Source organism: Oreochromis niloticus, linkage group LG17 (genome assembly GCF_001858045.2).
Source record: "Oreochromis niloticus isolate F11D_XX linkage group LG17, O_niloticus_UMD_NMBU, whole genome shotgun sequence".
NCBI classification, from domain to species: domain Eukaryota; kingdom Metazoa; phylum Chordata; class Actinopteri; order Cichliformes; family Cichlidae; genus Oreochromis; species Oreochromis niloticus.
This window is the reverse complement of record NC_031981.2, coordinates 24312886-24455904: the sequence shown is the minus strand read 5'-3', so window position 1 is coordinate 24455904 and position 143019 is coordinate 24312886. Positions and strand designations below refer to the sequence as shown.

Sequence of the window (143019 nt, the reverse complement as noted above, 5' to 3'; positions counted from 1 at the left end):
GCCCCACTCATGTATTGACCTATGTGCCTGTTCATCTTAGCCGATATGATGCCTGACAGGAGCTTCCATGTAGTACTGAGGCAGGTTATATATATATATATATATACATATATATAGATATATAGATATATATATGTGTATATATGTATATATATATATATGTATATATGTATATATATATATATATATATATATATATATATATATATATATATATATATATATACATATATATACATATATATATACATATATGTATATATATATGTATATATATACATATATATATACATATACATATATGGACACAGGTAAGGCAGGAAATTGCCAGCAACTCAATAAAAACTTGATGTCAACTTAACCTGAGTGATATCAAAATAAAACAGGAAGTGGGTACACAGTCCAAATCATTAAATGTTTTTCCAAACATTAACAAGTAGTTTTGCTGGCTGCATTTAACAATACAACTACAACAACTTTTTTTCTTGTGTGTGTGTGTGTGTGTGTGTGTGTGTGTGTGTGTGTGTGTGTGTGTTTTTGTGTATGGACATACTGCAAATCAATTTCCCATTGGGGACAATAAAGTTACCATTGAACCATTGGAAAGAGGTAAGTTAACTAAATCTGAGAACAAGCCATAGTTAGAGGTGAATCCTGGCATTCTAGGTAAGTGTTGTGGTGGTGATGCAGGACTGAAAGTCATACAAATCAATATTTACGAGTAACAGTCTAGATACCCTCTAAGAATTAGGATCAGCATTATCTGAAGGAGTTTGTAATGTGCCGTGAGGTGCAGTAAGAAAAACCTTTTGTTATTTTAGCTATTTCAGCAACCTGACTTTGGCAAAACATGGGTATGAAAAGAAGAAAAGAACACATCACACCTGTCATGAAATCAACATTCAAGAAAAGATTTTAGGACATTTCTATGACCCATCTTACCCAGCGGAGTCTTCTCTAGCAGGTACAGGTAGCTGGCAAAGAACTCACTCCTCAGTGTGTGGTGTAGGTGAAAGGACATGCTGTGGCGACACATGGTGTCATCTGTCCCTTTCCAGCGGTCCCTGAATGCCTGGTGAGCACCTTTGTACTCGAAGTTTGAGGAGCTGTTATTGTCATTTTCAAGTGTAATCTCCATTTTGTCCTGTTGGTCTTTTTATCCAGAAAGATCTTGAAGAGCAATGGTACAGCAGAGAAGTCTAAAAGACTGAATACTATGGTGCCCGTTTAGGATACTGTTTCTCCAGCTGCTGCTATATCTGTCTAGCTGAGTGTTCAACAAGTCTCTGCCAGTGTTCAAATAACCAGCAGAGATCTTTTTCACAGGCAGCACCCAGGAGGTCCCACCGGATTTACAGATCACCTGCTAGAGACACAGACTGTAAAGAAGTGAGAAGGGGGCAGGGCATAAATGAAAGGACTTATTTCTACAGGAACTCATGACCAATAAGCCCACAGAAGGTGACTAAACTGCAGGGTTTAAATTCCAACAAGTCCTTGCACCCATATTTATGACTTGGTCCTAAAAACAGCTTTGTCTTTTCAAGTTTGTACACTTAAGATTTAAAATACCACAGTTTAGACAACAGGCAGCAGTTATTAAAAGCTCCAAGATATCATATTCCACGAGTAAATATGACCAGATAGGAATATTAATTATTATTATGAAATATGAATTGAATGCCATTTTTATTTAAGGTCTTTTATTCAATTACTTTGAATAAATATTAATTTAATTTATAAAAATTTCCACTTTTTTAATACTGTTGAAAAAATTGAGAATAATGTAAGTTCAGACAAGTTAACAAAATATGTGTTAGAATATCTGTGCACCCAAGTAGCAAAATTACCCTGGAGACTGTCCAATACATAGTAGCAGGATGTAAAACGCAAGCTGGGACATCATACTCTAATAGGCACAAATAGTGGCTGGGACAGTGTGCAGTAGATTAGAAGGCCCCAAGTTCCCAACACAACCAAAGGTGGTTGAAAACAACAGGGCTTAAGTCCTGGGGGATTTCCAGTTCCAAACCCCAAAACTGAAAGTGTGGCTCCATTCTTCTGATGTTGTAAAGATGGGGATTTTAACATGAGTTTCTATGGCATACCTGAAGTTTCAGGTATGCCAGAGAGCTCAATCTTTTTTTTCTTTTTTTTTAAACAATGATTTATTGATAAAAAAAAAATTTAACAATACAAACAGCAACAAATCAGCACAGCCAAATACAAACAAGAAGAAGAGAAAGAAAAAAACAAATACAGATACATGAGTTACAGGTGTACATGTCTGGGTCAAAATATGTAGTGTTCCACATTTAAAGTCAAGGGAAAGAAGAAAAAAAAAGGGAATACAGACATTAATTATTATGTTTAAAAACAAAATTTGATCCCCCTTTATGCAATAGCACAGCAAGCTCACAAGGTAGGTGATCGAGCAAAGGCCACCATATCCCACCATATCCGATGCTCCATTGGCAACACCTTGAACGTTTCTCTGTACCATTGTGTAACAGTGGGGTGCTGTCTCTGAATCCATTCAAACAGTACACATCGCCTCGCTAAACGTAAAAGTTTACATAACAAAAGCATCTGTACAGAAGACAGAGATAGCCCTTCTATGGATAGACCCAAAACGAACAGCACAGGGTCCAGTGGGATCGTCCGGTGAAAGATTGAGCAAAGCTCTATAGCATTGTTTTTCCAAAACCTAGTAATTAAAGAACACTGCCATATACAAGTCCCCACATCTGTATTGCACATTACACAAAGAGGAGAAATCTGTGGATGAATTTTATTTAAAAACTCCGGGGTACGCTGCAGTCTATATAAGATTCTGTAATGGCTTTCCTGTTACAGAAAAACCATTTCTTGGCAGATCCAAAAGTTCTGGACCATGCTTCTGCATTAAGTTCAACTTCGAGGTCGGTTTCCCACTAAACCCTGGCCTCATCGGTGGTTACAAAATTTAGAGACAATAATTTCCTGAAACATACAAAGACAAATTTAATTTAAAGACAAAAACTTTAATGAGCCAAGGCTGACACAAATGTGTTTTACCTACTTTCTAATCCATTTATCATCATCAGAACCCCGCTGTCATTCAACATCTCCTAAGCATAAGGCTTTAATGTATTTATTTGATTTTATATTTTGGTTTGCTTTGTCAGTTTACATGATAAAAGCAGTTAGACGTTTTTGAAAGTATCTCAGAGGAAGTAAGTCTGAATTTGATTTAACCACAGAGGCGTCTCATAATATAGCAAAAGGGTAGAAAAGGGTTGTGTAGCTGTCCTGTTCCTTTCTGAAATTGATCACCATCTCTCTGGTCTTCTTCACATTCAAAAGCAGATGATTCCTTTCAGACCACTCCACAAAATTGTCCACAAGTGCTCTGTAAATTAAACTACTGGAGACTAATGACTAATTTCTGTATGTGGCATGACCCAGAGTTGTATTGAAAGTCTGAGGTTCTACAAGGTGACTAGAAATGGAGACACCACAGCCCCACAACACCAGACAGATCACTTCCCAGTCTCATGTACTACAGCCAGTCTGTCAGGTAGTCAGTAAGTCATGAGATGGTGAATGTGTTTACTGAGATTTCCAGGAGCATCTTTTTTTAGTAACAACAGCTGAATTGCTTTAAATGCACTCAAGAAATCAAAACAGGTGATTCTCACTGGAGAGCTGTTAGTATCTGGCAGTTAGCTCTCTGCAGATGATTAGAACACCATGGTTTTGGTGTAAATTTTACCTTTGCTTGACCCACAGGAACTTAAAGGGATGCACTCTGGTCCATCCGACTGACACAGCCCTTGTTGTTCAGTATAAGGTGGAGGCAACTGTTCTTGGGGAGTTGGAGGAACCCAAGTCTGTCGTCCAAAAAGATTGTCAGAAAATGTGAGACTAATTATTGACATGAGCTGACTTTTTGTTATGTACCTTACATAAAATAATTTGTCATTTAATGTTTACCTGTGCATTATTGCTGCCTTAGATTCAGTCTGGCTCAGAGAGGAACTTAATGTTAACATCAACCTCCAGATTCAACGCGCACACCGAGCGTTAACCCTGAAACCGACAGCGGGTCTCCCCCAAGGTCAGTCGTTGTCAATTTCCAACAATTCACAACCAAAGAGATGATAATTAAAAAGGCATGGGAAAAGAAAATAGTCACCCTGGATGGAAGCAGGGTTTATTTTGACCACGACTAGTTGGCAAGAATAGTGTAAGAACGCAAAGCATACGTGAACATCGAAAAGATTTTAAAGAAAGAAGGCATCCGTTTTCAGACTCCTCTAAACAACATGCACATCCACTGGCCAAATGGAGTGAAAACTTACGGCAACGCAGAGGAGGCTGCTAGCGACCTGCAAGAGAGAGGATACAACGTGGAAAAAGGAATAAACAGCCGGGAGAGAGAGAGCACTGAGGGACGTCTGTCAACCGGGGCAGGTATGCTGGGGTGGCTGGCAGGCAAGTTCGAGAGAGACTTCAAGAATTTCAGCATAGGGATAACATGAGAGGCATATATGGAGACGTATGACAACAAGATGGATCTAAGGTGTGTCTGGTCTATGTGGAACACAAAGTTGGCTAGGGATGGACTGTACATAATAACAAGGACTAGTATGAGTGTGACAATCTTTCATGAGTCATATCTCATTACCGGAGGGGTGCCCTTTCAATACGAGAGACATACCCCCCCAAAACAAAAAGAGGAACAACAGGTGGGGAAGGTGGCTGGTACCTCTTTATTGAATTCCTCTTATTTGTACATAGTTAAAGTAAGTTGCAGTTTGTTAATAAAAATGTTTTGTTTAAACAAGGGTGCAATGGGGTGCCTGTGGGGGTCTCAAAAGACAGCCAGTAAATCACAAAAGGATAATGCATACTACACATGAAGAAATAAAGTGTATGTCCTTAAATGTTAATGGCATTGGTAACCCAGTTAAAAGAGCCAAGATTATGACTAAACTCAAAAAGGAGAAGACACAGTTTCCTACAAGAAACTCATTTATCAAAAATAGAACATGAAAAATTAAGGAAATTTAGGTTCAAAAACACCTTCTATAGCTCTCATACAAATTCTAGGAAAAGAGGGGTTGCAATTCTGATAACTAATTCCCTTAAGTTTGAGTCTCGCAAAGAAATAAAGGATAAGAAGGTAGATACGTTATAGGCTATGTCCACACGTACACGGGTATTTTTTGAAAACTGAGATTTTCCGTTTTCATTTTTTTTTTTTTAAATCTCGTCCACACGTGCAGTTTTGAAAAATATCTCCGTCCACATGTAAACACCCAAAACACAGTCAAACATTGTGATGAACCAAATCCTAGCCGTGTAGAAATGTTGGCCAATTAGAACTCTAGAAGCCTGGGAGGGAAAGAGTAAACAGGATTTTATGCAGTACTTCTGAAATGTTTTTGTGTTTTTTGGAAAGGCAGGCAATTTTGTGTTACTTTTCAAGTGCCTTCATCATTTCACATGTTAATAACCAAAAACAGTATTTTCCCTGGTGTAGACTTCCAACTTAGGAATGAACAAAATGCATACAACATGCATAAATTTAATTTTAAAAACTTAAGTTTATTCAAAATCGATGACGACTTCGGCTTCAGGATTTAGGTTGTGAGAGCATCTGTGTTGAATGAAGTTCACTCTGACGCCTCTGGCTTTCTAAATGGAGAGACAGTAACTGTGTGTATATGTAAGCATGTAAAAACTGTATATAGTATGTAACAATAACGTGGCGCACACCTTTGACGTTGCGTGACTAAATCTCCGTTTTCCTCATCCACACGTAAATGCAAAGACGGAGTTTTCTAAAATCTCCACCCTGGCAGGAGTTTTTAAAAATCTCCGTTTTCAGTGATCGAAAATGCCTTTAAGTGTGGATGAAAGTTGCAAACGCATAGAAACATCTGCAGTTTCAAAAATACCCGTGCACGTGTGGACTTAGCCATAGTGAAAGGAGTAATTAATCAAACAATGGTCACATTAATGAATGTGTATGCCCCCCCCCCCCGAAAGTAATAAGGAATTTTTTTAATTAATTTTTGATATTCTTGTGCTAGAAGCAGATGGTATATGCAGCATAAGTGGAGGTGATTTCATTGTGCTATTAGATAGTGATTTGGACACAACCAGCCAGAAGAGAAATAAAAATTCCAAAATTGGGAAGATATACGATATTAACTTTTTTCATGTCTGGAGAGCTTTGCATCGTGCAGATTGTTGGATTGGAGTGGTAGATGTGTCAGATGTGCTATCTACTTAAAAATGTATTTAAGGTAGACCTCCCACCGTCCAAAGACATGCAGTTTGAGGGGATAGGTTAATTGGATAATCCAAATTGTCACTAGGTGTGAATGTGTGAGTGAATGTGAGCGTGAATGGTTGTCTGTCCCTGTGTGTTGGCCCTGCGACAGACTGGCGACCTGTCCAGGGTGTACCCTGCCTCTCGCCCTATGACAGCTGGGATAGGCTCCAGCGCCCCCCGCGACCCTGGAAAGGATAAGCGGAAGCGAATGGATGGATGGATGGATGGATGGACCAAAAAAACAATATGGAGACTAAATGTGGGGCTATTAAACAATAAATCTGTGGTAGAACAAATAAAAAAAGATGTCAAAACATATTTAGAAGAAAACAGTGAAACCGATCCAGTTATTCTGTGGGATTGTTTGAAGGCAGTTATACATAGGAAACTAATTGCAATATCAAGCAACCTTAAAAGAGAAAGGATGAAGCAATGTAACAAATATGTAGCTGAATTGTCACAATTAGAGAATAAACACAAACGCAAGGTAGATGTCAAGATACAACAACAAATGAAAGATATTGAGAAGAAAATTAATAATCTACTCTTATATGAAACAGAAGTAAAAGCAAGGTATGTAAAACAGAGCTACTATGAATCAGGCCCTAAAGCCGCACGGCTATTGGCAAGACGTTTGCGAAAACAACAGGCAGAAACAACAGTCATTAAACTGCATAATGCCAAGACAGAACAAATGGCACATAACCTAGAAGAGATAGAAAGTATTTTTACAGATTATTAGAAGGACCTGTATACACAAAATCCAGTCATTTATGCCAGACCTGATAGATGAGGACCAAGCAGGTTTTGTCAAAAATAGACAGGCACAGGATAATATCAGAAGGACCCTACACATTATACACCAAATACATAAAGACAAGATACTGGCTGCATTGGCTGGCTCTTGTATGCTTTTCATACAAGTTTCACACAAGACAGATACGAACTTTATAAGATTTATATATATCTTTTCCATATGGGAAGTGGAGACAATTCATTTGGAAAAATCAAATTCGCTATTTTATTTTTAATTTTAGATTAAAAATAAACAAACCAATACACAACAACAGTGTGGATGGAATGAACCAGATCATACACACATTTTCGGGAAATGCAGAATAATTCACACTTTCTGGGTCAAAATTCACTCAGCTCTCCTGATATATTAGGTTATGTGATTCCCAGAACTTGCCTTGTTTTGTATCTCGGATACTTGGAAGGTGCTGTACATGTAATGGACCGTTACTTGGCTAAATTCTTCTTTCTGCAGCAAAGAAGGCCATCACCAAAAACTGGCTTAAGACAGAGGCACCAGGAAAGAAGCAGTGGGTAGCAATTGTGGAGGACATGGAGAACTTTACATATAAACTGAAATTAAAGGAAGAATGCTTTTTGAAGGACTGGGGAAAATGGTTAACGTACAACAAAAAAGAAAAAGCTGAATGAAGATTGACATACAAAAAAGAGAAACTGAAATGGTTTGACACCTCAGGCATGTTCCTTTTATTTTATTTCATTTTTCTAATTATTATTATATTTTTTTTATATATTGTTTGTTCTTTTTTCCCTCTAGTTCCTATGTTTGTTCCTTAAATCTGTGACTCTCTTCTATTTCGCTGAAGAAACTGTATTTGTACTAGATAGGAGAGTTGGTTAAATAAATAAAATAAAAAGTTTTTTTTTTAAAAGCCACAGTCTGAATGAGGTGGTCATATACTGAGATCAGATTTTTAAGAGTTTGTTCAAAATTATTCTTCCTGGATCATTCTCTGACTTGATCTTACTCAGATCTATCAAAAGACTTTATTCTCAAAATTGGAATTAAACTCACATGACTTTTGGAAGACAACCCACGAATTACTGCAAAACTTTACTTAATGACTGTATTTAGATAAAAATTGCTAGAACTCACTAAGATCTCAGTGTTATAGCTCCTTCACTCTGCTACTCTTTGACTTGGGAAGAAAACAGAGCTCAGCTCCTGCTCGTCTCCCTTTCGTGACCAAAAGCCCTTTTTTTCTGTAACAGCATGGAGCCATCATTGCCTGCATCCTTTGTGAGATGGCACGTCTTCATTTGTTTCTGTCATAAAGCATTGTCTGCTCACTCCATCTGCCGCGCCACATCAGGCAGTCCAGTACTGATAAGAGCCAAGTTTTCATGTGAACTGAGAAGCCTGGGGTCAGGGTGGAAAGAAGAGATGAACACTGAGACATATGTTGGATGTGAAGCACCCACAGGTCACAATCCCCAGTAGCAGTCAGCATGATCACATTACCCAACACTCTTTTAAATTAACCTCCAGTTGCACTTTCACAAACTCTGTTTTTCCTTTCTTTTCCTTCCTCATTCCTTTATTTTGTCTTCTGCATATGCATTACACAAGTATATTGACTCTTGTTTACCCGTGTGTTCCCAGAGGCTGTCCTTAGAGCCCTGGCCAGAGTCCTAAGAGAAGACTGGAAGTGGAGTATGGACTTGGCAACAACCATCATCTCTGTCTTCTTCTGTTTCTCCAGGTAAAAAATCAAGTATATTGTTTCAAGAGTAGTAACATAGCAGGGCTTAGAATCGGAGATGGCATTCAAGCCACTCTAGAATAAGCTTGGTGTATCTACAATAGAGGCAGGGAGACCAGTGATGTGGTTTGCTCCTTAACTGCATACTGCTCCAGGTCCCAGCACGCTGCTGAAATGGGAAGCAACAGAGGGATTAGCTCATGTACAAGGGATGTGCCAGTCACCTCACCTGTTGATGGCCCTGAGCCATCCAGTGCCACCTCCCCCATTTGGAGCTGACCCAAGACCCCACCTCAACACCATAGTTAGATACATCTTTTTATTAAATCAGTTTGTATGGATACCCCTAGCAATATACTCACGACATGGCCAAAGGTATCTGGACATCCAAACATACCAGCCATATGCATCTTGTTAATATATTGTTAGATTATTTATATTATTATATTTCAGTTGTCTTGTTCCGGGGTCATGTTCATGTTTATCTGCTCTCTCTGTCTCTCTCAAAGTAATCATCCATCTTTGGCAGCAAAGTTTTACTCTTTAGCTGTGTGTTTTGAAAGGCTAAAATAAGCCCTCACTAAAATAATACATAAACGTCTGTCAGGGCGAATTTAGGCTTCAAGATGTATGTCTGAAAACTGATCGTCGTTCTTGGCTTGTCTCCCTGTCCATGTTACACTAATTGGCTTGTGAAATGGCTCAGGTTGGGCTGATTATGCGTCAGACAAGGACATACTGTTTGACTGGATGTGTTTTGACTTTGTCAGTTTGCTTTGTGACCGATTGGGTAATTTTAATGACAGCTTCCAGCTGGAATCCCAAATTGGATTTTTTTTAAATTTTTTTTTAATTATTTTTAGTTTTGAAAATTCACTTTTTGGATAAATAGTAGCCTTTTACTTCAGTTTCTCCCAGTTCCATGGAATGATCACACATGTCAAGATTGGGTCCTTGTGTATGAAGATCATTGAATATGAGCTGAAGAGGTATGACCTCTGGCAAGATGAGCTTTAGAAGAAGGAGGCTTATATCCTTTTATAAAGAGTCAAAAACACTCGATTATGTGTTTTTGTGGTTTGTATTTATTTGAGTTCCTTGACTGTTGCTACATGAAGCACTTTCTGAGAACGAAAATCTAAAGAAAGAAGAGGAAGAAGACAAGAAGTCTTTCAAAAAGTATCAGAGCCTTCAGATCAAGCAGGAGCAGTTTCTCAGAGGTACTGTGCCCTTGAGGTTTTTTTAATCTATGTAGACTTCATTTTAGTGGGTGATTAGTTCAGCTGTCCTGTGGCTTTTTCTCCGTATGTAGCTATAATTGTTGATAAATTGGGTGTGATTCCCACTGTTTTGGTTCTTTGAGCCGTTGTTACTCCAGAAAATGAAATCAGCTAAGTTTATTTAATTTCACAGACATTAAATGATAACTTAAACTGTGTCATGTGGCCATAGCTGCAGCACTTTTGTGAGTTAAAAAGTGGCCACAATAATTATTTTATCTGAGTTGAGCAATAAAGTCAGATTAAAAGTCAGATCGATAGAAATTGGGTAGAAAGTCTGAGTAAGGCTCAGGTAGATGATGGATAACAACTAAAAAATAAAACAGTTTTGTGAGGTTTTCAGCTAAGGTGGACAAGGCTAAGCGTCAGGCTTTCAAATTAAATAAAACTCTGTCTGGGTCTTTGGTTGATTAATAAGCTGGAGTGGAAGATTCCTGCCACACTCCCTCCTCGGCCTGTGCTTTGAGGACTCTGGCAATGGGTGTAGATTTAAACTAACATAATCATCCTGCTGTTACCAGGTTTCTCTAAGGTAGAGTGTTCTTCACTTTGATTTTCCTCTATGTAATAGATCTTTGGTTTTATTTGTTGTTCCTAATTATGCTTAGTGTGCTGTAAAAATTGTTTCAGTAACAGGATTTTATGTCCTTTGTGGGCCTATTTTGCCTTCTTTCTTAATTTTTTGTCTGTGATTTTACTTTTAATATGAATCATTTCTATAAATGATACAATAATTCTATGTGATGTTTTTCAAACTAAATGAAAAGTTCAGCTTTTCACAAGGAAAGATGTGGTCTTTTTCTTGGTCATAGATAGTGAGGTGGATACTTTGGGTGCTGTACTGCTGATCAGACAAAAAAAATACCTGGGGTTGCTTATCTTCACTGTTTTAAGGTTTACATGAAATTAAATGCAAGATTAATCAATAATTAACCTAATCACTGGTTACACTTAAGATGCATATGCAGTTAATCTGCTTGAGGATTGCTACAAAACAAAAGAAAGATGTCAGCAGTATTCTTAGACCCAGTAACCAGTGTTGGGAAGGTTACTTTTAAAATGTATTCCACTACAGATTACAGAATACATGCCCCAAATGTATTTTGTAACGTATTCCGTTACCATACTCAATGAGAGTAACATATTCTGAATGCTTTACTTAATATATTATCAAGCTTTTTACAACTACATGAATGTACTATTGCTGTGTGATTTATTACTATTACTCAAGGTTATTCGCCATACCAATACCAACTAGATTTTTAAATCTTAATATAAAATGAGAAACAGTAGGGTGGACATTAGGTAAGGCTGCACTTTCTGCAGCGATCTCGTATAGAAACTATTCCACGCGTATATAAAACAGGTCCGTGGCTCCAAACCGTGGTAAAGGGACCTCTGGCTAATACGTCGGGTTGCGTGTCGGGCTCGTAGCTGAAAACTAGCTTTACTTTGTTGTCTGGGTCAACTTTGCTAGCGAGAGACAGAGAGAGGCGTTGAAAGGCTGCTCCAACGGATTATTGTTTTGGAGAAAAACACGAACACAGTGTACAGTCGAGTCTTAATAGCTTACTTACAACTGGGCTACACTGCCCATGAGGCCACATTCTTGTAACACTCTGCCTATTGCTTTAATATTTTTAAAAATAATTTTTTGAAAAATAATTTTTAAAAATATTTAGTCACATCATTTTGCAGGCCGCAAGTAGAGGTGACATGGGCCGCGAGATTAAGACACAGGTATTACAGCCTCTAAATGCGTGTTTTGTTTGGGTTTCCACTGGCGTGGAATTACCAAAAATAGAGAGGGGACAGCCTAACATATGAAACAGGAAAAGACCACCATGTAATCCATTTATTTCAACAACGTAACTGTATTCTGAATACCACCTTTTAAACGGTAACTGTAACGGCATACAGTTACTCATATTTTGTATTTTAAATATGTAACGCAGGTACATGTATTCCGTTACTCCCCAACACTGCCAGTAACCTGTACAGAGCACTGGTTTGCTCACGTATTCAGTTGCTATATTCAGTTTGTAGAACTCACACTGGCTGTTTTGACTCCTAACTTGATTGAACTTGGCATGTGATCAGACTGCTGTTAAATATGGCAGTATGAGCAAATGCCAGTAATATCGTGGGGATTCCAGTCCATTTGTTTAACCTCTGCAGTGCAATCAAACAAACTTATTTAAAAATGAAAAATTCTAGTGGAGATGCCAAAATTTCCAAAGATACCAGATAACTGAAATCAATATTTGCGCATTCTGCGTGTGTGTGTGTTTAATTCTCTTCTGTTACAACAAGTAAAACTAGAATAGAATAGAATAGAATAGAATAGAATAGAATAGAATAGAATAATCCTTTAATTGTCCCACAAGGGGAAATTTGGGTGTGACAGCAGCAAGAAAGACACATATACCAACAAACAGTACACAAGACACAGAACAGAAACATACACAATTTTTACATATTTACATCAAGGACAATGGTTACCAAAAACAAAGTACTTTACCGTTATTAAATTAAATAAAATTAAATGAAGTTAAGAGGCAAACCCTGGTTATAGTGTGAATCGGCTGATAAAATAGTGCAAGTTACAGCGCTGATGTAAACCTCTGTTTGTTGGGAGCAGTTTTGATTGTACAGTCTGACAGCTGCAGGGAGGAAGGACCTGTGGAAACGCTCCTTCATGCATCTAGGATGCAGCAGTCTGTCACTGAAGGAGCTCTGCTGTTCAGCAACATTTACATGCATGGGGTGGGAGACTCTGTCCATCAGAGATGTTATTTTGGCCAGAGTCCTTCTGTCTCCCACCACCTGCACTGGGTTCAGGGTGCATCCCAGAACAGAGCTGGCCTTCCTGATGAGTTTATCCAATCTCTTCCTCCTGTATACTAGTGCATGCTGGAAAATCAGAATATTGTGTAAAAGTTTTTTTTTAATTTAATTATTTTATGTTCCATATTCATTACATGCAAAGTGAAATACTTTAAGTCTTTTTTAAAACAATAATGACTATGGTTTCTAGCTTATAAACATAAATCCGGTATTTCATATTATTCGAATATTTCATGAGCTTAATTTTTAAAAAAAGAATTTCTAAGATATAGATGTCCAAATTCTGAAAAATATCTTCTTTTATGCTCATTTATGCTCCTTTACCAAGAATTACTCTGTCAGCGTGGCATAACTTGGAGGTGATCCACGTGTGCCAGTGCTGAGGTGTTATTGAAGCCCAGATTGCTTTGAAAGCAGCCTTCAGCTCATGTATATTTTGGGGTTTTACACTTTCTGTCATCTAGGTAACAGATAAATACTTTCTGCTGTTCTTTTATAAATGAAAATTGACTGGCATTTATATACCACATTGTGAGTCTTACTGACTGCTTAAACAACTTAAGTCTACAATCAACAGTTTAACCACCCATTTATACAGTGTTTTATTCTATGCACTTAATCCTGTTTTCAGAGTGTGGAAAGGAGCTGATGTACTTGGAGAGACACATGGAGAACATACAGACTCCACACACAAGCCTCCAGCCAGGTTTTGAACTAGGAACCTTCTTGCTGTGAGGGGACAGTGCTATCCACTCTATCATCATGCCACCAACCTCATAGTACCTGGTATTCCCGTCAAAGCACTAAGCTGTCTTTGTCAGACTTGAACTTGAGAAAACACAGTGGATCAACTACCACCACCTGTGTTCCAGCTATGATTGTGTGAGAGTTGTAGCAGCTGTCACAAGTTCTTATTTAATAATTCTTTAAGGCTGGTTTCATCTCCATTGCTTATACATCTTTTGCTATCACACATTTCCCTTCTTGTCAACTTTCCATTAGTGATGTGTTGGTCGCGAATGAAACGGCTGGAGCCGGCTCTTTGAAGTGAACGATGGAAGCCGGCTCCCGTGTTTGTTTGTTTTTTCTTTCTCTCACCCTCTCTCTCGCACTTTTTTTCGCTTCACTCCGTACGTGAGCCTTGTGCTTGCACTGAGCAGAGGGAGGAGGGGCGGTAGTTACACTTGCAGTAGCACAGGAACAGGGCGGGAGGGAGAGAGAGAGAAAGAGAGCCAGGGGCAACAACGTCACATTAGAAAGGTATAGTGATCATCCACAACTATTTTCAGTTATGGATGATAAAGGATTCAGAAAGTTTATTCATGCAGTGAATCCTATGTATGCAATTCCAAGCAGGAAAACACTCTCCCAAAAAATCCTCCCAGGCCTATATGACAGAGAATGTGCATCTTCTTTGTTTTGCATGTTTTCATTTATATTTGATTGTGTTGTGGTTTGCGGTGTTTTGTGTTGTTTCACTTTAAATTTGTTTAAAAGGAAAAAGCTGAAAATTTAAATAGTTAAAAGTTGAAATGTAAATAGTTGGTTTTTGTATTTTATAATTTATTTATTACATTTTATGTGGAGTGAATAATAAAAGTATATTTACGGTGGCCCCTAGAGACAAAGCACATACAAACTCTGAAACACGTACAAACTATGAAGCACGTACAAATTCCAAAACACAACAGAAGTGCTCCAGGACGCTAAGGGCAGTGTTGAGCTTTTGTTACGTAGTGGCTACACAAGCCAGAAAGTACCAACAACCGGATTTCGGTGTGTGGTAGTAACAGGTAAATGAACATTTTTTTAACTATTTGAATATATATGAGTGTTTGTGTATAAATACACAAACAATACACATATGCTTTCAATTGTGTAATTTAAGTGATCTAGGTAGCTCTGTTTTGAAGTTCAGTTAACGCTAGAAATGTGTTATGGAGTTTGTACGTGCTTTGTCTCTAGGGGCCACCGTATATATTTATATATAAACATATGTAAATAAAAAACATGTTTGTTTTACATTAGTAATTGCTTTTGTGCATAATTTTATATTGTTGTTGATAACAAATTAATTAAAGCAACAAAACAACCTGAGGAGCCGGTTGGGAGCCGAAAGAGTCGGCTCTTTTTAGTGAGCTGAGCCGAAAGAGACGGTTCTCTAAAAAGAGCCGGAATTCCCATCACTACTTTCCATTCATATCCTTTGATACTCAGTTTTTTTCAGATGTGACCTTAATTACCCTTCTTGTGGAGGGTGTCCATCATCTGGAAAAAAATATTAAGTCATCAGTTTTCCCCATGTTTGTGACTGAGTGTACTGAAGCAGACCAAGACATATATTATACTTTTTAAATATTAATTTACTTACTTGAGACGTAATATACTATTATTTTCTCATATTAGATTTCTGAATTATATGAGCTATAAGCCATAATCATCAAATTTAACCAAAAAGATCTTGAAAACAATTCACATGTAATGAAAATAGTTTACTAAAGTTTACCTTTTTTTTAAATTCAGCTGCAAATAAAGAACAACAACAACCAACCTTTATTTGTCACATACACAATCATAAAGAGTACAACATGTAGTGAAATGCTTGTGTCCGAGCTGCGGACAGGCTGCAGACGTAGCCGCGGCATTCCAGGGCTTGGTTTTAGCATGAGGGGTCTAGCCAGGACCCTTACTGGATACCGGGTGGGAATTTAACTTTTTTACAGTATTCTATTTTTCAAGCTACACTTGTATAAGTCATATTTTTTTTGTTAGTTTAGTATGTTTTTGTATTTGTGTCTTTTTATAGTTAAGTAAAAGGTTTATTTATCTCTAAACAGCAGTTCTAAAAAGTCTTTAAAAGCAAGGCACAAGAACCACAGCTAAAATGACTGTTACCTGCACTGTTATCTTTGACCCTGCAGTTGCTCTGTCTCTGCTGCTCAACCTGGCTGAAGACACACACACAGAGCTGAATATGAGGAACAAAAACATTGTTCACATGCTTGTGAAGATTGTGGATCGTGAAGATAATGAGCTACTGCTGGTTGTTATCACCTTCCTCAAGAAGCACTCTATCTTCCTGGAGTGCAAGAATGACAATGGTAAGCAAGAGATCTTAGATTATAAAAGAAGGTGTTATTAAACATCGTAAAACTGCATTCAGAATATTTGTATAGTATTTCAAAATTCAGAAGGAAAACATCAGGGCATTTGCGCTGAATCTCATGCAGCACAATAGCTACCTCCAGCACAACGTAAGTATTTATAGGATGATTAAAGAAGAATAAAGATGTTTTCTAGTAGCCAAGTCAAAGTCATGACCTTAATCCAACAAAAATATTATGGAAGGACCTGAAGTTAGCATTGCAGAATCTGGTTTTCTCTGGGTTTAATAATTTGAGGGAAGATTGTGGGAGAATGTCCCAAGTCAGCAAAAATGTTACATGTTGAATGTTAAACCTGCCTAATTAATACAGAGTTCTTGCTCACATTCTTCTAATTAAGTATAAAAACATTATTATTATAAAATTGTCTTTTTCATACGACACACAGTCTATATAACCTACAGACACCGTGGAGCACAGAGTCGAACCAAAATAGGTAAAATCTTAACAAAATGACCATTGTTAGAAAAGCTTGGACTAACTGTTTGAAACTCGATTTTTAAATTCTATTTTCTACCTTTATCTTCACCTCGTCTAATCAATGGTGTGTTTAAATGCATTGTTTTGTTACATTACATAAATTACTCATAAAGGACTGAGGATTTATTTTACTGTATACAAAAATGTAAAGGATAATATTTTCACAAATGTCTGTAACCTTCTGCAGTGCCAGTTAAAACCATGCTTAGATTCGATTTTCATTTTAAAAACATTAGAGTCCACTTTTGTGGGCCATAGGGCTCAAACAGGAACCTTGCCTTGACAACTGTCCCTAATCCAGTCCCATCTGGTTCCAGTCTAGTTCAAGTTTGTGGGTCTTTATCAAACCCAGACCCTGTTAGAAACTTGTTTTATCTCCTTGTTTACCATTGATTACACCTTTAATTCACATTAGAAAACCTTTCATACCCACACAAGCTTGTGTCCAGCATGGAAATGGTGGTTTCAACACTTTGACACAGTGAAGTATTTAAGGGCATGGGTGTTTAATGAATCAAAAAGTGATGATCCCATCAGGTTATATTTACTCAGCAAACTGAATCTGATAAGAGTTCAGTACTGCCTAATACATTTTTATTCTCCCTATGTCACCAGTGGAAATGTCAGTGGTAGTTGACACAGGCTGAAGTTGATAATGCAGCTCAGTGTCTGGTTTGGGATGGAGTGACTGGAGCTAGTTTTGCACACAGAAGCAGTGAGTGTGTTTTAACTGGTAGCAGATTGTATCACCCTGGTTTCTGGCTATGGGCAAATCACAGGAGATGGAAACAGACACTTTAGAATGCAGAACTGGACTGAGTGGCACTGCTGTGCTGATAGTCACAATCATAGAAGGTAGATGAAGTTGAACCCTGTGCTATATCTGTGTCAATCTGACTTCAGTTCACAACAACTCATTTCAAGGTGCTTTATACTGTGCTATACAAAGTGACTAGTAGAGAAGCTGGCCCGTTTACTTCCCAGTGACCACAAGGAGCTCCTGGACGCCACCCTGCGCCTCCTATTCAACCTGTCTTTTGACACTTCTCTCCGCAACCAGATGGTCCAGGCTGGATTCATTCCCAAACTTTCCTCTCTGCTTGGTAATCAGTCTCAGTAAAGATTAAGTGTTTATTTTTCCCTGTGTTTGTCCCTGTAGATTTTTTTAATTGTGGGTTCATGTGTCAGAACCAGCATTTAAGGTGTTTTCTAAAACAGAAAGACACGGAACATCAGAAAGACGAACTGATCTCTGCTATTAATTTGCAATCATTAAGGCATATGTGCAGGTGGAGCTTTTATGCCCAGCCCTTGAAGTTCCTCTTGGGACCATTTTGCAAAGCTGCACAGAATGTGTCTTTGCAGAGTTGTGTGACATCGTCATCTCTGTTGGGGCTTTTGAAGCCTCTCAGGAGAGGCTCAGGTAACAGTACATAATTAATAGAGTGTATTTGTTCGAATAACATGCCAGATTCTGGTCAGATGATTTTTTTAATAGGGTCGGGGTTGAGAGGTGGATATAAATTTCTTTGGAGATTTAGGTAGAGCTTTTGTGGAGAGCTGGGGGCATGCATGCACAAGTAATAACACGTAACAGTGAACAATCACGCCTGCTCATAGTCTTGACATTGGGTGTGTTTGTTCTGTGCCCTGTGTGTGAACCAGGAGACCATTAATCATCTGCTCCCTCTGCCAACTGTCCACTTGTCAGCTGACACACTAAATGAAAACTCTGCAATTATCTCTAAGGACAGACAACACAGCAATGGTCTCCTCTGCCTTCATGCCTTTTGGATCTCTATTCAGGCCAGACCTGAGGTCCTGACCTCTATTGATAAGATGAAAGTGAAGAGGGAGACTCTACTTGACATCATCACCTCTTTCCTGTTTCATCAGACAATCAGGCTTGAACACATCATTTCTCTTCATCTCTGCTTTGCAGCTCATGCGTAAACATTTGGTCAAAAAAAATTCACAAACAGTTTAATGTTCATTAAATTACATTTTTCATCTATTAAAGTGGATCAGTGGGGTCGGGAGTGCAGAAAACACTTGGGACCTCAGGACCTGGTGGCAAAAACAAATTTATAAACCAAAAATAAGTTTTCTCTGAATTTAAGACAAAACCAAAACAAATAAATAAATAAGTAAATAAAACTGATTTTAAGATATTGCCTTAATTTCACAAAGCTTAAAGTCACAAAGCATGTTATTGTTATATTTTCAACTACTTTATTTAAAATGCTGATTTAAAATGACACTCTATCACATGAATCTGAAAGTAAGTAAATTAGTTACATGACTCATCATAAATGCATACAGACTCCACTGGAAATTAGTTACATTAGTGCATTAGTACTATGAGCAGGCGTGATTGTTCACTGTTACATGTTATTACGTGTTATTACTTGCGCATGCATGCCCCCACCCCTAAATTAGTTACATAACTCATCATAAATGCATACAGACTCCACTGGAAAAAGAGCTACATATTGTCCGAATTTGGGCTCTTCACAAACACACAAGCCAAAATGTGAGGAGCTACAGTGCAAGTGGTTAGAATGTTTGTAAAGCTTTACTCACATGTTGTAAACAGCACAGTTAGAGTAATTGCATTCACCAAAAATTTATTGAAAAGATGCTGAAGACAGCTTTTCCACAAATCTAAATAATACTGAGATTTGGAATGTAAATCTATCTTATGAGGTCATTTGGAAAATGATAGGAGGTAAAATAAGTATTGAACACATCACTAATTTTCTAAGTACATATTTTCTAAGTATATATTTTAAGGCCCTGTTGACATGGAATTCTCACCAAATGTCAGTAACAACCAATCGAATCCACACATGCGAAGAAATCAAACCACTGATGTGCATAAATTAAGGTATGTGTAATAATGAGAAATGGTAGAGGGAAAAAGCACACGAACACACTTACTGAAATGTATTTATTACTGATAAATAAATTTCTACCACTGCTAGCGCTTTAAATCATAAGCTACAGTTCAGCATGTTGATTGTTATTACAAGACAAATTAGAGGATTCGAGTGGGGGCAGGGATCTTTGTGAAGCATTCTCATAACACCTCGTTATGTGGTATGTGACGTCTTCAAATACCCAACCCTTCATACTTATTTACCCAGAAAATTCAATAACAATGGAGAGGTGCAGCCCACAGACGTTTCTTAATGTTTGTGGGTGTAATTTTACAAAGGCTAGGCAGTTTTAAATTAGCCTGGGGTGTAACTGAAGTTTAGCTCTCCCACTAACTGCCCTTGAACATAGTCTAGTTAATTCTTAACAGCTCCCCTTCACCTTTTTTTTCCTTCTCTGCTGCCCCAACCCTACTTGTGTTTTGAACATTTAATGGGGTCTTTCTTTTCGCTCATAAAGAATCCTCGACTCTATGTTCATTCTAGAAAAGTAGGGAATTTTCTTGGCCTGGACAAGCTTATTGCCTCTCTGTGTGTGCTGTTGGTAGTTGTGCACTTCAAGGTGCTGGTTTAGGTAAAGGCTCTCTAATGAGCAGCACATGTTCCGGTCAATTGGTGGGCACACGGGAAGGGCCAAAGCAGCGAGCAGCGTGGCTTTAACTTATTAAAGGCAGTAAAATTGATGCTTCCTCCTGTTTTCCCAATTAAAGCTAGAAGCTCCCTCTCCTTAGCATTCACTCCCTTCTGTGATTCCAGAGGTTCACTGAGTACATCTGGATCTAATTTTTCTGAGATAAGGCTTCCTAAACAGCCAGTGACTGAACACAGCTGAGATCAGTTTTAATTGGAACAGGGTGGGGCTTTGGAGGCTGGTGGACATTACAGGGTGTCTCTCAGTGGCTGTCCTCCAGTGAGAAGCCTCTCTCTTAACACTTCCCTTAATGAAAACTCCCGAGGTGAAACTCTGGTTTCAACTTCATTAATTCTCTGTAGCTGGTTCCTCCTTCAGACCCCCAGCTGTGGTCACAGGTCAAACTCATAAAGTTCCTGGGCTCACAGACAGCCTAAGCCTAGATTATACCCCACTGTGGATGTGGACAAGGACAGCAGGGGACCAATGGCTGAGCAGTCATTCCTGTTATAGTTCTTTGAACTGTGCTCATGGTGGCGCATGCAAAGTTGACACTTTAAAATGTAAATTCTCTGTGAATGAGTCTGCACAGGTGAGGGGTTTTTTTCTGATGCATCTGAGAACAACTTTGGGTTAATATCTTGCCCAAGGATATTTGGCATGCAGACTGCAGCAGCCAGGCCTCTGAGCACCAAACTTCCAATAAGCAGATGACCTGCTCTACCTCCTGAGCGACAGCTACAGGCTTGGTGATGTTTGGTGAACTGCGCCTTTAGAGCCTTCATGATGTTTTTGTCTACTAACTGCTTAAGAGACGCAACAAACTGAGAAATTGCAGTTGACTGTTGCTGATTCTGCACTGAATGTCAATTGACCTCCAATTAAAGAGGCCTTTCAGCCCATTAATATTTTTAGAAAAACACACAACCCTCCTAGATGTGGTCATTGGCATCCTGTGGAACATTACAGCACAACCAGTCATTCATCCATTAACTTCCCTCCCCCTCCTCCATTGACTTACCTCCTTCTCTTGTGTTTATGTTGTAGCTGATGAGGGCCAGAGACAGCTCAGCATGTCCATTCTGTATAACATCAGCATGGACCACAAATTTAGGTCCATGTTTGCCGACACAAACTGCATACCGCAGGTAAGACTGGCTAATGTACACTGCCAGCAGAGCAAGACACACACATTAGCATCAGCAACTAATGACATACAAGAATTAATGCATGAGAAACAGAGCGAAAGTGAGAGACACGCCACATCTGGAACCAAAACCCACCAGAGGATTGCTGCTCATTCTTCTGTCAAACTGTGTGCACATTGCTTTGTTTCCTCCTTCATTTCTTTTTCCAGTGAGTCCTGAAAGCAACCTGGCACCATTTCACATTTTTCTGTAGCTTTTTCCATATTAGCGTTTTTAAGTTCCATCACTAAAAGGGGACATAAACACAGAAATACAGCTGCTGATGAAAATTAAGGTAAAACCTCAAACAAATTTCTTTCAACTTTTAATTTTAACATCTTTTGAGTTTGCTAAGTTTGATAAGATTGAGCTGACCGGGTCAGTCATTCCTTTCATCACTGCCATCATGTCCCTGTTAGCAGCTAATGTTAACATCAGGGTTCTCCCATGGTAAAAGAAGTACCAGTTTGCAGTGTGACCAGGATGTGAGCTCCAACCTTGCCCTTAAATTTCAACAAAAGTGCTCCAAAGGCACAGGCACAGTGGAGAGTTGAGTTCAGGGAGTTAAATTAAGCTCAGGAGATGGCTAAAAAACACATCCAATGTATGAGTTATAAAAATCCACAAATGTCATGAAGAGTATCCATAGAGACCACAAGCGTTTGCTTGTTTTTGTTAAACCAGTCTGTAAAAGTATTTTTATGGCTGAAAGGTTGAACATTTTAAGATTTAATGCTATTTGATGCATTCTTTCAGAAAACTTCAAGGAGCTACTTTGGTTTACATGAAAGGTGGTTTTAGATCAAACTACCATAACTGGCTGGTTCAAGCCATCGATGGCCAATAAAATGTCTGTTTTCTGTAGCGCTCCATCACACTCACTCACTCTCTCCTTATGTCAGCCAATCTTTGTGGACATGCTGTGACACCATACCTGGATTACCTGGATTAATGACCCTAATATCATTGAAAAGCACCTGTCTGATGCCAGCGACAGGTTAGGCTTTAGAGGCTTAGGGAACTACAGTTTTGGGCACTTTAACGTTTTAATATTTTTAGCCCTAACTGGAAACTGGCACATGTGGCAAAATGATGATATCTCTAAATAAAATTGGTGAAGTTCTTTCTGGATACTGCTCATGAAACTATTATGAAGCTTTTTTGATCAGCACATTTTTGTAGAGTTTCACAAAGTAAAGTAGTTATAAGCCATTTATTTTGTTTAAACAGAATGAAAACAAAAGTGACTTGAAAACATTAGAGTCCTTGTATTATTCCCAAGGATTCACTTCCAATTTTGTCTGTCTACTTCCTCCTCCTTGTTTATCTTCCCACACAAAACACAATTTCAGTTCAATGCAGGGAATACATGTTCTTCCATTTGTAAAAAATGGATCCCTGACAAACTGTTTTGCTCCATTTTCCACCTTTTTATCCTCTCACCTTTCTTGTATTTATAAGACCCCTCTCTTTTATCACTTTCTTAGCGTGCTCACTGACCTGCCCTTTTCCCCTTCTTCTGTTTTAATGGGGTCACCATTTGGTACGATGTGAGCTTTACAGAGCGGGAAAGCCAGAAGTAAAGGAGAGGTGCTTACAGAGATGGAGGAGGGAATGGAGGTAGCTGCGTTGGTCAGATTGTGGCATGGTGCTGTGGCCCTGACAAAGCCTCCGGTGGCTCTCTGTGGTAAATAAGCAGATGCAGGTGCCAGAGAGTCTAGACAGGGCTGATTTGGAGTCTGGGGCCCCTGGTATGTGATACCTAACCCTGGCCCGCCCTAGTCTTTCTCTCCCTCTCTCTTGATTCCTAACGCCTCACTTCCCCATGAGGCGTTAGGAATCTGCTCCCTGCCCACTGCCACCCCTCAGCTCAGAGCCTTTCCTGTTTAATGTTAAATCAGTGCAGGAGAGACGTACAGACAGACTAGTTAGCAGAAGGAGGGTAGCTTAGGAAATGATGCTTCTTCTCTCTTTCTTTTTAAAATTATTTTGGGACATTTATTGCCTTTATTTTTATAGTCAGTCAGCTGGAAGAGACATGAAATGTTGATAATGAAAGCTGGGAATTGACACAGCAAATAGTCCAACGAGTCGGAGAGTAAGAGCTAGAATTTGCATTTGCGCATTTCTTTCTTTTTAAATTATTTTCTTGTCACTCTATTTTGTCCTCACCGTCTTTCACTCTCACGCTCAATGTCTACAAATCTGAATATGAAAATAATTTAAATATATAAAAGTGTATAGAGTTTTCATCTAATGGGGTTTTTAGTATGATTTTGACATTCCTCATACTAAAACCAGCTCATCTGGCACCAACAACCACGTCACAGGCAAAGTCACCTAAATTGCAGTTCTTCCCCATTCTGGTGCGCGGTTTAAACTTCACCAGCTTGTCTTGAGCACTTGTACATTTCTAAATGCACTGTGTCACTCCCATGTGATTGGCTAATAATTATGTGTGTTACTGTACAGCTGATGTACAGCACTGGTGCACTAACGAATCGGCCAGTGAGTAAATCTGTACCTAACTTGTTTCATAGACCTGAATATGATAGTTCAGTAGTTTCGTATGATCGATCATCTGTGGGATGTGCTAGACAAACAAGTCTGATCCATGGAAGCCTGACTTCACAACTTACAGGATTTAAAGGATCTGTTGCTAAAATCTTGGTGCCAGATACCAAAGCACATGTTCAGGGCTCTCTCTAGTGGAGTCCATGTCTCAATGGGTGAGGGCTCTTTTGGCCAACACAATATTAGGCAGGTGGTCATAATGTTATGTCTGATCAGTGTACAGTACAGTTCAAACATGATGCATTCTGGATTAATTTTGTTTGATTTCTTTTCTAATCGAACTGGTGGACTGATTTTTGGATCATGTGATTGAGAGCTGATGAAGAATGGTGTGTGACTGTGGGGTAGAGAAGATGGACATTCTGTCATGGTCCCCGTGCCTCGCTGGCTGACTCTGTGTTAGGCAACACGTTTTGTTTGTTTTTTGCTCTCTCTCTCTTTCTCCTCCGCCGGGGCGGTGCTCATTACGGGCTCCCGCCCCTGGCCCACGCACCTGTGCTCTCCGTCACACCTGCAGCTGATCCTAGCCGATTGAAGCACTATTTATGATGGCGGACCTGTGTTATTCTTCGCTGGATCGTTGAGCCATAAGCGTCAGTCCCTCTGAATCGGAATCTGTCAGTTTTTGAGATTGTTTCTAACTGGATTTCCCTGTGTGTGTGTGTGTGTGTGTGTGTGTGTGTGTGTGTGTGTGTGTGTGTGTGTGTGTGTGTGTGTGTGTGTGTGTGTGTGTGTGTGTGTGTGTGTGTGTGTGTGTGTGTGTGTGTGTGTGTGTGTGTGTGTGTGTGAGAGAGAGAGAGAGAGAGAGAGCCCTGCACCTGTTCCCCGTAAAGTTGAGTGAGCGTGTGTGTGTGAAGAAACTGCTGAGGAGAAGAGCTTGTGTCAGATTAATCCCCTTTTCCCCTGCTGCACTGTGTATATATTGTCACCTGGTGTCTCCTTTGCCAAGGATTTCTGGTCTGCGCCTGAGTCCGTTTCAAACTCCGTGACAAAACGATCCAACCATCATGGACTCATCAGGTCAGGATCCCGTGGCTTAGGCGCTGGCTGCCCAGGAAGCTGCGTTAGCTCGCCATGAACAAATGCTGATGCAACTGAGGAATGAGATCGCTGCGTTAACTCAGGCTGTCGCCCGATTAACACCTCTGGAAAGCAATGCGCAGCCAGGGAACGCAGCTCCGGCGGCTAGCCCACCTTCAGTAGCCACACAATCTCCAGGGGGACCGCTGCCCACTCCAGAGCCATTCTCAGGTGAGTCAGACAAATGTGCCGGTTTTCTAGCTCATCTTTTGAGAGCAGCAACGTTGTCATAATAACGACGGAGCAAAAATTACCTTTTTGTACAACTGCTGAGGGATCATGCACTGAAATGGGCCCAGGTTGTGTTCAACTCTGACCCTGGGATTTCCTATACAGCCTTTCTGTCTAAATTTAAGACTGTGTTTACCAAAGGTTCCAGTGCCGAAACGGCTGCACTCTACCTATTAAACTTCAAACAAGGTAAGCGGAGCATGTCTGATTATGCAATTGACTTTTGGATTTTGGCTGAAGACACGGGCTGGGGTCAGGAAGTGCTGAGAAGCGCGCTTCTGAATAACATTCGTGAGGATTTGAAGGTTGAACTAATCATGCATGACCTGCCAACTTAATTCAATGAACTAATGTCTCTATGCATCAAGGTGGATGAGCGGCTGCGGGTCGCAATGACACTACAACTCCCATTAGGTACTGGGGCAATGCCCAGCTTATCTGCGAAGGTATGAACTTCAAAGAATTGGGGGGGGGGGGGTACAATATCCAGACATGAGCCTGTATCACTGTCTCTTTTTACATTTTTTTTCTTTCTTACTTTGTGTTGCCCTAAGGTAATGGCCTGAAGATGCTGATGAAGCAGGCGTTAAAGCTGAAGGATGCACTGGTGATGAAGATGATCAGGAATCTGTCTCAGCATGATGGACCCACCAAACATTTGTTCTTGGTGCGTACATTTAAAATGAATCCTACTGAGTCTCCTGAGGATTAATTGGAGACCTTGCCGCTCTGATCAGTGAGAACAAAGCTGAGAAGTTTGTGGTCGAGTGTCTTGGGACACTGGCCAACCTGACCATCCCTAATGTGGACTGGGCTCTGGTGTTCAAGGAGTACTACCTGGTCCCTTATTTGAACGACACACTCAAACCAGGTGGGTGTATATGGTTTCTTACACCATTTAACTGCCTGCAAGAAAAACCAAGAAGTTTTTAAAGAACGTGTTTGTCTCAGCCAAACAGAAGGATGGTTTTCCATGAAGCTACGAGATGTGATTATCAAAGACACCCGTATCCTTTTTCTACTGTGAAAGTCTCTGCATTATCTTTTTGCTGGTCTGAGAGACACAATACTGTCACACTGTTCGTTTAAACAGTACATATTGTAACTCTAAGCATCTTTATTCCATTTTTAGTGGTTAAAACTGTAATGTCAAAATATGAGACTTTATTCGTGCTCTTTCCTTGAGTCCTAATCACAAGAGGTCCTAGCTTACCTCATCAACCTATTGCACACTAACAATCAGTATCAGTAGAGTCTGTCACGACACCCCTGATATCATCACTGTGAGTATGTAGATCAGTCGTCAGGGTCAGTCAGTATGCTTTACTGACAAGTTTGGTCAGATAGAACACTTATGCACAGGAGAAAGTGCTTTTGTGAATGGGTGTGTGTACAGGACAGTAGAAATGTGCTATATAACAATCACCTCATTTAATCATTCATAGAAGCACTTTTTTTTTTCTACGGAAGTGTTTTCTGTAATTTAACTTGACAGGGGCATGCACAAAAATATGATTCCTGCTATGGATCTCTGAGAAATGACATGGGTTTCCTTGAAACTGTGCTGAGCATGAACATCTAAGACAGAATACTAGCGTTTCAGACAAAACAATAAATATAATACAATAGTAAAACCAACAAATTACTTAAAAATAAAAAGGGTTCTATGGATCTGTGGATCATTTCAGTGTCAAAAAGATCTACTGCTAAGATCAGAAGACTAAAGGTTTGAATTAATTGAATCTTCCAGGTAAGAACTGTTATAATGTGATGCATATTACAGAATTCCGTATTTTCGTTGTATTTATTAAATTGAATCAGAGCCCACATTACAAAAGAAATGTTTTATTATTCTACAAAAACATTTTTTAATAATTAATCTAAATTCAAAATCCAGTTCACTGAACTTCATTCTATGCGCTAGCATTTCTGCACTCTGTGTGGAGCATTCTTACAACAGATGCTCTGTGCTCAGAGTAGAAAAGCACTACATATACATTTACCATTTATAATTTCTATTCAAAAGTGATTTTTCTCTGTTGATCCTCTCAATCCTCTCTTTAAGTCAGACCTTCTCTCAAATTTCACATCAGTGATTAACTAACTGATGAATTTCTTGTGACTGACACGTGTGGTCAGCTCCCAGTCAGTGTGTGATCACTACCAGACCTCAGATCAACATAATTAGCTGTAGATTAGAGACAGGCAGTGCAACAGGGCAAAGGAAGTGTTTCATTGAAATTATCAGTGAGACCTATTAAGTTGTGAACCACATGAAAGGTAGCCATTGGGGCTCTGGAGTGTGTCAGCAGCTGGACAGCAGAGGTGAGAGAGAAAGCAGAACTGTGGACACAAACACACACATCATTATTGCTTGGCAATGTGGGATCCTTTTGGCAGCACACGCCATAACTGCGCAGTCCTGAAATGCTTGCCTTTGATCATTGCAGCTCTGCTCATGTACAAATACACATTAACATAGTGATGGTTTCATGTGAAACTTTGTAGATGCTCCAAGAGGGAAACAGGCCCAATTCACAATGATATTCTTAGCCTGGGTGTATTTCCTTAGGAATATGTTCAAAAGCTCCCAAAACCTGTTATGTGCTTCCTTAGCCCTGCTGTCATGAGCTCAGCTTATTTATATGAAATTAGTCACGTAAGACATGCTGAAGGACCCTAAGTGCTCAAATTCTGTCGTGATGTTGTGTCAGCCTCTTATGAATCGGTCTGGTGACAAAACATGTCAGCACTACTGCAGGGTGGAGGGGGGTCTGAGTAACAGTTAATAGTCCAGGGATTTGGGTGGTTGCATAATCTTCTTTCTTACACCTCCTATCTCGTCTTTTTCTGTCCTCCGAAGCATGATGAGGAGTGGGGTGGGGAGATCCAGACAGAAAAATTCTGCTTGCACAACAGTAAGTGGTTAGAAATGGTGGGGAACCACCAGGTGGATGAACCAACCAGACATGAGCACTCACACTAACTGTAACGGTCCTGTGTCGGCGACCCAGTGTGTTCCGTTTTATATTATTAATCTTTGATTTCTTGATGTCTTGTTAGTTCTTAGGGTTTGGTTCTGTGTCAGTATCAAGTCCTGTGTGTGTTTTCTTAGATTTTGCCCAGTTTAGGTTTTGTATGGTTTTTCTGTTCAGCAATAAAGCTGCTTTTTGACTTTCACTCCCGCCTCAGTTGAGTCTGCATTTGGGTTCTTCTCCTGCCTGCACACAGCTGTAACATGACACTAACTGTTGGACCTATATTTTTTTTTTTTTCTTTTTTATGACATTCAACTGTAAGTCACTACAAAATAAAATGACTGTTTGTGATCAAAACAGCAGACCATCTATGCTAACTACCTGTCTAGTGATGTCCTGTGTTACTCATCCTCTGTATTGGGTCAGTGTCCAATCTCTTTGTCTTCCAGTTGCTATGCAGATTGCTCTGTTAAATAGCAATGGCCCTTTTTATTTTTAATCAGCCTTACTTACAGCATTGGAGAGGAGAAAGAATCCGTTACTGGGATATTCTTAAGAGACCAGACTTGTTCTACATGTCAGGTACTAAAGGCATGACGTGATATCTTCTACACATCTGCTCAATTTCCATTTGGCAGCAATCTTACCCAGAGCTAGTGAATGTTTTGCATTTATTTGAGCGTGAATCCTTGCTCAACTAAATTCTGATATAGCATCACGAGTCATGTGTTCTACACCAACTTTCGGAATGGGGAAGGAAATACATAAGAAGGTACTGAGGTCCTTCTTCCATACATGCCAACCCTCCCTGATGTTTCCGGGAGAATCCCGAATTTCGGTGCCCCTCCCAAAAATCACCCGGAGCCACCATCCCCCCCAATGTTTTAATTTTAGTGGGGGGGGTTTTAGTTAAGGGTTTTCAAGTAATAGTAAGAGTCAAAGGTCAAATGTGAGTTAATGTTAGAATCAATTTGAATTTAGGTGATATTCCAATTTAGGCTGGATTCGGGGTTTGGTTAAGAATAGGGTACGGCCTCTGGTTCGGGTTTTAAGGTCCTTACCAAACCTAATGAAGGTTAGGGCCTGGGGGGGGGGGGGGGGGTCCTGTTCGGGTGGTTTGGGGTGTTGAATGGTTGTGGTTAGGGCCAATTCTCAGGGTTGGGGATAGGATTCAGGGGGTATTTCTGTGGGTGGTTAGGGGTGATGGATGATTGTGGTTAGGGCCAATTTCCCGGGTTGGGGCTAGAATCGGACGTGATTTGGATTTTAGATTGGATGTGTGTGCCAAATCAAATTCCAAAGGGGGTTTTAAGACTCCTATAGGATTCACAATATGAGTAATATCCAATTTAGATCTATTTTGTCATCGCCAATTATTTGTAATTTCTATGAGCGAGACTCCATATGGTGTCTTAGCCCCGTCTAATAGTCAGACCTCCAGGAACCAAGGTGTTAAGTAATCAGATCCACTTCTTTTCACTTCTCCTTATTTCACCATCCGTCCAGAAGAAGTTTCCTTCAATACCCGCAATTTTAAGTGACTGTAAACCGTGATGAATAAAATGTCTGACCAGAGGAGTATGGCCTTCTTTGTTATGTGTGATGTTATATTTATGTTGCCACATGCGAGTGGAAATTGAGTTTTTAGTTTCCGCAATGTACTGGATGTGGCATCTTGTACAGAAAATCATGTAAACGCAATTGGAGGTCCTAGGACTAAAATTTTGTGAGAGTTTGTACAACCTGTTTGTTGTCCTGTTCTTAACGTATGCTAATTTGACAAATGGTATAGATAAATTTCTGGTTTTCTTTGGTTGTGCCGGCCTGAATCTCGCCCTCATTAAGTAATCCCTGAGGTTTTTATTACGTCTATATGCCAAAATCACCTTGTGGTTTCCAGTTATCCCGTGTTGCCAAATTAGGGTTAGGGTTAGGTTTAGTCACAAGTCACTGTCAAATTATAATATGGGCAGGACGACTTGTCAAAGTAGGACAGACAGTTTCTCAGAACACCGGTGAGAACAGCAAACCCCCGCGTTCTTTCGCTACTCAGGGTAAACATGATATATAAGTCACTTAGATAACTTAAAAATGTTATTGTTTGGCTTTTTTCAGTGTTTTATTTGTTCGTGAGTAAATCGGTTTGGCTGAGAATAAAGTGATTAGTTTAGATTAAATAAAACTTTATTAATCCCTCGGGAGGGTTCCTCCGGGGTTTTCAGACAGCTGAGTAAACGTCAAACAGAAAACTGATTAAACAGAAGTGTGAGATGGTCGAGAATTTACGCCAGTGTCCGGTTATATTTTAGATAGCAAGGCAGAGTTTAACTACACCGAGGGAGCTCGTGACGTAAATCTGAAGGCTAGACCGTCCAGTTTCACAGTCGTTCACTTCCGGCCTACCCGGCTTTCGGAGGACCTGGCTCACTTAGGGGGTTTCCAAATTCATGGGCTGCATCCTCCTGAGGCCGCATTTGTAGTCTGATTACGTCACAGCAACGCGACGAAGACTATCCAAATTTGTAGACTCCTCCAAATGCAGCCGACAAATGGGTCCTTTCTCCATTCTCAAGTACGTGAGTCCGTACTCGTGATTTGTACAATTGTAACACCAGCATACTTGATGATGTCACATGTCCGGAGTTTTTACTGCCGTCCCCTCTTAATTTAACTGTGATTAATATGTTGTGAAGTTTAACTTTAATCTCAGCCAAACCGATTTACTCAGGAACAAATAAAACACTGAAAAAACCAAACATGATTTAGAAGTTAAGTCATGTTTAACCTCAGTAGTGAAATCTCTCTATTAATAAAAATAGTGTACATGTGTGCCTTAATAAAAAACAAACAGGTGAGATGTTAGAACGCTTTTATTTTTATTTAATAGACACTCAAAAATTACAGACAGCTGCTGGGGTTTGGAAGAGAACTGAACAAATATTTAAAATATAATCTGATCATTTTTGAAGCAGCCTTCAGAATCTCCACGTATTAACATGCTGTTGTTCCCGGTGAAAATGTTTCCTCCTGACTTAAAATATTTTTAATGTTTGGTTTAATACCAGGTGTAACAATTAAGTTTAACATCCAGGCATCCATGAAAACAGAATTTATGAAATTTAACGGAGTTAGAAGTTAGCAGGGAGTTAGCTCGCAAGCTTCCATCTAAATAAACACTGTAAATGCTGTAAACGGACCAAACTTCAGTCAGGAGAACAACCGAGATAATCCATCTACAATACGAGGTTAGTCATTAACAGTGTTGGGTAAGTTACTTTAAATTAGTAACTTAGTTACATTACTAGTTACTTCTCTAAAAAAGTAACTCAGTTACTTCAAGTTACTCGTTACTTTCAAAGTAACTAGTTACTAGGGAAAGTAACTAGTTACTAGGGAAAGTAACTTTGGTTTTACTCAGAATTCTCTTGTTAATGTGTTGCTTCTGTAACTGGATACCCAGCCAGACTGCCAGTCTTCTAGCTTGCTTACTTGCCACAAGTGCACTGTGCCACCTACCAATAGAAAGGAAATAATAATGTGCACATTTCCACGAGAGAAATCCCACGCCTGGACCGTCGTTGACCGCCGCCATGATTCTAGCCTGCTTTTTACATCCAACACAAAAACTGCAGTCGTGGTGCTTTTGATTGTACTCAGAACTTGGAAATTCTGCCTTCTGAATAGGAAGATGTAGGTAACACCAGACTGCAGATGAGCTGCATACAGAGCTGGACTGGGACAAAAAAATCGTCCCGGGCATTTTGACTAGAGACCGGCCCACCATTATAGGAAAAATCATAAAGCCTTTGAATGACAATAAACACTGTTGTGACAGTGATGTACACTGTTCTGATGGTATATATGTATCAATCTATCAATCGTTTGTTGTAAGACTCAGATAATTATTTTTTTAAAAGCGAGACATTTTAAATGAGAATAATAAAGAAAAGTATTTCCTTGTCCCCCCCTTTCCCTGTTAATGCCCTACCTGGGCCCCTGGCATCACTTTGCTAGACCCGCCCCTGCACAGTTACCAGCTGTCAGCTACGTAGAAAAGGATCCTGCTGTTATTTGTCTCTCAGAAACAGTTCATAACTTCCCTTCAACTCATTCATGTCACCTAAAAGGTAAACCTGTTTCTCCATCACCTGTTCAGCTCTGATGATTCAGTAAGGACATCTCCTGGTTTCATCTGCATGTTTCCCTCTCACCAGATAACCAAACTGATATCATGACCAGCAGCTTTACAGCTGTGGCTCCAGCAAACATCAGCTGATACTAGAAATTAATATTAAATAAATTCTAACAACAGCTGATCAAGCTTAAACGTGCTGCTGTTGTTTAACGCGACATCCGTTGGTTTCCTCTTTCTGGCGCAAAGTGGGCGATAAATAAACAAGAGAGAAAAGTCGATCAGCTGATCATTGATCAGTTTCGTGATTGAAGTAGAAACGGGAGAGAATGAGAGAAGAAGAGGCAGCTGTGCAGCTTCAGCTTTGTGTCTTTTTCATTGTAGCTACAGTCCGGGACAAACTGTGTTCCTTTTCACCTCAGTACGAAACGCGTAATATTTTCTCTGAATACCAGACGATTCTGTTTTTTAGGGGACGGTTGGCAACTCTAATAATTAACCGTATGAACAAAATAAAGTTCAACATCAGTAACATAGCACCCACCCAGCTGTATAGAAACTCCGTCATGCTAGCTAGCACGTAGTACGAAAATGTCAGCATACCGAAAATAAACTCCACCTAAACTTGGTTTATATCTGACCCAGATAGACTGCAGGTCGTAACTTCTTACCTGAAGTTCAGTTCACCTGACACGCGGACCGGCGGCCGCTTCGGGTCTCTCCTCTTGCCTCCCTTTTCCTTCATCCACCTGCTGGCCTCCACCACTTGCTAATGTTATTGAATCTGTGGAAGCTCCGCGATATCCACCACACGAAGTAACGAGTAACGAGCCTATCTAAATCCCAGTAACGAGTAACGCGTTCCTGATTTTGGCATAATAACTAGTTACCGTGCTCGTTACCACAATAATAACGTAGTTACTGTAACGCGTTACTTAATAACGCGTTACGGTGTAACGACAGCCCAGCCCATGCAGCAGTATATTAATGACCAGTGTTGGGACTAACGGTGCGTTCACACCGAACGCGATAGAGGCGGCCAGAGCGTCAGGTTTACATGTAAAGTCAATGGAAAGAGGCTGATGACACGCGATTGCGCGTCCGGCGAAAATTCTGAAGCAGATTTGCGTCGCGAAAACGCCAAAACGCCTGAAACGCACGTCAGTGTAGCGCGTCTGGCGCGTTTGACTCGCGGAAAAAACCACGCGCGTGAGTTTTTGTGTTGCATTTTGTGCATACGCGTCTTTCGCCTCTACCGCTCGAGTTGGAAAAATTTGAACTCCAGCGTCAAGTCGCGCCGCGTCAACCAATCAGGAGCCTGGTGACGTGGCTGTAACCAGGTCAAAGGGGCAGATCAAACCAAAGCCCTTCATTCTTCATTCAGTATGGAGGAAAAACTCATCAACGCAGTGGCTAATCGTCCAGAACTATACGATGCTAGCTGCTACTTCTACCGGGACAGGAATAAAAAGGACCGAGCTTGGAGGCACAGAAGTGAGGAGATCGGGCAACCTGGTAAGTTCATTTGTTCTTCTTTTTAATTTTCAGACTGACCCGATGAAGCCGCGCTAAAGCTAGCAAGCCCGCCTACTGTCCCGCTATTTTCCCACTGATGTACAAATACCGTTCTGGTTTTATGCATGTTGTCATATAGGAATATATTGTTTATTAATAAACAGCACACAGTGGTCCCGCTCATCCGTCACTGCCTCGCTTTTTCGCTGATTTTTCATTGCACCGTACAGCATTGCATTCTGCAGCCTGATTGACAAATCTCCTCCGTGTCGTGTCTCCTGCGCTTGCCAAATTGATCATGTTTGGTTTTGATAACCATCACGTCCAATAGAAAAAACAGCACAAAAACACTCATAACTATGACCCTCATTCGGAAATAGACACCTGCACCGGGAGGAAAAGGAAAAGGCGCACGAAAGTGGCAGGCAGATGAAGACAAAACGCGGCATAAAAATACTTTTACGTTTTGCAATCTACAAAGGTTTGCACTTTGAGAATCAACTTGTGAGAACTGTGACTAATGTTCATGTGTGTGGGGGAAAAAAGTGTATAAAGTGCGTGGCGAGGGGCTAGTTATTCTGAGAACCCCTGCTGCAATAAAACAGGGACCACTGTATATACTTTCTCTATGATTATTGTATTCAACCTGTTAACAGTTAATATTGTCTTGATAGAACCAACTGATTCTGCTGCAGAGCATCCCCTGTTGCTTCTCCTGGCTCCCCAGTCCCTGAGCTCCTGCTGCTGCACCCACAGGTATGTACAGCAAGCACTGATAGCTTTTTACTCGGTGTGGGATTGCCTTGTGATCACCTTTACTAAATATCTACAACTAATCTGATTATATCCTGTTTTGTTTTTTCAATGTTGAAATTAAAATGTAGTAGCAGCCTTCTCATTTCTTTGTGTTTTGTGCTGTACTGTGCAAAAAAAAAAAAAGAAATCAGCGAAAAAGCGAGGCAGTGACGGATGAGCGGGACCACTGTGTGCTGTTTATTAATAAACAAAATATATTCCTATATGACAACATGCATAAAAGCAGAACGGTATTTGTACATCAGTGGGAAAATAGCGGTGGCTTGCTAGCTTTTGTGCGGCTTCCTCGGGTCAGTGAAAAATGTAAAAAGAGAAATGAATGAACTTACCAGGTTGCCCGATCTCTTCACATTTCTTCCTCCAAGCTCGGTCCTTTATATTCCTGTCTCGGTACACAAAGCAGCTGGTGTCGTACAGCTCCGGGTTGTTTGCTACGGCGTTGATTAGCCTTCCCTCCATTAAAGAATGAAGGGCTTTGGCTGGATCTGCCCCTTTGACCTAGGTCACAGCCACGTCACCAGGCTCCTGATTGGTTGTCGCGGCGCGATTTGACGCTGGAGTTCAGATTTTCCAACTCGAGCGGTAGAGGCGAAACACGCGTATGCACAAAATGCAACACAAAAATTCACGCGCGTGCTTTTTTTCGCGAGTCAAACGCGCCCCACGCGCTACACTGACGCGCGTTTCAGGCGTTTTGGCGTTTTCGCGACGCAAATCTGCCTCCGAATTTTCGCTGGACGCGCAATCGCGTGTCATCGCGCTCTTTCCATTGACTTTACATGTAAACCTGACGCTCTGGGCGCCTCTCAGTTTTAAGAAAGGCTGCTGACCCCTGTTATAGAGTCTGACAGCTGCGGGGATTATATACAAATATTCAACTATACCAGAATTAAACCAGGTCTAAAGAAAAAAGAAAAAAGGAGTGAGAATCACTACAAAGATTAACCCACAGTGGTCCTCATACCACAGTTTGATATCAGCAAACACAGAGAGCATACATTGATATGACACCACAGCCATGCTATCATTGCTAACACTGATAACAGCATAAATCGAATTAAATCGGGACTTGATGAGAACTGTCGAGTATCACTAGAAATATTATAAACAGTCGTCTCCATACCACAGTTTGCTATCAGTAAACACCGACGGCATTCACTGTTAGCATACCACAGCCATGTTAGCAGTGTATAAACGATAGTTTAGCATATATTAGCACAGGTATCAATAAAGGACTACCGTATTAAACACTTTTACTAACCTCAGGCAGATGGACAGGCGCTCTGCAGGTGGGATTGAGCGCCTGTAGTTGGTGTCTAGGCGGGCGATTCTGGGACCGACGCGGGACAGCAGGTCCTCAAACTGGGCGAGTGAAAGACGGTGATATCGCTGAAATCGGCCGTCATCCAGGCGCTGCTCCTCGAGCAAGTGGTGAAACTCACCAAACTGCTCACGCCTCTGGAGGACCTGATGGACCCAGGTACGGCGAGGACGTCCTTAACGCCGCTGCTCTGCTCTCCACAGTAAATAGAGGAGGGAGACTCTCTCTTCAAACGCTAGCTCGACAGCTGCCATCTAGCAAAGATACCGTCTGGCACAACTTCCTCCCACATCCCTCCCACATTTCCGGTTCACGCGCGTCAAAATATGCAATTTTGACGCGCGATGGATTTTTCTTGGACACGAGTTGAGGTGCGAATGTGCACGCGTCAAATTAGGGGCGTTTGGGGCGTTTTCGCTCGCGCCTATCGCGTTCGGTGTGAACTTTAAAGACTTTAAAAACTGAGCTTTAAAATGATTAGCGGTAATAAAAACCGAGAGAAGCCGAGAGTGATCACTGACTGTTTTTAGGGGCTTGTTGAGGTTAAATAGAACAAGATACAAAGCATTCAAACATGTTAAAAACACAACAGCCTTATTAAATGCAGAGTACTTTGGGCCCGGAAGGAGGATTCATCACATCATCACTTAAAGACCGGATTGAGACAGGCCATGCGTCCTCCTTTTCCCCAAATTTGAAGGATGGGTCAAGTGTATCCATCGTGGCCCACCATATCCCAGAATTCATAGCGAGGCCCAGCCAATTCCAGTTTCCAACAATGGCGACCGCTATTAAGTTTTAATATTACTCTTATTACTCTTTCTGGGTCACAAAATAAACTTTTAAGATATTTTCAGGCGATAATGTAGCTGTGCAAACTTCAAATATCTGCTCGGTTTATCAAGATATCACATATTTGCAAAAGTGCTCCAACGTTTTCGGAGACGTCTGTTACCACCAGCTCGATAGCTAGCCGGGAGGTCGAGGGTCACTAGAGCCGGTGAGAACTGTCGTGCCAAAGTAGGTATCCCCGACAGAATTTGTTTCCCCTGCATTGGGAGCAAGGAAGTACTGATGTTTTAGTTTAGTGAAAAATTAGTACCATTACCATTCAGTTGGAGGGTTACAACAGAAAATGATATATTTATTGTTCTCATGTGGTATCGGATGGGATTATTTTAACAAAGCAAGAACATTTTGCCTGATAATTATTTTTATCCTCCTGTAACATTACTATATAAAGAGCTAAATCCTCCAAAGTTTCAGGAGTAATACGTCATAATAAGAAGTGTTTCTGAACTACAAATCAAGAATGTGGGATACTGTTTGTCCGTGATTTACACAGGGGGAACAAATTGTGTCAGGATCATCCTGATATTATTTGTATCCCACTATAACGTCCCTGTATAAAGAGCTAACATCTCAACAATTTCAGGAGTAGTTAGTCATTATAAGAAGTGTTTGTATGTATCTGTATATCATCAACCCCCCCCCAACAGCCCTTTTGAATGTCTCTCTAATTCTGAGGTCTCAAGGTTGGCAAGTATACCTTCTTCTTCTAGTCCTGCACCACAGATGAGTACTATTAGTAGCTCAAGTTAGAAACAACAAAAATTCAGGCACTTTTCCCAGCCTTCAGAAGATATAAAACTTTGCGATTATGTTTCCTTTACTGACAAATCAAAATTATCTTGAGAGGGATGTTACTAATGATCGCAACACTAATATTTTAATTACATTGATATTAGCTGATTATTGTTGAGATTTTTGTATGGTTTGTTTGGATGTGAAATCATAATAGTCTTAAAAATGTTATTTAAAAATGTAACTTCTTTAACCCTTATTTGCCCTTGTTTCCATGCCAACAGTACCAAAAAAATCATCTTTATAACAGTTTTCCTAAAGAGACCCAACTTTCTCTCTAAAACACACAGCAATTTCAGCGTATGTATGCAGCATTATTGTGAATGCGAGTGTATGACAACAGCTGTAAGCAGGGCAGGTTGCCTTGTCCATAAACACTGGCTGTGTGAAAGCACTGAATTGCAGGTGTTTACCTTCAGCTCTCAGTGACTCCATCAGCTCGTCCAGCAGCAGTACTTTCATACTGTTATTTCGAATCACCATTCACTGATCTGTGTTATTGAACCAGCCCGGGCCTAAATCAACAGCCCCCCTCGCCAATCCCAGAAGACATCACTCAATAGCATTGCTCCAGCTTTGAGAACAAACATTCTCTGGCTGTCTCTGTGTCACCATGTTCTTGTAGTACTCTCCAGGTTTCTCTCATTCCTCTGTGAAACTGTGAAACTAGAGCCAGGGAATCCTGTTATCAGTAAATTCAACTCTGAGTTTCCTCTGTCCTTTTGTAGTCCCAGTATTAAGCACCAGTTAATTCGATATGCTGCTGAGATGATGAATAGTCAGGGGAACAGAGAGTTTATTCACAGTAATTTGTCTTATTTAGCAAACCAGTCCTTGCACGCAATATACTTCTTGCCAATTATTTTATTTATGTATTTATTTATTTATTTTTGCCTTTACCAGCAAGGATTGTTTAGTTTGGCTGACATTGAGAAGCTGACTGTGACTAGCTGAATCCACTGCACAGTCAGTCTGAAAGGACTGGAACTTGGAAAGAACCAGAGTGAAATCCCAATCAGTGCTCCCTTCGCTCATTGCTCTGCTGTCTGTTTTTGCTCTTTCTCCTTCCTCCCTCTGTCGCTTGTCTCTCTCCCAGGTTTGTTACTGATACCTTTTAAATATACTGTGAGCACCGGGGGAATTGGCATCTGTGAGACTGTTTTAATTTGGCCCCTGTACTCTGAGGAATCCAGGTTAACATAATAATCAAAACCAGATCTGCTGCCTGCTCTAAACTATGTGTGAAACAGAGTGTGAATGAGGCCTTTGAAAATGGACACATTCTTGTACAGTCACCTGTATTTGTAGAGATATTATAATGAGCTGTTTGTACTATTAGCAGAGTAGTAATGAGGCTGATATAATTTATTGATGATTTCATATGAACCATGAAAATAAATGTCAATTTAATCATGGAAATGTAGTATCCAAAGCAAAAACATAGTTTATACAATTCAAACAAGTTTAAAGGTCAATAATATTGGGGTAACTGTATTTCAGGAGATAGATCAGGTCACCTACTAATCAGAAAGTGGTGGTTTGATCCCTGGTCGCTCTAGTCTGCATGCCAAATATCCTTCAGCAAAAGAAACTAACCCCAAGTTGCTCTCCAGTGCATCCACGTGTTTCGCTGTGTATGTTAGATAGAAAGCACGCAAGTATAGTGCTTGTATGAATGGGTGTGAAGCGATCAATGAGGCGTGTTGTACAAAGCACTTTGAGTGCTCGGGTAGAGTCAAAAAGTGCTAAATAAGAACCAGTCGATTTACCATATTTGGTATGACCATCTTTATCCTGTTTAATCGTGTATTTTTTGTTGTTTTGCAAAATCCATGTATGTTTTTACTGCATTGGCAGTGTCTTGGGGATCACTGTCATGCTGAAAAATGAAGCCATTGCCAATCAGACATTTTATTGCATGCTATTTAAATCTCATGATACTTCTACATTTATAATTCCATCAATTTAGACAAAGTTCCCAAGACCAATAGCTGAAATGGATTATAACAGAATCTCCAGTGTGTTTTAAGGGTGACTGTAGACGCACTATTGTACCTCTCTCCTGACCTTCTCTGTACATACTGACAACAATTTGAACCAAGACCTCTTGCCACATGTTTTCAGTCCAGTTCTTGTATAATTTTGCATACCTCATCTTTTTCTCCTTGTTTCCCTTAAGAATGTCTTCTTGACAGCCACCTTTACACTGTGACCATTTCTGATGAGGCCTCTACACACACTGTATGGATCAGTTCATGGGCTAGATGAATTGCAGGTCCTGTGTCAGGTCTTTGCAGGATTTTATTCCTATTTCTTAAGGGGAAGACTTTTAGATACTGCTCATCTGCTGTTGAAGCTTTTAGGCATGCCGCTTCTTTCTTTTGTTCCTTTATCCTCTACTTGTTCCTTAAAATTGTAAGGACACACTGCACAATTTTGGCTAACAGCACTTTGAGGATCACTGGTAATATTTGGTTATTTTTTTTGCCTGTCAAACTGGGTTAACTTTGGCATTTTTCATAATGAAAAATCATTTTTAATGCTAAAGAAACAACAAATTATTTGTTAAACACTGCTATGAAGAAAATGCATTAAGACAGAGTTTGAAAGGTTTTTTTGCCAAGTTATCTGTTATCTGACCTAATGCTGGTTCATCCCTGGAGTTTGGGCATTATTTCCTGCTTGAATGATTCATACATCAGTGTTGAGTAACTTAACAAACAAAAAACCTGCCCTCTGAAATTGGTCAGGTGCAAAGACCGGACCAAAAATCAGGACTAATACATGTAGTACATGAATGCAAGAGTAAAGTATATGCAAATACAGAAAAATAGGTCTAACTGCTTGGGGCTGTCTAAGAATGCAGGGCTGTCAGGAGACATGACCTGAGCAATGACAGCAGGCAAAGATCAAAGCAAAACCCTGGAAGAGTCAGACATATGTGAGGGAGAAATGGAGGAACACGCCAAAGGAGGAAAAGGGCCATATTCCCTTTCCTGTTCACTCCAGGGGAATTTTCCCAGTATGATATTCTCTGCTCGGGCTTCTCCTCTGAGGCCAAACAGACATCTATGAGAACACTGGGCCCCATTATCCCAGTTGCCAACCTCCTCATTTTGTTGCCCTCATTTTGTCAGCTTCTCACAACACACATGATGTATATAATGTAGCAGACAGGTTGATTTCCATATTTCATAATCACAAATATCAGCGCTTACAGCAGTCATGTCATGTGTCATTTCTGGTGCTCAGTCCTGCTGGGCTTATAGAATATTTCAGTGACATCATGAAAAAAATGTAGTAGATATTCTGAGGTGCTACACTGACAGAAATGGGACAAAGCATCAGTTGACCTGTTGGATAAATCAGATTCTTCAACTAGTGTTTTCAAAGTGATCATTATCCACTGCCTGGAAGGTTTGTCAGCATGTTTCAGTGATAAAGTTCAATTCAGTTCAATTTTAGTTTTATGGTGACAAATCACAACATTTCCCTCAAGCTGTTTGCGCATTGAGTAAAACGCAGCATAAATGTGTGTCTGAGTAAAGGAATGTGACTTATATTGTAAAATCACTCGGATGGATTAACTTCTGATTTAAAAAAACAGAACAAAACATATTTCTATTCTCAGTTTAGCCTGCTTTTTAAGCTGTCACACTATAAATAACCATCATAACAGCCATGACTCTCACCCATTGGCTTTACACTTCACATTTAGCATTTTGGCTGCCACCACGCTTTTTTTAGAGAGCCAGAAACAATCATATTTGGACGGGAGGGTGTAAAGCTGAAGTTGTCATCTACACACAAACACATGTATTTGTTAATAAACCAACTATGAAATACTACAATTTCACTCACCAAAACTGAAGCATGAACTTCTTGGAAGTTTCTGTACCACACAGCAGTCGTGTTATTTGTCACATAATTAAATAAAAATGCTCCATAAGCCACCAATTTCACAAACATAGCAAAAGATTTTAATCACTTGAAGTAGTGTTGATGAGACGCAGCAGCTACAGCTGCCTGTGTCACTACCACCATGTTATTTCTGTTGGTAAAGTTGGCATTTTAACATGGGAGCTTGTTTTGGTACTAAAAGCTACAACTTAATTGGTACCAACTCCTATTTAGGTCTTACTACATTGACATTTTAACTTATAAATGTATTTCATTATACTGATGAAATACATTTATAAGTTAAATGTATTTAACTTCTGATGTTTCAGAAAGCAAGTTTAACAAATCGGTAGACCTCAAATACTTAATTTTACTAAGAGAATAAGTAAATAAAGAGATGAGCCTACATTTTAATCAGGTGCATCTCAATGAGGTCGAGGATGTTTCATTTTAAAAACAAGAGTATTGTACATTATGTGATCTAGTGTGTAACTTAACAGGGACAAATGCCAGTAATGGCAACTGCAAATTAGTTTAATTAAGGAGTTTTGATATCATATCCATTAGGAAGTGAGGTGTGAGTGTGTATTAGACAAAGAGCTTAGGCACAGAATAAAAGCACTAAATAACTGTGTGTGAATGAGTTTTGTAGTAAATATGAATTGAAACAAAAGTTAGTTTGAAGTTCATAAGACATGAACTTCACATCATCTCCAACATGGGGGCATTTTTCCATCACTGCAACAGATCACAGCATGAAAAAGATCATTGTTCTCAGTCGATATCACGAACCTCATTCAGTACCAAAGCTTAGGTCTTCACTCAAACCTCCAGTTTTAGAACTTTTATATCATAAGTAAATGACTAAACTAAACCAGGAGGACTCATCCAGGTCCTATACAGAGTCTCGAGGTCCGGTAAGTGTAACCAGTAAAGCCAGCCACAAAAAGGGTAGACAAGCATGCGGATGGTGTGACTCAGAGCTCCAGTGGTTCTCCAGCCACCTTTAGCCTGGCTCTCAAATCCCCCCTGACAACCGTAGCGTGCAGAAAATAAAAAGACATATTTCTGCCCTAAGAGGAGAGAGAGGAAGATTGTGGAGGAGGTGAAGTGGCAGGGGGCAAAAGCAAAACATCAAGCAAGGAGATGAACCCAGTGGGGGTTGGGTGGGTGTTGCTGCGAGCTGAGCAACTGATCGCTGGAAGTGATTTGGCTAAAAACAACATGTCATTATAGGAGCTTGCAGGGGCAAAGTAAACAGCTCGTATTTTTGGAAGGCCAGGAGAGGACAACGGCTGGGTAGCAGAATTCTCCCGCTTCCACTGAAGAAAGAAGGAATTTGTGAGATGTGGCGTCATCCATCACAGCCTGCTTTATCCATCAGCTGCTCTGTCCTGACAAGGCAACCGGGCCCAACCCATTGACCCCTTCACCAGGCTCAAACTCCAAGCAGCTGGTCAGAAGATGGAGCGTGAAATAAGCCCCCACCCTTCAAATCCACGCCCCATAGTAACTGATTTATATGGTGTAGATACAAGCCCTTTATCATTGCTCCTCAACAGGCCGCTATTGAGGAGGGCAGCCAGGTCCTCTAGGCTTGGCCGTCAGTCCTCACTCTCATCATGGTGGGGCTTTTGTTTTTTTTGACATATCTTTGGTTTTTATGGCTTGGCCACTCTGATGTTTACCCCTCTAGCTATTAGCAGAGTGTAATTCATAGAGTCACTGTGATGTCCAATGTATGCGTCATTGTAGACGAATATTACATTCACTTTTTATGAGGCTTTTTTAATGTCCAGTACCATGACTGAGTGAGTGGACGGGTAGGGCTGATGGATGGGCTTCTTCATGAGATGTTTGATGTCATAGCGCCATCTAGTGGTGTGACATTTAACAGTATTTAACTGTCATTCAGTTATGGCCCTGAACTTCCTTTCTGACAGGAGAGCATCAGCGCTGATGCTGATCGATAAGATGCAGTTCACAGTCTGACTCTCACTCTCTATCCAGTTGTGTTTACACTCCTTGTGGGAGAAAACTGCAGTAGCTGTATTTCATTTAATTTAAAAGCATTTCATGTTCTAAGATAAATACTCTAAATATTAGAGAGTAAGTTACAACAATCTGAAATCCTGATTAATCTGAATAATTCACTTTTAACAGGAAGGAAGCAGGAAGACAGCAAAACCAGACTGCAAGCCTTTTTTATTTGTTTATTTTGTTAAATAAATGCAGTCTACAGATGCTTAAAAAAAAAAAGTCGAGACTAAAAAATCATCACGTGTTTCTCTCCCATTTTTCACTCTCACAGTGCTGCTTAACCTGAACAAGATATGACTCTGGGAACGCTAATCTTTGTGCCAGTAATCTCCTCCCTTTTGATTACTGACCTAAAAATAGAGTTGAATCTAAACTATTTCTTCTTCATTCTACATGTCAGACCTCATTGTTTGTGTGGGGTTTTTCCCAAGCTTTCAAATATTTTCATTATTTCCAGGTTCACATTAAAACATGACACATATTTGATGCAGCCTCAGACTTCTGGACGTCACTGCATTGACACACTGGCTGTGAGGCAGCTGTGACTAATATTAGTCTGTGAAAGCACCGGCTCTGCAGATTTCCCTCTCTTCTGTCCGCTGCTCTGATTCGATTGATTCACCACAGACGCAAGCTTACCTGAATGTTTTCAAACTTTGTGCCTGCCCTGCTATGACAAGCAACGTAAAAAGTCCATTGGACGTTTGCATAGGAAAAGAGAGATGAAGTCACAGTTTTTGTATACAATGAGGTTTATAAAACACAGCACATATATATACATTTGCACTTGTTTCTTCAACATAGCTCTTAGTCAGGTAATACACTCTTTGATACAGGTAGAAAGTAACTCTTTTTCCCCCATCTCCTTTTGTCCTTCAGTGAGTTGGACCATTTTGTTCCTTCAGCTCAAATCCCAGGAGATCAATCAGTTCGAGAGCTTCCATCCCGATAAACACGTCTACTACAAACCTATAATACTCCACAATTAATTAAATTTCCCTTGGCACAAACTTGATCTCTCACCTGAGCACTGGAACATATCTTACTTATATTAATGTTATGCTGTTGTTAACTGCCTTTTATAGTTTTATTGTGAACAATCTGTTTTATATATGAACATTTGAAAAATAATATATTGTTGTTTTCTTAATTTGCTTGTCCTTGATGCACCTGGAGTACTGCTGAAATATGACAATATATCAAATAAGAAAATAATATTGTAGTCAAATTGTTCCTGTGGTTGGTTAAAAATGCTGTGGATAATAAATGATTAAATCATCCTGCTGCATTTGATTTACTGGCTGATAAAAGTATTTATGAATTGTTTCCAAAACACAAAGGTTTCACACAAAAAGTTTTCAGGGCAAGTTTGTTTATTATATGTATTTACAGGCTTCTTCTACTGAGAAATATTCAGCCGGTTTACGGACAGTTTGCAGTCAATATGCTATAAACAGGCACTGTTAGGAACACACGCGCGCGCACACACACACACACACACACACACACACACACACACACACACACTCCTCCCCATATCCCCTGATAAGAGGAAGTAAATGAATGAATAGATGGATATACAGACCAGTCTCTATAGCAACTGCATCCAGTTGTATATCTGGTGAAATCTAAGGCAACGTGGATGTACTACAGAGGCACTTTAGGCTGATCCATAGTAGTAGTATTTAGATGGATGTTAAAAAAAAAAAAAAATCACAATAAGGAGAAATATTGTAATTATTGTACGTGTATGTTAAATTATCTGTTATAGTGATTTCCAAACAGCCTGAAACTTGAAAATACCAAATAAATACAGGGCCAGTATTTTAAGCTTATGTCGGGGAGATCAGTGTGATTTTTGCTTCCCACAATAATTAGTTAACACAACAAAACACACCTTTCAGTTTTTTATGTATTTTGAAACCTTGTTTTGTTTTTTTCTTGAGACCTTGAACGTACGTAAAGTACTTTGAGTCAACTTCTATTGTTTAAATGTGCTACAGGATATAAATAAAATAGATGTGACAATCAACACAAAAAGGTTCAGACATTTTTCATAGTGCATATTTTTCATTTCCCCCCCCCAAAAACAAAATTAAAACAAATGAGTGGCTACATACTGAACACAACAGTACTGATCCTATCGTGCTAGTATTGACCTGCTGCCAATACAAGCATTGGTATCGATACTATCGACATGTGGAACGATCCACCCACCCCCAGTGCTCATATTTTGAGGAGCCAGTTACATCACTCTGATCTAAGGGGACCCTCACATACTTGCGGACACCTTAAATACAACTTTTCTAAGTGGAGCATCGTCCCTCAGAAACAACATCTGGCCAAGTCACACTTTCAGTAGACAGCAGGAAAATCTTCCCTGCAGTCACATTACTTCCAAAAAACATGCTACATGAGGTGTTTATCTTTGGTATAAATGACAAGCTGCTACCCAAAGGTTTAATAAAAACAGAAAGTAACACCATTAGCACTGAACCTGTATTCTGCAAATGTATGTTTGAATTCAATCAGTTGCACCCAAACACTTCATCCATTTTCTTCTTGGAAAGAAGAGCAGAAATGAGAAAATGTGTTATTTATGGCCCTTATAACCTTATCAAACATAACGCTCATGTGAACACCAAACTCTCGAAGAGAAAAACCCAGCATCCCAAACGTATCCTTCTTTCATATGAGATTAATTTACAGAAATTTCTTCAGTTATAAAATTGTTGTAAATTCTTTTTTTTTTAAATAATTTAAGAGTTGTAGCGTTAAAAAAAAGCCCTGTCCAAGTCACTGAGTGGAAAAGACATTTTGGTTTAGCCACTTTGCAGCTGAAATCAAGACTAATGTATTCATATAAATAATTTACCATGCTATCATGCATATTTATAGAAAGAAGTTGAGGATGCTTCCCATCTGTCACATGTTGCTGCTTTGCCTTTAAATCTAATGCAATACAGACTGGTATCAGAAGTGGAAGCCGTTCTATATAGAAGTGACAATTACTGGAATATTTAATCTTCCTTGGAGATCCCGCTGGGGTAATGCTGCACAGGTTCCTCCACCTCAATCACCTCCACCACCAGGTCACGGATCTCCTTGACGCAGCCCAGAGGCCGTGCTTGGGCAGGACTGGAAGGTGTCTCCTCTTGAACGGGTTCACTAGACGGAGATGCTGTCATGTTCTCCACCTCCTCTGCTTCCACCTCTGTAATGGCTCCAGTTTCAATGACAGTGCCACTCTTCACCTCTGTCTGGACTGGCATTGGCACCTTGTCACTTGCTGTTATGTCCTCAGTAGCATCTCCTGAACCCACTGGTGACTTCCTGATGTTAGCTTCAACCTCTAAAATGTCTGAGGTTGTTGACACGTCATCTGTGGACTCGACATCTGAGGGATGAGACTCGCTTCCCACTGACACAGCCAGAGAGCTCGTCTCTGAGAAAGCAACTGGTTCTGCATCCCCTACGTTCTCACTGAGGCCTATTCCTCCTAGTGCTTCACCACTAGGTGGAGCCTCGACCATGATTTCTGCGCTCTCACACTGTGTCTTTGCTTCAGTATTGGCAGGCAAGGATTCAGTTCCTTCTGCTGAAAGGTTAGCAGCATTGAGAGATTCTGCCTGTTTTGGTGCTTCTGTTGTTGTTATACTTTCTACAGCAGTGGGAGGTTCTGCTTCTTGTGGAGCATCTGCGCTGTTCGTTTCAGGCTCAGCAGCTGTCTTAGTTTCTTCTGTTTTGACAGAAATCACATCTTCATGCATCACAATCGCTGGAACTGCTGCTGCTGTATCATTTGCGCAGCTCTCTGGCACGTTCTCTATTAAATCAGGGCTGTTGAGGTTACTATTGCTGCCTGCTTCTTCCGCAGCAGTTTGGATGACATCTTCTGCTTTAAGTGCTGGTAGTTCAGATTCCTGACTGCCAGAGGAACTAGTACCAACCTCTGTTTCAACCCTCCCCAGAGGTGTCTCGCCCACTATCATGTCCTTTAAGGCCTCACTCTGAAGCTGGTCTTTCCCTTCCTCCTGCTGTTCTTGCTTCTGGGAGCTGGCGAAGACATCATTAGAAGCAAGTGGAGATAAAGGCTGGGGCTCTAAAGAAGTTTTATTGAGGGAAGCCAGTGTCATGGCTGGGCTGCCAGGAGTAGATGCTGGCAAGGAAGAGAGGCTAGACTGACTGGCCAGGTCTCGCTTGTCTGTGAACAAGTTGTACTTCTTTAGGTTGGCTGCCTCCTTCACCACTGCAGAATGACAGAACAAACAGGAGGATAGATTAGAGGTAACTCTTCACCTGTGTCTGGGGAAAGGCTGTGTGTTGCTAAGTTGCCATTATTAGTCTTTTTGTACCTTTGGTGACTTCCTTGTCCAGAATTTGCAGAAGGATGTTTTCATAAACATTGTCAACGTGAATGAAGCTTGAATGGTCACTATAGATGGTCTGTTCAAGACCCTGAAGCTCCTGTATAGAGGGACAAAGACAGAAGTGTCAAGCTTTGTTGAGGGATGTGTGTGTTATTCCAATATATAAAGTATATAGTGTACACAAATATAAAATCCCATAGGGGCCCACCCAATCTTAAATTTTCACTTAATCAAAATACAAGAGAACGTGATATATTACCTTGAAAATTTTATTTGAAAGACACATAAACTATACAGGGTATTCGCTATAAATTGCTAATGCTGCTCACTCATATGCTAACTGTTAAGCCAATGTATGTCCCACCTGCCAATGGGACACAAACCTCAATATAAGAGCAGTAAATTTAGGTCAGAGTAATGAGTAATATCACAAACTGACCACCTCCAAAATTGGAAGTTTACTATACTTGTATGGACCAACAGCCCTTATGGGGACAAAATTCCCGTCCCCATGGGTTTGAAGGCATTTTTGAGACTCAAAATGTGGTTTTAGTTATGGTTAGGTTTAGCCTAAGGATTAGAGTTAGCCATTAATTTTTGATTGTTAGGGTTAGGGTAAGCATTATGTCAATTAGATGTCCCCGGGGTTAGGGGTATGGTTAGGGTTAAAATAAGCTAGGGTTGATAAAGCAACTACTATTAATTGTAGAGTTATGGTAGGAACAGACATGCTGGAATTTAATGTCCATAGAAAGACATTATGCTTTCAGTTGGTGATCTGAACTGCCAGAGAATATAGTTCAATCCTCCTACAGTGGTTGGTACATGGTTGGTGTGTGTGTGTGTGTGCGTGCATGTGTGTGTGTACACGTGTGAAAGACAGAGAGCGCTCACAGGTTTGCAGGTAGCCACCAGGCTCTTCTTGATGAAGGGCAGAGTGATGGAAACCAGAGCTTCCTGGAAGATTCTCTTCCTCACCGTGCTGCTGTCGTAGTCGTATTGCTGCAAGAAGATGATGAACCAGTCAGTGCATCTGGAGGCGAGTTTATTAGTTTTAGATAAAAAGGACCTATTCTGATTGTTATCTCTTACGAGCATTACGCCTACAGTTCTGACGACATCTCTGTATACAAGTGAAAATTCCATTCTAGGGGGCAGATGTGAACTTGACCTGTACATGATGACAATTTTCTCATGTCTTAACTGGAAACTTGGGAATTTTTGTTTTAGATGACAAACTGACCTTGAGCACTCTGTGTTTGACCTTCTCAGTGGCAGAGCTGGCGTTGCCTGGGTTGTCCTGGATGGCTTTGTAGAGCAGCTGCTCGAAGGTAAAGGCTGCATTCTCAATCAGCTAAAATGAAGAAGCAGAGAATTAAATTGGACTTAACACTCACAATATGTTATGATTTTCTTTTTGCTATCATTGTACACTATAAAAACTTAATCCAAATTTTCTGGAGCTAGTTTCCTGCCATCATTCTGATTTAATCAAGGGTAAGCAGCAAAGTTAAAGAAATTTAAGAAACAACATTTCTGTTTTTTGTTTCTACTTTGTTTACTGCCACTCAACAGGAGGGAACTCACATTTAGCTAATTATCCAGTTGATTTGACAAAATCAACACTGTTTTTTTCTAATAAGAAAAGTGAAGCTCATATCACAAACCAGCAGCAATCATAAACTACACTAAGTAAATAAACTATCACCAGTCCATCGTAAAATGTTGATTCACAAACGAGTTATGAAATCCTTACACTCAGTCCATCTCAGTAGAAATACCCTCTCTGAAGGAGGAAAGGGAATTCAAATAAATCGCCATGTGAATGAGAGCATGAAGCTGTACCTGCTGCAAATCGATCTGAGCACTGTGCATCACTCCTGTGGTGTCAGAGAATCCAAACCTCGCCTGCAAGTGCTGCAGTTTAACCTGCAGGGAGCCGATCTTCTCATAGCAGTTCAGCAGGTTCGGTTTTGCCATGGCGTCGAGAGACTGAGAAACGAAGAGAGAAGAAGACAGAGTAGAAATTAATGAGATTAATAGACAAGGTTTGTCTGTTTGCACTCACAAGGTATGAAAGTGAGTGCAAATGGTCACTTTGTGTCAGCCATGCAACAGACTGGTGACCTGTCCAGCGTGTATCCAGCTTAATATCTAATAGGTCACCAACAACTTATGTAGAAGTAAATTTGGGCTTGAGGAAACATCTAGTTTCTGAAAAAATTCCCTGTATTAAAGCAAAACTCTACTCCTAACCTTAGTTACCACTTGCCTGTGAATGTTATAAAGCTGAAGGTTTAAAATGAGATGAATCAGCCCAACCAAAAGTAATTTTCCTCTGGAGTGTAACAGGTTTGATCCTAATATCTGAAAAAAACAAACAAATGAAATTCCAACCAACCCGTTTCAGCTGTTCGTTATTACATCCCTGCTTGATGTCCTGATACACTTGGTCCATCATGTTTTCACTTAGTTGCCGTCCTTCCTGGAACCCAGCGCTGATTGGCTCCATCAGCTCCTCCAGGACTGAGCCTAGGTATGGCTGGACAGATTCGGAACACAGTTTCTCAGCCGGCTCTGACACTTTGGCTGGAGAAAAAAAAGAAAAACATTTGAGAAAACAGCCCAATTCCGTCACTCTGTATTCCCTATACAAAGCTGCACTCATTAGATCATTACATGGAGAGGAATGCAACACATCATTCTGTTTCTGAATGTTCTAAGTAACAAGGCTATCAGATAGATGAGAATACCTCGGATTTTTTCCTCGAGCTGCCTTCTTGAGTTGAGGATCTGGTCCATGTCGGAGTGAATCAGCACCTCTTGCTGCCGAACAGACACCCGACATTCCTCCTTCAGTGCTGATAGTCCCTCAAACATGTGCTCCTGGACCAGGATATATACTGCCTCCACCATCTGAGAGAAGGTAGCAAATTTATGAAAAAAAATGGGGGTTTTTTTTTCTTGTTTTTTCTTTTTTAAATGAATTTCAGCTCTTTCTTAAAAAGGAAAAATGTTTGCTGCTTTCAAAATGATTTCCAAGAGTGCAGAAAAGAGCCTGGAGACTTCATGAATAATGTATTAGTGCACGACTTTTTCAGATATAACCCTGAAAAACAGACTTACTTTCATTTTTCCTTTCAACAGCTGGGAAATGAAATCATATATTTCTTAGAAACTGCATCAGTTGCAAACATAAATGACTCACAGCAAACCAAACTCTCTTCTTCTCAGTCTTTTTGGCTTTGAGGCCAGGCAGCATGTCTTTCTCCAGAGACGGCAGCAGCTGCTCCATCACCATGTTGGCCATCACCTAGAGTTAACAGACATAGAAAATATCTCAGGTTTGTCTCATCATCATCCAAAACGAGGCCAGAATAAACTTTTATAAACCCCCAGGTTTTACTAGTAAGACAGGATTTCAATATTTTTCAATATTTTTTAAAAAACTAAAAGAAAAAAAAAAACATATTGTCTGCTCATCTCTTCTATTTCATAACAAAAACATACCATTTATATATCAATATATATACATAAAGAGTGTTCTCTGGAATGTTTCTCAAATCTATGCCGGGAAAAATGTCCAACAAACCCTGAGTTTAGAAATTAACTCTGAGTTGATTAACTCTGAGAATATTAGCTAGTTACTTCAATCAACTCTGAGTATATTCAAACAGAGTTCAACACATACATGAGTAGAGAAAGGAAGCATCATGAATTGAGCTCCAATACCACACGTTGCTCCGTGGCAACGGGTAAATAAAGAGCAAAGCCTCCATTACAATCTGAGGGATACTAATGCATGGGAGTGTGGACATTTTAATTAGCTTAATATATTTATTTATTTTCCTTTGGTCATCATTTACCCAATTGGTACTTTAATTTGATGATGATAAAGTATATATAACCTGTATCAAGGCCTGATAGCCCGATGTCTTCATGTGTAAAATGCTGTTTGACAACATTTAAATTTACACTGTTCTTGAATATACTCCAGTGGCTCCAGTAAGTGTTTGTGTTTTATGCATGTTTAGTTTGTTGTTAAAGCAGAGGACAAATTCCTTCTATAATGCTAAGAGGAAGACTCGCATTAGGATTGGAGACTGTTACCAAAATGTCATGTGGGTAAAGGCATAGTTTATGTTCTCTGCCCCCAATTATTATATCTCTTTCTTCTCTAATAGCCTGTGCTAGTGGCTTAATATTTAATGGGAAAAGTACGGGGATAAGGAGTCATCATTGCCGGCAGCCTCTTTCAAGCTTTATATGGTGAGACAAATTGCCATTTATTTTAATTAGAGTAATAGGAGACTGATCGAATGATTTCACACCTCTGATTATACAGACATCAAAGCCAAAACAGTATTCCCAAAAAAACTGAATCAAAGCCCTTTTAAGTTTCAAGGCTTAAAACTATTGATTCTTCAGAGGAATTTTGCATGTGGTCAATGAGATTCCTAACATTAGCCAATGTGTGTGTTTTTTAAGAAGCCCGTTTGAACTACATCTATAAGGTAGAATAGACAGGATGCCTTTTGTTGTCACTATACACATGTACATGCCCAGGGGTGCGTTACACAGCTAATAAGTCAACCTAGCTATCCTAGCTTTCCTCTACTATCCTTTATCCATTTAATTTTCATTTTGTAAATGTATTTACATGTATTAATTATGTACCCATTTCACAATTTATACTTAAGTAAATATTCACCCTCAGTATTACTATAACTGTTGCTAAGAAAATAAAGAAAAGAGACATACCCTTGCATCACTTCCTATCAGCATGTCCCAGGCTTCGTATTTGCCTTTGTCCTGTCTGTAGAGCTGAATAGCTTTAAGGAAGGCCTGAACTTCACAAGTCTTTTTCTTCAGGAAGTCTGACAGAGGGAAGAGAAAAAAGTCAAACGTGCAGAGAGTTTTGAGACACCCAGTCTTGTGTTATCTTTATCATTTATTCATCAGCTGATTTTAACAGTACTTCACTGATCCCACACAGCAGATATTTATCTTTCATCTTGATGCTCAGACGTCAAAATCGTCACGCGACACAGTCTTTGTGGCACAACGGCCAGTCATGGACCTTTCATTTTTTGTAATCCGGCGCATTGCGCCATGGCTGCCACAGCTGGGTAGAAGACACGAGTGTATGATCATGTTGGTTTTTACCACCATTTTAATGATCTTGCGTGGGTCATCTCCGGGTACTCCGGCTTCCTTCCACAGTCCAAAGACATGCAGTTAGTGGGGATAGGTTAATTGGAAACTCTAAATTACCCATAGGTGTGAATGCAGCGGCTTCCTGCAGCTTAACGGCAGGTGTAAATACAAGCAACCGTGAGACGAGGTTGTGGGGCCGAGCGAAGTGACCATTCAGCCTGCCATTATTATTCATCTTTTCTCTGACTGCAGTCCACAAGCTACTGGGTTAATGTTAACAGATGGCTCATGTGACTATCAGGGAACTGCTAGTTTAATGGATAATGTTAACATGTGTACTGGCCAAGTTAACATTTAAAATAACTAATTAACACTTCAGTCTTGTTGAAACAGGAACTTTACTGATCTCTGAAAGTCTTCATAAAGGGTTGTTCAGTGTTATGAACATTAACTACTTACACTGTTAGTAAGAGGAGGAACTGTGTGCCTGAGGAGGTAAAGACATCCTTTTCTGTAGCATCTTACCTTGGTTCTGGTGTCTGATGCAGTCTGATAGGATGGAAATGAAGGTAGCCTGTGTGGCCTGTTGCTTGAAGCAGAAATAGGAGTCCGTTCTGTAGGGCAGACGCAGGTAGACTGGAAACTGTCCCGGCATCCCAGACATAGGTGGAGCAAAGTCCTCTTTTGCACCTGAAGCAGAAAACAGTAGATGAAAGTCTACATGTGCTGCTAGTGAGCAGCTGTCAAATGGCCAGAACCATTTATTCTTTAACTCTGTAGTGCACTAAAAATTAGATAATGGTGGCAGGCTAGACAAGATTACTTTGATTATAGAAACATGATGTAGGAGAAGGTCATGGATAATAGGTATTGACTTGGAGATGAATAACTTGGGCTTATTACTGTAAACAGTATGATACTGCAGTATATTTCTAACTAAGCAGCTGTTTCTATTTCTCTTGACAATACTTTCCTTAACAAATACCATGCATTTTCAAGTTGAAAGAAAGGCAGATATGAAATGTAAAAGTGAGATCAAATGTGAACGATATTAGAAAGCAATCTTTAATATGATATTTATCATATCTTAGATGTTGCCATTGCAAACAAAGGCAGTATCATTTTAAGCATAATTTTAAAGACAAACATTTTATGAAGGTTTGACCGCCTTAAACACTGAACCTTTGATCTCTTCTTCAAAGTAATGGTAAATGGCCTGCATTTGTATAGCGCTTTACTCAGTCCCTAAGGACCCCAAAGCGCTTTACACTACATTCAGTCATTCACCCATTCACACACACATTCACACACTGGCGATAGCAAGCTACATTGTAGCCACAGCTGCCCTGGGGCGCAATGACAGAGGCGAGGCTGCCGAACACAGGCGCCACCGGGCCCTCTGACCACCACCAGTAGGCAAACATGGGGTTAGTATCTTGCCCAAGGATATTTGGCATGCAGCCAGGATGCAGCCTGGGATCGAACCACCGACCTTCTGATTAGTGGCTGACCTGCTCTGCCACCTGAGCTACAGCCACCCGTGATATTTAGAATCTTCCTATCATTCCCTATATGTCTACAGACAATATTGCCAAAAGCATTTGCCTGTTTGCCTTCTCATACATATGAATATGAGAAACAGACCATTGTTAATCCAGAGGGTTTAATGTGATGTCGACACACCCTTTGCAGCTATAACAGCTTCAACTCTTCTGGGAAGCGCCTTCCACAAAGTTTAGGAGGGTGTTTATTTAATTTTTGATGATTCTTCTAGCGGCACATTTGTGAGATCAGACACTGATGTTAGACAAGAAGCTCTAGGTCTCCGTTTCGATTCACCCCACAAGTGTTAAAGTTCTTTATGGACCTTGTTTTGTACACTGGAAAATAGTTATATTGGAACAGGAAACGGCCATCTCCCCTTCCACAAAGTTGGGCACCCTCCAAACCCAGATTCATCCAATGGATTACCAGACAGAAAAGCGTGACTCCAGAAATATGTTGTTGATGGTGAAGTAGTGTACAGGCAACATCCATTGAAAAATACAAATGAAACACATGCAAACAGAGAACATCACATCCACAGGGGGACAATGAAATGAATATAATATATAGGAAAATAAAAAATATTGGGATTTATAATGAATCCTTTTTGAAAAGCATATAGATTTTATAATCACTGTGTGTGAGACATTGTGGGTACAAGTAGTTCAGATTGGCCTGAGGAGCTACGGTACATACGATCATATATACGCTACGATTATTGTTGATTATTATTATAAAAAGAATAATTTATAAAATAACCATTTTCGTTTGGACATTTAAATTCTAATGATTTCCTCTTTACCTGTGCTTCTTAAGAGGCTTGATGGTTTATGAAACCTTTTTCCCCCGTCTCTAACTGTTAGCAGTTTGAAAATTTGAGCTTTTCATACGTAGTAAGATGTTAGAGGCTGTTCTACTATTAAACCAAAAGCAACTGACTTTTTCCAGTTAAAGAAAGGTCTAAGGTAAAACCTATGATGTCATCACAAGCAAAAACTATGGTTTTATTACAGAAATGACAGCGAAAGGGAGATAAAAGCATTGGCTGTGAGTAGAGCAAGGTGGAAAATTAACCCATCACACAGTTACATATTATTCTTACTAAAATATAAAGCATAATATAAATGTTCATCATTCAGCTGGCTTTTTAAATATACCAACTAATTGCTATAATATTAACATTAATATTAACAGTGGAAGAAAGGGTACTATTTAATATTCTCCATTTGGTTTTTCCAAATTTGTCAAAGATTTTTAATAAAAATTCTCCTAACCAGGTGGCTTTAAAGAGAGAGTAGCTAATACTAATGGCAGTTTAAGGTAAGGGTTATTTTGAACTGCCAGTTATTGGGAGTTAATCTAGAAGAAGAGATTTGGAGACAGGAGACAGACACGACCATAGTCCCCTTTATAGCACATATAAACTATCGTGCAATGCCTACATATAGTTTAGACAATATTAAATTGAAAATGTTCTCTACTGAAATTCAATATCTTCTAAAATTACTTACAGGATCAAGTCTGATGATTGCTTTGTTGTGTGATAGAGGAAACTTGCAAAGCTTTATTAAGAACCCAGTACCATAAGGCGATGTCATAATAGTGTAAGTGAATCTAATAACTCGTAAACCATATGTTAATCTAAGTAAACCCTCCTGAAGAAATTTGCATGAAAACAAACCTCTAATTCAGTTTACAATTTTTAAAATTTGAACATATGCATTTAGAGGACGGGGGGGGGGGGGGACGGGGTAGTGTATGGGTCCTGCAAAAACGGACAAGGCTAGGCTTTTTGGCTTTAAGGGAGAAGATAAACTGTTGAAAATAAAAACACGATGGACGTCGCAACCTATCACACTTAGCATGGCAGATGAAGGACAGGCAAATGGACATAAATGCTTAAAAAAGAGACAATAAAAGCAAGCTATCCATACGATCGCACGAGTTCAGCCTAATCTATGTGCAAGAATTCTCGTTCATGTTTTGGACCATTGTACTACTGGTAAAATAAAAAAAATAAAAAATACTGGATGATCTTTAGAACAGATCATCTCTAGTGAAAATCCCAATTTCATTTTGGCATGGGACGTTTTACTCACAGCTTTCATCAGGAAAGCATTTATCCACAACGGCCATGTACGCCTCTTCTGCCGTCAGAACCTTGCCCCCTGTAGGCAGGAGCTTGTGGAATGGAGGAACTCCTTTAACAAAGGTCTGAAGAAAGAAGACACAGAATGAATAAGAGGGGCCCCTTATGTAGATGCCTTTGATTTGCCGACATCACTTTCACAGACTCACCTCAAGTCTTTCGTGACACTCCAGGCAGTAGTTGGCTCTCACCACCACATACCTCTCCCGCCACTTCCTGGTGTCATCAAAGTAAAAGACACTTTCCTCATATAGCACTTCACCCTCCTCTGGAGCCGCCTGGTGAACACGAACACATGTGCATGAAAATTTGTACTTGTTCGTCTTTGAGTTGATTATAAACTCATATCAGAACATATCAGAGTTGAGCTTCCAGGCTATTATGGACTGCATGATGAACTTTAACTGTTTCTACTTTTAAAATAATTCATTAAAATGTGCTTCTGACTTTGTTGTAGCCAGCTGTCAGGTCAATTTTAAAATGCAGGATGTGATCAGTTCAATCTTTCACAGTGAATGCTCTTTTTTATATCTTCCTTATTTTAGTATAACTTTTCCAAAATGCAGCTATTCGTCAATTATTAAATTGTTTAGAGGTTAGGTATTGTGTTGTTTATTGCATTCTCTGTACATTAGTAGGTGTTGAAATATAGATTTACCTTGACAATCCTCTTTTCCAGTCTTATTGACAGAAGTGCTTAAAGCACACACGTTTAGTGCTCTATAGAAAGAGTGCTTTTACCTCTCACACACATTGCAGTGTTACTTCAGTCTCTATTGTGTGTTTAACATCTTCATTTTTCCCCTGCAGTATAGGGTTATCTTCTTTTGTAAAATCAGCTGCTCTGTTCCCAGCCGCCTACACTTCCCGGTATTTGTGTTTGTGATTGGCCAGATGCTGCAAGCACCACCCCTTTCATGTGAACACACAGGGAAAACCCCTGTGTGCTTATTATTGATTCAGATTGGGTGAAAAGTTGCTAAGATAGGGTTTGTACGAAGCACTTGTATCATGGATCTTAGCTGTTACATTTCTCCGGTACATTTTAAAAGACATACCCTCTGTTTGAGCAGCTGTGTGATCTTCTGTTTGTGCTGTTCCACATCATCTTCTACCTGAGAGAACTGAGCCACAGAGAACTGTTTCCTGTAGTACGGGCTGAACTCTTCCAGCACAGCCTCGGCCTGGCCTGCAACAATACAGAAGAAAGGCCGCGTTTTTAATACAATGCTTTTGAAGTGTAGAAAAGCACATATTATTGTTGGGGATGGGTGGTGAAAACTGAACACTGAAGCTGTGAATGGATGGTGGTCAGATTACAGACAGACTAACAAAGAGACTGAAATGCCAACCAGGAAGTTTAGACCAAGGGGAAAGCTGTAGAGCTGGATTTAGTGTGAATGGGACAGAGTTATTTTGCAATACCAAAAATACAAAAATTAGTCTACAGCAGCGTGAAGACCAAAGGAAATGAGATAAGAGAGCCACAATTTGTCAGTGTGAAACAAAATACTGTAAAACCCATATGGACCCATAACCCGGTGTTTTAAAGATCTTTAAAGTTAAAGATCGCCTTTCCCTCTCCTGCATTTTATAAACTATTTTTTCTTTTTGTGTGAAAGTCCAGATAAATCAATATAGCATCTGAAGGAAACTGCTTGTTAAAAAAAAGAAAAAAAGAAAAGAAAAAGTAATGCAGTTATTTCGCATGTCCTCAGTGTACTTATCTTCTGAAGGCTGCTTCCAACAGGATATTGTGCAATGCTATAAAGCTTAGGTCATCTCAAGCTGGTTTCTTAAACATAGTAATGAATTGACTCTACTGAAATAGAATATATGTCTTTTTATATCTATATATAAAAAGATATATATATATGTGTGTGTGTTCATAAACACATAGTTTTACGGTTAACGTACATACAGAAAACAGGCTAATGTTTTGACTTTATTTTATTAGACTAAAAAGATTTAAAATCATGACTTGCCTTTCTGGAGCAGGAAAAAAATTAACAGCATTAGAAGTAAATGTAAAACTACATTACTGGTAGAGAACCTATAAATAATGAATAACTCTCTGCAATAGCTGTGAATATGAGGTTAGAATGTTTAGCTAAATTATCATGAATTTTCCATTTTTCAAGACCCACTTTAGTGTCCACTGGTCTTGAAAAAAATGTTAAAATAAGTAAGAAGAATGATGATGGCTTACAAAAAGTCAAGGAAAAGGTTGAATTCTAACGCTAATGACACTTGATCGATAAACTGCAGACACATTTATCCCTGCTTCACTACTACAAGCCAAATTAAAAACATCTTAACTGGTGAAACAGTTCAACCATTTCAGAAAACATTGTGTAAAATGGGCCATGCTTGACTAACAAAACAAACCCATGAAGTGCGAGTTGAAATGGCCATATCTGATTCAAACTTTTCCGGATGCCTTTTTGGAAATATTGAAGAAAAACGGCTCTTCTTTCTGCTTATTTTCAGTGTCTTTCACTGTCCTCTAACATAGTATTCCAGTCTTAATCCATACCAGATGGTATCTCGCTGTACCTGATGTGACCCGTATAATTAGGTGACTGAGGTTGTTGTTAGTAGCTCTCGAGACTATATGAGTCATCTCTATCCAGATTACAATTGGCACATCAGACTCCAAAACCTGTCACCAATAATCATCAACCAGAACCCCCTTCTCTTTCTGCTTTTCTTAGTCCTTCCTGTTGTCAGCCGTACTGTTGCCAACACAGAGAGAAAAGAAAACCTCTCAGATTTCTCTCCATTCTTATTAAATCAGGTCAGACGCCTTGTGTGAAGGGATCCTTTTTTTTTTTTTTTTTTTTTTTTTTTTTTTTTAAACCTGTCCCGTTTGGTTCTTTTGCCATCAGAATTATTGTCTAAAGGCGAAGAAAGATGCCCAACGGATTTACTTTACCAAATGGACCATCCCAGCCTTGCCGTAATGGTCCATTTGATTCACCTTTTATTGTTTATTTTATTTTGACTTGCTGAATACGGGACAGACTTGACTGGTGGAAAGAAAGGGGAGAAAGAAAGAGGGAAAGAAAAACAGCTGAGAAGAGGGACGGGGGAGAAGGGCAAAAACCAAAAACCAACAGAACCAACAGTGTGTGTGAAGGGATCCTGATTCCTAAGGGGGGGGGGGGGAGGAAATAAAATTGAGCTCACCAATTCTTTCCACTGTTGCTTGCCTTTGCAAACCAAATCATACCACCAGAGAGATGAGGAGGGGTGGAGATGCGTTAAATGTGTATTTATGCTCCCCCAAATGTTCAGTATCCCCAATTCCCAGTGATACATCATTCACTTAGTGGACGAACAGGGACGAATATTTGGCTGCTGTTTATTGTGTCTCCCAGTATAGGTATGCTAATGTTGGGGTTAATGCCTCTGCCGTTATGCCTGCATTCTGCCTTCAGACTAGTATGGAACTGGAGCTCTATTACACTGTATTAATGCACTGAAGAACAGAGCACTCACGGAACAGAGTTGGGAAGTGAAGTATGTGTTTGTGTAGCACTGTCCAAGGCAAAAGCATTTACTAATGTAGCTATTAATTTATGCATTTTTCACAGACTCTTAGTGGAATCATAATGGAAGATAATATAGTATAGTAGCCTTAATGGCTACTTAATGGTACAGGCTTCAGCATATAAACTAATGGCTGTAATTTCATAATGGTTTATGGAACATTTCCATTCAACCCTTGTCAAATTATCTACTTGATATTGACTCACAATTTTATAATCAGCTAAAACTGTGGCATCATCCAAACTGAGGGTTAAAAACCTTTAAGGGGACAACAAGACCTAATTGTGGATTGAGGAAGGAAAAGAGAAAAGAAAAAGCGGCGTAGTAGTAGTCAGTCATAGTCACAGTCAGAAGTACTCAGAAGCTAGGAGAAAGGGGAAGAGAAAGGTGGCAAAGGTGAAGGCTAGTGAGTTCCAAGGAAGGCTTGAAGGAAGAGTGGGACAAAATTCCACCCAATGTTCACTAGGAGTGACAGGTGGGTTGGGATTACGTCAAGTATCAGGCTCTGAGCCCATTCTTGCTTGCAGTGGTGATGGGCAGGTCTATATGGACGATTTGCAGTCCACACTGTGATTTGAAATGAGAGTATGGAGCACAATATATGTGTGAATAACAGGAAGACAAGTGTAAGGTAAACATGGGGTCAACCATCCAAAGCAACAGACAGTCCACAAGAGACGTGCAGAAAAGAGTACAAGCAAGGGAGGAGTGGTGGAAATGAATATCACGGTCATTTGTGACAGAAGAATACATCGAGAATGAACGGGAATGTTTACAAGATGGTAGTGAGACCTGCTATGTACAGTTTGTTTGGATACAGTAGCAATTGAGCTGTTCAGATTTTCATTGGGAGTGACCTGGATGGACAGGATTAGAAATGATTACATCAGAAGGACAGCTTGTGCAGTTTGGGGACAAAGTTTGAACATGTGCAGACAAAGGATAGTGGATACGCTGGAAAAAGAGAGGAAGTTCATGTATGTTGTGAATAAAATAAAGGATAATGGAGTGTGTTTTAATTGACTATTGTGTCACTGGGTACTGATAAGGAGGATGTAGTGGAGGAGGACATGGAAAACAGTTGGTGTGACAGAACAGGATGCTAGCAATATGGTGAGATTGAGGAAAATCATCCATTGTGGCAATGCCTAAAAGGAGCAGCCGAAAGATGAAGACGACAACTATGAAACATTTAAATAGCCTTAATCTAGAGTTGAGTAAAATTCCTTTCTGTAAAACTGTTTACATGGCCAGACACTTTCCATCACGGCAAAGACAGACAACGAAGTAATGATGTAAACTGCTGACTGTCCTGCTTCAAGAGAACATAGAGGAAAAGGTGAGATGAGTTGGACGCGCATACGAGGGATATATGATATATTGGACAAAATGTTGAAGATGGAAAAGACCTCAGAGAAGTTCATGTATGTAGTGAATAAAATAAAGGTGAATGGTGTTTTAATGGATTATTGTGTCACTAAGTACTGATGAGGATCCATTAAAACATAAGCTGTGAATCACTCAGTAGCTGGTTTCACCTTATTGATGCAGGTGTGTGTGAGGCGGGGATCCTCTGCACTGCAGCTACAAACAAGGAAATGCCCCTACTAACTTATATATACACACTTACAGGCACACTTATTCTGGCTGCCAGCTCTCTAAGCTTTCTGTTAGAATACATTTAACCATAAAAAGTTATTTTTGTAATCTCAGTGGAATCTCTTCACAAGGTTATCTCATATCGTCTTTGTTGAGACTGAGCCAAGTGTCTGTGACGCCAACCTTCAACTCAAATCTCTGCTGCTGTTTATGCAAAATGTCTGTAGCCACTATTTGGTTAATGTATTCTCTTTTTCAGGTTAAATGATAATGCAAACACAGAAAGGTGCCTTTAGCACCTTTTTATAAATCACTGATTTAAAAAAATAAACAAATAAATGATAACAACCATGGCTTGCTGTATGATACATCCTTTCCAAGACAGGATGTATCTTTTTGTTATGATTTCTCTTTTTGTTTAAGAAAATTCTGATTCTGATTCAGACATGTGTCCATGTGTTACACCTGTACAGTTTATGGATGCCGCTCATTAAGCAAGTTTGCTAATGTTAGCATGTAGCTTAGCAGGGCTTCCTTTCAAGCAAGTAACTTATTGCTCCATAATAAAAAACAAAACTATTGACACAGTGTGTTGCTAGCTGTCAGAAAAATTCCCTTATGAAGTGAGACACACAGAGGAGCGAGTTCTAATGTGTCTATTTACTTGCAAGGAAGCAATAGCATTCACAGTGAACATCTATGCGAGTGCTTGTCACAGCAACCCTGTTGGGCCTTTTTATAGATTTCTCCCAACGTTATCCTGGGAACAGATATGTGTGTGTCGCTCTTACAGAGAAACAATTCAGCCATATGGTGTGCTACATGATGCTAACGATGCTTTGCATAACAGATAGCATAAGACTCAGAGATACAAGGACTTTGAGAAAGACTGATTAGCAGGACAGGGAAACAGACTGACAGAGAGAGAGAGATTCTTTCAGCTTACTGAATGTCATGTTTTAAGTCCATTATAGAGTCTGTATTATTGTTAAGCTGTCCCTTACTGAATGAAATGCAGTCTACTGAATGAAACTTATCACATTGCTTAGTGTGAAATGATTAGAAAATTGTTCTACTTCATTTCAGTCTACTGTTAAGTCTTTTACACTGCTGGAATTGTAGCTACTAGAACAAGAACACATACCAAGAATACTTGTTCAACCATTTAATTAATTTACCACAATCTACCTACAGATCTGCTTTTTATTCACTATTTTATTATCATCTGATAAAGTCTCTGTTTGGAGTAGGTGGCACTCAGAGGAAACATTTTGCCTTAAAGAAGAGTCATGTGATCCGAGAAATGCCCCTTTTAGATTGGTTAGATTCTGCTAACACAATCCCTTTTATTTGAACATGTAGGGGAAAACCTGGGTTTACCTTAACAAGCGGATAACAGGCTTTTTGTGGACAATGTTAGGGTAAGTGAATCCTGACAATGACAACATACCATGGGCGTGTATGTTGTACTTGCTTTGTAGTACAGAGCCAGATGATTTATAATAACTAACGGTTGAATGCAGAGAGGTCTGTTAACACATAGTGAGTGAGAAAGGTGGCAGAAGAAGAAATACTCAATGCATCATGGGAATCCCCCAGCAGCCTACTTCTATTCCAGCATAACTAAGGGAGGATTCAGGGTCACCTGGTCCAGCCCTAACTATATGCTTTAGCAAAAAGGAAAGTTTTAAGCCTAATCTTAAACATAGAGATAGTGTCTGTCTCCTAAATCCAAACTGGGAGCTGGTTCCACAGAAGAGGGGCCTGTCTCCCATTCTACTTACAGTGGCTTGCAAGAGTATTCGGCCCCCTTGAACTTTCCCACATTTTGTCACATTACAGCCACAAACATGAATCAATTTTATTGGAATTCCACGTGAAAGACCAATACAAAGTGGTGTACACGTGAGAAGTGGAACGAAAATCATACATGATTCCAAACATTTTTTACAAATAAATAACTGCAAAGTGGGGTGTGCGTAATTATTCAGCCCTCTGAGTCAATACTTAGGTTTACAATACAAAAGTTTTCTTCCAAGATTGCCCTGTATTTGGCTCCATCCATCTTCCCATCAACTCTGACCAGCTTCCCTGTCCCTGCTGAAGAGAAGCACCCCCAGAGCATGATGCTGCCACCACCATATTTGACAGTGGGGATGGTGTGCTCAGAGTGATGTGCAGTGTTAGTTTTCCGCCACACAGAGCGTTTTGCATTTTGGCCAAAAAGTTCCATTTTGGTCTCATCTGACCAGAGCACCTTCTTCCACATGTTTGCTGTGTCCCCCACATGGCTTGTGGCAAACTGCAAACGGGACTTCTTATGGTTTTCTGTTAACAATGGCTTTCTTCTTGCCACTCTTCCATAAAGGTCAACTTTGTGCAGTGCACGACTAATAGTTGTCCTATGGACAGATTCCCCCACCTGAGCTGTAGATCTCTGCAGCTCGTCCAGAGTCACCATGGGCCTCTTGGCTGCATTTCTGATCAGCGCTCTCCTTGTTCGGCCTGTGAGTTTAGGTGGACGGCCTTGTCTTGGTAGGTTTACAGTTGTGCCATACTCTTTCCATTTCTGAATGATCACTTGAACAGTGCTCCGTGGGATGTTCAAGGCTTGGGAAATCTTTTTGTAGCCTAAGCCTGCTTTAAATTTCTCAATAACTTTATCCCTGACCTGTCTGGTGTGTTCTTTGGACTTCATGGTGTTGTTGCTCCCAATATTCTCTTAGACAACCTCTGAGGCCGTCACAGGGCAGTTGTGGAGCTATTTTGCAAGAGGAATTGGCAAGAATTTCAGTCTCTAGATGTGCAAAGCTGGCAGAGACATACCCTAAAAGACTGGCAGCTGTAATTGGAGCAAAAGGTGGTTCTACACAGTATTGACTCAGGGCGCTGAATAATTACGCACACCCCACTTTGCAGTTATTTATTTGTAAAAAATGTTTGGAATCATGTATGATTTTCGTTCCACCTCTCACATGTACACCACTTTGTATTGGTCTTTCACGTGGAATTCCAATAATATTGATTCATGTTTGTGGCTGTAATGTGACAAAATGTGGGAAAGTTCAAGGGGGCCGAATACTTTTGCAAGCCACTGTATAAATACTCTAGGAAAACCAAGCCTGCAGTCCAAGAGCAAAGTGCTCTAATGGGGTGATACAGCGCTATAAGGTCATTAAGATAAGATGGGGCCTGATTATTCAGTAGGTCAAAGTAGGCAATTTTGACTTTTTCTCCCTGCTGGCTCTGGACCAGTGACAGTAAGAGAGTTCTGATGTCTGTGACACAACTCATTTACTTATCACTGTATGTGTGATAAAAAAGTGTTTGACATTAGGGAGGAGCTAGCAAGCCAGTGAATGACAAACAGAGGTAACTGCATGCTTGGACAAGCTGGGGCTAAAAATGTTATACCCATGGGCTGTCTACAGGGAAAATGTTGGACTTCTAAACCAGATGCAAGATAACATGACTGAAATGTACCCAGAGCTAAAATTAGCGTTTTTGCATTGTATTATACATGAGACCTATCCAGAGCCAACTTGAACAGGGGCCTCAAGAAGGCCAAGCACTGGTATAAGGGTATATGTTTTGAATAATATCATCTTGTGTGTCGGTTTAATTCTTGTTATGTTTCTGGAGAATTTCTAGTTCTTATGCTTTGGTTCCAGCTTCCACTGTTCTCCATGTCTGTGTCTGCCATGTGCTTGTTTTGTTTTGACATTCTTTGTTCTGCGTTCAGTCTCTGTCCTCATGTTTTCTCTGTGCCCGTCCTGGTTCCACGTCTCCTGTTTAGTCATCCCCGTCTTTATGTTCCCTCTGTATTGTGTCAGCTTGTGTCTCTGAGTCTGTGTCTGTAAGTTAAGTCGGTGTGTTTCCTGTTTTACTTTGAAGGCCCGTGTCTTATGTCAATGTATTCAGTTTTGCTTCCCTTGCCTCGTCCTGCCTGATTAGTCCCAGCTGTGTTTCCCTTCCGTTTCCCACTTCCTGATTACTCCACCGTTTATTTTAGTCTTCTGTCATCCCATGCTTGTTGTCAGAATACATTCAGAATGTATTTCTTTTAATACCGGTCTGTTCTGTGTAGGGTTAACAGACCTAATTTATTAGTGTGAGCTAATTTAACTAATGTTTACTACTAACTCCCATGACTAGTTTCTTTTTCCTTGTACAGGCTTTAGGTTAGAGTACCTATATGTAGAGGAGGGGTTTAGGCCTCATCCAACACCCAGACAACTCTCAGAAATAGAAAAACAAACAAAAAAACTCCATCTACAATATAAGAATTACTATAAAGAATCAAAATGAACAGTTTCTGCAGTCCTGAGAAAAGGAAAATAGTGGCAGTTCCTCCTCTCACTGCCATCCTAATGCAATACAGTACAAATGCATGTTTAAATCACAATTAAAAACCAAATGCACCTATATTTGGTCACTTATGTCAACTCAAAACTCAACTCTGCAGTCTATGTATTCAGCCTGTATCAGTACTTTGTATTCAGTAGTAATCCATCCATCTCAGTGATTGCTCCATGTCTCCAAGCCTGTGCTGGTTTCAGTTACGCGTTACAGCTTTCCAGCTTTATATTTTAAAGGTCTATGACTCCAGCCAATCCAACCGTCTTCTTAACGAAGCCATTTGTTTTACTAATGACTCTTTTCTCTGTTTGCTGATGGAAGGACATTTTTGTTTTTGGTTTGTGCGTTTATTAAAGGTGACACACAAAAGCACAAATGTGTTTCTGTTGTCAGACTAGGTAGAAACTGATGACACTGCAATGAAATATGTGAATAGGTGCAGTGCAGTAGGTGTTGTGCATTACACCACTTACACTTGTTGCATGCTAACAAGAATATGAAACCCAAAGAATCACACCTAAGTCTAGAATCTGGATTAGCCTATAAGTAAAACAACCATTATGAACAGAATAATCTTTAATTGTGTGCAAAGGAATTCACTTACTAGCTCAAAAAAACCCAAAACATCAGGGAACACTACAACCCAAAAGGAATGTAGACAACAGTCACTGCAATGCAGTATAGGCAGGTTCCAGTTTCTTACCTGAACAATATCTTGTTATGTGAACTATGAGTATGTGCAGGGGAGTGTTGCAGGATTTCAACTGCAAGTCCTAGTTTCACAGGATAGACCTGCTCTTCCACTTTATGTCACAGGATAATCATGGACTAGATTATTCAATCAGTTTCATGCAGATGCTTCCAAGCTGTTAATGCAACTGTTCAGAAATGTCCTCTCTTGAAATTCTTTGAATATTTTCTGAGTCTGTTTCTGCAGCAGCAAGTAAACTCAAAACAAACAACTAAAAATGAGACATTCTGAGTCAGAGTAAAAACTTTTCCTGCAGTCTTTTATGGCAAAAGTCTGTTTTATAAGTGAGGCAACATGAAAATAGTTTTGTGGCTCGCCAAAATAAACTGAAGGGCCCCTGTATGGTACAAACTTCGCAGTACCAGACCAGAAAGCTGTCCATAGTCTGATTGCACAGAAGCAAGTGTTTGGTAGTAAGCAGTTTTATATAAATAAAAAAGTATTTTAAAAAATATATGTTTTAACAATTATAAAAGCTAGATAATCCGACTAACACCTTCACTGTTTGTTTTTTTTCTTCAAAATATTGCAAATACAGCATCAAAGAAAAAGTACCATTTTGATATACTTGCATACTCCCGTTCCCGTTGGCAATACCTCCAAGTTTTCTCTATTTTCCTTCCTTAAGAATGCCTTCTTGACCCTTCGATTGAGATAATTTCTGATGACATTTCGGCAAACAGAAGATGGATCGACTGAAGGGCCAAATGCATCTTTAAAGTCCTATAACTTTTCCTGTTACTTAAAGATATGGGTTAAGATTCTATTCAACTGCTGTAGATATGTTGGGCCTTCCACTTCTTCTTTTGTGAGGCATCGATAGGATGAGGCATAAAAACATTTATACAGTTTCTGTATCAATTTCCAGTGACAATGCAACACATATTGTGCTGATGTAACTTTACAGATTGGCTTTATTCTGTTTGGCACATAAAGCATTCTGTCCTCAAAAGAGTCCGTGAAAACTTGTCTTTTTTAAAAACCATGGTATCAGATCAGCAATAAGGGAATTCTACTGGTCATCCCTTGTACCAGTCCCTACATTAGTACTCAGTATCACATATACACTCACAGCCAGGATATCCGTATGGCGTCCTAATTGCAAAAAAACTGATTGGTGCATCCCTGGATGTATGATTTTTTTTACATTTTTTAAAATGGTTTTTAGAACATGGAACATGACCTCTGAGACCGATTACTGGGATTGTTATTATGATGACATTCCAGTGTATAAGAGGAGGATGCCAGAAAGAAGGTCTTTCAGAGGTAGAGTTGGAGAGAGATTCATTTAGATACCAGGTTTACAGGTTTACAGTTTACCGTCTAGTGGAAAAATCCCAAAGTTCTTCCAGGACAACAAATAACCCAAAAGGTGAAAACTAATGGGAAAAAAACTGGAATGTGACTCTGTGTGTCTCTGTGACTGCTGACGGTGGCTGTTTGAAACATTAACATGTCAGCACATGTCAGTCACGTTTTTACATGCATTCTAACATGCAAACCCACATGAGTAAATGGACAAGCATCAAGTTTGTAGTTACAACACATGGCTTTTACTAAGTCAGACTTCAGTAAACAAGTGCTTTGCAAATATGTTTAAGAAACAAGTATAGTATAGAGTAAATACTGGGAGTATTGTGCTAAGAGGAATTCCACTAAATTGAAGTCCAGTGTCTGCACTGAAAGCTTTGCAAGTCAGGAAATACCTGAAACAGTAACTGGCTGAAAGGCAGAAAAAACAAAACAATGGCCCATAGAGACAAAGGCAGAGTGAGTGGAGAGGAAGACGACACGAGCGCATGCGTGTGGGTGTCTTTGACAGAAATACAAGTATTGTGAGAACACACACAGAGAAATGAAAATACGCCACAGCAACACAGTGCAGTACGTCAACTTGTACTGTACTTTTCACCACTGTATGTAGGGCTGTCAGAAGTATCATGCTATAATGGCTGAAATGTACAACTGTATGAATATAATTTATGAGCATAACTGGTTTGCTCATTGCCTGTTTTTGCAGAACAATGAAAAACATAAGAGCATTTGCATGTTTACCAATTTAAATAAATTAATGATAGAAAATACTTCATTGATCATTAGTGGCTACATTCTTACTTGTGATTAAGAAACAATAGTCTCCTTGGGAACCACGTTAATAATATTTTAATGTGCAGCAGAGAAGCTTTGGAATCCCTATGGTTTAAGAATTATTTGAGAAATGTAGTCGTTCAAGTGCTGTCAAATGAAGTTACCAATAAAATTAAACATGGCAGCAATAGTTAATAATGACAAAGAGTTGCAAGTGCCAATGTTACTCCATTCCACCCATAGCTGAAAGGTTTTACTGCACTAAGAAATGCCACTCTCATTAAAGATGTTCTCTCTATCAGGCTTATAGAACCTGAGAAATTGCTACAGATGGCTGCCACTCATTGCATTTCAGTAAGTTTTATGACCTGTAGAGCCAGTTTGACAGTTGCATGCCATCATGACTTGATTACGTAAAGTAAAAAAGTAAAGGTCTTGACAGCTCTCTTGCCCACAGTCCTTATGTTTACACTCACAACAGCCTTAAACAGACTTCCCTTGCAACTTCATCTACAAAATACTAACTTATGTCTGTGCTTCAACTTCCCTGATTGAAAAGTAATATCTAAATATACATTGTCACTGTTTATTATTATTATTACTATTATTAAGTATCACACATAAACTTGCAGAAAGGATAAACAAGTAGTTTATGAATGCAAGCCATTTAAAAAGCTTGTTGGTGTTATCAGATAACCATCTGCCCACAAGCTTGTGTTGACCTCAGGCTCCAAAACCACAGCAGCTGCCAAAATGCTAATGTTGAGATGTCAGAATGTGGAGTTCAGAACCAATGGGTTGCACCTGTGCCATCACCATCTTTCATGTGCAGTGCTCATTTGAGATTTAAATGAGCAGAAGCAGCACCAATGCAAACTCTATACACATCTTCATCAGTAGATGCAGGGTGGATTCATGTTGAGGATCCTTACTCATGACAAAAGTTGAGTAAGTAACCAAGAGACAGTTTTTACAGTGAAAGACGTCCCACCCTCGAAATCTAAAGAGTACAACCCAAAGAATGCTTCGACCTACACCCGTTTTCACACCTTGGCTCGTGTGATTAGGTAGAGGATCAATAGGGGGTCCATTGTCCCTCTTGGAGGGATATTCCCACAGGGCTTAAATCTGGGACTCTCCACCATTTGACTCTAGAACTGAAGAAGCTTCTCGGATGAGGTGAAACCTTTTCAAGCAACTTAAAGAAGTCCAGATGCTTTTTTTCTTTCCAAGCTCCTTAGACTTTGTGCTTTTAGTTTTTGTTCACTTGATGATCAGAGAGCTGTGTATCAACCAGCATATAATGTCAAATTGTATATAGTGTTCCAAGGTCATTTAGTGGAAACAATCCAAACTTTGAAAACAGTAGTTAGTTGTTGGTCAGTTGTTCGGAGTAAACAACAGGTGGGTTTCCAGCTGAGAGCCTGAGCAGCAGCAGTTTCCTCTCTTTGTATAGAGCAGTGCATTCAGATCCAAAGGGTGGAAAAGTCCCACAGTTTCTCTCAGCTCTCTGAATATCTGAGGGATTGTGTAATGGCAGCTGGAGGCAGAGTGACACAGCATGAAGGATGGCAGGCTTACAGCAAAAACAGACTCTCCACAACACTACAGCAATGCAAGCCCCTTTAACTGCCACAATAAACTTTTATTACAGCTAATATAAAGTCCCGAATTATTTGTTACATATATGATTATTCGCCAACATTTGGCCAAATGACATATTTTTCTGATTAAGTAAATACCGACACTTCAGAACACACAAATTAAAGTATGCATAGCATATCTTAATAACCTGCTAAATAAGGGTGGGGAACTGATGAAAACTGCTTGACCATTACTTACAAGTGAATACAAAATGTTGCAGTTAACTTAGTCTGTAACCTTCACAAGCCAACACGTGTTCAAGCCAAAAGAAGTAGATTTAGGAGGATAAAGGGAAATCTTTGACATTTAGACCACATGCATATAATCACCAACTAAAAAGAGGGAGAGTGAGTAAATGAAAAAATCTTTTAAAGTTTACTTAGGAATTAAGAGGGAAGAGTCTGTTTTCTTTAACAATGGCTCATTTTCTCTCTCAGATTTATGAGTTCATTCAAACACACATGCAGACACACCAGCTATTGTGCTCTCAGACACAGCAACACAGCCTGTCCTCTGGTGTAGTTCATATACAGGCAGTTTGATCATCACCGAGGACTACGTTTTTCAAGTTTAGGTTTGTTGCTGAGGAAGGAACAACAACACACACACATACACAGCTACAGTATATGGACAAAAATATTGGGCCACCTACACATTACACCTCCAGGAGCTGCTTGGCAATAAAAACCCACACCATGAACCTACCGGTGCATGTGCCTCAGCACTCGACAGTCCTGCTCTGTAACATTACGTGGTCAGCGTCTTCGTGAAAGAGTTGCTGTGGTTCCTAATTGCTTCCATTAGGCAGTAATACCACTTACAGTGGACCGTGAAATGTCTAGGTGGGTATTACAGTACCGTGCTCTAATTTAGTGAGCTCTTTAGCATGATCCACTCTTTCAGAAATGCTAGGCAGACTGCATGTCTAGGTGCTCGATTGTATACATTTGTGGCAATGGGTCTGAAAACACCTGAATTCATAGATTAACAGGTGCAGCCCACTACTTTTGTCCATATAGTTTATGTGTCAGAATGTGCAGAGAGCCGTGAAAATAAGCAGATATTTAACTGAAATATATCTCATCTGTTAAAGCGCAAAGATTATAAACATAGTTGAACTTATCAATCAGCATGAACAAGTGAAAAAGCTGATAACTGTCACAATGAAAAGACACAAAAGCAGCCTGATATCAGACAGAACTGTCACGTAAATATGCCTGCATGTCTCCTGACACAGCAGCAGTAATGTTAGATGTGAAAAGTTGATCATTTTTTGAAAGCAATGCCAGCAATCAGAATGCAGGAAGCAAAGGTTCTGATGCTCAAAGTTTCTTGCAGACCCCCTGCCCTAAGCTCAAGTGAAGCATATGGCTGTAGCTCAGGTGGCAGAGCAGGTCAGCCACTAATCAGAAGGTCGGTGGTTTGATCCCAGGCTGCATGCCAAATATCCTTGGGCAAGATACTAACCCCATGTTTGCCTACTGGTGGTGGTCAGAAGGCCCGGTGGCGCCAGTGTCCGGCAGCCTCGCCTCTGTCAGTGTGCCCCAGGGCAGCTGTGGCTACAATGTAGCTTGCCATTGCCAGTGTGTGAATGTGTGTGTGAATGGGTGAATGACTGAATGTAGTGTAAAGCGCTTTGGGGTCCTTAGGGACTGAGTAAAGCGCTATACAAATGCAGGCCATTTACCATTTATGACACTGTTAACCCTGAAATCTTTTACTATAGAGAAAATTACAGGTAAATTTACATCTAAGCACTGTAATGCTTGGAAATATTAGTGCTTGCAGTGTATTTTGAAGTCCACAAAACTACCCCTCAGACTCCTAGTAGATGCAGTTTTTAGAAGGCCACTAATTAAATAAAAGCTTAAGTTCAGTGATTTTTCCCCAAAATGAGGTCTGGAGAGATTTTCTTCCATGCTGGCTACAATTACTATGCACAAAGTTACGCACCAATGTGATTGCATCAGAGAGCTGCAGACTATCCTTGTACATGAACGTAAGTAGGCGAGATATTTGATGTAATGGAATTTTCCTATACATTTGTATTCAGGATTTTTCAAGAGATTTGTCTCTGCCTCATAGTATAATGGCTCAAAGTATTGGATGAAGCCTAGCAGACTCCTGGGACACCTGTGAATCAATGCAGGGGCTAGATGACCTATAATTTTTGCCACTTCTGCATTTGCTTGTTTTTTCAGCTTTAGAGGTTGTGTCTTGGTCAACTGTCAGAAAACATGCCAAATTCAAAGAGAATCAACTTTGTAAACACAAGACTAAGAAAAGCAGGATATCTTTAAAAATAACAGGCTGCAAGAGTTTGGAACGTGGCATGACTTTTCTTCAAAAACAGATTCATCCACAGCTGATCAACTGAATGCAATTAACACTACAAAAAAAATCACGAAAGATTGCCTGCCTGCCTGCCTGGCCCCCCCCCCGAAAAAAAAAATTAAAATAAACATCATAAAACTGAATTAATTTATTGTTAAACATTTGATATTGTTAAGGTCACTGTAAAAATTAAAGCTTAATAACCTGGAGAATAATGTCACCAAACCGGAACTGAATGACAACACACCACGAATCAAACATTCAAGCCCCCTTTATCCTGTGTGATTCTGGTGATTCTGGGGTATGTGAGATGTAAGGTCTGGGGGTTTTTTGAGTGGCGGGGGGGGAGGGGGCCTATAATGACTGAGTATTCCTTCTCTACTCCCCTTTTTATAACTCCAGTGTGTTAACATGCAGCACCAAGCAACACAGCCCTCTGCTAACAGTTTAACAACAAGAAGACATCGCTTTAGTGAATGATATAGTCAGAGTTAGAAATATGTTCAGACACAGTCAGAAAGGTCAAATTACATCAGTCAGAAAAACTGCTAGTGAGTGTCAAGGGACGGAACTCCATCGAAACTGGACCTTTGTCAGCTCATGAATCATACACTATGTACTGCAGTAGGATCACTTCATCTAACCCAACCTTGGAAACTACTCACCAAATTGCCATGCTCCACCCTGTATACACATTTCACTGCTACATAACGACAGACAAGAATGCTTTGGCCATGAGAAATAGATCTAGAGTGTCACTGATTTTGACTGTTTTAAGCCTCCCCTAAGTGGCAGCCAGGAAAATCTGACAAGGCAAACATGAAAGCACGCGCTTCACCCCGAGTCTGTAGACTGAGTGTACAAACAGCTTTTACAGACCGTAAGCATAAACTCCAGAAGATAGAAAGTTCCCAGGGGATGTCATTAAATGAAGGTCTGAACACTGGCTTCCTAACATACAGAGCATTTCCACTCTGATACTGTGTATTAAGAACTGCAACAAAAATAAACACGTCTGTGCACACAGACTGCCCCAGCTGAACCCATTTCACAGCTGAGTACTGCAAACTGGTATCAGGTCCAAAATCAGTCCAAATTTTGTCACAGCTTGGTGCCTTCTGGTCTGCCTGTTAATCAGGAAATAGAGTGGGGCTGATTTAATCGCCGACTCCCCACATTGCATGTTGAAGTGGGCAATAAAGTCCAACTTGCCCTGAGTGCATTCATTTAAGTGTGTGTGAGACAAGGCACTTACTCATGGAATAAAGTGCTGTATGAATGTGTGTGTGACTAAGCGAACAAAGCTATTCTAAAAAGCACTCTAAAATTGCTCAGTTGGCTTTGAAAAGCACTATAAGTACCAGTCCCTCTGAAATTAGAAACAAATGAGGCTAAAATAAACCAGATTCATGGTTAAAAAACTTGAATTATGAAGCTCAGATTCGCTTTAATAAAAAAAACTCCTCACAGCAGCCTGTATGAGGAAGAAAGCATGAGGGAAAATGCTGCATGAAGGATTGCCTTCAAATCAGATTTCACTATTTATGCAACACACGGGAAGCACAGCTGCGGTGAATCCTGGAACACTAACATCACCACATGTGCACCTGTCTGCTGTACACTCATACACACAATAAAAGACAGGTAACATTAGTCCACACCCCTGGACACGCCCAAAGGAAAGAGAGAAAAAGAAAGAAAGATCGATCTCTCTGATTTTCCTTTTTCCTAGCAGTACTGGAAATACTGGAGTGACCCGCATGAGCCCCCCAGACTAACCAGTCGGAAGTAATAAATGCATGAACTAATGTTTTTGCGATAAGAAACAGATGTAAAGTGCCCCCCCCTCCTCCAAAGAGCTTATTTGGAGAGGGACAAAATGCCTGGTTAAAGATAACCAGACATAACCAGACGGACAGCTTTGTGAGTAGCCTGGCAGATACTCGGCTCTCTGGAGTAAAATCGACGGGATCTGTTTCCCACTCTAACCTGACTCACATTTTCACGTAAAGAAAGCTCAGACTGACACTGCGATTCAAATTAAAATCGCGCTTATTATATTTATGCGCAAACTAACAGCTTCAAACACAGTGATGTGAAACGTCGCTCTAAACCCGACAGAAACAGCCCACTCTCTTCATCGGTGTTCAATGAAACGCGCTGAGGAGTGCGTTGCGCCCTCGTCGCGTCGCTCACCAAACGCATACCAAAATTTTAACCTCAAACTTTCTCGGTTATTTAATTTTTTTACCTTTAATGTACTTGGATTTGTTTTCATCCAACAGGCTGGACGCGGAACCCCCCATGATGCTTCTGACAGGAGACGATCCACAGGTAGTGATCTGCACTCAGGTACTCACACCGTCACATCAGTTTGCAGGGCTGCTCTCCTCCTCCTCCTCCTCCTCCTCCCAGTGTGTCATTCAGTGACGCTCCGCCACTTGGGCCAGCCCCAATAGCGCCTGTGGTCTCCCTAATCATCCACCGTGACTTGTTGAATCACAGCTGTAAAAAGCTCTATTCAATTCGGTTCATCAAACGACAATTAAAATAAAATAATAGTAATGTAAGTGACCCTTTGGATTTAGGAGTGCTCTATCTAGACAAGGAGACAAGAGGGTAGAGTGCAAAATTTAACTCAAACATCAAACTTAGAAAGGGGCATTCATATGATAGATTTATAAAAATACTAGAATTTTACCAACCCAAACTGAAGCAGAAACATTTTTTTTAAAATATATACTGTGCTGTCCAGCAGCTTGTGCAAACACATTTGTGATCTGAATGCATTGTGGTGCCGAACACATTTTGCTTTTGCAAGAACAGCTACATAAAATCTTTTTTTTAGTTTTTTATTTGTTTTTTTAATGATTTCTATTTGTGTTATTTCAGCTATTGCATGTTATTAATCTCAGGCTCTCTTCCACAGCGTGTCTTTTATCCTGTCTTCCTTCTCTCACCCCAACCGGTCTCAGCAGATGGCCCCGCCCCTCCCTGAGCCTGGTTCTGCAGGTTTCTTCCTGTTAAAAGGGAGTTTTTCCTTCCCACTGTCGCCAAAGTGCTTGCTCATGGGGGTCATATGATTGTAGGGTCTACCTTTTAATATAAAGTGCCTTGAGGTGACTGTTGTTGTGATTTGGCGCTGTATAAATAAAATTGAATTTAATGAGCTTGTGTGGAAGCACAAACCTCTTGGTTGATCAAAGAAACAAATAAATCACTCATATAAGCAATGCTAGTCTCGAGTGATTGAAAAGCAGGCAATTGGACTTGACATTTGACCTCTCATCCAAGATGCTTTTCACACACAGTAGCTAGGAAGAAACTACCCACAGAGACCGAAATCCATTTCTCTACGACACTGTAAACCTGATTTTATGTTGAGAAGTTGGACATTTTAACACAGAAATCTGCAGTGACTGAGTTACTTTTGGAGCCAGGCATGGGAGGAATTGCAGTTCAATTCCTCCTTGAGTATGCGGTTACTGTTTTGCTGGTGACTAACAGACAAGCCCAATATTAGCATGTCCAGTGGAAAGAGCCAAGGAAAACCAACTTATCCACAAAGCAACAGATTTGACAAACAGAATCTTTTAATGTGTTTCTATTCCCTGAATGCACTCTTGTTTTTAATCACTTTTTTGGCTGATATTTTCAGTGTCACTGTTCTATTGTTAAATGGTAAATGGGCTGGTTCTTTTTCAGCACCTTTCTACTCTGAGCACTCAAAGCACTTTATACAACGTGCCTCATTCACACGAGCACTTTTTTCCTGTGCTATTTCTATGGAAGTGTTTTCTTTCTAACATTCACACTTACACACACTACCTGAGTTAGTATATTGCCCAAGAATATTTGGCAGGCAGACTTGAGCAGACGGGCATCAAACCACCAACCTTCTGATTAGTGAGTCTGAGCTACAGACCACACAAATATCTAATTACATGTCTGCTTTTGTATATCTCATGCCTATTGCAAGTTACATTTTAAATATAGTAGTTCTTAGGTGTCTCTCTGCATATGTCACTGCTTAGTATTCACTCTGACCCTTCATTGTACATTTTTGTACATCATTGAACATGTGCCTGTTCCACACTGGACATAAAAAAAAAAACTAAAAAAAACACAACAGTTTGAAGAATGAAATTAGAGCCCAATAAAGAATTACTAAGACAGCAAGAGACAAGATTTTTATGCTTTTATAAAACAAAGGAAACAAAAAGGTAATAAAGAGATTTTCAGGAGAAATAAATAGAGATAAAATGAACCATGTGTAACACTTGAATTTGTGTACAAATAGAAAATATCTTTCCTTGGTTTATGTTTGATTAAAGTTTATTCAGAAAAACCACATGTTTTGACTGAAACTGACTGAGAAGTTAGTTCAGGCGTAAAGCAGCAAAGAAATAAAGTTTTACTTCAGGTGTGGAGAAGTGAAGCCTTTTCTTTGCTCACACTGTTTTCTCCACGCTCACGCTGGTCTGAGTGGCGCTGGCGTTGGTGCATGTAGGAACGCTGTACTTGGTGAGGACAGATTTAAACTGCAGCAGCGTGGCGTCGGTTCGAACCCCCGTTGGATCAAAGTGAGTCCGACTCACTCTGAAGCCAGCTTCTGTCAGGTACTGAAGGAACTTGTTCAACCTGTGCACAGAACAGAGTATTTACAGCGAGGTACACTAGATCCTGACTAGTGTTCGGCCTGTTTTTGTACTTTGGTCATTAGTTTCCTATTTGTTGCAAAGTCACCAAAATGTGAAAATACTTGATTTCTGAGAGAGTTTGGTAAAAGTCACTCACTTGGGCATATTCATGCCACGAATGCTGTGGCGATGGATGCTGTAGTAGAATGGTGGGTGATCCAGAGCAGCATCAGACTTGAGCTTTTTCACAAAGTTCCCAGATTCATCTGCAATCTTCCTCTTTCCTACAGGAAAATTCAAAATTATACCTCAACAGAAAACTGGAAATGAAGAAGTCAAAAATCTTTTTCATGTAACGTCATATATGTTATACTGAATACTGAATATGTCTAAAATAATGCATTAAACGCAATTTTTAGGACAAAAACTATATTGGTAACAGAAGACGATGCCTGTAAAAAGTGTCAAAATTAAGACCAAGTAGTTCATTTATTCATCAGGAATCGCTTTAATGCAGAAAAGGCTTGCACTGCCCTCTAGAGGACACATGCATGCTTTGAGTATGGCCGTCTGTGTACACAGTCTTTCCTCCTTTCCCTTGTCTGCTGCAGGTTTTCACTCAGTTGTCCATGTGCGTGCACAAAGTAGGAGGCCTGAGTGAATAATGGAGGCTTAGAAAACTTTGACTCACCAGACTGATCAGCAGCACCCGACTCCTCTCCAGTGTTTAAGGTCTTAATAACAACGCCGCACTCCACTGCAGAAGAACAGAAGATCCTTTCAAGATTCGACCATGTCAACATCAGACCCATGTTACAGATGATAGACTGGTACCTTGGTTGGTGAGAGCAGACGGTCCGTGGACTAAAGACTTGAGGGTGGTGCACTCAGACTCATAGATCAGGGTTTTGACAAGCGGCTGGATATCATCCATGCTGTGCTTCACAGCTGCAGAAAGCATCCTTCTCAGAAAGCCTGTGTTAAATAGAGGACCAGACCTGCACATGCACACATACACAAACAGCTTGGGTAAGTATTTGGACAATGACACTTGAACTCTTTGCTTGTGTACACAACTTCATAGGATTTTAAATGAAAGTATTTAACAAAAGTATTAACTTTGTAGCACTTACATTTTGCATTACCATCTGTATGTATTATTGTAGGATCTACGTTACAATATAAACACTTTGAGGGAGTTGTTGTTGTGATTCGGCGATTTTTCATAAACAGCCCCCCAGTTTCAGAGGCTTAAACGTAATTGGACAGACTAACAAAGTTTTAAATATAAGGAATGTAAAATGTAAACAAAGCATCCTTCAAACTAAAGAAGAGAGGGACGATCTGGCTCGTTACCAAGCACTGCTCACAAGCCTGCGTCTCAGATGGTACAGGGTTGTTGTGTTCGTGGAATTGGCAGCTTGCACATCTGAAAAGACGTGGAAGGTTTTCGAGTAGCATATGCTCCCATCCAGATGATATCTTTTTCAGGGAATACGTTGCATATTTAGACTTTAGATGGGTTATTTAGTTTAATTAAGGAAGGCATTAGTGGAATAGAGAACTAGGGCCAGGAGAAGCCACACAGTTTTAAAACTGTTCTTGTTTGTTTGTTCTTGTGGTAATATCATGATTTTATCTCTTTCTGGACTTTTTACAAGCTTGTTTTTATCATTAAATTATGCACCCAGTTTTTGTGGGTGTTAGATGCAGAGTTTAATAACAAAAAATGGTTTAAAGTATCAGTATTTTGGTAAAGCATCTTTCCAGTGGCCATTAGGTAATTTAATTGCCACAAAAAATGTGGAAGAGAATGGATGGATAGATGTTAACACCAAACCATTACAGCTACATGAGAACGCAGTAGTTTGTGAGACTGGTGTTGCTATGTGCAGTTTACCATAGCGGTCCCAGCTGCACTGCTGTTTTTCCAGGCAGACTTCCATGACAGTTGCAGGGTAGTGTGTCTGAAACAAACAGGCATTAGAACACGATGATGAGGTAACTTCAGCATCTTATTACATTAAAATTATTTGCTACAGCTCACCAAATATGTGACAGATTCTTTAATTGCTTTAATGCTTCATCATTTAAAAGCTTGTAAAGAATCTTCTTCAGTATATGATTTTCAGCCACTCACCATCCACCATGTTTCCCAGTTTGAGGAACACTCTCTCCTCACACCACTGGCAGTGCATCAGTTTTCGTAACTTCTTGGCTGACTCATCAGCTTGCACAGGACCTCTGAGGACTCTCACGACCACCAGCACAAAATGCTCTAATGCCACCGCTAGCAGCACCTCAATGCCCTTGTTGCAGCGTGCTGCCGCTCTGCAGCAGATGGAAGTTAATCAGTATAAAAAGCTGATTTCATTCTGTATCACATCCCACATTAAAATAAAAACAGCCTACCTGGCTACAGTCGCCACGACCATTCGTGCTGCCAACTCTCTGTAGTATTCGGTACGTACAATGTGGCAGCCATAGTGACGCAGGGTGACATTGGGTGACTTGGCATAAAGGGATCCCGTGTCTGTGGATGTCACAGAGATGATGCCCAGGTTTCGGACGTTTCTGAAGGCAGCATCCAAGTAGTTCACTGCCGTACCAAATGGATCTAGGTGACTGAAACATTCATCAAATAGAAAGTAGTAGAAATGTTTTTTATTACATTTTGACAGAATTTGGACCTCCCATAAACCCATAACATAGACTGTATTTAGATTCATAACATGAAATCTCTACAAAGATGAAGCTATAATCAAAGATTATATTAAAATAGGGTCATAACCACTTTGAAAGGGAACCTGTTGTTTTGAAACTGGACAAGATGAGAAATGAATGTTTCTAACTCAACTAAGAAACTAAGAGACACTTAAAACTTATGTAGTTGTTCATCACAAGTTAGACTCACCCTAAACGATCGCATTTTGAATAACTGGACCAAAATAAATGTCATGTTATATGAAACTTGAAACTAGGGATTGAGCCTATAAACACTTCAGAGTATTTTTTGTATTTTCTTTTATTTTTAAACAAAAATCAATCAACTACACCTAAAAATGATCCAGATGTGGTTTCTTTGTAATGGAGTTTATTAGGGAGATTTATATAAAAGGGAGCTGTTTCTTGGGTTTTACTCTATCCACAATAGAACCAATATAAATAATGACCAAGCAGCATGATTCAAATCTATTGCATTATTACTTCCTTCTCCTGGATTGACCTAATTGATTAAACCCTAAAAGTTCAAGTGAGAGACTGCTGATCAACAGTCCTTCATTTATTACACCAGGAGACTCACAGCACTAAGATCTTTTATGACTCAGTGTTATTAACTTGCCATGTGAAAGATACCCTGCACACTTACATGTAGTCAAAAGGTCGCAGGTGCATGATGACATTGGCATCCATCTTGGCGACCTCAACAGTAGCAATGGGCACTCCTTCGACCTCACCGCTGGCCCCATCAGACCCCCGGGGAACTCGCATGCCTCCGTCCACTCGGATGTTGTTTAGCTTGCAGTTCTCTTTAATCATTTTGACACATGTCTCACTGATATCTGTTATAGTAACTCTCACGGCATTAAGGAGATGCTTTGCCCACTGGAGGCCCATGATGCCTGAAAGGTGGCGAAGAAGAAATGTTGTGGAATTTTATTGCTGATTAGCTAATACTGCGGAGACATGATGTAAATTTTCTTTCTGTTCTCAGAAAATGCGTCACTGCAAAGAACATTCAGCCTTCCAGCCTCTTAATAACTGATTCTAACTAAACTAAACTTAATGAATATAATTTTTGTAGGAAAAATAAACAAGATTATGCTGATACTTCTGTTTTTTGAAGGTTTTGGTTTGAACTCCTGACTAAAATGAAACTCTTCCGTGGAGTTGTGTAAATTTCATACTCACCTGTGGCTCCAAAAGCATCCAGACACTCAACAGGGTTTCTCTCCTCGGCCAGAACAGCCAGCGAACAAAACACCAGCTGCCTGAAACAAAACCCCACAAATTCCACTTTAATTTCTCCACATCAGCGACATACTGGACATATTTTAACAAGAGCTCATCTCCACCTGTTGGTCTTCATCTTGCGATTGAAGTAAGTGTCACTCTTCTGCGGAGTGGTGTGGTTTGGGAGGAGCTGAACATTTGTTCCGAGTTCTTTCATGATTTCGTAGGCTTGACCTGATGGGCCTGTTTGCACAATAAAGCATACGGAGAGATCAGTTTTTTATTACTAATACCTTCTGTATTTGCATTTTTGGTGCAGATTGAAAACAAAAACAGAGGACCTTTAACAGCTGTGTTGCATTTAAAACCCTGAAATTAAGCTGCAGACAGAGCTAAAATAAATAACAGACAATTTACATTCAAAAACAATTTGGAAAACTGACTCAATAAATAACTTTCTAAGCCATTTTTAAGAACTGAAAGGTGGTCCAATGGTCCCTGTGATGGCCAAACCCAAGGCCACACTCTAAAGTCGGTAACTCTTGTGTATTTTCATTTCTTTATTTGAACACAATAAGACACTTCAGTTTCCAATAAGTTTATTGATTGGTTTGGATACATTAGTTCTATTTGTAAGCGCGCACATTTAGTTTACTTATGTATTCATACCAGTTCATTACTTTGATTTTTGACTACCCTTTTGTTTCTTTACTTCTTACTTGCTATGATCCCGGGGAGTTGCCAGACAAAAGCTGGTGGCCAGCATTTGAAATTAAATACAAAGAGGGATAATTGGACCGCACCACCACTTCCTGCTGAAGGGGGAGAGTGTGTGTTTTCTTTAATTAAAAACAAAGTATTTGTACTTAATTAAATATTTGAGTTTAGGGTTCACTAGTTTAGTGAAACTGGACTGTACTGCATTGTTTGTTGTTTACGATTGTGTTTTGTTTAGTTACCCCTCGTGTGTCATAGTGGTCTGATCAGCCATTATATAAACCCTTGTGTCATTTGATGTTTAGGTCAGCTATGTCTGTTTGGGCAGTCATTTGGTTTGCTAAGTTTGCAGTTCTTTGCCTGAGTTCAGTTTCGTTTCTTTGACCTTTTATATGAGCTCAACATTTATGACTTTTATGATGTAAAAATAATTTTGGGGGGTTAAATAAATGAAAACCCTATTTTTCTAATAATTCCTGTGACTCCCCCTTGTTTTTTTTTTTCAACTTGGTCCATCACAGTCCCCACCACAGTTTGTCCAGTTATGTAGCCAATCATAGGCCCAGCTGTCTTAAACAGTTTATTCATTTGGCAGCTGTGATGCTGCTTCCCCAGCAGACCACAGCAAAGTACACTGTGCTCACCACAACTGACTGATAGAAAATCTCCAGCAATGTTCAAAGTGTGGATACCTATGAACTCATATTCCTCTACCACATCAACATCAGCAACAATCGCTGCTTCCCTGATCTTATTCACACTGCGAGTTTCTCACAACCACAGCTGTGGAGAAAGTCTGTGTTCAAAGAGTAATGCCCAAGTAGTCAGCAATCCATGAGACGGTGGACATGTTTACGGAGATTTTCTTTTATTTCTTGGAGTGGCAGCGAGATTGCACTGGAGAAATCAAAGATGAAACTCTTACTATCTAGACTGAAGTAAGCTCTCTGCAGCATCGAGATGATTGCATCAATATAGAATTCTATTTGTGTCAAAAGTCACAAACAAACATAATCTGAGACATTAGTTGTGTTTATTTTTGAATGGTACTCCTGGTCCATCTCTGTTTGTTTCTAAAATGTTTAAATTGTGTCCATTTCACTCAAACTACTACAAACACCTATTTGTTTTTCCAACACCTCCCCTCAGATGTTTATTGGATGGAGATCTTGGAAATCTCAAGGCCAAGACAAAATCTTCATGTTGCTGAGATCTTTACTGAAGCATTTTTTAATGATATGTCAGGAGACATGATTTTGCTGAGAGAGGCCACAGTCACCAGAGAGCATGCTTAAGATGCAGGGGCTGCCTCTGCCAGATCACCGTCTTCCCAAAGTGCATTCTGCTTTGTTCTCTTCCCCGAGTAAATGATGCACAACCACGTACACTTCCACATAATGAAAACGTAAACATGACAGCTCTGGGTCCAGCGGCCCTGAGTCCAGATCTGACATAAAACACCTGTCATTTGGAAGAAGTTCTGAAAGTCATTTGGCCCCCTCTGGAGTCACTCATGTTAACTTCACTTCACCTCTGAGGGGATTTTTATGATTTTTATCAATACTGCAACTGTAAACGTCAGCTTAGCTCAGTGTTTCTTACTTGGCTCTTCAAACAAGACATCTGAGGTCCCGGAGTAGCTAGCCTCAGTCTCGCCTTTGTTTACGTGGCGTTTCAAGTGGCTAATCATGTCCGTCTTCCTGGCAATGGTAACAGAGCACACTACGCAGTGGTAGTGAGCGACATGTCTCCCAGATGCCTACAGGGAAAGAATTCAAACAACAAAGTGATCAAATATAACCCCAGATCATTCTCTCACAAGAAAGCGGTTTATGAAATATGCTGATAATATGAATTTAATGTTGCTGTAATATCCTGTATTGTCACATACATAACCCCAAATTACTGTTTGACCTCGAAAGTAGGAGTACAAATGTGACAAACAACAGCTGTCACATAATAACTTTGAAATAATGAGTATTTGCTTGTTTTGCAGTTCCTCTCAGTCATGGAGGGCAAACGTACAAAAATAAAATACATAAATAATTATTAAATACATAACTGATTATTTAAATATCTGCCAGTCTATCCATCCATTTCCTTCCGCTTATCCGCCTATCCATGGCCGGGTTGCATTGGCAGCAGCTTAGGCAAGCATGCCGAGACCTTCCTATCCATAGCTATCTCCTCGAGCTTATCCGGGGAACACCGAGGTATTAGTTTCTCTTTGTTGGCTCCCTGTTAAATCCAAAAACTAATTTAAAATCCTGCTCCTCACATACAAGGTCTTTAATAATCAGGCCCCATCTTATCTTAATGACCTTATAGTATCATATCATCCCAATAGAGCACTTTGCTCTCAGCTCCTAGTTTGGATTCGGAAGCCAGACATCCTCTCTACTTTTACGATTAGGCTTCAAACTTTCCTTTTTGATAAAGCATATAGTTAGGGCTGGATCAGGTGATCATCCCTCAGCTGTGCTGCAACAGGTGAAGGCTGCTGGGGGATTCCCACGATGAGTATTTCTTCTTTCACTCACCTTTTTTGCTCACTGTGTGGTTATACACCACTCTGCATTTAATTATTATTCATCTCTGGCTCTCTTCCACAGAGTGTCTTTTGTCCTGTCCCCCTCCCATTAGCTCCAACCGGTAGCAGCAGATGGAGGCCCCTCCCTGAGCCTAGGTCTGCTGGAGGTTTCTTCCTGTTAAAAGTGAGTTTTTCCTTCCCACTGTCACCAAGAGTTTGGTGGTCATTTGATTGTTGGGGTTTTCAACAACTACTGTATGAATAAAATTTCATTGAACTAAATACATTAAGCATAAGGAAGGAGGCTGAGGACTAGTGAGCATCAGAACCACTATTGAAGATGAAACAACAAAAATCTGTAAGTACAACAAGAAGATGCCCACAGTTGCTCATGTGCTTAATGAGTACCTCAGGCAGCAGAAAGAGCAGCAAGAACGGGAACCATCATGAGAGAGTCCCCTGCATGGCATGCATCACCAGCAGATGGAAAACGTGTCTCATAGAGCAAAATCCTACTAATGGCTGGACAAAGCTTTGCTGACAGACAGCACAGAGGCAGACTGCAGTGTGCAATCTACCCTTACACACTGTAACGTTAAAGATCCATTTATTTACAGCACTTTAGCCCTGCACACTCTGGAAGTCTTAAAACTTGTTAATTGTTACCTGTTTTTCATGCTTATCTTATTAGCATTTTATTGTTTACAAAAACCTAAATGATGTGTGTATGTGTTTTGTGTCTCACATGATCTCCGCTGAGGCTGGGCTTAACGTTTCTGCAGGGCAGGTGGCAGATGCACATCCTGTAGCCTGTTCAAAGAAACAGTTTTCACATTTTGATATAGAAGAAGATCCCTGGAGTACAAACAGTTGTGACCACACCCTTATCCAGGACAAATTTAAACACAAAATATGATCCAGCATCAGTCACACACAAGAAACAACTCCTTGCTGCTGCGGATTTTAGGTGAAACCAGATGGCTGCTGGTTATTGTTGTATGTGTGTCGATTTTTATTGTTCCTACCTTCAAACTCTGCATACACTTTCCAGTGGAGGTTCTGCAGGTGTCGGCGGAGTTTGTGGCTGTAACAGGCCTTAAATTTCTCCTCAGGACACAGAGGACACGATTTCCGCCCAGCTGTTGAGCGAAAAAGGCAAAAATCAGCACAACACTAATTAACTGCTTTATTGATTAAAATTCATTGGCTGGTGTGTGACCTATCACGTAACTGTATATCAAATGTAAAAAATAAAATAAAATCTTAATCATTAATTGCTTTGTCCATAAATGTCTGAATGGTAAAAGCTAGCATCCTGATACAATGTCTGAAACTGTGAAAAATTTTCAATCATGTAAAATCTGACACATCTGATCACATTTGACAGGATTGGATCAAACAATTACTGAAGTAATTATTAGAGTATCAATAATTACTGATTCATTGTCAACTAACCTCTTAAAAATATACTAATTTTAACCTTGTGCATTTACTATCAATGTGCTTTAATTTAACCTCAAACCAATACTATCTGCCAGCCTATCCGTATCAATATTTAATATGGCCAATAAATGAACATTTTAAAAGTAAAGAAGAAACACCCTTCAACCATGTGTTGCACAGTTTTCCCAGGAAATGGCACTCTGTATATTCCCAGTTGGCAACACGCGATGAGCTGGCACCAGCAGAATTGATCAAAGCGTAAATGAGTAAATAAATAGCTCCACATAACTAATGTTAGGGAAATCTGTTTGTGTATCATGTGTCTGAAAGAAAAAGAAACACAGCCAACGTATCACAATATTGGATTTTTAAATGACCAAATATCAGTATCAGCCTTAAAAATTCTCTATCGGTCGTGATCTAGAAGTAACAGTATTTGCTGTTGTGGTTATCTCTCATGTAGTTTGTGTTTTGTCCCGTCTCTATTGGTCTCCCTATATTCTTATTTTTTTCATTTTACCCTCTGACCAGGATGTGCCTGAGCCTGGTTCTGCGAGAGGTCTCTTCCTGTTATAAGAGAATGTTTCCTTCCCACTTTCCCCACGTACTTGTTTACAAGGGATCATGAGATCATTGAGGTGCACTCTATAGAAGTGTTTTTGCCTTTTTAAACTTAACCTGAATTGTTGCACATTTGTACAGCTGTTTGTATTTTCAGTCAAATATCAGTTTAAATGTCTATCGTTGTCCTTTAAAGTTCACTAAAATGTATCACACTGCACTATAAAAACAGAGTGATTAACAAGTATGAAATGAATTCCTTAAGAAATGATTGTCAAATACACACTGAAGGTGAGGGATTGTTATTGTGTCGTTTAGCTAATTGATTGGTATTAGCTAAATGATTACATAATCAATAAGCTAACATACAGATGAGGACAATGAAAATCTCTACTTTTTAAAAGGATAATATTTCATAATACTCCCACCACAGTGTTTCTATTTGACGACAGTATTCTTTAAATGTTACGCATCTCTCTTCTTTCCCCAAACCTAAGCAGCATTCTCTATAATCAAAGAGTCTAGAGCTCTTTTTCATCTCATCTGACCAAAGGACATATCTGTATGTATAATCTTCCTCTAGGTTCTCCTTAACATACTTCAGTCTGGCTTGAAGGCGTCTCTTCTGCAGAAGTAAAGTTTTCCACGACCTGCAACCTCACAGTCCCTTCCTGTGCATCGTTCTTGTGAGTCTCCTCACTATAGTTCCCGGCTTGGCTAGGTTATTCTCTAGTGTCTTGGTAGTTTTACTGGAGTCTTTAGACACATCTCTCACTATTCATTTTTTTAATTTTTCACTTGCCTGTTCTTTACTGTGTGCCTCTCTTTGAATTTGTTGATTACTTTTCCCTGCAGTTCTTGACACTTGGAATATCTGTGATAAATTTGTATATCCACCTTCTGCTTTGTGAGCATCAACAAATCTTTTTCTCAAGTCTAAACTGACCTCTTTTGTTTTGGGGATGATGCTTTCTCACGTGACAGCTCACACCTGCTGCTGAAGTTCTTATACCACGTGTAAATTGGAAGAAAACCTTCAGATGTTACATGCTTTAAGCATTACAAAGTTAAAGCATTGCACAGTAGCTGTTTGTGCTACGGCTAAATAAAAAAAGAGTCACTTTTTCAGGGCCTAATAATACTGAGCTTGGTCATTTTTGTTTTTTATTGTTGTTTTTTTCTTAAATTAATTACTGTGTACTATAATAATAATTAATTCTAAGGAAAACTTTCTAAGGAAGTTTCTAAGGAAAACTAGTAAGTTTAGAAATGTTATGTTGAAAATCTCACAGGGGGGGCTATCAATTTAGTTCTAATATGTAATTGTTCAACAACAAATCAACAAGTCTTTAAGTCTGCCCGTCTGTCACTGACTAATAAAAACTGAAGAAGTGAATTTACCACCGCTGAGGTCAACCAGCATCTCAAGGCCCTCCAGTTTAGTTTGAATGGAGAGGTGTCTCTCTATTTGGAGAAAAACAGAACACTTGTTATGTTATCACAAAGATCAGTAAAGGCTTAGTCATTAATGCTACCTGATTCAATTCTGATGAGCATAGGAATGCAGCTGTTATGCAAATCCTAACAAAAATTGAGTTGTATTTAATTACCAGCAGTTGTGATGGATGGTTTGGCATCAGCATCTGTGGCAGTTTCACTCTTCAGTGTCTCCTCAGCAACAAATGGTCCATCACCTCCATCCCCACCTTCAGAGATGAAGAGAGAAAAAAGAAAAATACTTCCTTAACTATTTTAATGGAGTTCAATGGCTCAAAGTTTTTATTTTTATTTTTATTATTAGTATTATTATTATTATCATCATCATCGGTAGTAGTAGTAGTATTATATTTACCTCTATGACCAACATCTCCAAAACTGGACAACTAATACCAAATTAATCACTACAGGTCAGAGGAAAATGATGGAAATTCGATTTTATTCCAATAAAAATAAAAAATATTTGACATTGTTTCACAAAACCTGATTACAATAAAGTTAAGGAGTTGCCACTGAAGTTTACTCACCACTTAAATTTGAATACACTTAAAGAAAAAACAAACAGCTCATTTTTTAATTTTTCTCTAACACACACAACTGTTAAGTATGTCAGGCATAAGCAGATAAATGTCAGCAGAATCCACTTTTTAAAAAATTACTAACAGACTTCGTTGAAGAGAAAGAAAAGCTTAACTTAAAAACAACATTTAAAAAAGAAGAAAAGCTCAGAAGAAGAATAACATCACGTCATGTTTCCAAACAGAGTTTCTTTAAGTTTTACCAATTTGTGCTTGATATGGCTTTATCTGCCGTTCTGATACACTTTTAAGGAACAAGTGATCAACGCGAGGCCCTCACTAATCGTCTCAGGCACTTGGGTTAGGCCGTGGTGAATCTTGAGACCCTTCTCCAATGTTATCCTTTTTCCAGGCATAAATGTAGCTAATACAGTTTGTCCTTCAAGTGTTGTTGTTCCATCCACTGCCATGCTTATCATTTTAGTCATTTCCATTTTAATGCCATGTGGTCCATAATTAAGTCTTCTTGTACTTCTTGTAGCCACAAATGGGTGGATCCAAACCACTATGTAGAGACTGTTGTCGAGGCCCAAATACAGAGAACTGCAGTAATGCAATCTAGAGGTGATGAAGGCATGAAGAAGTATTTCAATGTCTTTTGGAGGACGACAGGATTTTGCTTTGGTAATTTCATGTAATGGCAAAAACTAGTCTCAATAATTGTGGTCAACTGCTTGTATAATTTAAAATAAATATTTAGAAACATTAAAGATTTCTAACAGTAGAAGAACAATAAAAAGGAAGTGGGCAAAGTTAACTCATCCATAGTATTTTGAAATACAATTATTTCAGCCTTGTTTTCATTGAGGGTAAGAACATTTTGTGTTTACTGATCTTTGGCATCTTGTAGGCAGTTATATAGTAAAACTTAATTTGTGTTATAACAGTGTTATTGTGGGGCTCAGTGTGAGGACTGAGCGAAGAGCTTCAGGACAGAGCCAATGTTTTGGCACTGCAATAACAACTTGAACCATCCACTTGAAGTGCAGATGACTCACTCGCCCGATAACTTAACTGGTTTAAATATTCTCCTCCTGAAAGTGAAACTCTTACAAATCCATATTTCAGCCACCAAACTCCTCCTGTTTGCAACTTTCAATCACAAAACTAACACTGAGACTCTTTAAAGCCATGAGCTTTTTAGGTTCAAAAGGCAGCTTCCGGCCGGTGTAGACATTTGTAAATATGGCCCTAAAAGTTCCTCTATCTTTATGATTTCAACCTTTGGAACAAAGGGATATTTTTCCACAGGCTGACCTCACTTATATGACTTCCATAAATCAATGATATGAGAACACGTGTCGGCATCTTGTAGTCCATTCTGCTGCCCATTGTAGTTTCAATCCATCTCTCCTTAACAATATGACATCCAGCATTACATTTTTAAGGACAATAGTGTAAGGTCATTACAATTGACAACACAAGGCTCTTGTCTTTACCCAAGTTCTTAGCAATTCTCCTAACCACTTTTCCTTTCCTTGAAACGAGATAAAGTCGAAATGTGGAGATTACTCTTGTTGTTTCAAGACAAACTGCCACGGTTGCGATACCCTCCGAGGTCGAGGGTAAAGCAGCTGTAATCTGCACTTTTTGATGTTTTCCAAAAAAATAGAATTTTGACTTTTTTCTCAAAATAGAATTACAACTTTAGTCTGAAAGTAATTTTTTTCTTAATATGGCCCTAGCACTCATTCGTATAAAGCTGCCCTGCATTTTTTTGTTAAATGTGAAACAGAAAATGTCAGGAAGCCAACATCTATCAGGCTAATATTAGATCAAATGATGAATGCTTACACTGGCAACATTAAAGCAAAGTTTTTCTGTCTTTAAGCATTTTTATCCAATAAAAAGTAGAAATAATGGCATTCTTTCTCATTACTGGAGTTATAGCAGAAACCGTTTTTATTGAAGGCAAACGAAACTGTGGGTGAATGCATCTGGACTCTTTGCTATATGGGTCCATCAGTAAACTGTGTCTGATCAGTCTCTCGCATTTGATCTTCACTTTCTCTCTCTTGCATTTTGACCTTTCAGGTTTCAGCTGAATCATTAGATCTAAAATCAAACGTAGAATTAGGATTCAAATTCATCTAATGAAAGTTCAAGCTGGCTAAATGATGAGCATGGATATTAAATTAAAATGATGCATTTTTTATCAAACGCGGTTAACTCGGGGTGAACTTACTCAGAGTTGACTGAACTTACTCTGATCAGCTGTTCTGGAGCAACCAGGAGTTGCCGATCACAAAGTTGACCAACTCATATTTTATTTTTAAACTAAGGGTTTGCTGGACATGCTTCCTGGAACAGGGCGCTGAATTTGGGTCCACAGTTGAAATGTTCACAAACATCACCAATTAAAACCAAAACCAGTTAAGCTGGAACACCGGTTAAATAAATGAACAGTTTTAAGCGGTATGAAGTGAGCGGCTCTGCGGTCCTGTAGTGCAGCTCCGTGATGAGACCAGGTTAACTGAAAATGCAACTCAAACTACATCAAAATCAGCAGCTGTTCTAGGACAGCTGCTCTATCTCATGCAACAGGAAGCAATAGCGGAGTAGTATTAACGCCACCCTTTTTGTCGTTGATGTTGTTGACTATTAGGTCCTATGGCGGAGCTCCATGGTGAGGCCCTCGTTTAGTTCCGCAGTTATAAACTCAAACTCCCGTTAAATAGGCTGCGTAGCATTAATAATGCCTGTAGTATGATTTATGCTCCATTGTATGTTTGCAAATTTAGCGACCAAACATGCAGGTGCTCCAGTTTACCCACATTTGTTATCGACGTCCTCCTGGTGTAGCTGAGCAGCGTCCGCCTCTTTAAGCTCCGCCATTACGAACTACAGCAGCACACACAGGAAATGTTCTATCCTACGTTCTTTACGTAAAGCGCATTGTTTTTAAACGCAATTTGGCATTTTACGGAAGCGCATCGCATTCACGACAGAAGCGTGATTAATAGACGTTTTATAATCTAAAATGAGTTACTGTTGCAAATAAAATCGTACCACACGACTCAGAATAGCTGACAACGTGCTGAGGATAACCAGATACCTCCAGTGTCAAATTATGCAAGTAGCCTATACAAAGTGAAGAAGAACTCTTACTGGTTCATTTCAAAAATATTAACAAAAATAAGAATTACAAGATCAGAATATTTGTAATTATGACATATGTAATTCTAATTATAAGATAATGTTATTATTAAACTAAATTTAAAAAAATGAAATGATTAATGTAATGGTTTAAGGAATGAACCACCCATCCATATGGCAAACCAGTTTTGAGATAATTCCTTGAAAAAAAAGTAACTCCTAATTTTCCTAAGCAAACATGTGATACGCATGTAATTACTACGCGAAGAAGCTGTTGCACAAATTGTTTCTGCAATGACTTATACATTGCTTTTGCATTAGGGTCACTACTGAGAACAGGAAGGCTGCGCAGAGCGTAATTAACACTATCCAAAAAATCACTGGCTGCGCTCTGCCACTCCTGCAGGCCATCGCCAGCTCCTCCTGTCTTGCATCCCACCACCTGATTGCCCCGCTACACTCTGGCTGACGGCGCAGGTCAATCAGGTCCCACACTTCCACAAACAGCTTCTTCCCCTATTCGGACTGTTACTGTGGATTAAAGTTTTGGCCTGTCTTAGCAATGCAAAGACCCAAGCATATAAGTATATATAATATATAAGTAAGCATATCAGTATCAAAGAGAAGAAGGCACTCATACCGCTTAGTAATATCATCATCATCCTTCCGGCAGATAAGGTTAGGTGCACAGTTTTGCTAAACCAGGACAGACTATCATGAGAAAACTTTGTCACTGTCATTTAGTGACAAAAATACATTGCATCTGGAAAGTATTTACAGCACTGCACTTGTTGCACATTTTCTCATGTTACAGCCTTATTGCAAAATAGATTCATTTTGTTTTTCACCTCAAAAATTCAATACACAATGCTCCATAATTGCAAAGTGAAAAGAAATTCGCTTAAAATTCTTGTAAATTTATTGAAAACAAAAATATAATATTTACAGTATTCACAGCCTTTAACATTACACTAAAAAAACTAGCTTTGATACATCCTGTTTCCAGTAATCATCTATCAGATGTTTCTACAATTTGATTGGAGTCCATCTGTGGTAAATTCTCTTGACTGGACATGATTTGAAAAAGCACACGCGTGTCTACAGGGAGTGCAGAATTATTAGGCAAGTTGTATTTTTGAGGAATAATTTTATTATTGAACAACAACCATGTTCTCAATGAACCCAAAAAACTCATTAATATCAAAGCTGAATGTTTTTGGAAGTAGTTTTTAGTTTTAGCTATTTTAGGGGGATATCTGTGTGTGCAGGTGACTATTACTGTGCATAATTATTAGGCAACTTAACAAAAAACAAATATATACCCATTTCAATTATTTATTTTTACCAGTGAAACCAATATAACATCTCCACATTCACAAATATACATTTCTGACATTCAAAAACAAAACAAAAACAAATCAGCGACCAATATAGCCACCTTTCTTTGCAAGGACACTCAAAAGCCTGCCATCCATGGATTCTGTCAGTGTTTTGATCTGTTCACCATCAACACTGCGTGCAGCAGCAACCACAGCCTCCCAGACACTGTTCAGAGAGGTGTACTGTTTTCCCTCCTTGTAAATCTCACATTTGATGATGGACCACAGGTTCTCAATGGGGTTCAGATCAGGTGAACAAGGAGGCCATGTCATTAGTTTTTCTTCTTTTATACCCTTTCTTGCCAGTCACGCTGTGGAGTACTTGGACGCGTGTGATGGAGCATTGTCCTGCATGAAAATCATGTTTTTCTTGAAGGATGCAGACTTCTTCCTGTACCACTGCTTGAAGAAGGTGTCTTCCAGAAACTGGCAGTAGGACTGGGAGTTGAGCTTGACTCCATCCTCAACCCGAAAAGGCCCCACAAGCTCATCTTTGATGATACCAGCCCAAACCAGTACTCCACCTCCACCTTGCTGGCGTCTGAGTCGGACTGGAGCTCTCTGCCCTTTACCAATCCAGCCACGGGCCCATCCATCTGGCCCATCAAGACTCACTCTCATTTCATCAGTCCATAAAACCTTAGAAAAATCAGTCTTGAGATATTTCTTGGCCCAGTCTTGACGTTTCAGCTTGTGTGTCTTGTTCAGTGGTGGTCGTCTTTCAGCCTTTCTTACCTTGGCCATGTCTCTGAGTATTGCACACCTTGTGCTTTTGGGCACTCCAGTGATGTTGCAGCTCTGAAATATGGCCAAACTGGTGACAAGTGGCATCTTGGCAGCTGCACGCTTGACTTTTCTCAGTTCATGGGCAGTTATTTTGCGCCTTGGTTTTTCCACACGCTTCTTGCGACCCTGTTGACTATTTTGAATGAAACGCTTGATTGTTCGATGATCACGCTTCAGAAGCTTTGCAATTTTAAGACTGCTGCATCCCTCTGCAAGATATCTCACTATTTTGGACTTTTCTGAGCCTGTCAAGTCCTTCTTTTGACCCATTTTGCCAAAGGAAAGGAAGTTGCCTAATAATTATGCACACCTGATATAGGGTGTTGATGTCATTAGACCACACCCCTTCTCATTACAGAGATGCACATCACCTAATATGCTTAATTGGTAGTAGGCTTTCGAGCCTATACAGCTTGGAGTAAGACGACATGCATGAAGAGGATGATGTGGACAAAATACTCATTTGCCTAATAATTCTGCACTCCCTGTATTTAAAATCCCAAAGTTAACAGTGCAAGTCAGAGCACAAACCAAACTGAAGTCAAAGGAATTATCTGTAGATCTCCTTGACAAGAGTGTATCACAGATCAGGGGAAGGGTCTTCCAAGAGAAAGTGGCATCTGGATTGGTACTTTGAGCTGGATTTCAATATCCTGTTCATTCCCGCAAATGCTGACTGATACCATACATGGAAAAGTGTTGGACTCATTTCAGGGCAGTGAGCCCTTCTAATGCTTGGTTCAGTGCCATTAGGTGCATGTGTTGTTAGGGATAAACGTTCAACAGCACGTTCCAAACATCCTGCATGCCCTGCTGTATGCAATAATGCAGAAAGAAATACAGGTTACACTTGGGGGCAGCAAAGGACTTCTAAACATCTGCAGCATACATGCTAGGCTGGCTGGACAATTACCTGATGGTAGTCGAAATGGTGATATGGCCAGTGTTGGCGTAGCAGGTGCACAAGCTACACACCAAGAAATATTAGTTTCAGAGGCAGTCCAAAACATCCAATGATCCATTACAGCTACTCCTGTGTAGGTGTGGGATTCGTTATGTGTGTTACAGTGAGTTAGATGTAACCAGGTATTTTGCTCAGCTATTTTTTACAGCAGTAGGTGTGGAGAGCAGTGCCTGATATCATACCTCCTACCTGGGTTGCTGACCATGTTTTTCTTCGATCACCTTGACAAACACCCAGTCTCCAGGCTTCACCAGCTCTTCTCCTCTGTGCTCCGGTAGCTCCTACAATCATTATTACTGTCAAAGCCGGACAGGCTGGACTCAAACGGAGGCCTCCGGGGGAATCGAGGGAAAGTCCAGGGCCACACTCCTCTTCACACAGTCTGTGGCTCACTTGCAAAATCACTCCACGCTGAAATCCACTCACGCTCAGTGCACAGGTGTGGCAGTAATCAGGCCTCAGTGTGGCTAGAGAAACTGAACTGAGCTTTCCAAAGACCACACCATCACTTTGTTACTTTTTTTGGGGGGGGGGGGCATAAAATTTTTTCCCACCCCTTAAATAATAACCGCTTTTAGAAACTACAATTCATATTTACTTGTGTTATCTTTGTCAAAAGTTTAACATCAAACTAATTTAAAAATTAAAGTGTGACAAACATGCAAAAAATGTGGAAATCAGGAAGAGGTAAAACACTTTCACACCACTGTGTGTAGACAAATTCTTTAGTGTGTGGTACACACGCGACAATATTTACTATGTCCATGTGAATATAGCTCCATTATCAGTTCCCTCAGCCCTCGTCTCATTTACAAATTTGAAACTTCCCCCATTTGCCTATCAGTTAATAATATTAATAATAATAACAATAATAATAACAACTATTACTATTACTACTACTACTAATTCTATTACAACAACAACAACATCATCCTTGAAACATACAACGAGTCACAATTTAGGGGCCTTTATTTTTGAAATGTAAGATCAAATCAGATTATGAAACACATTCTAAGCACAATGAACATGTTTACATGAAATATTTTATACATTTATACTCCCCCCCCCCCCCCCCACCCCACAAAATAACAACAAGGGAAAAGAAAACAAAAACACAGGAATTAGAAACCAGATTTCGGAAAGTTTGGTATAAAAACAAAAAGAAAAACAAAAATCACTCGTTTCCTCTTCGACTCTTCTTGTGACTCTTTTTTGAACTCCTGTAAGGTGAAACAAAACAAAACCAAGTTAAATGAACAATGAATATTCTAATACGACTACACTGGAGTTGGTGAATACAAATATGCACACAGAGGGAACCTCTTTCTTCTCTTCTCTTTTTCTGTCTTGTTATTTTTAACCTTGAGCTTAAAAATACATATTTCTTTTTCCTTCTTCTTCTTTTCTGTCTTTAGCCCCATATCAAATTACGGCACAGTATAGTGTGACTGTGTTATTTCTTGTTAGTTACTTAATTTAGTTACTTGTTTATAGACAATTAAAATCCTGAAAGTATAATGGAGAACCTGCTCTCACGGCTAGAGATTGGCAAGGAACAACACAAATGCAACACAAGGGGTAGCCAGGACGACAAGTCAGGGGGAGATACCCAAGATTGGGTGGGGATGAAGCCCCAAGTGTCATGAAAGTATCGTTAAGTGCGAGAGGAACTGACCTGAAAGACAGGATCCTGGACCCTCTGTAGCCGGTTACCAAGATTACATAAATTACCCTCTGAAGGTCTACTAGATGATGTGAATGCAGCACTATGGACAATACGTACTGCAACCATTACTGAGACTAACCAGCTGATCTATGGCAGCAGTGATCAGTGAGATGTTTGGCTACAAGATGAACAGCCCCAAGAAGCAGCACGTGAGGAGTCAGCTTAATGGTAAGAACAAGATCTGGGCTATCAACACCTATGCCTGTGATCAGGTAGCCTGCTGGGATAATAAGCTGGCTAAAGGAGGAGATCGAAGCCACTGACATCAAGACCAGGAAGCGCCTGACCATGCATGGAGGGTTTCAACCCAAGTCCAGTCCCCTGACACTGTATCCTAAGTGGAAAAAAGGAGGCTGGGACTAGTGAGTGTCAGTACCACAGTCCAGGATGAGAGAACAAACATCCACGAATCAGGAATATGGCCACAACCGACCGCGTACTCGGTGAATAGCTCAGGCAGCAAAAAGCCAAGAATGAGGAACAAGAGGAGGAACCATCATGGAAGGACACACAGTATCCTTCCCCTGGAAGATAGGACTTCTGGATGTCAGCCACCTCCTCTATCAGTGGCTGGACAAAGCTGGACTGAAAGACAGCACAGAGGCACTCATCATGGCAGCAAAGGAACAACTTGTGAGCACAAGATCCATAGAGGCTGGGGTCTACCACACCAGATAAGACCCCAGGTGCAGGCTGTGTAAAGATGCCCCTGAGACAATCCAGCGCATAACAACAGGGTGCAAGATGCTAGCAGGCAGAGCGCCATAACCATAGCCGAATATACAGCAAAATCTGTGCTGAGTATAGCCTGAAAGTCCCGAGGTTAAAATGGTAGACACCCCCCAGGGTGGTGGAGAATGTAGGACTTTGAGGTACAGACGGACAAACTGGTGATGGCTAACCAAACGGACATAGTAGTGGCGGACAAGCAGGAAGACAGCCGTAGTGGTAGATGTAGCGATACCAAATGACAGCAACATCAGGAAAAAGGAACACGAGAAGACAGAGAAATACCAAGGGCTCAGAGAAGAGCTCGAGATGATGTGGAGGGTGAAGGTAACGGTGGTCCCTGTAGTAATCGGAGCACTAGGTGCAGTGACTCCCAAGCTAGGTGAGTGGCTCCAGCCGATCCCAGGAACAATATCTGAGATCTCTGTCCAGAAGAGCGCAGTCCTAGGAACAGCTAGGATACTGAGCAGGACCCTCAAGCTCCCAGGCCTCTGGTAGAGGACCCGAGCTTGAAGGATGTTTTTTTTTTTTCCTGTCTGCTGACATCTTTTACCTAACTTGAATTTTCATTAGCTTATTTGTGGAACCCTAGCTGTAATTCTGAGATTGAAACAAAAATTTTTCTTCTGAGCTCATTACACACACACACACATCCACACCCACAGATAAACTTGCTTCCTTGAATAGGACCCACTAATCAAATAATGTTACCCAGATATGCATTAATAATAACACTCACCTCTCTGGGGACTTGGAATGGCTGCGATGTCTGTGGCTTCTGTGGTGACCTGGATCGCAACAATGACACTAAGTCATTTCTAGTTATAGTGAACAGTTTTCCAAACCTATGTAACTATGGAAATAACTTGAAAATTTCCAGTGTTAAAAACTTAAAACTCAGTTGCAAAAAAGACAGATGGCAGAAGAAAAACATGAATTTCATTTCAATGGTTTAAAACCCACTGATATTGTGGGACAAATCTTTGCAAAAAATAAATTGATGAAAACAAATTTGATGAAAACAAACATCCTGTGGACCACTGGCCCTGATCCTGAGTGTCCCACAAAAATGTGTGGCCCAGATGTTTTATGGTTTGCATACATTTTTTAACAAACCCTGTTGGAGGTAAGAATGTCCGATATATATTCAACCATATATTATCTCACAGATTCTCTATATATATAATTCTCTCTCTCTCTCTTTCTCTCTCTCTCTACATATATATATATATATATATAAAGATATAAAGATATATAGACATGGGTACTTTGCGGATTTCACCTATTGTGGGTTATTTTTAGAACGTAACTACCACAAAAAACGAGTCACCACTGTACATATATAACAAAAATAACAGTAACAAGCCAATTCTGGTTGATTAACTTTAAACAAAGTGCTTTGTTCATTAGTAAGTGAGCAGTTAAAGATATAATGGCTAAAAAGCTTTGGAACTCCAAGTTGATGGAGAACATATATGTTCTAAATCATATGAATGATATATTTGGTTGCTTGTTTAACTTAAATTTCTCCAGACTCTTTCATAACCCATATTTTTCCCCATTCTCAGCTGTCTGTTATTGTGGTTACACCACCACAGAACACTGAGCTCCCCTTTGCTTACCTGGGGATTTGGAGCGGTGGCGTCTCTCTCTGGACCTGCTGCGGTGGCGCCGGGGGCTTTTGCTGCGATGGCGGTCTCTCCGTGGTGAGGGGCTGTTTATGTACAATAAAAAACACAGATATTCCTGTAAGACACACATACTAGCAGTGCAGTTTTAACAAGGTTAAAGTGAATGCAAAAAGCAGTCATACCTTCTCCTCTTTGGAGACCTGCTCCTCCTGAAGAAGAAATAATGGAGTTTACCATAATGAAAGCAACTGTATACACTCAGTGTGGGAAAAGGCTGCTCTGCAAGTCTACTTGTCTTATTCACATACATATGAAGACTAAAGAAAATGTAAGGATGAGCACAATGAGTACCGTCTGGGAGAACGGCTGCGTCTGTAACGTGGTGATGGGGAGCGACGAGGTCTGTCATTGTCACGGTAACCACGTCTATGAGGCTCAGGAGTCTGAATTCTCTCCATCTGCAACCAAATTAATTCATGTTCTTATTTTTCAGTTAATCCATTAACAGACAACATTTTCAGTGACATAGAAGCTATTTTATGCAGACGTCTCTGTATAACTGATTCCCATGAGCTGAGCAACCTAAACCAGTCATTTTATTGCAAAAGAACTCATTTACAATATGTAATACTGTCTGTATTACAAGTGTTTGAAGTTTTTACATGTTCGGCGCCATCTTGTGCCAGTACAGAACGTGATGTCACCAGGTTGGTTGCAGAACTGATAAATCACTGGAAAACAGGGGGACTAAAACTAAATAGCAGCCCAAGGGGGCCACTGTTGTGCTGCCCCTGGCTGCAACAATGAGTTTTATCTGTCTCTTAAACACTCAGTGGTTCCTTGTTGTTTGGTAACTGCACTGACATGGAAAATCCACTTGTTAGTTTTAATGTTAGGTTTTGTAGAACACGATACAAGTGAGAACAGTGTGGAGGAGAGCCTGTTTTCCTAGCCACACCGGCTGTACCGAGTCTTTTATAAAGCACTTTACTAACTTGAACATTAGAGCTAACAGAAGCTGAACACATACCAACTCTGCAGTTAAACAAGAGCTGACAGTTGAACATATTTTGTTTTGTTATAGCGAGGGCTCTTTAAACATTAGAAATATATTTGGAAAATTAACGTGTCAATCAGAAACCATAAATTTATTATATCAGTTTTAAATATATAGATTTTTACTGATAACTTTCTTTTTAACCTTATCTTCTTCCTCATCTTCTTCTTCACTGCTTTCTACTTCATCCAAGTCCTCCTCCAAAGCGCTAATCCTTGGGTCCAGCATCTCAGCCTCCTCCAGCACTTGCCTCTTCTGTAATACACGCATAAAAAAAAAGTCAATGACATTGGCAGGTCAAACAGGTCAGATATACTAAAACGACATTAACACACCTGAAGCCGAGGAAGGATGACGTCACACATTCTCTCTGATTGAAGAAGCCCGTCGATGAACTCGTCCACATGCATCACCTCAAACTCTGTAATAATTTTAAAAAATAAATAAATTACGCATTTTTCCTGGTTCGAACACATCCACTTTGAAGACAAAATGTTTACTTGCTACCTCACATATCCCACCCAATAACACGTGTCACAATGACGAGCAGTGTTTTTACTCTTGTCATTGTATGATCGGTGCCTGATTGGTGTACATACACACGCACAGTGCCTACAAATATAAACCAAAACCCAATGTAAGGTTTTTGCCAAAGCTGTCCTAAATTGCAATGTTTACTCCACTAGTATGTGCAAGTGATTTGTACGGAAGAGGATTAGGGCCACTGGGAAAAACAAAAAGTGGGCATGTCTTTTTTTTTTCTTCCTTTCCAGAATTCTGAGAAAAACGTCAGAATTCTAAATTTTTTCTCAGAACTTTGAGATTAAAGTCAGAATTCTGACTTTTTTCTCAAAATCTCAACTTCAATCTCAGAATTCTGAGAAAAAAGTCATAATTCTGACTTTAATCTCAGAATTCTGGAAAAGAAGAAAAAAAAGATGTGTCCACTTATTTTCCCGGTGGCCCTAATCCTCTTCCATAGGCTTTGACATATTTGCAATAGCAAAACAGAATCAATACGGTCAATGAATTAAAAAAATTACTGTTTTAACAAAAAGAAGAGAAAACCAGTAGTCAAGTAAAACAGACAATTTTTCATTAAGATGTCAATAGAGTTTACTGTAATTTATTTACTTATATTCTTTTGTGGTTGAAAGTTATACTTGATGAATTCCTCATTTCTCTGGACTGTGCTGTCTCAAGTTTGGGTATAAAATAACAAATTGAATAAATGTATAAAACATATATAAAAAGAGTTAGAAAAACATAATTCAGTTTTATTATATTATAATATTGTACAAGCTCTTGATAAGTTATAAGGTTAAATTACTTTAATTATTGTTAAACTAAAATGTTAACCAGTAGTTTCATACTTAAACACCAGAGAGAACACTTAGCCTATGGCACTTTTGACTTATGCTGTCAGTACTGCTACACTGTAATGCTGCTAGTGCTGGGACCTTGTTTCAATAAGATTCACACTTCAAATTAGGAAGTTTATTAGTGACATTAGCTCATGTGAAAAGATGATTGGAGAATGTCTTTCATGCACTTACATTGATAAGTACTGCTGTTATCAAGCAGCGAGCAAACAATAAAATGTTTAGTATTTTTCTTTTGTATGTCAGAAATATCATTATTGCAAATTTTCTTGAAATATTGCGATATCATTCACCTCCCTCCAACACCAGTTAGAGTCCAGTCATTTATAGATTAACTTGTCAAACTCACCTCCATTTCTGTTCTGGCTCTTAATCTTTCTGTAGTCATTGTACAAAGGCTCCAAGTATTTGTAGCAATCCACTGCAGTTCCAGTTAACCTCATGTACATCGCTCCAAGTAAACGCACATATCTAAAAAAAAAAAAAAAGAATGAGGGGGGAAAAAAATGAGCACGAACATGTCATACCTCTTCCATGTGTTACATACATAAAATATATTCTTAATCAATCCAGCACGGAATGTGCTGCACACGCTGCTGAGTGCCGACAACAGTTTACCAAACTGCTGTGCAACATTATAATCAGCAAAATCACATTCAGGCACAAAGACATTTAAAAACACATAAAACTATAAAACAGTACTTAAACAATTTACAGAGCTTTTTATTAATAACAATTTTACAAAATAGCACAAACATATTTTCCTAACCCAATCATTATCAATAAAGTATTCAACGAATACATTGCCATGTGACAGCAGCAAAGTAAACCGAGGAAAATAGGTTTCACTCATACAAATTAACTGAATAAATGTACAAATATGTGATTCATCACATTTGTGTTTGAGTTCATCATTCGATTTGTAAACACAATAGCTTAAAAAGTTTTGAATAAATTCAGATAAAACTCAAGGGTCATAATAATCAATTACAATTTGGCTTACATCCACCAAGGTCTTCAATGTCAACTGAACAACATGTTAAGTTATGATTCTTACAAGTGTGTATTCTGAACATTAAAAAAGTACCATATAAAGGTTAAAAATCTTGTCACATTTGACCTCTGACCTCTCCTTCAAGGTCAATAGACTGATCTGAAGTTCCGAGTGATAATGCTGCTATAAAGAGCTATTTAAAATGCCATTCTCAATGCCATTGTTTGCACTGATAACATATAGCCATATAAGAAATCATATATGGGTATATCATGCAACTTTTTCTTAAGCTCAAATGTTCATAAAGGTCTTTTATCTTTACAACTATGCTACAACCTTAGCTAAGCAAAACAGTGGGAATGTGTCTGAAAGTCTCACGAGTTTGAGTGAATTCTATGAACTTGGTTGAGAAACTTAACACAACGTAAGTGTTTACTCCTTTTCTCTCTGCAGAAAACTCACTTGAAATCCTCGTTTTTTATGAATTCGACAATGATGTCTTTTTCAGGTTGAATCTGCAACATCTTCAGCGTGAGACAAAGGAAAGGAGTGGGTTTGATATTTCCACCAAAAACTCCACCGACAAACTTAAGTTCCATGGCTTTGTCGACAACCAGCTCGGCTGAGGATGAAACAACATACAAAAGCATTGTTAACAAAAAACTACAGATACAAATTGCATTGTATACAATTGTTTCCTGCAAATGCACCTGCATACATGTTTCCAATTAGGCAATGAACAGAGGTATACAGACTTGTACAGATTAGAAGTTTACAGTTTTACTACTACTTTACTACCAGTACCATTTCAGAACTGGGGAGTGATGTCCCTCCCATATTAGCATATTAGCACTCTGAGTCAATTACTGTGGTATCCAACTATCAGTGAAGGAGATGAAGAAAGATGAAGAAAGGAATGCCTAAGTAGTACAACAAGCTGTGTCCTGGATTGTTGATTGCCTGACAGAAAGACCACAACATGTGCGTTTCAACATTGTGTGTTCAACAAGACCATCAGCAACACTGAGGCACCAGAAGGGACCGTCCTCATGCGGTGCAAGCAGAAACCTCTGCAGCTCAGCGTGACAAAGACCAAGGAATTGACTGTGGACTTTAGGAGGACCTGGAAACCAATGACTCCCACTGACTTGGTTAAAAACACTGTACAGGAAGGGCCAGAATAGTCTCTAATTTCTCAGGTAGATGAGGTCTTTTAACATTTATTCCTTTTGCTGGAATGCGCCAAATTGGGAGTGACATCACTTTTTCAATATTAATGCAATTTAATTAACACAAAATTTTACACCATTTCAATTGCAATCTGAAAAATGTTACGAAATCCTTTCAATAAATATGGCCTAGAACACTCCATGTCTCCCTTTAGACCCCTGTTTGCTGCAGGTATGGCTGTAAAATAGAATGGCTGCCATCAGCCTTCAGCAAGCTGTGTAATATAAACATGGTATGAAACTAAGTTAACAGTTCATCTGCATGTTTTAATACTACTCTTGGATGCTTACTGCAGATTTTTCTTTGTGTAAAACAAATTTTGGAGTTTGTTGATCAGGCGCTTTGATGAAGGGCTCCTGTCACCTTTTTCCCAGTAAAGGTTTTAATGGTGGTTACAGGAACAACTGCTGTTTTTGGGCTCTAGAAACACGTTTTCTTTCCTCAGCGTCTCTGTAACAGCTAAGCCTCTTTGCTCTTCCTGGTGCGTGTGTGTGTAAGTGTAAACAGAGTCCAGCTCCACGTGAAACTATGCCAGTGTTATCATCACTGCTGCTATTGTGTTATCAGTGCTTTTGTATAAAACTGGGAGCCACATGGACTTAATGTTGTCAAACTAAATATGTTTGTATTGCAGGTCTGTTTTTAGTCACAAATGTGGGTGAAACATTCACATTTACGTCGTTTAACGTTTATCATTTAACACAACGGCATGTTACAGAACCATGTGTTAAATTTGTTTATTTTTTCTATAGCCTTTCTTCAGTAACAAACTGTTTCAACTTCTGCAATCAGGCAGAAGGTTTCGCACTATCAGGACAAAAACAGAGAGACTCAAGAGGAGCTTCTATCCTCAGGCCAGCCAAGTCCTAAATCAGAACATGCCCCCACTCCCCTCATAGCATCACCATAAGGGTCTGGAACAGGACCTTATAGTATATTCTTGTCACATTGCAGAATTCTCACTGTCATATTTCATATCGTATCTGATTTATTATTACGGCACATGCTGCTACACTGATCATGTTGCTTCACTACTGCTTATATTACTCTGGTCACTGTTGTACTCCAGTCACTCTGTTTACATTACACTACATAACTCTAGTCACTCAGTTCAATTACTGTGTTTACGTTACTTCATTTTGTTTATTCTACTTGCATTGCACGGTCAGGACATTGCTGTGCTAATATGGTACAAAACACTTTAATATTCCATTTGCACGATGTGCACTTTCAGTTTTTTAATTTAAACTTACTTATTGTTTATAATGTTTTGCACAGTCAAGGAGCAGTTCAGGACACATTTCAATGTGTGTTGTATTTGTATGACTATGCATGTGACAAATAAAGAATCTTGAATCTTTGGCATAAAATAAAATATATTTCTATTGCCTAAAAATATCTATCTATCTATCTATCTACCCAGGAATATAACTGAGCCCGCTTAACGTAAACAGTCGATAGTAACCCGCCTGCTAAAATGAGCCCTCATGAAGCTAACGTTAGCTCACTGGTGACACTACTAACCGGTGAGACCGAAGCATTCCTCCTTCCAGTACTTAGACTCGTAGATTCGTGTGCGGATGATTTTCTCCACCAGATACTGCGGGTTAGTCCCGTGTATACTGTTAGCGTCTTTAACGGTTCTGTTTGCCATGATACTACTATTCTGGCATGGAGAAAATGAAATACAAAAAAAAAAGAAAACCTTAGACGCCAAACCGGAAAGGGTAAATATTATTTCCGGTTCGGCTTCTTCTTCTTCTTCCTTCCGCTTCTTCTTGTTGGCAAACAGCGAATCGGTGCATTACCGCCGCCAACTGGTATGGGGTGTGGACAAAAATGAAACACACACACACACACACACACACACACACAAAGAAAAAACGACCCTCAATTCAAAAAAAAAAAAAATCAATGTGGCCTGATGACGTTTTATTTTTTACCAAAATAAATCAACAGGGTTCAGGTTAATTTTCCTTGTTACTGAACATCCTGAACCTCATATTTCCCACAATACACTAAAACGTGTTCTGTGGTCTCACCTTCTCTATCACAGTCACATTTCCCTGTATAGTGCTTTCCTATTATAAATAACGAGCTAATTAAACCAGTAGCCCCTTTTCCGTTAATATCAACTCGTATCAACTTGTCACGGTTCAGTAGGGTTTCCAGGCTTTTCCATTATGTGATAATACCTGGTATGGTATTTACATAATATCTTATGTACGTTTTTGACCTGGGGATAGAATTGTTTATGAACTGGTAAAATAAAAACATAACACACATAAAGTTATTGTATTTGGTTTTTATTTAGGAATAGGCAGAACATCCTCTCTTCCTCGCTGGCTCTCAGACAGGATGCATGTTCTCATCCAGTGCAAGAATTACTTTCTCCATTCAAGGAGACCTCACACACTTTGATTAAAATAAAGTGATTAGATATCAGTTTGCTACATGAGTTCATCATCCATCCATCTTTTGCTTATTCAGTTCAGGGTGGAGGTCGGGCTGGAGCCTAAAAAATCTATTTATAAAGTCGGATCAAGTCAAGGCAAATGTATTTATACAACACATTTAAAACAACAGGAGTTAACCCAGAACATTCCAGACAGGCACATGTGCATTCCATCTCTCCAAAATGCCCATTTACAAATAAAACCCAAAATGTAAAACTCGCGGTGTCTTTGCACAACACAAAAGAGGTGAGCGGATGGTCTCTGCATGCATGGTTCCCACCGTGAAGCATAGAGGAGGAGGTGTGATGGTGTGGGGGTTCATTGCTGGTAACACTGTTGGGGATTTATTCAAAACTGAAGGCATACTGAACCAGAGCTACCACAGCATCCTGCAGTGACATGCCATCCAATCCGGTTTGCGTGTAGTTGAACCATCATTTCTTTTTCAGCAGGACAATGACCCCAAACACACTTCCAGGCTATTTTACCAAGAAGGAGAGTGATGGAGTGCTGCGCCAGATGGCCTTGCCTCCACAGTCACCTGACCTAAACCCAATTGAGATGGTTTGGGATGAGATGGACCACAGCATTAAGGCAAAAGGGCCAACAAGTGCTCAGCATCTCTGGGAACTCCTTCAAGACTGTTGGAAAACCATTTCACGTGACGACCTCATGAAGCTCATCGAGACAATTCCAAGAGTGTGCAAAGCAGTAATCGAAGCAAAGGGTGGCTACTTTGAAGAATCTAAAATATAAAACACGTTTTCACAGTTTTTTGTACTACATAATTCTATATGGGTTTATTCATAGTTTTGATGCCTTCTGTGAGAATCCACAATGTAAATAGTCACACATTTATTATTATGTCCATGTTGTAGCACATAGAGTGAAGTGTCTGTCTCAAAATGTTAACTAAACATTTATAACTTTTGTTGAAAATGTGATTTATGTAATGCTGACCAGGTCATTTCAAGTATGCGGCTTGTTTTGTGACACTGTTGACCTAATGTGATTAAATTATAAGTATATCGGGTTAAACAGCTGATAGCACCTTGAGAACAGCAAAGAAAAAAGTGTGCATTGAAGATGATTCTGAACAATGAAGTGTTCATCAGAACAAGCACTCCTAATTGTACTTTAGTCCACATCGTCTTTGAAAAGCAAGAGCTGACAAATCCACTAAAACATATTTTTATCTGTAAGTGTGGTATAGTAATCTGTCTTAATTACATTTTTATTTTAATGTTTTGTTTATTTATTATATGGGGGGAAAGTCCTGTCAGCCTTGTGCTCAGAGGGCTGCAGTCACCCATCTGTCCTGTTCTAATAAACACCTTCTTTAGATCTGTTCAGTTTTATTTCTACACTGTAAAATGTAATATTGTGTTTAATTAAAAATATTAAATAGGCTGAACTCAATTTTTATCAATTTGTTATTAGAACTCAATTTAAATAAGTTACCAGTACTTTGATAAACTGATAAACTCCATTTATTTGAGTTGTCTTAACTTAGAAAAACTAAGTAAGCTGGAAGTTTTGCTTCTCAGTGCGGAAGGATGAAAGATGTGTTTTGAAAATGCCACGTGACTACCGTCCTCCTCCCTCTCGGATCAGTCCGCGCATGTTCACGGTGCATTTTTTATGGAATATGTTGAGCAAACCTGGAGAAGCGTCAGCTCAAGATATTATTGTTGTCATTGCTGTGGATTTTTACCTGATACACTGACTTGGTGAGTAAATGTTTACTCTTATTCAAACTGATTTTGTGGCTTCTCTTAGTTTAGCACTAGGTTTAAAATCTTGCTAGCTAGTTAGTGTTAGCCTAGCGTTGCTGCTGCTGCTGGGCTCATGTTACTTAAAAATTAACACCACAGCCTTAAAAACCTTACATAAAACTATGTGGTGAAATTTTCTGTTGATCGTTTGAAATAAATAAGTGAGATAAGAGCCCAGACAAAATTCTTCGGGAGGTGCAGCCGTTAGGGGTGGGGTAGGGTGTGGGTAGGGTGTGGGGGGTGGATAACAGAGCTCTCTGAAAACGTGGAAGCACTTTTGCAAATATGTGATATTTTGATAAATTAAGTAGATATTTGAGCATTACACAGCTACATTGTCGCCTGAAAATATCTTAAAAGGTTATTACGTCGATTATCAAAATCGGAGACCACTAATTTAATTGTCGACGTCGTTTGAAGCTTTGTAAGATCCTGAAAGACAGTAATAAGCAGTAGGGTTTAAGAGTGTAATAACGGACTGAAACAGAAGATGGCAGCAATGCATGTACAAGGATGCCAGCTGCCGTTAAAGGCAAAAGAAGAAGAAGCAGTTTCCGGCATCGTAGCTGTGTCCAAATTCATGGGCCGCATCCTTCGGAGGCTGCATTTGTAGGCCGATTACGTTACAGCGACGCGACGAAGGCTGTCCAAATTCGAAGACTCCGACAAATGCGGCCGACAAATGCGTCGTCCTTTTCCCCGGATTTGGAGGATAGGTCATGCTAGTGCAGTAAGCTGTGCGTCAAATGGATGCATGATCTGATCAGTCAACTAATCGCAAAAATAATCGGTGACTAGTCGACGATCAAAATCATCATTTGTGGCAGCCCTACTTGGCACTGGTCCTTTGTATAACAATTCTTACATAATGAGTAAAACATATGTTTGATGTATTGTAGACAGTTGTTCCCATGCCTATTTTGAGAAAAAGTCAACAGGTGAGATTAGTTGTTTCAAGAAAAACTGCCATGGCTGCTGTACCCTCTAAAAAATGCCTTGTTTAGATGAGTTAAGAGTGTAACAAATTCATCAGCTGTTTTGTCCCGTCTTATGGTACAAAATCCATCCTGTTTAATCCACAAGGGCAGGGGTGTCAAAGTCCTGAAACTTTTACATGTGTCCCTGCTGCAACACACCTGAATAAAATGAGTAGGTCATTAGCAAGAGTCTTGACTAAATGCTGAGGTGGGAACCCCTAAACCTCAACATTTTTAATTTAACATTCAGCAATTATTTCAACTTAAAACATTCAGTTATCACCATTCACACTGCAGTTTCTTAATAAAATGCATTTTCTAGTTTTAAATAAATGAAAGTGTTTGGAAAAATGTAATTCAGCAACAAAAATGCTTTGATTGTGCCACGTTCATTCATGAGCTGCTATAAAATGAATCTAATGGCTGAATTACCACCTCAGCATGCAGCGAAGTTCTATAGACTCTTACTAATTGATCTAATTTTATTCAGGTGTGTTGGAGCAGGGACACATATAAAAGTTTCAGGACCTCAAGGACTGGAGTTTTGACACCTGTGCACAAGGGTGTAACCATCATCATCATCATCATCATCATGGAGCGCTTTGTTATTATCTCAAAAGGTACTATACCAATAAGGTTTTACCTTACTTAAATCATCGCCACAAGGCATTTCATATAGGCTAAGTTACTAGTTAACAAGGTTAGCTAGGTCACAGTTTTAACTGCATATTGTAAATCAAACATAACAAACCCTGGCACTGATGAAATAAGCATTTTATGACTTGTTGTTGCCTCCCTTCACAGATGTGTCTGTATCAGGATGGGTCTAAACAACATGGTGTAAATGCAGTTGCTGGTGAGCCTCATTTCCTGTAGGAGGTGACCAAGAGCAGAGATCTGTTTCCCTTCAGAGCACAGAGGTTGTTTCTGTTCAGAGGAAGTCAAACTGTCTGACAGTCACTGAGAGACGTTGAAACGACACAGCAAATGGATCAAACAAAATTCTGCTGTTCAGTCTGTTTGGATCTACTGAAGGATCCGGTGACTATTCCCTGTGGACACAGCTACTGCATGAACTGTATTAAAACCCACTGGGATGGAGACGAAAACAGGAAAATCTACAGCTGCCCTCAGTAGTGCTGTGCGATATGACGATATATATCGTGTGGACGATAGAAAAGTGTCTATCGTGCCATTTGTCTTCTATCGTTTCTATCGTTTCTATCGTTTGTAATTTTAAAAATTTATACATAAAAAATAAAATTAAATAGCCTGGGCGCAAATATATTAATGTTGTTTTGTCACTATTCATACTCTAACTTTATGCAAGAGAAAATGAAGTATAAAAAATGATATTTTTCGGAGAAGAAATATCCACAAAGAAACTCCGTCTTGTGGTTTTGCGACATGGTGCTGCTTTACGTGCACCCGGATTTGCGACATCCTCAAAACTCTAAACGATGGACACGCGACAGGTTGCAGTTTCATGCCCGGACATGCAACAGGCAGAGACAGCTACACAGCCAGCCCAAGAAGAAGCATTTTTACCGAAAAGAGGGGGTACATCTGTGATTTGGTTACATTTTGGGTTCAACAGCACTGACACGGAGCAGAAGACGCCCATTTGCAAGCTATGCTATAAAACTATTCCCGCGCCTGATGGCAACACAACAAATCTCTTCTATCACCTACAGAAGGCCCACGAAAAAGAATACTCAAGAATCCAGAAAATCCGAGCTAAACCAAGCTGTGGAACGACGGGAGCAATTTTAGAAAAGAAAAACTATAGCCAGCCGAAGATACAGCAGTCTTTCGCACAAGGGACGCCGTATGAGAAAACGTCCCAGCGCCATAAACAAATCACAGAAGCCATCTCGCGTTACATTTGTAAGGGCATGGCCCCTGTTTACGTAGTTGAGAAGGACAGCTTTCGTGACCTCGTCAAAGTCCTTGATCCGAGGTACGTCATGCCCGGTCGTAAGCACTTCAGTAAAGTTGAATTGCCACGCTTATATGACGCATGCCGGGCCAAAGTAGAGAAGGATGTTTGCAGTGTCATGCATTATGCCTTGACTACTGACCTATGGACGAGCAGAGATACGCAGCCCTACATGAGCGTAACCATCCATTTCATCAACAAAGACTGGACCCTCTGCGCTCGCTGTTTACAGACTGCGTACTTTCCAGAAGACCACACTGGAGGCATGTTAGCCCAAGGTATGAGTCCACCATTGCTACATATTTAACCGTGCATAAAGTACATTATGTGCATATATAAGTGCATGTAGTACTAATATATATATATATATATGTATATATATATATATATATATATATATATATATACATATATATATTTATATTTATATTTATATATATATATATATATATATATATATATATATATATATATATATATATATATATATATATATATATATATATATATATATATATATATATATATAAATATATATATTTATTGTGTGTGTGTGTGTATGTATATGTATATCTGTGTGTGTGTGTGAGTGTGTATGTATATATATGTATGTACACACACACACTAGTTTTACCAACATATATGATATGCATGTTAGTAAAACAAATATTTTCAGATGCTGTTCTGGCTGTAGTAATTCTGAGTCACTCCTAATTAAGAATTAATGTGTCTAGGTCTGAGAGATACACTGGAGTCATGGGGATTGCAAGAATGCCACCTTGTCTGTGTCACCACGGATAACGCCACTAACAACATCTCTGCAATGGAACTGAACCAGTGGGAACGGCTACAATGCTTTGGTCACCGCCTACAGCTAGCCATTGGTTAGTGTAAAACAATCTAAAAATGGCTTAGTGTATTATTGTGTTGAGACTAGTATAGTAGCAACAAAAATATTAGTAAATCTAAATTAGATCAGCCCATGTACAAAACATTATTGAACAAGTTTTATTTATATATATATATTTTTTTTGCCTGTCACAGTAAAGAATGAATTGTGATACTAGCTGCTCACAGTATCTAATTATTAAATCAATTCATAAGTAATTGAAGTGATACATTATGATAAAAAATAAAGTTGCTGTCAAAATATGTTATAACATACTTTTTTGTTTTATTTCAACAGAGAATGCTCTAAAAGCTCTCACACCAGTATCTACAAAACAGGCTGTGGAACGAGCAGTTGGAGTGTGTAAAAAGGTGGTGAGTACTTTCTCCAAGTCATGGAAGAAAAAACGTGAATTGGCCAAGGTGCAAGCAGTGCTGGGCTTGCCTCTTCATCAGCTCATCACTGAAAGCCCTACAAGATGGGGCTCGCGGCAGATGATGATAGAGAGGTTCCTGGAGCAGGAGAAAGCTCTTTCACAGGTTCTCCTTGCAGACAAGAAGGTGAGACATAGCCACTGGACATTGTACATTGATTCTTTTCATTTTGGATTCTGATTATGTTTGCAGCCTAGATTCACCACCTCATGAAAGTAACCTTTTTTTCCCCCTTTCTTTTTTGCTATTTGACTTAGACAAGGCATCTGGTGCCAAGCTGGCAAGATGTGGCATTGCTAGAGTCCTTGAACAACGCACTGGGTCCACTGTTCGAGTTTACTGACGCTTTGTCAGGGGAGAGTTACGTCAGCGTATCTTTTCTGAAGCCAGTTCTGCACCTCTTCAACAATGAAATCCTCAGTCAGAAGGATGGAGACACAGAGCTCACAAAAGCAGTCAAAGACGGTATCCTCAAGTACCTCAATGAAAAGTATGATGACCATGCCACCAACAACCTCCTAGACATGGCAACACTTCTTGACCCACGGTTTAAGACAGCCTACATCAAGGAAGAGAGGGTGGAGTTCATAAAGATGAGAGCTGCAGCAGAGCTGGTGGACATGGTAGGAGCAATAGCACCAGAAAGTGCACAAACAGCAGCAGCCTCCAGTTCACCCCCAGCTGCTGACGATGATCCAGAGCTTCCCCGTCCCACAAAGAAAAAGAAAAGTTTAGGTAGCTACTTCAAAAAGGCAGGTCAATCCACCACCCACTCCCAACCCAGTAGAGCATCCATTGAACTGGAGCTCTCTATGTATCTTCAGACACCTGGACCTGACTCAGAGACTGACCCACTGGAGTGGTGGAAGCAGCATGAGACAAGCTTTCCACTGTTGGCCAGGCTGGCCAGAAAGTACTTGTGCATTCCTGCTACTAGTTCTTCATCTGAAAGGGCTTTCAGTGCGAGTGGGAACATCATCACATGTAAGAGGTCATGTCTTAAGCCAAACACAGTTGACCAACTAGTCTTCCTTGCACTCAACCTGTAAATTCAACAGTAACATATCTACTTCTGCAAAGTAGCCATTTTCTGTTTGCACTTTAATTTATGGTTAATGCCTTAAACAGAGTTCTGTTCAACCGTGATGCTTACTTTTGTCACTTTATATTGGTTTGCAAACTTTGCACTACAAGGTTACAGATTTCAGAAAGTTAAGAAATAATTTGTTAATTTTTTATAGCTGAACTTTTGTGCAAATCTGAGTTTTCTTCTCAGAAACTTGAAACTGTTGTGCACTTTAAGTTTATTTTGACAATTCATTTTAAATGTACGTTTTGGAAAAAAAATGTGAAGGCCACAGCTGTTTTCATTTGATACATTTATATTAAAATGTATGTTTCTCAATTGTGACAGTTCCGTTAAATGTCTCTTCAAAATAAAGTTGAGGAAAAAAAGTGAGGAATGAAATTTTTCACACTTTTCAGAGAATAACTGGAAACATTGTGGTATATCGTGATATATATCGTTATCATGATATAAAATGATTCATATCGTGATAAATATTTTTTCCATATCGCCCAGCACTAGCCCTCAGTGCAGACAGACTTTCACACCGAGGCCTGTCCTGGTGAAAAGCACCGTGTTAGCAGATTTAGTGGAGGAGCTGAAGAAGACTGGACTCCAAGCTCCTCCTGCTGATCACTGCTATGCTGGACCTGAAGATGTGGCCTGTGATGTCTGCACTGGAAGAAAAATGAAAGCCTTCAGGTCCTGTTTAGTCTGTCTGGCATCTTACTGTAAGGAACACCTTCAGCCACATTATGAAGCAGCTCCATTAAAGAAACACAAGCGGGTAGATCCCTCCAAGAAGCTCCAGGAGAACATCTGCTCTCGTCATGATGAGATGATGAAGATGTTCTGCCGTACTGATCAGCAGTGTATCTGTTATCTCTGCCCTGTGGATGAACATAAAGGCCACGACACAGTCTCAGCTGCAGCAGAAAGGACTGAGAGGCAGAGAGAGCTGGAGGTGAGTCGACAAAACATCCAGCAGAGAATCCAGGACAGAGAGAAAGATGTGAAGCTGCTTCAACAGGAGGTGGAGGCCATCAATCAGTCTGCTGATCAAACAGTGAAGCACAGTGAGAAGATCTTCACTAAGCTGATCCATCTCATCCAGAAAAGAAGCTCTGATGTGAAGCAGCAGATCAGATCCCAGCAGGAAACTGAAGTGAGTCGAGTCAAAGAGCTTCAGGAGAAGCTGGAGCAGGAGATCACTGAGCTGAAGAGGAAAGATGCTGAGCTGAAGCAGCTCTCACACACAGAGGATCACATCCAGTTTCTACACAACTACCCTTCACTGTCAGCACTCAGTGAGTCTACAGACTCATCCAGTATCAATATCCGTCCTCTGAGCTACTTTGAGGATGTGACAGCAGCTGTGTCAGAGGTCAGAGATAAACTACAGGACATTCTGAGAGAGGAATGGACAAACATCTCACTGACAGTCACTGAAGTGGATGTTTTACTGTCACCACCAGAGCCAAAGACCAGAGCTGGATTCTTAAAGTATTCATGTGAAATCACACTGAATCCAAACACAGCACACAAACAGCTGTTATTATCAGAGGGGAACAGAAAAGTAACAGTGATGGAAAACCAACAGTCTTATTCTGATCATCCAGACAGATTCACTGGAATTGAACAGGTCCTGAGTAGAGAGAGTCTGACTGGACGTTGTTACTGGGAGGTGGAGTGGAGAGGGAGAGGAGCTTCTGTAGCAGTCGCATACAAGAATATCAGCAGAAATGGAGATAATGAATGTTTATTTGGACTTAATGAGAAATCTTGGGCATTAAATTGTAACAACAACAGTTATACATTTTGTTACAATAACATCCAAACTCGTGTCTCAGGTCCTCGTTCCTCCAGAGTAGGAGTGTACCTGGATCACAGAGCAGGTATTTTGTCCTTCTACAGCGTCTCTGAAACCATGACTCTCCTCCACAGAGTCCGGACCACATTCACTCAGCCGCTCTATGCTGGACTTTGGCCTTATTTTTGTGAAGCCACTGCTGAGTTGATTAAAGTGAAATAGACTGAAGTCTTTCATATTGTGGGTTTAAATCTGTATTTTAGTTTCATTTTAGTTTCTCTCCATCATTTCTGCACAGAGATCAGCTGTCAGTCAAACATTATGGGTGGTACCTCCACATCTTCTAGTTGTTATCTTGATGTTTCTGAGTTTTTAAAGGAGATCTTTCCTGTGACTGTTTATGGAGGCTATCACTGCTCATCATCATTTTGATTTACTAAAATATTTCTCCACATGAAAATGTAAACTTCTCTATCCTCTAAATGTTTCTGGAATATTTGTATTGAAAAATGTCGACATTTCTCTTTATGAGTATGGCAGACCATGTGTGTGTGTTTGTGTTTGTTTTTGTCAAAATCATCAAACAAATGAGGAAAAACTGTGATTTTAATGAATGAATTCATATATTGTGTTGATGTTTTATTGTGTGAATAAACTGGAAGGTTTGAGTATAAATCAAACGTTGAACAAAGTCTTTTCTTCTGTCTTCATTCCAGGATCTCACTCAAATCTGATGCAGAAAATATGAAACTAATCTGAGAGAATAACTGAAGCAGTTTTCCTCCTGAAGCATCACAAAGTTCAGAGTTCATGTTTAGAGCAGAAGATTCAGCAGTCGCTCTGTGACCTTTCAACTTTCTTTACTAAAACAGCTTCATTACAGAGAAACAAGTCACATTTTCTTGATGTTCTTAAGTCCTTTCAGATGTTTGTAATGGTCCTTGAATGCAGCATCAGTGTTACAGGTTGTGACTCCTGTGAACAAACTGACAGAGTGTGATATTACACATATTTAAATCTGTCTTTACTGATAATGTTGAAGCTGCTGAAGGCTCAGTGAAGTTTTTTCTTCCTGCAGGTTAACAAGTGAAATCTGAAAGTGATGCACAACACAAGAGGGCGCCTTCATCCTGCTAACAGGGATGTAGAGGAGGTTAAAGCACCTCAGCTCAGTTTGTCCACATGTTTTACGTTCTGCCATGTTTTTAGGCTGAATAAAGCCTTTATCATAAAGTGTAATGTGTCATAGATCATTTTGTGTTATAAAAATGATAAGAATTATTATAATATTAATATAGCACCAGGTTCAGTTACCTTTACATAAAATTTGATGGTAAAATTTTCTTTTAAGGAGCAACTTTTCACTTTTTTACTTTAAGTACATTTCAATAAGGAGAGATCGTCAGAAAGAATGAACATGATTTATTGATGAACTTACATAGAAGCTTTATTTCAGAGCCTGAACTTTTTTACTCTTAGTTGAGTAACACGAGTATCTGTACTTCTACTTAAATACAGGATGTCTGCACTTTTGCCACCTCTGCTTTTTGGTAGCTCCAGGAATGAGAACAGAAAAACATACATTGACAAAAAGTGTATTGTTTTTATGAACTTTACATTTAACAGATCTCACAAAGAAGCTCAACACAACAGTCAGCTGTTACTGTCGGGTATGGAGGATTGAAGACAGCAGGTGAGGTTGTAGCAGAAGAGAAGATTCACACTGATGGGCTTCATCCATCAGTGTGAATCTTCTGTTGCCTCTACTGTTGTTAACAGAAAATGCAAATCAAAATTACTATTCTGTTAAATATGGGAAATGTTACCAACTCTGTAGAGAATAATGGTGAGATGCAGTTGCACATCTTCATCATGAGAACTGATTCCTGAACCGCTCGTCCTGCATCATCTTCAATTATCAAGCTCTGTCAGCATGATCTCCATGATTCCTGGGATGTATTCCTTATAGACCACCCTCAGGTGTTTCTGCAGTGTGTCTAGCTTCTGACTCAATATACACCACAGACCTGAATCAGACCCTTTAGGTTACACACAACAGAGCAGGTCAGTCAGGAATCTTTCTAATTACTTTTTAAATGGCAGCACTGCCACAGAGAAGCTTTTAAAAACCTGAAGAATGCTGCTGAAACTAGAGGGTTTATATATCAATAAGATTAAGATTAATAAAGATTATGGCTTCATACAGCCATCACATCAAAAGACTTTATGACTTATATACCATACATCAAAGAGTAACTGCCACAGGAAAACATGACTGTCAGTGAAGACATGCATCTGTCTGCTGCTTCTACCATGGCACCATATTCAGCAGAGAAGACCACTTTGGTTTTGTCTCTCTAATTATGTGAGCTGGGACCACATCCTCACTTTAGGTTTGACAGCATTTCTAGTAGATAATGGCAGATGGCTTCAGCATGAACTGAGGCAGCGGTTTGAGGAAGGCCTCACATTATTAAACAACCCACAAACATAAAGGGCTTTATGTGCTGCTGTCAAACTTCATCATATAAACAAGTACAGAGAACTGTGCTGAAATCTGGAGTGACAAAGCAAAGCAGGTACAATTACAAATACAGATATCAGTGTCACAGTAAAAAGCCTAATTTGAACATGAATTTAGTTGTGATGACGAGCTGAGACAAAAAGGTAATCACTTATTCCACTTCCTCACCTAAAGTGGAACCTGCTCCCATCTGGTTCCCCCTCTCCACCTGCTCTAAAACAGAATAAATGTAAAGCACCCGAATCAGCACGTGAAGCCTAGAGTTGACTTAATGATGCTCACAGAAAAATATGTTTATCTCACAGTTGTTTGTGCAGGTTCTCAGTCATCCAGCTCATGGTAGTCTAAGGAGCTGCATGCACTACTTAACAGTCAACAAATCTTGTCTTAAGTCACTTTATACTGTGAAGTGTTCATTTAGGACAAAGTATACTGTAAATCTACAGAGTTGCCCGTTTTGCCATTTACGGAAAAGTCAGTGAACTTCTGTAAAAAACAAAACAAAAAACCCCAGAAAATGTTCAGGCATGAATTTACCTGGACATTTGAAGAGCAAATGAAGAGCAAAGCAGAAAGTTGCAGCAAGTTTATGCCTGGTGTCCAGACGCAAGGGCTGGAGTAATCAGCAGGGGGCAGCATGACGCCAGTGTTGGATCCGCAAGACACGAACAAGAAAACCGGAAACTACGCATTTTTTCGCGCGAAATCTCGTTGCTGTCCTGTGTATTGGATTTTCATTAGATTAAATCAGAGAAACGGCAGATCGGCTTCGCGGTGGAGAGAAGGTTATTTTGTTTTTTGTTGTCCTCTGTGTGAGCTGAAAGAGACGAAACAGGATGAAATATTTCACTCGAATGAAAATCAGACGAGTATATGAGTGGAGTGGAAAGCCACGAAGCTTCAACAGGAGGCTAAAAACCTACGACTATGAGTGAGTAATTCTTTTTCCACCTTAAAAAAGCCTTTTTATGCTCCGTCTTTTCAATGTGATGGTTAAAAATGTTTCTGTTGGAATAATTGAGGGAGATAAGAGTCCTGCGGATGAATTAAGTAGAATGACAAACTATCAAACAACAACTATGTGATACTCATTGAAGGCAGTGGAGGGCCGCGTGATTGTGGTGGGCCACACCAGAAGTGTATTCAGCTTAATAAATGAGCCCAATAGACTTCTGCTCATTATTAATCTATCTTTACAAAACCGTAATATTGATATTTTGTTGTCCCGAGCCCTCGATTCCTGGGGCTCGGACAACAATTGTCTGTTTATTTTAAAGAAGGGAAAGTCTAGCGCTCGTTGATCTTATTCTTCACTTTATGTTGTCGGCCTTTGCCTTTGATGTGGTTACAAAAATGTCAAAGTTACCGAAGTCGACACTCAAACAAAGTTAAAATGTAATTTACTGTTTACTGCCATAGTTTGTTTTATTGACTTGTTGCTACCAGTTTGTCCACAGTATTGAACTCTCCCAGGTACAAAGATGGTAACTGTGTTGTGGATATCACAGCTCTGATCCAGGCTCATGGGTGGAGTCAGTTTTAATGCAGTTTACTATGTTACTGTTTGCCTGGAGAGGGGCACAGTTTTAGTGATGGGTTGATGACGCCTCATGGAATGTGTGCACATTGACTTTATTGTGTGTTTTTGGTCCTCAAGAAATGAAAAAGAAAATTGGAAAGTGCATTTTTAGCACAAAGTCCTGTTGCTGTCCTGTTGAGCATGTTTCCTTTAACTTGGATTATAGTAGAGTATTATATTTATTATATTAGAGTATTATAGGATGATCAGGAATGGGCTGAAATTTGTGGCAATATTATAAAGTTGTTGAAAGATTCAACAGTTAGACTTATACAGTTACAAATAGATTACATTGATTTTATTGGACCCCACGTAGATTTTTTAGATCCAGTTTAAAAGAGTCAGCTTTTTTCTGTAATGGGATTTGGATTAAGGTACATTTCTGCTTTTGTTATGGTCTTGCTGTAAAATTTCTCTGTGATTTATGTTTTAAGAGATTGTAAAGAACCATCTGCTTTCCACAGTCCTTGAAACATTGGAGAAAGACTGCTAATATGATCAGATGAGAAGTCATCATGTGGTTGTGTGGCAGAATTTGGTAATGTAGCTGCTTTTTAAATCGTGTCATTTAGGCTACAGAGCAGAGACACATTTGTGGGGCGTTTGTGGACTTTAAATCCACACAGGTGTTATGAGCAGATGGAAGTACTCTACCCTTTTTTCCATCTCTGGGAACTCCTTCAAGGCTGTTTGAAAAACCATTGTGCAGAGTGTGCAAAGCAGTAATCAAAGCAAAGGGTGGCTATTTTGAAGAATCTAAAATATAAAACATGTTTTCACAGTTTTTTGTACTACATAATTCCACATGTGTTCAATTATAGTTTTGATGCCTTCTGTGAGAATCCACAATGTAAATAGTCACACATTTATTATTATGTCCATGTTGTAGCACATAGAGTGAAGTGTCTGTCTCAAAATGTTAACTAAACATTTCTAACTTTTGTTGAAAATGTGATTTATGTAATGCTGACCAGGTCATTTCAAGTATGTGGCTTGTTTTGTGGACTTTAAATCCACACTGGTGTTATGACCAGATGGAAGTACTCTACCATTTTTTCCATAGAAATCTAGAAGAACTGTTAAAGTGTATTTTCAGAAGTTTGTTAGTTATGTTTTGGTGTTTTGAAATGACCCGTTTTGAAATTTTAATGCCTGTTTGTTTCAGCTCTTTTGCGATCAGTGTGGAGGGTCTCTCAAAAATCATCATCAACACAGGCCAAGACATCTTCATAGAGGGGTGTGATGAAGACAACCCGTATGTGGCCAAAGTTACCAGGCTGTATGGTGATGGTGAGTCGTATTCACACAAGCTTGGATTTGGCTCAGCTAACCAAGGACCTGACATGTAGTTTTCTCAACTAATGACAAATAACTTGGGCTCTGATTTGGGACTTAGCTCAAGACAGATTTGGTTCTGACCCTCAAGCTGACATGGACGTGTCTCAAGTTTGACAAATAACTTTTTTTAAATTAACTAATTTTTTTTATGAATTGACATTGACTTTGGCAACTTGAGTCCTGAGTTGGACTTGCCTTAAATGATGATATATTATTTTAGACTTGAATAACCCAAAGAACAATCAAGTCCAACACAATCAATCATTGAATGTCTCTTGGCTATCTTAAGTCTGAGATCATATTAGTGGACACTTGAAATGGTCTTGTTTCAAATAGTAATGAATAATTTAGAACTTGATTTGGGACTTTCTTGGACTTCAGTTGGACTGAAACAACTCGAGACTAATCTCAAATGATCTAACTTGATATTTACTCTGTTCCACTTTGTACGAGACACTGACTTTCTTTGTCTTGTGCCTGTCTCTTCCAGAGAATGGGCAACAGATGAAGGCAGTAGTTCAGTGGTTCATCCGTGTGTCTGAATTGCCTGTCAACAAACTGAAATTGCTTGGCAGAGAGCCTCATCCGCAGGAGATCTTCTACTATGAATGTCGTAATTGTGATAATGAGGTCAACGTCGAGTCCATCCTCAGGCCTGTGAAGGTAAGCTTCATTTAAATCACAAATGCTTTAAAGTCAAATGCGAAAATGCTTAATTTCCTTCCTTTATCTCCAAGGTGAAGCACCTTGACAGCAATGACCCGTTCCCTGACTCCGCTGACAAAGACACCCTGTACGTGAAGTTGTCCTGGGACTCCAAGGTCTTCAGGGTGGTGAACTCGACCGTGGTGGAGTCTCCCGCTGAGCCAGCACCTGCTTCTTCACCTCCTTCCTGTCTTAAACCCTCCCTCCCAATGTCACCTTCTTGCTCCCAGTCTGCAGCCACCCCCAGAGGACCCTCTCGGCGTGTCCTACCCACACCGGACCACGCCATAATGCACAAGGCGTCATTAGGGGAAGTTGGCTGCAGCAGTGTAGGTACACCTGCCAATGTCGAGGCCGAGTCCCTTCACTCGGCCACTAAGCTGTCAGCATCGAAATGCCTCAGTGCCAAGAGGAGGAATGCCACAGCCAGGACACCTGGTGTCCGAAAGAGACTGGAGCTCAGCAGTGAGTGTTTGCACAAGGATTTTAAAATGCAACCACTTTGTCGTACCAGAGAACAACAGGGCTATATATATATTTCTAATACCAAAAGCTGTGAAGTTTGAATAAAAACAGAATGCAAGAATTTGCAAGTCTGCATAAATCAATTTTTTATTCACAATCGAACATAGAATACCTGTGCAAGCTGAGAAAATGTACGATTTTTAAGAACAAAAAAAGTCAAATTAAGAAGAAAAGGCTATTTATGGATGGCACCGGCACCTGTGTAGCATACCCTCTTCTTTTTTCTTTTTTTTTCCAGAAAGGAATTTTCTCCTTATCTTATATAGGATTCTCGCTCCTCAACAGAACTGGATCATTGTCATATTTATTGTTTCATGATCCAGTAAATGTTTTCAATTGGCCAATGGCCTGGACCAGGCCAGTTCAGCACCTGGACCCTTCTACAAAACCAATATGCGATTTAACAGGAACAAGTTTCTCTAAACCCCGTAGATGCCTTTCAGCATTGTCGGTGCCTTTCCAGATGTGCAGGTCAGTTCCATGAATACTAATGTACCTCCATATTATCATAACAAGCTGGATGGCCCCTCTTCCTTTTTGTCCCGAGGATGCAGCATTCTTGTCTCCCAAATTTCTAGTTTCAGTTTATTTGACCAAGCAACAGTTTTCAACTTTGTCTCAGTCCATTTTAAATCAGCTATGACCCAAAGAAGACGGGTCATAGATGAAAGCCCACAGATTACAGGAATCCAAGACTGATTTTCGGCCGTGTCCTTGATGATGAGATATTCAAAGTCTTGGCTTTTATGTTGAGAAACATTTTTCTGAATTTATTCCACAATTTGTAGATATATTTGCAGATTTAGTGACAATGCCCATCTTTACATTTGAGAAACTCTGTGTCTCAAATACGGCCTTTTTAATCCAATCCTGTTGCAGTTGATGTTCATTTTAGATGTATTTAAAAGCACTTTTTTAGCCCTTTGATCTGATTGCGAATAAAATATGGATTAGAGATTTGCAATTCATTGCATTTTCTTATTTATTTACATTGTAAACAGAATCCCAAGTTTTGGGGCCAATACCTTACAATATGAAGCGCCTTGAGGTGGCTGTTGTGATTTGGCACTATATAAATAAAACTGCATTAAGTGAATAAAACATTGAATAAAACTCTGTTGTCAATCTTTGTCCTGTCAGGTCCAGAAAAGTCAGTGACAGGTGAAGAAGTCCTGAGTCAGCTGCTAAATGAAGAGTTGGAATCAAAGGTGACACTGACTCGCAGGCCTCCTCCCTCTCCCGCTCATCCTCTGCGCGTCACCCACAGCCTCACACCCCTGAGGAAGGCCCACAGACCCACCGGTGCTCAGTGTGGTGTCCCCTTAAAGTCCTCATCTGTCTTCCTCAACAAATGGCCTCTCTCTGATTCGGAAAGCCCTCTGTCACCAGCCAAGGATGACTCCACAAGGTCAGCGCCGTCTCGCACACAGACGCAGTCATTTAATTATGTAAATTCCACCGTCACACAGTTTACTATATTCAGTAGAAACTCTAAGTTAGGTTTAGGATTAGGGATTTTCAAGTTAAGAGATTTTCATTGACACCCACAGCTTCCTACTTTCAGCTTAAGGTCCATTTAGGTTTAGCTTGTTTTAAACTTTTCAAATGCAAAGATAAACGGGTCAAAACCAGAAAGCTTCTATATTTAGTTTTTTAAAATGACTTAAACTCGATGTAAACATACATACTTGTAGTGAAAGGGCTCGTCGTAGCTCAGTGTTGATTTTCTACTGGTCAAAACGGGTTCAAAAGGAATGTGAACGTAATTGTACCCGAGCTAAATTAGGTTATTGGTTTAAAACCTGAGATAACTGGTATTAAACCAAGCACACTGGTGCCACTTTCAGTCCTTGGGAAGGTGATGAAATGGTGACTGGTTCAACAAAGAACTTGGTTAGGACACAGAGGATAAGAGATGCCACTCCAAGGAGAGTATACAGTGGTGTGAAAAAGTGTTTGCTCCCTTACTGATATCCTCTTTTTTTGTATGTTTGTCACACTTTAGTCTTTGTTGTTGTTTGATGCTCTGAAACATTTGACAAAGACAACAAACATGCACTTTCTAAATAAAGGTGTTTATTATTAAAGGGGGGGTCCAAACCCACATAGCCCTGTGTGGGGAAAAAAGTGACCCCCTCCGCTTCTTATGGTGACTCCACCTTAAGAAAGAGACTAGGCAAGAAATGGCCAGCATGGCAAGAATATCCTAAAAATTTGTGCAAAATATTGTGTGGATGAAGTGACAAAGGTTGAACTTTTTGGAAGGTGTGTTTCACACTACATCTCATTACAGTAACAGCATTTCAGAAAAGGAAGATCATACTAACAGCTAGATGTGATGGTGGTTGTGTGATGGTCCGGGGCAGGTGAGGACCTGGAAGACTTGCTGTGGTAAATGAACTATGAATGCTGCTGTCTGCCAAAACATCCTGAAGGACAAAGTCCAGCCATCTGTTTGTGACCTCAAGCCAAAGCACACCTCAGGTCTGCAGCAGGACAGTGAGCCAAAGTCAACCTTTGAATAGCTTAAGAAAAACAAAATGAAGACTTTGGAGGGGCCTGGTCGAAGTCCTGACCTGAATCTCATTGAGATGCTGTGGCATGACCTTAAAAAGGTGGTTCATGCTGGAAAATCCTCCAATGTGGCTGAATTACAACAATTCTAGAAAGATGAGTGGGTCAGAAACCCTCCACAGTGCTTCACTACTAGTTATCAGAAATGCTTGATTGCAGTTGTTGCTGCTAAGGGAGGCCCAACCAGTTATTAGCCATGTAGGTTTGGATTTGGTTTTTGATGTCCTTCATTTCCCTCTCAGCTCCCATGAGGCTGCACAGAGTGATGTCACAGAGAGAATTTCTCCCTGCAGTTTTGTGCTCTTAATGTTGTTTGTGTGAGTTTGTACAGAGAGTTGAACTGAAAAATTAAAATAAAGCACATATAGCCATATTAAAGTGATTAGCCTTTCAGTGTCTAGAGAGATTTTCAAATGTTGTAACAAGTCCTGTGTGTTTTCAAACAGAGCTACACAAAAGAAAGAGCTGGAAACCATTAAAGAGCCAGTCCTCAGTGTTCTGTGAGTACACTCATCCATACATTTACCCATCATCATCTTTCACTCTGCACACAGACACAGCACCACGTGATGCTAATGTGACCTGTTTATCATTGGTGTTGCAACATGTTTGGCTTGCTACAGTTTGTATCCAGTTCTCCCTCCCCCTGAGAAGAATCTCAACTGATACAAAAAATTTTTTGAAATTGATACAATAGGTGCATCTACCAAAAATTTCGAATTTGATTCTAAGTGACCTTGACTTCAAGATTAGAGGTCAGAGTTTTCTGAAAATAATTTGAGAACGATTCAATGTGTGATTTTAAAGTTTATGTCTGGTTAGTGATTTCTTGTGCTGATTAATCTTAGATTAGTAGTTCCGATCGCTTTGTGCCAGATTCATGAGAAGGAATAAAAATGTACCAGGTTCACCTGACTAATATTCATATTCACATACAAGTCACACACACTGTGCATTTGATATATGCGTTGAATTTAAGTATGTGGTTTTCCTTATGTAGACTAAACCAAAAACTACAGGTATTTCCTCTTATACCCGTCCATGTGTTGTGTGTGTAGAGCGGAGGTGGAGAATGAAAAGTCTCCAATGGTCACTGAAACACCGAGGAGCTCTAAGAGGAAGTCGGCCATGCTGGTGTCATCACGCATCAAGAAACAGCTGTGAGTGCAAAAGTGGATCCATGGGATCTCTCTTATTTTTACATACAGTGGTGTGAAAGAGTGTATGTATATGTCTGTTTGTATGTGCATTTATGCAAAACGACCCTGCAGGCAGTCTTGAAACTTGGATCCTCTGCCAGAGGCCTAGGAGCGTGAGGTCCTGGGCAGTATTTTCTGGACAAAGATCTTGGATGTCATTCCTGGGATCTGCTGGAGCCACTTGCCTGGTTTGGGGGAAGCTTCACTGTCCCAAGTGCACCACGTACCACGGGGACCATAGTTGCTTCTAACTTCCATATCTTTTTTAGCTCCTCTGTTAGCCTTGGGTATTTCTCCAGCTTCTCCTGTTCCTTCTTTCTGATGTTGCTATCACTTGGCACAGTTGGATCTATCTCCACAGCCTTCTTCCTCTACTTATTCAGCACTAGTATGATCGGTTGGTTAGCCATCACCAATTTGTCCATCTGTGTCTACAAGACCCACAGGATCTTAGCTCGGTCATTCTCAGCCACCCTAGAGGCATATCTTCTAGGTTATACTCGGCACAGATGTTTCTGTACACTATGCCGGCCACTTGGTAATGGTGTTCCATGTATGCCTGCCTGCTAGCATCTTGCATCCTGTTATGCGCTGGATTGTCTCAGTGGCATCTTTACACAGCCTGCACCTGGGGTCTTGTCTGGTGTGATAGACCCCAGCCTCTATGGATCTTGTGCTCAGAGCTTGTTCCTGTGCTGCCATGATTAGTGCCTCTGTGCTGTCTTTCAGTCCAGCTTTGTCCAGCCACTGGTATGACTTCTGGATGTCAGCCACCTCCACTATTTGCTGGTGGTACATGCTGTGCAGGGGCCTGTCCATCCACAATGGTTCCTGTTCTTTCTCAAGTTTCTGCTGCCTGAAGTATTCATGATGCACACATCATCTTCTTGATGATCACGGATGTTTGTTTCATCCTGGTTATTGGTTCTGACACCCACTAGTACTCACCCTTGTTCCTTTCACTTAGCATACAGTCTCAGGATGCTGGAGTTTGGGTGAAACCCTCCATGCATGGTAAGGAGCTTTCTTGTCTTGCTGTCAGTGGCTTCTGTCTCCTTCTTTGGCCAGCTTATTATCTCAGCAGGATATCTTGTGACTGGCAGGGCGTAGATGTTGATTGCCTGGATCTTGTTCTTGGTTGCAGCTTTCCTAGTGGCCCTTTCATGATTCCCATTTGCCTGTGGTATTCCAAGGTACTTGTAGCTGTCCTCAATGTTGCCTGCTGGTAGTTCTGACTGCCTTCCCTATCCTTGTTACCATGTGACTACACTCCAGTGTTGTTGGTGTAGTGTCTACTGGTGTGGGTCAGTTAATCGATGTGCCATTCACTCTTGGCATACAGCTCGGTGTCATCCATGTGGAGGAGGTGGCTGACGATTGCTCCATTTCATAGTCGGTATCCTTAGCTAGTCTTGTTGATGATTCGGCTGAGGCGGTTCAGGTCTGTGCGAAACGGCAGCAATGACAGAGCATCTCACTGGTAAATCCCACACTTAATGGCAACTTGTGCAACTGGCTTATAGTTTGCCATTGAATTTCTGATCTAATTTGTTTGTGTCCATGTGCGTGCAGCGCGATAGTTTCTCCAGCACTGTTTCTCCTCACATGCAAGGCTTTGAATAGTCAGGCCCCAGCTTATCTTAATGACCTTAAAGTACCATATCAGCCCATTAGAGCACTTCTCTCTCGGACTGCAGGCTTACTTGGGGTTCCTAGGATATTTAAAAGTAGAAGAGCCTTAGGCAGAGTCGGCAGAGCCTTCAGTTTTCAGGCCCCTCTTCTGTTGAACTGGATTCCAATTTGGATTCAGGAGACAGACAGTATCTCTACTTCCAAGATTAGGCTTAAAACTTTCCTTTGTGATAAAGCATAGAGTTAGGGCTGGATCAGGTGACCCTGAATCCTCCCTTAGTTATGCTGCACTAGGCATAGGCTGCTGGGGGAATCTTATGATGCATTATTTCTTCTTCAGTCACCTTTCTCACTCACTATGTGTTAATAGACCTCTCTGCATTGAAGCATTACTTGTTATTCATCTCTGACTCTCTGTCTCTTTTGTCCTGTCTTCCTCATCTCACCCCAACTGGTTGTAGCAGATGGCTTCTCCTCCCTGAGCCTGGTTATTCTAGAGGTTTCTTCCTGTTAAAAGGGAGTTTTTCCTTCCCACTGTCGCCAAACTCCTTGCTCATAGGGGGTCACATGATTGTTGGGTTTTTCTCTGTACTGTAGGATGTACCTTACAATATAAACTGCCTTGAGGCGACTGTTGTTGTGATTTGGCGCTGTATAAATAAACCTGAATTGAATGGAAAGTTGAACAACGAGAACGTTCTGAGTTCGACTCAACCAACTAGTCGAGGCCTTTCTGTGTGGAGTTTGCATGTTCTCTCCAAGTACACTGGTTTCCTCTGAAGTTAATTACATCTAAATTGTGCATAGGGATTTGATTTGATTTGATATACCTTTATTAGTCCCACAAGGGGAAATTTCATAAGGCTGCCGACCTATTGCACGCAATGGCGGCGCCATCTTACCCTCCGACCATACATACATTACACAAAAACATCACATGGGGAAGACAGGTCAGAGAGGTATAACAATGGAAAATGCACCACATGAGGAAAGATAAGGAGAAAAAAAATAACTCCTCCCAGACTGAGCTCCAACAGGGTTATCAGGCTGCCGACCTGTACAGGGTGTACCCCACCTCTTGTCCAGTGATTGCCACATCATAAAGTCATGCATGAATATGTGGAGCAAAATTAAGTATAATTAGTAAGTGTTCTTTGAAACCACACAGTGTGCATAATTTATAAGGGCCAGTAAGCTTCCAGGCCTTAAAACATTTCAAGCAATAAGAAATACCTCGATTAAAGGTGTGAGGGCACCATTACTGCTGCTTGAAGCTTGAATTAACACGATTTGTTTCAAGTGGTCATTTTAACGTTCACACCCTTTCTTTTGTTTTATTGTTGTTTTTTTTAACTTGTGTCACTCTTATGTAGTCTGTGTTTTGGCTTCGTAGCACCACCAGAATCAAACATTAAAGTGAAGAACGACTTGTAAATCTTAAGGGTGTCTGAGCTGCCTTATGTGTTCCATCAGGAATCTTCTGGAAAACCATCAGGACCCAAACTCATCCGGAGAGGAAGAGGATGAGTTTGTTCCATCTAAGAATGACTTGCTGAGCAGCAGCGAAGAGGAGGGTCAAGATGAGGATGGGCCGAATATTGATGATCAAGTGTCAGCGAAGAAGTTTCGATATGTTGCAACGGGTTCTCGCAATTCTCGTTCAAAACAGAAATCTTACTCCTCAGCGAGAACGCAACGAAGAACTCCCGCAAAGAAGGTGATGAAGACCAGACGCACACTGATATTCAGACATGAGATCACCACTTTCTCACCGTCTCTCTAATATTTCTACAGATCTCACCGGGAACGCCACAAACCCCCCGTCATGCCACACCCAGCATCCCCATCAGGTCCCTGCAGACCCAACAGCCGGCTAACATCCTGGAGGAAGCCAGAGCCAGGTGAGCTCATGGTAGACACAAGTGAAAGGACTCAGAAAACTAAACTGTCTTTGTTGCAGTGCAGACACATCAGATGGTGAGCATGACGCTTCAACATATCCATGTTGTATGTTGTATGATAAAGATACATCCGTGGACCTTTTTTCTTTTTTTGTTTGAACCGCAACCACAGTGCAGCAACAATGCATGAACCTTTCAGGTGGACTTTGAGTGTCCTTGAAAGTCAAACAGGAACAACTGTCGTGTATGTGTGAAAGAGGGAGTAGTAACGCATGTTGCACTCACAAAGTAGAAGATGGCAAGTTGGTGCAGTAAAAGTTTACTTGGGGATCGACTGAAATTTAAACCTGTTGTATTTTAATGAGTTTTTCCTCTTTTATCAGGCTGCATGTGTCATCGGTGCCAGAGTCTCTGCCCTGCAGGGAGCAGGAGTTTCAGGACATCTACAGCTTTGTGGAAAGCAAGATCGTTGACAACACAGGAGGGTGAGAGAAAGCTTTTCGCAGTCTTACTAGAGTCGCATCTGCACACTTCAGGGTCTACATGTCTCGAGGCTGTTGGCTTTTTTTTTTTTTTTTAAAACTGTGGTCTTTATTGTGATTTCGTTTTATTACAGGTGCATGTACATCTCTGGTGTGCCAGGAACGGGAAAGACGGCGACAGTTCATGAGGTGATTCGCTGTCTGCAGCACGCAGCTGACATGGACGAAATCCCTTCATTCCACTTCATCGAGATCAATGGGATGAAAATGACAGACCCACACCAGGCCTACGTCCAAATCCTACAGGTGGGAATGAAGCTTTTTCACAGCCTCTGCAGGCTTCAGTCAGGACTGTAATAATCATTTTGCTTTGTCACTTCACCAACTTACTCTTCAGAGCTTATAACAGGGATGCTCGTGTGTGTGTGTGTGTGTGTGTGTGTGTGTGTGTGTGTATATACAGTGTATAGTGCTATCTGTCCCTATGTGCTTTTATCCAACATTCACAGACTTGTAATTAATGCATGGGGGCAGCTCGGGGTTCAGTGTCCTGGCCAAGGATACTTTGACACATGGGCTATCTGCTGACCTGCCGTACTAACGTCTCTCATTCATTTATCTCATCCCTGCAGAAACTGACTGGTCAGAAAGCCACACCTGACCACGCAGCAGTTCTGTTGGAAAAGAGATTCAGCAACCTAGCGCCCAGGAAGGAGACTATTGTGCTGCTTGTGGATGAAGTAAGAACTATTTTTAAAGAGGAAATTTTTTCCGCTTATCCTTATCATAGTCACGGGGGCCCAGAGGTTATCCCAGCTACAGTAGAGTGAAAGGCAGGGGACACCCTCAGTATATCAACAGTGTGCCACAGGGCTAACACAGATGGATAACTATGTGCACTTACATTGACAAATATGGGCAATTTAGAGTCACCAACTAACCCAACCCTAGTAACTGCATGTGTTTCAACTGCATGTGTACCCGGAGAGAACCCACAGAGGCACATGAAGAACATGCAAACTCCACACAGATAGTTGACTATTAGCCCTGTGTTAGGTTGGTGACCTATCCAGGGTTGGCCCCCGCCTCTCACCCTATGATAGCTGGGATTGGCTCCAGCCCCCTCCCACCCGTAACCCTTTCCCCTGTAAGGATGAGCGGGAAGAGGATGGATGGATAATTTTTGCTAAGCATGTTGAAGAATCCCAGGCTCCTCAGGAAATGGTGCCTGCTCAGACCATGTATAGAGCCTGTGTCCTTGTCTGTCACTTTTAAGTAAGAATTGTGACAGCAGAGTAACAATCCAGTTTTTGTTTTGGCCCGCTGTAGTTAGACCTGCTGTGGACGAGGAAGCAGAACGTGATGTACAACCTGTTCGAGTGGCCGGCACGGCGTCATGCTCGCCTGGTGGTGCTGACCATCGCCAACACAATGGATCTGCCCGAGAGAATCATGATCAACAGAGTGGCCAGTAGACTGGTGAGACTGTGGTTAAACACTGTTATTCTTTACATTCCCTGACAGCAATACTATGAATGATGGTTTAAAGGTCGCTGCTGTGTGGTAAAGAGATTTGAGCATGAAGCCAAAGCTGCAATTTACTGGCTGATTTATGTTCCTGCCCTCACATGGACACAAGCTGAAGCTACTGTGAGAAAGTAGTAGTAACAGAAATGCACTTGTGTAATTCTCATTCAAGTGTCAGACTGTGTTAAACAATTTGACATCACTTTACTTCCTGTCTTTTCGAGATAATTTCTTCTCCTACTTATTTTGCTTTTCAGCCCTTTGAATATCTGAATATTAATACAACAACTAAATATCTCGTTCAGATGACTTGTAGGAAAAAACATAAACAAAAAGCCACTGATCATTTGTATTGCTGCTTCCAGGGTTTGACCAGGATGTCATTCCAGCCGTACAGCTTCAAGCAGTTGCAGGAGATCATCATGTCCAGGCTGAACAAGTTGAAGGCCTTTGAGGAGGACGCTCTGCAGTTGGTGTCCAGGAAGGTTGGCAACCAGATTGTCTTTAATGCAGTCTCACCTGCTCTGTTGTGTATTCACCTGCCCACCGTCAGGTCACGTCCGTGTCCCTCACATCTGGCAGGTAGCTGCTCTGTCCGGTGATGCTCGCCGATGTTTGGACATCTGTCGGCGGGCAACGGAGATCTGTGAGCACTCAGCTGCTGACCCTTCCTCCACAGGATTGGTGGGAATGAGTCACGTGATGGAAGCATTGAATGAGATGTTTTCCTCTGCCTACATCACTGCCATCAGGTGAGACCAAACCTTTGGTCACATTGGTAATGCACGCTGTAGAGATGTGCATTGGCAGCTGTAAGGAGAAGTGACTGATGTGGTTTGGTTTGGATTTTTTCAGGTGTGCGTCAACACAGGAGCAGCTCTTCCTCAGAGCTGTTATTACAGAGTTTAGGCGGCTGGGATTGGAAGAGGCGACTTTCCAACAGGTGAGAAATATAAAACAACTAAAGTTACTAAAACAAAACCAACAAGCCTCTGTAGACTGTACATGAAACTATTCCATAAGTTGATTTACCTTTGTAAAGGCTTCAATAAATACACATTTAAAGAATATAACACTAAAACTAACATGAATGCAGATATTCATTCATAATATTCTATAAATCATGTTTCGCTGGCTGTTCTGTGAGGAATTAGATGAGCTCAGAAACACAGGCCTACAGCTTTATTTAAATTACAGTCTATCTTTACATCACACATGTTGACCGAGGTGGTTAGCAAGAGAAAAACGGCCTTTCAGCTTACCCAGCTCCAGTCGTCGTTAACTGGAGGTGAATGAGAGAGATCTCTGCAGTGTCCTAAAGAATGAAATGCGTGTAGATTTCAGTGACAGTGGCAGTAATGCAAAGTCTGGATGCACATATTAAGCGACAGGCAACGAGCTTTGTAACAGTGCAGTCTGACATGAAAGGAGAAATATCACTTTACTTTGGTATGTTTTCATTTATCTGTTTTTAGCAAGCGCTGCTTGCATAATATCCAGAGGATGTTGCATTGGAATAACTTCCTTCCTGTATATTCTCTCTAAATAAGCCTTGGTACTGCCCCATTTTAGAGTCTGACAATGGGTCCAATGATTTCATCCCAAAACCTAGTGGCCCTCAGGGCTGTTGCCTATCCTGTACTGGTCTGTGCATCCCTCCATGCCTATGTCTCACCAGACCATCACTGGTCCACCTCAGTATGACCCATCAGTCATGCTGAATGATGTAACAGGCAGCATAATGTTCTCTACAGATTGTTGAGAGACTTTTATGTTTGTCACATATGTTTAGAATGAGCCTGCTGTATTCTCTAAAAAGCATCGGTGTACCTGCCAGTTCTGGTTCTCTATGGCAAATGCCAGTCTCGCTCCATGGCACTGAGCACATGGACCACTAGAGGGTGTCATGCAACCAGTAGTACACTGGTCAGAAAAGATGAGGAGGAAAAAATGTCAGTTACCGCTTCCTGCAAGACCCTCCCTGTTTTGGGGTTTCTCATTGTTACCCCTCTAGTGCACGTGTTAATTTAATTTAAACTAAAGCTGCTGAAATTAATTAATCCTCTCAGCTACTTAACTGACCTGATATCCTCTTAATTAGGGTTATATTAGCACAGAAATCATTAAAAGTAGTACCTTTTTTAAATTGGGGATTTAAAACTTGTAATAGGCAGCTTTAGCTCTCTTTGCCTGTGTGGCAATTCCATGAATGTTTCAACTTATAAACCTCTTTTCCCTCAAACAAAACGTGTGATGATTGACAGATAACACAAAAACACTCTAGTACTACAATAATTGATAGCTGCAGCCCAAATTTTCTACAGTTATAAGCTTAAAAGGCTACACATAAAGATAACAATTGTAGCTGATTGTGTCATTTTAACACAGTCCACAGCAATTTTACCCACTTTCACATTGCACTGTGAAATTGAAGTGCTGTGTCTCAACTTGAAATGCAACATAAGGTCCCCTTGTGTTTTGTATGCCAGGTGTTCGTGCAGCACCAGGCTCTCTGTCGGATCGAAGGTCTTAAGCCCATCGGGGTCTCGGAGGGTCTGGCTGTTTGTCAGCGGCTGGGAGCCTGCAGGTTGCTGCTGCTGGAACCAAGTCACCTGGGAGTCCTGCAGCGCATCCGACTCAACGTCAGCCAGGATGACATCTTTTATGCCTTGAAAGCCGACTGAAGGAGGAGTCTTTCACACAAACTGAACTATGTCAGAAAAGTGAACCCTCGTCCACGGATTTCAGTTATGAGCTTAATTCTTTGTCATGCCCCCAATTTTGCTGGAAAATTTTCTTCCATCTCTGGATTTTATTTTTGTTTCAGTCTTAAATGTACAATAAAACTCTTTAATAATCCCTCAGTTGCTTTCTTGGAGTAATATTAAAACCTCTTTGATTATAGTTTCCTTCTTAGAGTTTTAGCTGCAGTTTAGGGATCAGGAAGACTCATGCTGTAAAGAAACTTCTCTGCTAGCAGAGTTTGATCAGAGTTTTTAATATGGAAAAACACATCATCATCATGACTGTGGACCATGTTGCCGATTCACTGAAGCACAACTCTTTTCTCTATGAACCAAGGAATACTTTTTTTTTGGTAATCATTATGTAGCATATCTACATTTTGTTCATTAAACAAGTTGTTCATAAACACAAACCCATGTTTGTTTAATGTCAATGATCTGCAGCTACAAACAAATGAAATTAACTGTTGTGCTTCTGCTGTCGGTTTTGTGACCTACATGTTTATTTTTTGTTTTTGACCTATGTGGTATATGTGATTTAAGATATTATGTGGTTTTCGAGAAGAAAAACTCATTTGAGGAAGGATATTTGGCACGCAGACTGCAATAGTCAGGGATCAAGCCATCAACCTTCCAATTAGTAGATGACCTGCTCTACCGCCCGAGCAGGGGCGGATCTAGAAGGGTGGCATGGGGTGGCAAGTGCCACCCTAAAATGATCCCGTGCCACCCCAGTTTTGCATATGACAGTGTTGTTTATTAAAATAAGATAGCATTAACACTTTGAGCGTAGTTACAGTCAACAGTGAATATAAATGCTAAAACTAAATATATTGCATAGTGTTCCCCCCCTCCACCATTAACAAATGGTTCAGCCCATAGCAGGATGGCTTTTTTCTTGTTTTCAGTAGCAAGCGATGCTTATGGTTGTGCCAGAGCACATTTTGAACAACACCATGGGAATTTCGGATTTTACACAGGTGGTTGGATGTTACACTCTGGAAATGGAAGGAAGGTGAGTGTTATTAACCCTCTGTGGTCCACGGACACGCTGCACCTCCAAATCACATGACTAATGTAAGCTGACATAGCAACAAGCTGCAGCCACGCGGAGTCTCTGTTTCAGCCCACATTGAAAGTTCGGACTTCAAAGTTTTTAAATTTTAATTACAGGCCAGTAAATCCAGAGTTATGATAATATATATAAGCCACGCTTTTTTCTAAATACTGTCGTCGCGTTTTTGTGTGTGTGTTTTAAGCGTTTTCTAAGGACAGCGCGAAAACAGTAAAGAAAGGAAAAAAAGACACCTCTTTCCTATTGGTGGAAAAATGTACCATGTCGACCAATTAAAAGAAAAAGTCAACACATGGGATTTGGTTGTTTAGGAAGAGGGGAGAGTTTTGGGAGTGACGGTAAGGGCAGCGAGACAGAGCAAGCGAGTGAGAGGGAGAGAGAGAGAGAGGGAGAGTTTGTAGATGTGGGAGATTTGTGACGTTAAGTGTGGAGTGTATACTTAGTGTGTTGTGTTGTCTTGTGTAGTTGTTTTGTTTTGTGTGTCAGTGAGGGCACTAATGAATGTCACAAAGGTACATTTGCAACGTAAAGACTGTCACTAAGTCAGTGGTTCCCAAACTTTTTTTGCCAGGCCCCCCTTTGTTTTACAAGAAAAATGTATGTAACAATGTGATTGTTTTCTAACAAAAAACAGTGTGAAACTTAAGTTAGACTTGTGTTTGTAAATGAACCGCCCCATGTTGTGTACCTTTCTGGATTTTATACTTATTGGGCTACATATTTATTTATTATACAGGCTATACCAGGGGTCGGCAACCCGCGGCTCTTTAGTCCTTATACTGCGGCTCCGCCTGGTTTGGGCAAATAAATTAGAAGTATTTAGCTGAAGTGTATTTTATTTATGTTAGTTCTTTTTAACTCGTAGTTCTAAATTGGAAGATTATTGTGATATTGAAATATAAAAATAAAATTATATTCTATTATTTTTTCATCGCTCAAAATAAGCGTCACACTCGCGGAAGCCGGTATACCCGCCGAAACGCCGTGCATTTACTTTCAACCCCAGGTAGGCCAATTATGGATCTTCGGATCCACATTATGTCAGCAGCTGTTCTCCACCGTGAACTATGTTAAAGACAAACACCGTTCACGCCTGACAGATGACAGCTTACAGTCCTGCGTAAACTGACTTCGTATAGCCCCGATTTGCGGACTCTGTGCGCAGAGGTTCAGGAGCAGAAGTCCCATTGTAAACAAATCACGGCAGACCCGACAATGTTTCCATGAGCATGCTTTTGAGCATCTCTTTATTGAGCACTTTTCACACACGGTTGCTGTACGCATACAGCCGGCTGTAGCTTTTCAGCTCACAGCCCGACACACACCACCAACAACACAACAGCACAGATTGCCGGAGGTTTCTTCCTTATAAAAGGGAGTTTTTCCTTCCCACTGTCGCCAAAGTGCTTGCTCATAGGGGGTCATATGATTGTTGGGTTTTTCTCTGTATTTATTATTGTGCTATCTACTGTACAATATAAAGCGCCTTGAGGCGACTTTTGTTGTGATTTGGCGCTATATAAATAAAATTGAATTGAATTGAATAGCGCAGACGTAAAGGCAGCGAGGCGTGATTGCGGGTGTCGCTCAGGTGCGTCCGCCTCCCCTGCAGCGGCGCTGCAAACCACGCCCTGCCTCACGCATTAACCAGGTAAAATACATATTTAGGCAGAATTTTGCAAATATCTATTTTTCATTTTTCAGCAGCATAGTGCTTTTTTCCAATTATTTTTTAAGAGTCAGGTCAAGGCTCCAACAGCCCAAAGGCGATATAAGGGTGGCGGCTGACAACAGTTTTTGTTTGCTACATGGATCATTTTAGTTCAACTGGGTGTCTTTCCTTTTGTTATATTTCTTTAAGAGTTCAAAATGTGTTGATTACATAAACATAATTTAATTTTCTTTGTAGCACTTCATGGATTTCATAAGCAGCACACCTTAGTTATTCACACAAAGCATAAAGATAAAAAACAATATATACAGTGTTATCTTCATTTTAGATGTCAAAAAGTATTTGCGGCTCCCAGTGTTTTCTTTTGCGTGGAAACCGGGTCCAAATGGCTCTTTGGGTGTAAAAGGTTGCAGACCCCTGGGCTATACAGTACATAGGATCAAAACTCACATGTTTTATGTAACTAAAGTGTGTAATTATGTGGGCTACAGACAATAATTAAGTTATAGACTATATTTATATGAAAAACGTGTATACTTATACTGCATTTGAATTATTTTAACCATATGTCCACAACTGGACCTTTTGAATCAGTGATCAGTCAATAAACTAATGGTTGATATATTAAAACTGTAAGATCATTTGTAATGATTAAACAGCACAGGGGATTTACAGTGTGAAAACACTGAATATTGATATTTTAAACAGCATTTCTGTTGTCGTCTTGTTGGCCATGAAAACTCGTCACTGTGTCAGGGAAACATGGAGAGAAAGCCCGAGTGAACAGAATGCTGGAGTTTGATAAATACAAGTCGGATACTCTGCTGGATGCATATGAATGAAACTCAGACTACTCTGCTATTGGTCTAGGCTGCTGGGGAATTCCCATGATGCACTGAGTGTTTCCCCTTCACTCACCTTTTTCATTCCTCACGTGTTTGTACACCACTCTGGATTTAATCATTAGTTGTTATTAATCTCTGGCTCTCTTCCAAAGTGTTTTTGTCCTCCCCTTGCTCCCCTTGCTTCCAATCGGTCACGCAGACCTGCCTGAGCCTGATTCTGTCAGAGGTTTCTTCCTGTTAAAGGGGACTTTTTCCTTCTCATTGTAGACAGGGGGTCATATGATTGTTGTGGTTTTCTCTGTGTTATTGTAGAGTCTTTACCTTACAATATAAAGAGCTTTGAGGCAACTTTTGTTGTGATTTGATGTTATATTAATAAAATTTGATTTAATTAATGGTGCATATGTTTGAGAAAGCTTTTTAGCAGTTTGAGAAAAAGTGGTACAGGGAGAGGTAGGAAACTAAAAATGTTTATTTATTTTTCTTCATTTAGGTATGGATAGTGTAAATTTGAAAAAAGACAAATGGTCAGCCCCCAAACGTTGATTCTGTTCATCTGAACGAAACGCTTCATCACTCATTCAAGTGACTTCTTCAGTCTCAGCTTAATGCAGTTTTCCCCAACATAATAAATAGTACATTTGCATACTGACTGAAACTAGCACTGCTGGCCACTCTCAGTGTTTGTGCTCTTGGAATTGTGTCTTCATTCTACATATTTTACATACAAGGGTCAGTAATACAGGCATAAACATAGGTGTGCCGTGGCTTAAAAGTTCCTTTTTTCTAAATTAAAGAAATATTTTATGCACTTTTCTAACAGCCATTTCTTCTTAGATCTAACAAATGCACCTCTAGCTTTATTCTCATATATTTTGTCCAGATCCAACTGTAACAGTGAGTATTCCTTAGATTCTTGGTCAGCAAAATTAAATATTTGGAGATTATCTCATTATTTTGGCTATTATTTTGATTTCTCTCTTTTTTCTTTAGAGCAACCCTTTTATTCATATTGCCAAATTTGTGATGTCTGGGGCCTGGATCTCCTCCATGCCTGCTTCATGCCCTGGGGGACGGGGCTGTGGTTCCCACACCCTCTAGCAGATCGTTACATGGAGAAACCTTTAGAATACAAGCGTGCTCACGCACACTATAATTTTTTGGCTGCTACCTCAAAGCACATTGTGTGCTGTCGGTCTTGCGTGCTGCACAATGACATTCAATATTTCGTATTTACTGTTACTTATACTTATCTAGGTTATTGCTGTGGTGATGTGTTTATTGTGTTGCTCTCCTTTTGCTTCTTTTCTCTTTTTTTTCTTCTAACAGGTCATCCAGCTGATTTCTTTTTGTGTCTTCTCTCACTCTGCCTCTTCCCCTCTGTTTTTCTTTCCCTACCTTTCAGTCTTTCTTTCTCCCTTCCTGTCCCCCAGTAATGTCTGTCCTGTCTGTAACAAAATAAAATAAAATAAAATAATGATGATCCACCTCATAAAGTAAATCCGTTGTGCATCTTTCTTGGCTTTCAGACATAAATTCTGATTGCTAAAGAACCAAACGGAACAGGCAAACAAAAAAACCCATATTGCCAAATTTGTGAACTCAGATGTAATGAATTCCCAGCACTTTCCAAAACTGTTAAGAAATTAATATAGCCACTACAATGACCATCAAAACGATGAAAAAGTATTGCCGTACAAAGTTTATTTTGCGACACCACGAAACAAACAATCTTACCTGAATGAAAATGTCTGTAGCACACCGACAGATATCTGTGGATGGTAGAGAACTGGATATCAGCTCGTCTCACAGCTGCTATCCAGGTTAGATGCCTTCTTTTGGTAACATCCGATACATAAGCTCCCTCACGTTGCTTCCAGATGGGGAAACAATTAAAAGAGAGCCAGTTTTCAAGCTTATTCCCTTCCCGATCGTGCGATCTAACATTACAACCGACAACACAGCAAGGCGAACCATTGCTGATGCTTTCGCTCCTTAAGCCCTTTGTTTGGCCTGCTAAAATGGCGCCCCGGCGGCCACGCCCCCTCCCGTGACATCACGCTCCAAAGACCTATAGACAATAACACCACATTTTTTAAAAAAAGAAGAAAAAAAAGAATGTTACTGTTACATCATCATGATGATCTGTGAATCCATAAATAGGGGTAAGAATCCCAAACTTTCAGTCAGTTTATTTGCAACACTCGAGATTGCAGCATTCAAGGGTACGCCTGAGAAACATTTTAAAACAGTTGAATCTTTAACACAGTCACTTCATCAACAGTCCAAAACTCTGATTTGTAGAAATCTAGAAATGAGAGCTGCATTTCTACATGACTATCCAGGAAGCAGAGTTGCAGTCTTAATCAGCTCTCTGCAGCTTCTCTCCTCCTGTTATCCCACCAAAAACTCATTCCTTACAGACTGTGTCTGCTCCCAAAGTACATAAATTAATAATTGATCAGCAAATTCATGTATGCTGCCTTTCAGAAACCTGGTTACAGTAAAATGATTTTGTTAGTCTAAATGAATCAACACCCTTGAGATATTCTAATTTGTCAGAAGCCCCAAATACGGAATTTAATGTATTTTTGGACTCAACTGACTTCTTTCACAATGTAAAAGAACCCACTCACCGCTCTAATCACACTCTAGATCTGACATATGGCATAGAAACCAGACATTTAACAGTGTTTTCTGAAAACCCTCATTTGTCTGATCATTTCCTAATAATATTTACATTTTCTCCAAAGAAAGGCTTTTCTCCTGGTTATTTCCAGAAAGAGAAACTGAGCACAGTGGCAAATATGTTATCTTCATTAAAATGAATCTTTATTAAAATCACAAATAGTTTTTAAAAACCACACTGTAAAAAAAAATCCTAATATAAAAGTATTTTACTGTGTATTTCACAGTTTTGTTCTGTTCTTCTAGAATATCATTAAATTTACATAAATAGACTTTGATGTCACATTTCAAATGTAAATTAACGTAAAATCACTGTAATGTAATCAAACATAATTTTCTTGTTTTTTAAATGTATCTGTCTGTACATATGCATATTTAGATTGTTAAAATACATTCACAAATGTATCATAATTTCACAAATATGTGTTCGTTATTTGAAAGATTGAACTGTTAAATTCAAATGTAATGCTATGGAAAAATATATAAAATGATTCTCATAAACTTTTTTTACATCAAATAATAATAATAATTATTGCTATTTAGGGCGATCGTGGCTCAAGAGTTGGCAGTTCGCCTTGTAATCAGAAGGTTGCCGGTTCGAGCCCCAGCTCGGACACTCTCGGTCGTTGTGTCCTTGGTCAAGACACTTCACCTACCGCCTACTGGTGATGGCCAGAGGGGCCGATGGTGCGATATGGCAGCCTCGCCTCTGTCAGTCTGTCCCAGGGCATGCAATCCATTATTATTTAAACCAACTGTCAACTGTATATTTCTGTACATTTAAGTATTATTATTCATATTGCCACATTCATTGACCTTGTTTATAGGTAATTTCATTGTTTAATCACATTAACATGTTCCCAATTTAATGTTTAAAAGCACTTGAAAAAGGCAAAATCCCATGTAAAATTAGGGCAACAAACTGTATTGTCATTACTGAAAATAACCGTATTTTTATGAGAAAGTTATTTTCTGTTATTTTCTGGTATTATTTTGGCGCCCCAGCTGCCGGAATATTACTGTTTTTCTAGGATTTTTTTTTAACAGTGCAGAAGTAACTCTGAAACATAGAATCAAACATGCGAATTTGACACAAAGTCAGAAAGGTAAACGAGACAGAGTTGACACATGAGGACTAAACACTGAGATGAAACTAGGATGGAAAGACACGAAAGGTAAGTGAGATCGTCTGAAAAAGAAGTAAGAACGAGAAAGAAAACTCAAAAGCAGTGGGAAATAAAATAATAAACAAAAGACCAAACAGGAACTAGAATGTAACACCACCTGAAGTCCAAAAGAAACCAAAAAGACAGAAAAATCAAAACTCTGGATGAAAGACCAAGGACCATGACTGTCAATATATTTAAAGTCTGTAGTTTTACACATTATGAAGCAGAAACCTATCTCCATATTGCACAATATAGTTCAATTAAAAGCATTTCATAAAGTTTAAACAGTTGGCAACAGAACATAACATCACTGCGAAGGTTTCTTTAAAGTTGGAGAATGGCCTAAAGGCTGAACTCTTACCTTGGATGCAAGCCAGTTTCACTATTTTGACAGAGAAACATGCCTATAGCTCTTAAAAAAACAAACAACAACAACCCCCCAAAAATCATATAAGAACTGGTGGTTGCCTGCTAGACCCTAAGCAGCTGGCTCCGTAGAGCAATGACCCCGCTCCCTCTGAACTCCTAATCCATCCAAATAAGCTGTATGTGTGAAGTAGAAATAAAGTGTGCATGTGAAGTATGACCTCACATTGTGGACCTTCAAACTTTATGAACAAGCCATTGTTAATAAGGAACCTGATCTGTTCTGCCCAAAGGCAAACTGTGCAGTGTCACGCTAACGCTTTCATTTGCATAGTTCCAATAAAAATACATGGATATCAACATCAGTCCAAATGTCTGTCAATCTGTTCTTCTCACTTTACTTTATTATTTTGTTATCATTGATTTATTTCCATTTAGATGCTTATTTCTGCTGTGTTATTGTTAATAGTAAAATTCCATCCATCCATCTTCTTCAGCTTATCCGGGGCGCGGGGGGAGCAGCTCAAACAGAGAAGCCCAGACCTCCTTCTCCTTAGACACCTCCTCCACCTTGACACCAAGGCATTCTCAGGCCAGTCGAGAGATATAATCTCTCCAGTGTGTCCTGGGTCTGCTCCAGGGCCTCCTCCTGGTGGGACATGCCCAGAACACCTCACCCAGGAGGCGCCCAGGAGGCGTCCTTGTCAGATGCCCGAACCACCTCAACTGGCTCCTTTTGATGTGGAGGAGCAGCGGCTCTACTTTGAGACCCCTCCCGGATGGCGGAACTTCTCACCCTACCTCTAAGGAAGAGGCCAGCCACTCTTTGGAGGAAGCCCATTTCTGCCGCTTGTATACTATACACACTATACACAGTGCAGGTAGAACACCACTTTCCCCTCCTGAGTTGCCTGACGGTTTGCCAGAATCTCTTCAAGGCAGTCCGGAAGTCTTTTTCCATGGCCTCTCCGAACTCCTCCCACACCCGAGTTTTGCTTCAGCCATTGCCCATTGTGCTGCTTGGCCTGTCGGTACCTATCAGCTACCTCCAAAGTCCCACAGGCTAACCAAACCCGAAAGGACTCC

At 40.0% G+C, this 143019-nt stretch overlaps 8 protein-coding genes, 2 long non-coding RNA genes and 1 other non-coding gene across 24 annotated transcripts in view; 7 read left to right on the top strand and 4 right to left on the bottom strand.

The window, feature by feature from the left end:
• Positions 1-1355, bottom strand: part of ntmt2 (N-terminal Xaa-Pro-Lys N-methyltransferase) — an 18621-nt gene extending 17266 nt beyond the window's left edge. Inside the window, exon 1 of the mRNA XM_003448846.5 lies at positions 943-1355. Within this exon, the coding sequence (XP_003448894.1) occupies positions 943-1138 (196 nt within the window). The 5' untranslated portion in view covers positions 1139-1355. The remainder of the gene's footprint in view (positions 1-942) is intronic.
• LOC112842684 (uncharacterized) lies at positions 1335-4117 on the top strand. Its single transcript, XR_003214647.1, has 3 exons — positions 1335-1461; positions 3772-3900; positions 3998-4117. It is a non-coding gene; the product is annotated as an uncharacterized LOC112842684 (long non-coding RNA).
• A 107-nt stretch (positions 4118-4224) lies between these two features.
• LOC112842683 (uncharacterized) lies at positions 4225-14380 on the top strand. The gene is made up of 4 exons (XR_003214646.1): positions 4225-4455; positions 8745-8844; positions 9753-10064; positions 13603-14380. It is a non-coding gene; the product is annotated as an uncharacterized LOC112842683 (long non-coding RNA).
• Positions 14381-15756: 1376 nt separating this feature from the next.
• LOC112841721 (kinesin-associated protein 3-like) lies at positions 15757-21549 on the top strand. Its single transcript, XM_025899853.1, has 3 exons — positions 15757-16072; positions 21230-21497; positions 21540-21549. The coding sequence occupies exons 1-3, from the start codon at positions 15856-15858 to the stop codon at positions 21547-21549; spliced, it is 495 nt and encodes a 164-aa protein (XP_025755638.1). The 5' UTR covers positions 15757-15855.
• Positions 21550-23784: 2235 nt separating this feature from the next.
• On the top strand, positions 23785-28741 carry LOC100712293 (uncharacterized). 8 transcript variants are annotated; one of them, XR_003214645.1, is made up of 5 exons: positions 24674-25194; positions 25396-25443; positions 25623-25700; positions 25809-26261; positions 26454-27895. It is a non-coding gene; the product is annotated as an uncharacterized LOC100712293 (transcript). The 8 variants fall into 8 exon arrangements; XR_003214641.1 differs by adding an exon at positions 23785-24560 and having other exon boundaries at positions 24893-25700; XR_003214644.1 differs by lacking the exon at positions 26454-27895 and adding an exon at positions 28447-28741 and having other exon boundaries at positions 24674-25700; positions 25809-26125; positions 26206-26261.
• Positions 28742-44955: 16214 nt separating this feature from the next.
• On the bottom strand, positions 44956-75568 carry niban1a (niban apoptosis regulator 1a). Its single transcript, XM_003448845.5, has 14 exons — positions 75400-75568; positions 57880-58010; positions 56971-57099; positions 56772-56886; positions 53653-53817; positions 52732-52847; positions 51179-51283; positions 50724-50886; positions 50372-50559; positions 49816-49962; positions 49214-49324; positions 48865-48972; positions 47956-48067; positions 44956-47849 (listed from the first exon to the last, which is right to left on the bottom strand). The coding sequence occupies exons 1-14, from the start codon at positions 75452-75454 to the stop codon at positions 46621-46623; spliced, it is 2874 nt and encodes a 957-aa protein (XP_003448893.1). The 5' UTR covers positions 75455-75568; the 3' UTR covers positions 44956-46620.
• A 1757-nt stretch (positions 75569-77325) lies between these two features.
• On the bottom strand, positions 77326-95757 carry trmt1l (tRNA methyltransferase 1-like). Of its 6 annotated transcripts, none has more exons than XM_019347298.2 (17): positions 95476-95757; positions 95243-95362; positions 88604-88699; positions 88395-88457; positions 86015-86128; positions 85735-85799; positions 84062-84218; positions 81865-81985; positions 81701-81780; positions 81159-81411; positions 80201-80413; positions 79929-80119; positions 79689-79755; positions 78623-78786; positions 78480-78545; positions 77946-78072; positions 77326-77789 (listed from the first exon to the last, which is right to left on the bottom strand). In XM_019347298.2, exons 1-17 carry the CDS (start codon positions 95582-95584, stop codon positions 77600-77602), a joined length of 2196 nt encoding a protein of 731 aa, XP_019202843.1. In that variant the 5' UTR covers positions 95585-95757; the 3' UTR covers positions 77326-77599. The 6 variants fall into 6 exon arrangements, with proteins under 6 accessions (XP_019202843.1, XP_019202844.1, XP_019202845.1 ...); XM_019347299.2 differs by having other exon boundaries at positions 95243-95296; XM_019347300.2 differs by having other exon boundaries at positions 95483-95757.
• Positions 95758-96244: 487 nt separating this feature from the next.
• prpf38a (pre-mRNA processing factor 38A) lies at positions 96245-105814 on the bottom strand. 2 transcript variants are annotated; one of them, XM_013273536.3, is made up of 10 exons: positions 105567-105814; positions 103275-103434; positions 102168-102289; positions 100772-100857; positions 100573-100691; positions 99731-99837; positions 99562-99588; positions 99371-99462; positions 98488-98536; positions 96245-96513 (listed from the first exon to the last, which is right to left on the bottom strand). In XM_013273536.3, the coding sequence occupies exons 1-10, from the start codon at positions 105694-105696 to the stop codon at positions 96338-96340; spliced, it is 1068 nt and encodes a 355-aa protein (XP_013128990.2). In that variant the 5' UTR covers positions 105697-105814; the 3' UTR covers positions 96245-96337. The 2 variants fall into 2 exon arrangements, with proteins under 2 accessions (XP_013128990.2, XP_003448827.1); XM_003448779.5 differs by having other exon boundaries at positions 96421-96513; positions 100581-100691; positions 105567-105808.
• A 3204-nt stretch (positions 105815-109018) lies between these two features.
• On the top strand, positions 109019-115047 carry LOC100711484 (E3 ubiquitin/ISG15 ligase TRIM25). The gene is given in 4 exon segments (XM_025899832.1): positions 109019-109870; positions 110055-110376; positions 114100-114883; positions 114885-115047. Coding segments are annotated over 3 exon segments (966 nt in total). The 5' UTR covers positions 109019-109870; positions 110055-110237; the 3' UTR covers positions 114928-115047.
• LOC102082186 (zinc finger BED domain-containing protein 1) lies at positions 110409-114064 on the top strand. Its single transcript, XM_019347258.2, has 4 exons — positions 110409-111467; positions 111924-112073; positions 112376-112638; positions 112770-114064. Exons 1-4 carry the CDS (start codon positions 110711-110713, stop codon positions 113559-113561), a joined length of 1962 nt encoding a protein of 653 aa, XP_019202803.1. The 5' UTR covers positions 110409-110710; the 3' UTR covers positions 113562-114064.
• A 3520-nt stretch (positions 115048-118567) lies between the features above and the next one.
• Positions 118568-134233, top strand: orc1 (origin recognition complex, subunit 1). Its single transcript, XM_003448842.5, has 17 exons — positions 118568-118843; positions 120657-120781; positions 121320-121492; positions 121567-121999; positions 123200-123467; positions 125080-125133; positions 125692-125793; positions 128938-129181; positions 129259-129365; positions 129749-129850; positions 129982-130153; positions 130480-130587; positions 131177-131326; positions 131740-131859; positions 131957-132126; positions 132230-132317; positions 133864-134233. The coding sequence occupies exons 1-17, from the start codon at positions 118749-118751 to the stop codon at positions 134056-134058; spliced, it is 2706 nt and encodes a 901-aa protein (XP_003448890.2). The 5' UTR covers positions 118568-118748; the 3' UTR covers positions 134059-134233.
• The last annotated feature ends 8786 nt before the right edge of the window (positions 134234-143019 follow it).

Excerpts from the sequence above, each read along its gene's own strand:
- trmt1l (XM_019347298.2), bottom strand. The coding sequence starts at position 95,584 with ATGATTGTAGGAGCTACCGGAGCACAGAGGAGAAGAGCTGGTGAAGCC. Across the intron at positions 81,412-81,700 it reads GGATGCTTTTGGAGCCACAG|GCATCATGGGCCTCCAGTGG; the intron begins GTGAGTATGAAA and ends GCCACCTTTCAG. Across the intron at positions 78,546-78,622 it reads GTCTGCTCTCACCAACCAAG|TGGAGTGCGGCGTTGTTATT; the intron begins GTACCAGTCTAT and ends GTTCTTCTGCAG.
- LOC102082186 (XM_019347258.2), top strand. The coding sequence starts at position 110,711 with ATGGACACGCGACAGGTTGCAGTTTCATGCCCGGACATGCAACAGGCA. Across the intron at positions 111,468-111,923 it reads TGGAGGCATGTTAGCCCAAG|GTCTGAGAGATACACTGGAG; the intron begins GTATGAGTCCAC and ends TAATGTGTCTAG. Across the intron at positions 112,074-112,375 it reads CCGCCTACAGCTAGCCATTG|AGAATGCTCTAAAAGCTCTC; the intron begins GTTAGTGTAAAA and ends TTATTTCAACAG.
- orc1 (XM_003448842.5), top strand. The coding sequence starts at position 118,749 with ATGAAATATTTCACTCGAATGAAAATCAGACGAGTATATGAGTGGAGT. Across the intron at positions 129,366-129,748 it reads CTGGAGGAAGCCAGAGCCAG|GCTGCATGTGTCATCGGTGC; the intron begins GTGAGCTCATGG and ends CTCTTTTATCAG. Across the intron at positions 130,588-131,176 it reads TTGTGCTGCTTGTGGATGAA|TTAGACCTGCTGTGGACGAG; the intron begins GTAAGAACTATT and ends GGCCCGCTGTAG.
- prpf38a (XM_013273536.3), bottom strand. The coding sequence starts at position 105,696 with ATGGCAAACAGAACCGTTAAAGACGCTAACAGTATACACGGGACTAAC. Across the intron at positions 103,435-105,566 it reads GGAATGCTTCGGTCTCACCG|CCGAGCTGGTTGTCGACAAA; the intron begins GTTAGTAGTGTC and ends TTTCATCCTCAG. Across the intron at positions 99,589-99,730 it reads CGCAGCCGTTCTCCCAGACG|GAGGAGCAGGTCTCCAAAGA; the intron begins GTACTCATTGTG and ends TTTCTTCTTCAG.
- LOC112841721 (XM_025899853.1), top strand. The coding sequence starts at position 15,856 with ATGACTGTTACCTGCACTGTTATCTTTGACCCTGCAGTTGCTCTGTCT. Across the intron at positions 16,073-21,229 it reads GGAGTGCAAGAATGACAATG|CTGATGAGGGCCAGAGACAG; the intron begins GTAAGCAAGAGA and ends TTTATGTTGTAG.
- niban1a (XM_003448845.5), bottom strand. The coding sequence starts at position 75,454 with ATGGGGGGTTCCGCGTCCAGCCTGTTGGATGAAAACAAATCCAAGTAC. Across the intron at positions 58,011-75,399 it reads CAAATCCAAGTACATTAAAG|GCCAGGCCGAGGCTGTGCTG; the intron begins GTAAAAAAATTA and ends GTATTGTTGCAG. Across the intron at positions 49,325-49,815 it reads CTCAGATCGATTTGCAGCAG|CTGATTGAGAATGCAGCCTT; the intron begins GTACAGCTTCAT and ends TCTTCATTTTAG.